This window comes from Solanum lycopersicum, chromosome 11 (genome assembly GCF_036512215.1).
Source record: "Solanum lycopersicum chromosome 11, SLM_r2.1".
Classification (NCBI taxonomy): Eukaryota; Viridiplantae; Streptophyta; class Magnoliopsida; order Solanales; family Solanaceae; genus Solanum; species Solanum lycopersicum.
In genome coordinates, this window is record NC_090810.1 from 39,608,778 (window position 1) to 39,724,987 (window position 116,210).

The 116,210-nt window shown below is 35.7% G+C and overlaps 4 protein-coding genes and 1 long non-coding RNA gene across 7 annotated transcripts; 1 reads left to right on the forward strand and 4 right to left on the reverse strand.

Annotated features, from left to right (window-relative positions):
• Nucleotides 1-38,264: 38,264 nt before the first annotated feature.
• On the reverse strand, nucleotides 38,265-48,670 carry LOC101268345 (D-ribulose kinase). 3 transcript variants are annotated; one of them, XM_004250672.5, is made up of 8 exons: nucleotides 48,294-48,670; nucleotides 47,754-47,893; nucleotides 47,426-47,678; nucleotides 47,217-47,349; nucleotides 46,464-46,552; nucleotides 45,857-46,134; nucleotides 38,682-38,751; nucleotides 38,265-38,590 (listed from the first exon to the last, which is right to left on the reverse strand). In XM_004250672.5, exons 1-8 carry the CDS (start codon nucleotides 48,540-48,542, stop codon nucleotides 38,393-38,395), a joined length of 1,410 nt encoding a protein of 469 aa, XP_004250720.2. In that variant the 5' UTR covers nucleotides 48,543-48,670; the 3' UTR covers nucleotides 38,265-38,392. The 3 variants fall into 3 exon arrangements, with proteins under 3 accessions (XP_004250720.2, XP_010313065.2, XP_025883935.2); XM_010314763.2 differs by having other exon boundaries at nucleotides 47,754-47,897; nucleotides 48,294-48,616; XM_026028150.2 differs by lacking the exon at nucleotides 47,754-47,893 and having other exon boundaries at nucleotides 48,294-48,568.
• Nucleotides 48,671-63,087: 14,417 nt separating this feature from the next.
• Nucleotides 63,088-65,792, forward strand: LOC101243954 (SKP1-like protein 1A). The gene is made up of 2 exons (XM_004250675.5): nucleotides 63,088-63,573; nucleotides 65,436-65,792. The coding sequence occupies exons 1-2, from the start codon at nucleotides 63,280-63,282 to the stop codon at nucleotides 65,607-65,609; spliced, it is 468 nt and encodes a 155-aa protein (XP_004250723.1). The 5' UTR covers nucleotides 63,088-63,279; the 3' UTR covers nucleotides 65,610-65,792.
• Nucleotides 65,793-72,444: 6,652 nt separating this feature from the next.
• LOC101244448 (uncharacterized) lies at nucleotides 72,445-75,529 on the reverse strand. The gene is made up of 2 exons (XR_183259.5): nucleotides 75,287-75,529; nucleotides 72,445-73,003 (listed from the first exon to the last, which is right to left on the reverse strand). It is a non-coding gene; the product is annotated as an uncharacterized lncRNA (long non-coding RNA).
• Nucleotides 75,530-105,096: 29,567 nt separating this feature from the next.
• Nucleotides 105,097-105,579, reverse strand: LOC138339401 (uncharacterized). Its single transcript, XM_069290996.1, has 2 exons — nucleotides 105,285-105,579; nucleotides 105,097-105,236 (listed from the first exon to the last, which is right to left on the reverse strand). Exons 1-2 carry the CDS (start codon nucleotides 105,577-105,579, stop codon nucleotides 105,097-105,099), a joined length of 435 nt encoding a protein of 144 aa, XP_069147097.1.
• A 12-nt stretch (nucleotides 105,580-105,591) lies between these two features.
• On the reverse strand, nucleotides 105,592-107,030 carry LOC138339402 (uncharacterized). The gene is made up of 3 exons (XM_069290997.1): nucleotides 106,787-107,030; nucleotides 105,839-106,730; nucleotides 105,592-105,733 (listed from the first exon to the last, which is right to left on the reverse strand). The coding sequence occupies exons 1-3, from the start codon at nucleotides 107,028-107,030 to the stop codon at nucleotides 105,592-105,594; spliced, it is 1,278 nt and encodes a 425-aa protein (XP_069147098.1).
• Between the last annotated feature and the right edge of the window lie 9,180 nt (nucleotides 107,031-116,210).

Below are 116,210 nucleotides of genomic sequence, written 5' to 3' on the forward strand. Positions count from 1 at the left end.
GTTTGTCCCAACATCCATCTCAGTTGTTTTAAAGGCTTCATAAAAATCACATATTAGTTCTTTAGTCTTTTCATTGTCACTATTCCATGTTGAGACCTTGCTTTGCCTGAATGGCCAGTTAACTGTTCTTTTATAGTAATCCAGTTTACTACATGAACCTATCTTGTTGAGTTTAAGTCTTTCATCAAGTAAGTAAGTCAGTCCAAGGGTTCGCTTGGGGCCAATAATGGTTCTCGAGTGCCGATCCTGCCCAAGGTATAAGCACGGAGCATGACAAACTTACTATCACAACACAAGGTTCAGTAATCCTAGGGAGTCTATGAAGACGTGTCCATGGAATCTTAGTTATTGGTGTGAAGCGCGCAATATCAATAATTAGGAGGCTGCAACATTTAGGAATTTCTTCACCTCTTTCACACTCATTTCGTGCATTAACGTTTTATTTCTAAAAGCTTTCTCTCTAATTCATGCTTGTGCGTGTTTCAAATAATCATGTCTCCACAAAAAGCAGTCAGAGGTCGTCCAGCTAAGAGGAATGTTGAACCTCAAGAACAAGAGGTAACCAATGTACCTGAAGTGCAACCCAGGGAGAAGTTACTAATGCCGAGTTTAGGAAGTCAATAAGGATGCTCAGTCAAGTTGTGACTAATTAGTTTAGGCAATAGAGAGGAGTTAGGCATAAGGTGGTTGATACTTAGAGGATGTGAGAGTTCTTAAAGATAAATTATCCGAGCTTCACTGGTTCAATCACTACTGAGGATTCAGAGAACTTCATTGAGGAGAACTTCAATTGTTTTAGAGGCTTCATAGATAGTCAGATGTTAGTTCTTTAGTCCTTTCATTGTCATTATTCCATGTTGTGACTTGGTTTTACCTGAATAGACATTTGAATGTTCTTTTACAACAATCCAGTTTATTACATGAACTTATCTTGTTGAGTTTAAGTGTTCTGTTGAGTAAGAGTCAGACCAAAGGTTTGCTTGGGGCCAGAAATGGTTCTCGAGTGCACCCACCCAGGGTGTAGGCTTGTGGCATGACAGGAACCCTTTTTTCTTTTGTAATTTTCAAGTTTGTTTCACAATTTTTCTTTTTCATTCTTTTAATTTTCTATTTATTTTTTTTATATATAGAAGGGTTCCATTTTTCTCAACGCAATGGATAAACGATATCTTTCTTGCACTTTCTTGACTTGCTTTCTCTTTTCACCACATCCCCAACTTAGGCTTGTGATATAAGTTGTATATGCTATTAGACACAAATCTAGAGGATTAAGGGTAAAGGATTAAGAGAGGTCATGTCGTTGTAAAGTTTCTTCCAAAGAAAGGTAAGGCTCAAAGGGTGTTCAAGGAGGTTCACAAACTCACAAGGTAGGTCATAAAACAGGTATATATGTCAAATTGTTTCACACTATATAAAGTTCTCTAATATCATATCAAGAGAAAACCTTACTCAAAGTAAATTGGACCAATAGGACAAATTCTAGGGGTTCTCATGCATGGTTCAAGGTAAGCTTATCACACAAGGCATTTAACACTAAAGTCAAACAAGACTCTACACTTTTGCAAGTGTGGAGTGGTCATTACAAGGGAATCAATTTGACAATTGGTTAATCACAATGAGATGTAAAGAGTTCACATATTGTCTTATGTAACTTTATTTGGCCTCGTTGTTGTCGTACATTTACGTTTGTTCGATTTTAAACACTATTCAAGTCATCGATATTGATTGATACCGAGACTTAAATTTTGTTAAGAATAGACCATTTGCAATTATATACAAGAGGTGACGAAAGTTTATGAAAAAATTAAAATTTTCGAAAGGGTCAAAATCATTCTACAATTATATTAAAAAGGCAGTCATAAGCTCGATCATCCACAAAAAGCAACTAAAACACAACTTAAAAATAGAACAACCAAAATATAAACACAAAACATAAAATAAAATAGTAGTCACACAAAAGGTATGGGCCTCACCTCACCACAATTAAAAACATTTGTCCTCAAATGCAAATGAAAGTATTCAAAAGTAAATAATAGAGAAAGATAGAGAGGGATATGAAGAGTGGATCCTGTCTATTCAATCTTTCCTTTTGTTGGAGCCTTCATGCCTGGTGCATAAATTTGGATTTGGGTACTAATGCTCAGATTTACACCCCCCCCCCCGCTTTGGGGTTTCAACAACTTTGGTTGCTAATACTTCAACTTCAACAGCTATATTCACTTCAACTATCTTATCAACATCGCGAGCTGCTTTAAAGGCATAAATTGCATTAACGAACCCTCGAGCCCAAGAAGGGACATTAGGATGAATAGGGGCTCTCCTCCTAACCATTTTTTCCTCTTCTTAGTTTTTCCCTTCCGTACAATCTTCTTGAAATTTGTTGCACTTATGTGCCTGGGTGGCATATTTCTCCCTTCTACCTTTGGTCTAGCCATAATTGCAAAGTTTTTATAAAAAAATTAGGAAGTATTTAATCAGAAGAATGGAAATTCAAATGCATAATCACTTCACTGAATTAGTTGTCGAGGCGCATAAATATTTAGGCAATTCGCCGAGTGTGATGCTCAAAAGATACAAGGGTGTAGACAAAAGACGAATAAGAGTCCTTTCGGCAAAGCGGGAAAGAATTCGATGACTTAAGATTTCTCGCAAAAAGTTACACAATTTATAATTCATTTATCTTGTACTAAGGTTGAGACGAGGATATAAGGCAGACCACCAAGTGGTTCAGCGAGCACGACCTAACTTGCCAAACATCCCAACGTGCCTATTTTCAACCCAACTTTCTGAATTCAACCCTGCAACCCTCGAAAGCTAAATTAAGGCATGCAGAACTCAAATTAAACTTAGATACAATAATAATTATGCTCGACCCATGCTTTTTATCTACTTTAAGGCACAATTCTCAAGAATCAACCATTTTACTCATTACGATCAAAATCAGCGAACCCAAAACAGGTAGACAACAGTTCTAATCATACCAGGCAGATCCAAGAAACATCACAAGATAATGTTGTTATATCAAGAAAAAAATTCAATAAAAAGAACTTAGGGTTTGGAAACCAACCTTCATGCTGATTAGGATGTTTTCGAGATGTTGGGCGGAAATACAATCTAAATCCAAGCACAAATCAATCAACCAAAATAAAATATGGGTGCAAAAATTTTAAAAATATATGTACAGGTGTGAGTTTGAAGAATGAAAAGTCATGTAACCTTGAGGAATTTAAGAAGTTTGAACCCGTGAGTGAAAAGAACATCTGAATTTCTCCTATTTGGTGACGTTAGTCGTGGTCCCTCAAATATTTTGTGATGATTCGAATCATTGCTTACCTAGCTAAGTTTTACATAGTTCCTTCAATGTTAGAAATACAAGCAACAGTACAAGTTAAGGTCGCCAAAATGGTTGGCGACTCGCGCCAATAGTTCTTGGTCTCGCCAATTTTATAGACTCTAGCTTTACATTTCCTTAAGTCTAATAGCGGCCCAAATTAGGTTCGCCGACATATTCAGCGACCCGCTGAATGATATTTTTGCTTGTAAAGCTCCAACCTTCCTAGCATTTGCAACACTTCATAATGCACAACCAATAAACTATTATCAAGACTTAACTAAAAGATAATAAAAGGTTTTCAGTTGCCTTCCAAACAACGCCTTTGGTAACGTCGTGGCACGATGCAAGTCCTCTCGTTTATGCTTCATTTTGGGGGTCAAGCTGAGTATTAGTAGGAGTCCTCGCGTACTGTCACGACCCAAATCCGGGCCGCGACTGGCACCCAAACTTACCCTCCGATATGAGCGAACCAACCAATCTAAACCTTAACATTTCAATGTAATATCAACATAAAGTAACGCGGAAGACTTAACTCATTAACAAAATCAATAACTATTATTATCCCCAAAATCTGGAAGTCATCACCACAAGAACATCTATGATCAAATTACTAAACTAAGAGTATTCTAAGAAGCTAAAACAAATAAAAGCTAGTCCATGCCGGTGTTCAAGGCATCAAGACATGAAGGAGAAGATCCAGTCCAAGCTAGAAGCATTAGCTCACCCTGAAGATCCGGTGTGACGAAGACTGGCTAGAATTACTGTTGAGTTGAAGACGACGGCACGTTTGCTGCACTCCACAAAGAAGAAAGAAGAAAACATAAAAGTAGGGGGTCAGTACAAACACGGGTACTGAGTAGATATCATCGGCCAACTCAAAATAGAAAACAGTATATATTAAGCAATATCATAAAATCAACTAATATCCTTAGCATGCAGCATTTACAGTTACCATAACCCTTGGTTACAACACCAAGCACATCAATGAGGACTCACGCCTCCTCATCATACTCATTTGGGAATTCGGTTCATTAGATTGAATATATTAACATCTTTCAAGATTCATTATCTTTATTCCCCTCGTGTTGGTACGTGACACTCCGCTCCTCAATATACTATCCTGGTGTCGGAACGTGACACTCCGATCCTCATATACTATCCTGGTACCGGAACGTGGCACCCGATCCATATTCTATCCTGGTACCGGAACGTGGCACCCGATCCATATACTATCTTGGTGTCGGAACGTGACACCCGATCCATATTCTATCCTGGTACCGGAATGTGGCACCTGATCCATATACTATCCTGGTGTCGGAACGTGACACTCTGATCCTCATATACTATCCTGGTACCGGAACGTGGCACCCGATCCCCTAATCTCACTACTTTCATTCATCAAGCCTTCTTTTATACCAAGGCATCATCATTAACAAAGTAGATTAGGGTTTCTTTTCAAGATTTGGGATTCAATAGCTTCATCATGCTTATTTATTCATAATTACATAATCACATCATTCATGCAAGCATACAATTAAGCATATAGAAGGTTCACAATACTACTAACACATATCATTCGCTATTAAGAGTTTACTACGAATAGCATAAAAACCATAAACTACCTCCACCGAAGATTCGTGATCAAGCAAGCAAATTTTCCCAAAGCTTTGTGTTTTTCCCCTTCTCGATCGTCTCTCTCTCTATCGATTCCCTTCTCTCTCTTTCTGTTCTTTTCTTTTTCTTATTCCAACCCTCTTTCTTTTACCCTAATTAGTATATAATTAAGAATAAAAGGTGGCAATAATGACCCACTAATTAACTTAAGGTTACCTCTTTTAACCCCCAAGTAATTAGACTTATTAACATTAACCCACTAACTTTATAATTAAAGAGGGAATAGTCAAAAACGTCCCTTAAAACGTATCAAGAAATCCTACCCAGACTGGGATTATGCAGTCTGTGACGGCCCGTCGCGCTTGCGACGGTCCGTCCTGCTGCTCCGTCACAGACTTCAGAGACTCAATTTCTCTGAAGGGTCTGTGACGGTCCGTCACACCTGTGACGGTCCGTCCTGCCATTCCGTTACGAAGTTCAGAGAGTCAATTTTCAGTACCCAATTTCAGATTTTCTAAGTGTTTTGAAACGAGACCCTGCGACGGTCCGTCGTGCCCATGACGGTCCGTCGTGGGGTCCGTCGCTTCTGCCAGTTTTTCCAGAATTGAAATCTGCTGCTCAAAACGACTAAACAGGTCGTTACAATAAATACCAATTTACCCATCGTTCGTCCCCGAACGATCACAAGAAGGAAAACAAGGGAGAAAAGGATTACCTGAATCTGTAAACAGATATGGGTATTTTTCTCGCATATCCGCCTCCTTCTCCCAAGTGGCTTCTTCAACGGGTCGATTCTTCCATTGAACTTTGATGGATGCAATCTCCCTTGATCTCAACTTGCGAATTTCTCTATCTAGAATGGCAACAGGTTCCTCCTCATAAGAAAAGTTCTCATCAAGCAAAACTGAATCCCAACGGATAATGTAGTTTCCATCCCCATGGTATCTTTTCAACATCGACACATGGAATACCGGATGTACTCCGGACAGCCCTGGAGGCAAGGCTAATTCATAAGCCACCTCCCCTACTCGCTTAAGTACTTCAAAGGGACCAATGTACCTTGGACTTAGCTTACCCCTTTTTCCAAACCGCATCACCCCTTTCATGGGCGAAACCTTCAGCAAGACTTGTTCTCCCTCCATGAACTCTAAGTCTCTAACCTTTCGATCTGCATATTCTTTTTGTCTACTTTACGCCGCTAGAAGCTTTTCTTGAATAGATTTCACCTTCTCTATCGAATCCCTCAAAAGATCAGTACCCCAAGGTCTAACCTCGAATGCATCAAACCAACCAATGGGGGACCTACATCTCCTACCATACAATGCTTCAAATGGAGCCATATCAATGCTTGAGTGATAGCTATTATTGTATGAAAATTCCGCTAAGGGTAAGAAGCTATCCCAATGGCCACCAAACTCTATCACACATGCGCGAAGCATATCCTCCAACACTTGAATCGTTCACTCAGACTGACCATCGGTATGAGGATGGAACGCGGTACTAAGGTCCAACCTAGTACCCAATTCCGCATGTAGTGTTTTCCAAAACTTAGAAGTAAACTGCGTACCTCTATCTGATATAATGGAGAGTGGAACCCCATGCAATCGCACCACTTCCGAGATGTAAAGTTTGGCTAACTTCTCTGCATTGTAAGTCACCTTGACCGGAATGAAATGAGCAGATTTAGTTAACCTATCAACAATCACCCAAATAGAGTCATACTTACTTATTGTCTTTTGAAGGCCAACTACAAAATCCATTGCAATTCTCTCCCACTTCCATTCAGGAATGGGCATTCTCTGAAGTGTTCCTCCAGTCCTCTGGTGTTCATACTTTACTTGTTGACAGTTTGGACATTTGGCAATAAAGTCAACAATATCACACTTCATTCTACTCCACCAAAAGTGTTACTTTAGGTCACGGTACATCTTGGTTGCACCCGGATGTATCGAATACCTTGAATTATGAGCCTCTGTCAGAATAATGTTAATCAAATCATCGACGCGGGGTACGCATACCCTTCCCTTGATCCTCAAAACACCTTCCTCATCGATTTGTGCTTCCTTAGCCTCTCCTCGCAATACCTTATCTTGGATTCTGCGCAGTTTCTCATCATCAGACTGTCTTCCCTTAATCTTGTCAAGAAAGGAAGATCTTGCCTCCACAGAAGCCAACAATCCTCCCTTCTCATTTACTTCTAATCTCATCAAGTCATTAGCTAGAGTCTGAACCTCTTTAGCCAATGGGCGTCTAGAAGCTTGAAAGTGAGCTAGACTACCCATGCTTCCCGCCTTTCTACTTAAAGCATCCGCTACAACATTCGCCTTCCCCGGATGATACAAAATAGTGATGTCGTAGTCCTTCAGTAGTTCCATCCATCTCCTCTGTCTCAAGTTCAAATCTTTCTGATTAAAGACATACTGTAGGCTACAATGATCCGTATAGACCTCACACTTAACCCTATATAAATAGTGTCTCCATTGCTTTAATGCAAACACTACCGCAACCAATTCCAAATCATGAGTTGGATAGTTACGTTCATGCACTTTTAATTGTCTTGAAGCATAAGCAATCACATTCTTCTCTTGCATTAGCACTGCACCCAAACCCGAATAGGATGCATCACAATAGACAATGAAGTTCTTACCCTCTACTGGCAATGTAAGGATAGGCGCGGTAGTCAACAAGGTCTTGAGTTTTTGAAGGCTTTCCTCACACTCATCCGACCATACAAATGGAACATTCTGCTTAGTCAAGTTCGTTAATTGGGAAGCAATAGAAGAGAATCCTTTGACAAATCGGCGGTGGTAGCTAGCTAAACCAACAAAGCTCCTTATTTCTGACACGTTAGTAGGTCTTACCCAATTCTTCACTGTCTCAATCTTAGAAGGATCCACCATCACCCCATCCTTAGAAACCACATGCCCCAAGAAGGACACTGCATCTAGCCAAAACTCACACTTGGAGAATTTGGCATAATGCTTTTTCTCCCTCAACATTTCCAATACCATTCTCAAATGCTCTTCGTGTTCCTTCTTGCTCTTTGAGTAAACCAATATATCATCAATGAATACGATCACAAAGAGATCCAGATATGGCTTAAAAATCCCGTTCATCAAGCTCATGAAAGCAGCAGGGGCATTCGTAAGACCAAAAGACATCACTACAAATTCGTAATGCCCATACCTCGTTCGAAAAGCAGTCTTTGGTACATCCGCTGCCCGTATTTTCAATTGATGATAACCGGATCTCAAGTCAATCTTAGAGAAGACACAAGCACCTTGTAACTGATCGAACAAGTCATCAATGCGAGGAAGAGGATACTTGTTCTTAATAGTCACCTTGTTCAATTGTCGGTAGTCTATGCACATCCGAAAACTCCCATCCTTCTTCTTTACAAACAAAACCGGAGCACCCCAAGGAGATGCACTTGGTCTAATGAAGCCCTTGCTCAACAACGCTTGAAGTTAGGCTTTTAACTCTCTTAACTTCGCGGGAGCCATTCTATAAGGGGGTATAGAAATGGGGCGAGTACCCGGTTCAAGATTAATACAGAAGTCAATATCCCTATCTGGTGGCATACCAGGAAGATCTGCAGGGAACACATCCAGAAACTCACGGACCACCGAAACCGACTCAATCGAAGATACTTGGGTAGTGTCATCCTTGAGATGTTCCAAGAAAGCTAAACACCCTTTACTAACCATTTTCTTAGCACAAAGAAAGGAGATGATACACACCGGATTGGAAGTGTAGTCACCCTCCCACACTAACGGATCTGTCCCAGGCTTGGCTAACGTCGTTTTAGCATTACAATCCAAGATCGCAAATTGCGGAGAAAGCCAAGTCATACCCAGAATTACATCAAAATCATCCATTTCTAAGATAACCAAATCTACATAAGTATTGCTCCCCACAAAGTTCACCAAACAGGACCTATATACCTTTTCAACTACCACAGACTCACCCACCGGAGTAGAAACACGAATAGGCATATCAAGTAATTCACAATGTAAATTTAGACCATTAGCAAATGAGGAAGATACATAAGAAAATGTGGATCCAGGATCAAATAATACAGAAGCCATGCAATCACAAACCAGAAGATTACCTGTGATGACAGCATCAGATGCCTCCGCTTCAGACCGCCCAGGGAAAGCGTAACAATGGGCCCTTTCGTTTGTTTGTCCGTTGCCCCTACCATGTTGTGATGTAGTGGCTCCAGTTTGCCCATCACCTCGGCCATTTTGGTGACCACCATTACCTCGACCACCACGTCCTCCAAAATGACGGCCTCTTCCATAACCACCTCTACCTCTAACATTTGGAGGTCTGTAACTCTGTTTTGGACAATAACTTTTAATGTGTCCAATCTCCCCACATCCATAACACTCTCTGGGTTCAAGCATAGGTCTCTCAGAGAAGTGTTGACCGGTCTGAGGTGGACCCCCAACTACAGTCTGTAGTGAAGACTGAATTGGTCGGACTGAGTAACCTCCGGAACCTTGTCCTCTAGAGTAAGAACCATTAAACTCACCTCCCTTTCGAAACCTTTTTGATGTCGATGTCGTGGTGAAGTCATCTGGCTTCACTCCTTCCACCTCTATCACGAAGTCTACCACCTCTTGGAAGGATTTTGCTGTAGCCGCTACCTGTAAGGCTGAAATCTGCAACTCTGACCTCAACCCCTTCACAAAGCGATGAATCCGCTCTTGTGGACTGAAACAAAGTTGAGTGGCATATCTGGATAGTGCACGAAACTTAGACTCATATGCATTGACCGACATCCTACCTTGCTCTAGGCTCAAGAACTCATCCCTTTTCCTATCCCTCAAAGTCCGGGGAATATACTTCTCCATAAACAAGCTAGAGAATGAGGCCAAGTCATAGGTGGTGCCTCTGTTGGTTGACACTCAACATGTGACCGCCACCACATTTTGGCGTTCCCTTGAAACTGATAACTCACGAACTCAACACCAAACCGTTCTACTATACCCATCTTGTGTAGTAGCTCATGACAGTTAACCAGAAAATCGTAAGCATCCTCAGATTCAGCACCCTTGAAGACTGGAGGTTTCAATTTCAAGAACTTACTGAAAAGTTCATGCTGATCATTTGTCATTATAGGCCCAGTGGTCAGACGTGGAAACGTGCCTATGTCCAATGAGGCATCCATACGAGGAGCCATAGTGGCTGCATGTTGTACCTCTGAAACTGGAGGTGTTGGTGCAGAAAACACTGGAGGTGCCTGACCCTGATCAGACAACCCACTAAGATAAGCGAGCACCTGATTTATCATCTCTGAGGTAGGCTGGGGTGGCAATCCCTCATTCTGCACTTGTTCATTTTCCCTATCCTCCCCTTCTCTTATTACTTCCTCAGTCGGTGGAGGAGTCACCGCCCTAGTATCAGATGGGCTAGGTGCTCGTCCTCTTCCCTAGAGGACATCCTCCCACGACCTCTACCACGGCCTCTTGCCGCTGCTCTTCCTTGAGCTACAGCCCCAGTGGCTGGCTCAGACGCACCCTGTCCCGCCGGTGCTGGTGTTGGCGCGGTTGTTGCTCTAGTTCTAACCATCTGCGAAATAGAGTGAAGATGGTCAGATACCAATTTGTATCACTTAGATACCAATTGGACCCAAGTAATAGCACGAAAGAAAGAATGAAAGAATGGAATTTTCCTAAAGTCTTATAGCCTCTCAAAGAAAAGTAAAGGCGTCCCCCTACCGTTCCTTAAGACTCTACTAGACTCGTTCTTGTGTGATGAGACCAACGAACCTAATGCTCTGATACCAAGTTTGTCACGACCCAAATCCGGGCCGCGACTGGCACCCACACTTACCCTCCTATGTGAGAAAACCAACCAATCTAAACCTTAACATTTCAATGTAATATCAACATAAAGTAATGCGGAAGACTTAACTCATTAACAAAATCAATAACTATTATTATCCCCAAAATCTGGAAATCATCACCACAAGAACATCTATGATCAAATTACTAAACTAAGAGTATTCTAAGAAGCTAAAACAAATAAAAGCTAGTCCATGCCGGAAGTTCAAGGCATCAAGACATGAAGGAGAAGATCCAGTCCAAGCTAGAAGCATTAGCTCACCCTGAAGATTTGGTGTGACGAAGACTGGCTAGAAATATTGTTGAGTTGAAGACGACGGCACGTTTGCTGCACTCCACAAAGAAGAAAGAAGAAAACATAAAAGTAGGGGGTCAGTACAAACACGGGTACTGAGTAGATATCATCGGCCAACTCAAAATAGAAAACAGTATATATTAAGCAATATCATAAAATCAACTAATATCCTTAGCATGCAGCATTTACAGTTACCATAACCCTTGGTTACAACACCAAGCACATCAATGAGGACTCACGCCTCCTCATCATACTCATTTGGAAATTCGGTTCATTAGATTGAATATATTAACATCTTTCAAGATTCATTATCTTTATTCCCCTCGTGTTGGTACGTGACACTCCGCTCCTCAATATACTATCCTGGTGTCGGAACGTGACACTCCGATCCTCATATACTATCCTGGTACCGGAACGTGGCACCTGATCCATATTCTATCCTAGTACCGGAACGTGGCACCCGATCCATATACTATCCTGGTGTCGGAACGTGACACCCGATCCATATTCTATCCTGGTACCGGAACGTGGCACCCGATCCATATACTATCCTGGTGTCGGAACGTGACACTCCGATCCTCATATACTATCCTGGTACCGGAACGTGGCACTCGATCCCCTAATCTCACTACTTTCATTCATCAAGCCTTCTTTTATACCAAGGCATCATCATTAACAAAGTAGATTAGGGTTTCTTTTCAAGATTTGGGATTCAATAGCTTCATCATGCTTATTTATTCATAATTACATAATCACATCATTCATGCAAGCATACAATTAAGCATATAGAAGGTTCACAATACTACTAACACATATCATTCGCTATTAAGAGTTTACTACGAATAGCATAAAAACCATAACCTACCTCCACCGAAGATTCGTGATCAAGCAAGCAAATTTTCCCAAAGCTTTGTGTTTTTCCCCTTCTCGATCGTCTCTCTCTCTATCGATTCCCTTCTCTCTCTTTCTGTTCTTTTCTTTTTCTTATTCCAACCCTCTTTCTTTTACCCTAATTAGTATATAATCAAGCATAAAAGGTGGCAATAATGACCCACTAATTAACTTAAGGTTACCTCTTTTAACCCCCAAGTAATTAGACTTATTAACATTAACCCACTAACTTTATAATTAAAGAGGGAATAGTCAAAAAAGTCCCTTAAAACGTATCAAGAAATCCGACCCAGACTGGGATTACGCAGTCTGTGACGGCCCATCGCGCCTGCGACGGTCCGTCCTACTGCTCCGTCACAGACCTCAGAGACTCAATTTCTCTGAAGGGTCTGTGACGGTCCGTCACACCTGTGACGGTCCGTCCTGCCATTCCGTTACGAAGTTCAGAGAGTCGATTTTCAGTACCCAATTTCAGATTTTCTAAGTGTTTTGAAACGAGACCCTTCGACGGTCTATCGTGCCCATGACGGTCCGTCGTGGGGTCTGTCGCTTTTGCCAGTTTTTCCAGAATTGAAATCTGCTGCTCAAAACGACTAAACAGGTCGTTACACGTACTTAGTTAAGTGGAGATGTGGTAGCTTATAGGTTATGAAATTCTCAAATATTCGAATGGATCGGGAGTGAGAGCCAACCAATTTAATACTTCAGTGCTCTCTTTTATTTTCTCAAGCCTTGTATCTTGCTCATAACCTTTTGGAGAATGGATGAGAGCATTCCTTCAATACCTTTTCTATCGATGTCTTTTGGTCGTCTTTGTTGAGGCAAGTATTTTTATTTTCCCTTGAATTGGACCTCCATCTCGATTAGTATTTTGGCCAATTCATCTACCTGAGTTATTAGTGTGTCCAGCATGGAGTCTTTCTCCACATCTATGTTTGCTTCACCCATGTGGTACAACAACTGGACTGCTATCATGTAGGGTTGCTTTGAAATCCCTCCTGAAACTAATTGATCATTTAACATTTTATTTACGGGACTGAGACTCTTGTAGAAACAGACTAGAAGGACTACGTCAGGAATGCCATGAATTGGGCCCTGAACTGTCAGCTCTTTAAACTTTTCCCATGACTTATAAATATCTTCTCCCTCCAATTTCTTGAAGGTTTAGGATGCGATCTTGATATCTCATGACTTCTAGCGAAGGGAAATCAATGAGCTTGAGGATGCTTACTCAATTTATTTACACCCTGCTTCCATAGCACAGTCCAACAAAGTAAAACTAAAAGTTAAGGGAATAAACTACATCTAGAAAGAATGAAAAATTTTTGTAATCTAAAATTTTTCACGTTACACCACTCCCCGACAGCGGTGTAATTTTGATTTTTGACTTCATCAAAGACACAACTTCCAACGCAAATGTCGACGATCGTATCCACAAGGAGTGGCTGGGAGAATTAATAAAAAAGTAAAATTACATTCTAACTAGTCTTAGCTAAAGATATTATCGAATAAAAATGGTATAAGTCAAACATGGGGTAACGCAAGCGTCAAATATCAATTGGGGTGTTTTTATCACTAGTAGTAAAAACAATGAAATTAATAAGAGAGTCTAAGCAATGAGAGGGGGAATTCTCGGGATGTCATAGGGAATATGGGTTAAGATAAATTGTTGTGTACATGATCTCGATAGGATATTTATAGAATAATGGTGACTAGGCTAAGGTTTAAGGGAGATAATCTCTCTCCAGCAACTTACCCCGTTTTAAATGGGTTCTTTTCGGACAATCACTTGTCACATGAAGACCAACCTACGCCTTAACCTACTCACTCTTTTGAGTTGAGTGTGTGGGAATGAGACTAGGGCTCACTCTCTCAAGCTAAGCCTTATATCGGACCCACTTCCACCGACCATCAATTTAGTAGTCTTAGTTTCACGACTTTTCTCTCAAGCAAGCCAAAAACACATAAATAAACTTGTATTTGCAACTAAGAATGTATTAGATTCATCCACAACTACTAAACAAAATCATAATTAAGCTACAATTAGTCTATCAATTAGCAAGACCCAACAACAATCTTAACCCATATTCACTAAATCACACCCCAAGAATTAAGAAATTTATACCTAAATGAGCTTGCATTCAAAGAGGTACGAAAATTTAAGTCTTGTTACAAGCCAAGTATGAAAAAATCCAAGAGATCCAGGTCCAAATCCTTAGAGATGAAACCCTTTTAGTCTTTAACTTCTTCTTCAAAAATCCTCTCAAACTTAGAGCTCAAAAACTGATAAAAATAATCTAAAAATTACTAGAAGATTGAGAATATTTGATAATAAGTTAAAGCACTCCACAAAGTATTTATAGTTTTCAAAGATTAGTGCTGCAGTGGGATGGTCGGTAAGATTAGTCAAAATCATCGGATAGATCTACGATTCACCCTTTGATTGTTGCATCGCTGTCTCATACGAAGTCCAAGCATCTTTGTGTTTTTATCAATGGGCGATAAGTTACTTCTTCGGGTAACTTCTTGGTGATGTATGAACTTCTCTTTTTCTCTGCTAGTTTGATCCGTTCCTTCAAGGCTTAGCACATTGGAACAAAGGGCGATATTTAGACCTATTGGAAAGTCGCCAGGTTGACTTGGTGATCCTCAAGCCATCATTTCTTCGTTCTTTTCATTCTTTTTGCTCATTTTTGCTGAATAGTGTTAATGCTTTGCCTCAAACTCAAAATACCTGAAATTCAAGGTTATTCATGAGTAATTGAGACAAAATAAACATTTAAGTACACTATTTCTATCAAAATATAGCCCTAAATAAGTTCAATTTGTGGACTCATCACCAACCCAAGTTATGTCACTACCACAAAAGAGAATAGTGGCAATAAATTTTAATTTTAGCGCCAATATTTATTGCCACAAATACTTTTACTGGCATTTAAGTTAATGTCATTGCATCCAATATCGCTAAAGTCTTAAGTGACATTTATATAGAGTGCTGGTAAATATCCATTATATTTCTGCTAAAAGTAATTACTCTGTTGCCGCTAAAAGTAATACGCTTTAGTGGAATTTATATAGAGTGCCACTAAAAATCCATTTTATTGCCCCTAAAAGTGGTTACTTTTAGTGACGTTTATTTAGCAGTAATTACCATTACAGTAAAGCTTTTATGTTTTGTAGCATTTGTTATTACCGATAAAAATATAATAATTGCTGGTGAATAGACCTATTGTAGTGACAATTATGGCAACAAAAGATAATGATAGAAGAGTTGCGAAACTCAAACAAATCATTCATATAAAACTAGATCAATCTATACATCAACTTTCTTGTATTCTGGTGGTAAAAAAGGTATGAATTATCTAAACAGTGAGAATGTGTTCAAGTTATCAAAATATAGAGATAATGTGTTCAACAATGAAAAACTAGGAGATGGAGTCCTTGTTTATTTTCCCCAATAAAATTATGGCAGCTTGAATCACGACCAGATATGCAATATTGAAGGATCTTAAGTAGGGCCAACAATATTTAATATCTCCTGAAAAGTTTTGCTGCCAGAAACAAAGAAACAAAAGGCGATCTAACAATCAAACAAAAATCTACTCAAGTAAATAGCATGAACAAAATACTCAGCATTTATGATATATTCTATACAAGTTGCAAGTACCAGAAAAAACTTATGAATTAACAAATGAAAATATTTTATCAAGCAAATGTAAACATAGACTTTGAAATAAGCCGTCAACTAGATTAACTGTGGTAAAACTTATTATGTGCATGATATTCTCAGACATAGAAGAGTTTGAATAACATGTAATTGCATGAAAACAAAAGAATCAGATAGGAGGATTTACCAAAAGAAAAAAAATACTTGATACATACTTATGATGGTAAAAAGATAACCTATGACAAAAAAGAATTCTGTCACTACTTGATGACTTGAGCAATGTTTATATTGGTTGTTCATTGCCACTATTAGCATCAGAAACCTAGTAAAAATCAACACACTAGATGACCAAATTTTATTGTAAACTTAAAATTTAAGAACAAAAGATTAAAACTTTGAAATAAATAACATGTCTAGTAGGGCTTCCATTATTTTAAATCTTGCTTAATTTAGTAGGAGCATATTTCCACATGACTTGTCTTATCGGTGATAATTCTGAAACTAGGTTTTCTTGATTCTTTCTCATCAAAATCATTTTTTCATTCATATTTTTTGTTCAACTCCTTCAACTCATTTATCTCTTGTTCTAACTTATGTGCAACCTCATTACACAAACTTTCAACAACATCATTTTGTAAGAAAGATTTACTGCCCCATAACATAGAAGGGGTTGGACCAAGTCCTAAACCATTGAAATAACCACTTTTTTCATTTCCCAACACTTGAGAATGCACGTCTCCTTTCCAAGCAACTCTGCCATTAGATTGTTCCTCATGTGTCTTGCCATTACTCAACTTCTCTTTCATCATGTCCTGAGAATTAATAAGATTTTGATTTATGACACGATAAATGTAATTTAAGTCTGGTTCCAGTAAAAAGTACAATATCAATGTAATCAAACTTAGAAGTTTAAATAGAATAGTTAAAGCTCACTAATTTCTCATATTTTAACCTTATAAGTAGTTTTTTCCCAATCAACCTTAATTCTTATAACTGAAAGACAAAAGTATACAAGAAATCTTACAACGACATTTGAAGACTCGTCATCCAGTGGTCAACCATCTTTACGCTTTGTGTGAGTTAATATGTAGACTTTTGCACATGTATTCTGTCTCTAGCCTAATGAAGTTAAATTGATGTAAAATAAGTTAGGTATAACCAAAATGAGTTATAAAATCTTATAGTAAGTAATTTATGTGTGACTACCTGTTCATTCGTCAAGGTTGCTATGTTTTTTGTTCCTCCTGTATGAGCCATTTTTTGGTAAGCTCTACTGATTTTATTTGCTTGACTATGCTCTAGAATGAGAAAATAAAACATCAATTCTTCCATTTCAAATAATAGACCGAGTTCACAATCTAAACCATCAAAATACAAGCATCATATTTTTCTTATTTAAAGGAAGCAGATATAGGACTTTCTATGAAAATTTAGGGCACTAAGTGTCTAATGAGAGTTCTGGTATTGTCATGTTAGATACTAATTTTGCTTCAGTTGTCATAGTTCTGAAACCGATCAGTTGGACAACACTACTTATCACGAATGTTATGTGAAAGAATATAATGGCTCAGACTTTATACCGGTTTGTTGTTTTATTGACCTTACAATACAAATGTAAATTGATCTTTGGTGTTAACAAAGGGTAAACGATACATTGTTTGTCAATTCTTGGCCAAGTGTTCAATGAATTCAACTCGATAAATCTGGAGAAGAAGGATTTCTTTAAGGGGATACACAAGGACAAATATTTCATGAAATCATCGGAATAACATTGTTCTCCAAGTGGTGATGGTGAAATTTCTAAGAATTTTTCAAATACAAAGAGGCTAAATAGGGGGCAATGGGGAATTCACGTTGGTTTTGCAGCTGCATTTTGGCCAATTAGTTGGCTTGTAAAGGTAATAAATAATACTAGAGAGACCAATCTTCAGTTGTCTCATGTTAAAATAAAGTAAATTATGTGTATGGGTTTTACTACACAAGGTAGTTATCTATGATGCATTCTTGCAGTAAATTTGTATTACGAAAAAGATCAATTTTAAAGTAGTAAAACTATATAAGAATTTAAACATATTTTAGAAATGAAAATATAAAGTTACAGACATTTATAACGTAGGTTCTTCTAATCAAGAAAAGTAATTACTAACCTTTGCTTTTTCAGGAAGCCAATACGAGACAAGAGAGTTTCATTGATCCCTTGTGTGTTACTTGGTTTATTTTTCGTCAAGACATCTTTGGTCTTATATTTGGTCACATACAAAGCCTTCAAGTCGCATTTATAGTATCTCCATTTTTTTCCTATCGACTTTTTTCACAAACTCTTCTCCACATATCGGAATCGAGAACCTTTTTATGAAAATATACACAAAAGTTAATAAGATAATATCATGTATTAAAAGAAATGATACTTGTTAAGAATAATAACTTTATACCTTCACAAACTCCACCAACTTTGTCTTTTCTTATCATCAAACACTTGCCAATCATTTACATTAAACGGTGTCAAATCTAGGGTTCTAGCAGTGATGCCTAGAAGCTAGCAAGCTTTCATCCCTCTTTTCCAATTGATTGATTACGACTATCAAACGTCACAAGAATGGTCGTCCCCAGCAATAAATTCCGAGAATCTTTTAATAAAGTAGGTCCACGAACTTTACTTATGTTTGAATAACCTGAATTAAACTTAGAACTCACTCTATTATATTCATCAAAGAAATTATTTATAGGGATATTCTAAACAGTGCAGGGCTCCAATTATGAAACCAAGTTTATTAAACTGTCTTCTTACAATTTTTAGTTGGAGAAACTATTTTCTTGTTGTAACTTAACGAACAACCCAAATTTAGAAGAAGAATTAACCCTCTATGCAGTCTAATAGTTAGAGATTAGGAAACATAAAATAACCTAAGCAAGACATTTGATGTTTTGATGGATTTATAGAGGAATAATGCTTGTTCTTAGAGAGTTTTGGTAACCTATATGCGAGATTGTAAAATTTTTTTACTAAAGAAACTAGTTGGCTAAAACTCATCTTCCATAACTACCGTTTATTCCTATGTCACAATAAGAGAAAAGGGGAGTTGAAAAGAACGAAGACTGGAAACAAAAGGTTCCTTGTGTTAATGTGACTTGGTGAATTCCCTTCAGCAATCAAGTAAACTAGAAACAATACATATTCTCATGTATTATATGCAGATAATTTATAAATTCAAGTTTCAAGAAAGAACTTGGCTCATTGTTCAGCTCAACAATAGTGTCAATAGAATTGTTATCCTCAGATATTTGGGCTTGAGAGAAGCTTTGAGCTTTCATTAATTGTTGAACTTAGGGTCGTACTACTTCAACATGACATTGTACTGTTACCAATCTGCTACCAACTCTATTTCGCATTTTTGAACTTCAAAATTAGTTACTTATTTAAATTCTTCAAACATGTAGAAGAAAGTCATGAGTGCAGATTTGAAGATAGAGTAGAGGAGAAAGAGGATCTGGTAGTTAAGGTGAAAATAGATACACAAGACATGATTTAGATAATAAAACTATTGTGGTAGATCCAATAACTTAATATCAGGGAAGTGAATAATCAAGAGAAACAGGTGGGACTCACACCCTCCCAAGACATAAGAAAACTAAAGTTGATCAGCTGGGATCTAGTCATAAAAAGAAGTCTCTGAATCCAAACTTTATAGTTTCATAAAGTACTTGGTCCTGTGGGAAATAGCAAAATCAAACAAACTGCTTATGCATTTTATAATTCTTGTTAAACGACAATGAAATTAGCCAATGATCACTCGATCATTATTAAACTGATTGTTGTCTCATGCACGCAAGCATGAGAGATGTGAAGCCCGAAGCTACGACTTCTTCTAACCCTCTTGATTTCTCTCACACAAAGTCCCTTACATAACTAGCCCCTCTCATGTCAACTAACCTCGAATGGTTGATTTTTATGATCATGGTGTCCGTTCCAACTTTTTCACCTCGACTAATCTCACGAGATACCTTCGGTATAAAAATGGCCAGTTTTCCTCGTCTTCAAGTGTCACACTAAATTTGATGAATTTAGTTCACTATAACAACCACAATTTCTTGTAGTACAGAGCACATTATTGGGTTAATTTAGGTTTAGCATCAAAATCCTACTTAATGAGTTACAATTGAAACTTTTCAAAACAATCGACAAATGGAGGAATCAATCATGAATCAATAATTCAATAATTAATTAGAAGCTGGAAAACTAAGTTAGATTATACCATATTGAAAAGGAGAACTACTCCGATAACATCCACAAGTTTCAAACAACAGTTTATACTTACCTTACCAAAACTACTGATCCTAATATAGAGAATTCCACATCTATTTCTCAAGATACAAGCTAAATATAGAAGATAACAGAATCCAAGTAACTTATAAACGATTTCAAACAAAAATATAACAAAATCAGAAGAAAATTAAAGATAAAAACATAATTTTAAGTTGATAACATATGAACGTAAGCATTTTGTAACGACCCCAAAAATGAAATAGGTCAAACGAGATCTTCACATGTGTTTCATGAGTTAATAATGTATTAAAATAGTGAATTTTAGCATCATAAGTCAGTTGGTGAAATTTGGAAGTCAAACATCAAGGGACGACCATGACGTTTAGGAACTAGCCTTATGTGTGCGCTAGTGTGTCCTTGTTTGTTATGCGTGATTTTAGGTGTTATTTTGAGTCTACAACCAGTGGGGATGACCCTAGTACCTAGAAGGACATACCAAAGGTCAAAACTTTTGAGTACAACTCCCCAAGAAGGACCCAAACGTTGGACAAAGAAGATGCCAAAGGTAGCGTACATGGCCAAGATATGGAGGCCACCTCACGTCGTGTGCCTGCAACTGAAGCTGCCTGTGCATCACTCAAATGGCACGAGGTTCACTGCCTCAATAATGTTTAGAGGCAAAATCAAGAGTTGCCTCCACGATGTGAAGCCACTTCCCAGATTTGGTCGCGTTGTTTTTAAGTCAAATTAGACTTTAGAAAATGGTCCAATTGATGTGGAGGTGTTTTGTATATTTGGGGGGGGTGTTATATACTGACTTTAAGTCATTATACACTCATTCCCCATCATAAACCCCAATCCCTCAATTAGAAAAAAAATTCCCAAAATCCTCAAAAGTTCTTCTCTTCCAAAAACCCCTCAAGCCTCCATTGAAGGTCAAGGTCTTGGAGCTTGGGCTATGGATGCAAAGGGACTTGTTCTTCAATTCTCATGGTTTTCTTAATGTTAAGGTATGATATTTCATCCTTGAACTTTGTTTCATTTAAGGAGTCATTCCAAAGAGATTTCAAGAAGGGTTTCAAACTCCAACTTCCTCTATCTTTGACTCTAAGCATGGGTCTTTGCATGAAAACATTTAATGATTTAAATATTTTATTTTAATGTTAGATGATGACTTTAATGTCAAACCCCTAACGAACTCATGCTTATGCATATTTCCAACTTTTAACTTATGGAATGGGTTTAATGAACATAATTAGATAATATTAGAACTATAGTTTCTTTATGATTATATGGTGATTAGCTACTGCCTTAAATGCTATTATTGATGAATTATTAGATAAATTAAGGAAAGATGGTGAAATCTTTGATGAATGGTAAGTTGATTATATTGTATAGTTCTTATTGCGAAATGATCTTCAGTGGTATGGTCCACCTTTGATGGCGGTGTTTATGTGAAGTATATAGATATATGTATGAATGTGTATATTGTGATTATGGCTTGAATTGCATACAAAGGTAAAGTGAAATTATGATTATGATGTTTATGCCTGGTATGTTTTAGAAGATTGAAATATGTATCTTGATGATGTTATATCTAAATGAAGTTTATAATAAGTGAAGCATGATAATTTGTGAAGCATGATAATGTGTTAATTAGGATGAATGAAGGCATGAACATGTTTAGAAGTCAAGTTATGAATATATTTATTATGTGAAAGGTGTGCTCACATTTACACATACAATATGAATGAAAGAGTGAAGTTATGAACGAAAAGAATGAAGTTGTGAATGAAATGCAGGATTTGTAGGGTAGACACTCTTCATGAGTGCAGATGAAGTGTATAGAACATCTCTACTATTCCTATACTATGAAATGGGGATTTTGGGGTGAATACTCTTCGGGAGTTGAAATGAAGTGTTTACTATCAACCTCACTATTCTCAAGAGCTTTCCAAGATAGGTTGGAGGTTGGATAACCTTCGTGAGTAGAGATATGTTGTCCAAAAGTAACCTCTATAGATAAGTACCCTTTGTGAGTTGAGATGTGGTACTAAATAGTTATCCCTTAACCTATAGGTGAATGAATTTTTAAGACTCCATGTGAGAGTTATGCTTAGCACCGAGATGATTTGAAGAAGAGGTGGGTACACTTCGTGAGTATAGATGTTGTATCCAATGTACCTCTTGAGATGAGTACTACTTGTTAGTAGAGAATGAGTTACTTAGAAGCAATCTCCTTACCCCTTAACTATGCGCCCTCATAGGTGGAAGTATTGGAAACCCCATGTAAAGTCTCAAGAATGATCTTACCTTAGGCAAGTAGGGATCTCTCATCCGGTAGGGGTTAATAGCGGGATTTCATGTCTAGCTCTCATTGTCTATGTCGGTTAAAGCTAAGCCCCACAAAATAATGTAATGAACTAAGTCTTCCAAAGGGTGTACTACTTAGGGTTGTGGTGGTATGTGACACTATCTACCCATTGCACAAGTAGGCATTTAGAGGGAGCCTTGGTGTGTCCTTATATGAAATGTATGAATGGGTCATTATGGTGATGTAAATGAAGTTATGTGACTTAATGTCTAATGTTAATAAAGCATGATAAGGTTATGACTTGTATGATAAAGTTTATGAATAACGAATGTGGTATGCCTAATCTAAGGAAATCTTAAAGTAGCACTTGGAGGGAGTAGTAGTATGGGGTGTTACTTTCACATTACTTTATGTGTGACATGGGAGTTGTCTTAGAGAAGGTTATTATGTGAAGTCCTTAAATGCAAATATGTTTCTCTAGTGTCTTTGATATTTAATTTTGGCTTGTTTCCAATGGGAAGTAAGCTTATCGTCGGTAGTCTTGAGGATCGCTTATGGGCGGTTCCTGTAAAGACCCTCAAAATGAATTAAGGTTCTTAGAGACTGACATGTGTATAAAAGAATTAAAATATGTTAACTAAGTTTTTTTACAATATTCATACTTGATTTGAAGTCATTTGGAGGTCAAAAGTCCAAAAAACGTTTGAAACTTAGCCTTAAGACGTGCATGTGTGTCTTGGTGTGTCTTCACATGTTTTATGTGTTTGTTTTGGTTGAAACTGATATGGAAGACCACTAGCATGTTAATGAGTGTATTTACTTTAGAAATGTTTAGGAACGACTCACCAAGGTCCCTGCAAAAGACCCTCAAGGAGGATCCAAAGTCTACCTAGACACTGCCTTGGCAGTGTCTACCTACGTTTGCAAACGACTGCCAGTAGTCTCACCTACGCCCCTTCGGCGGGAGGCTAGATCAAAAAATAGCTTGGTGAGCCTCATGTCTCAAAGGAGGAGCTAAAATTACCAACGACGGAGCAGTAGGACGCCCCGTCGTCCAATCGACTTATGTCCATCGATAGTGTCTGCAATCTGTTGCACGTACTGTTTCATTAAAGGGTTGAACGGAAAATTAACCCCACGTCCATAAATTACTAAATAGGTGGTTTATTTAAGTGTTTTTGGGTATACTAAGTTAGTTAAAAGGATCAAAACCCCAAACCCAATTTATATTTCAAAAGTAAACATTCCTTTCAAAAAAAAACCTCTCTAGAAACCTCCATTGGAGATGAATCTCAAGAACAACTTGGAGATTGACTTCCCATGGATTATTCAAGAAGATTTCGTGGATTTTTTCTACAATGAGGTATGGTGATCCTTCATCCACAGTCAATCTTTCTTCTAAGAAATCTCTTCCATTTTTTCAATGAAAGTTCATGATCAAGTCGTCTATATTTCAATCTAGACTTTGATGATTAGCTAATTTTTTTCATGTTTAATTCAATCCAATTACATGATGAATCCATGACCTCTCCCAATTTCGATTTAGCCTACATGGTTGTATAATGTGATCTTGATGCTAGAATGATTATTATGAGATTCAATTATGATAAATTTATTTAGCTACTTCCTAAGATGTAAATTTATAATGAATTATGTATAGTTTATTAAGTGTGAATCAAGATATGAATATATTAATGACATCGACCTATGTTCTTCTATCTTCTATGGATTGGTAATGTAGAGTAATTGATGTGATCTCGATTCTAGGATTAATTGAAGCATGATTTTGTTATGTTAAAATGCCTTTAGCTACTACAATATAATTTTATTTTTGATGGAAAATGAGTATTTATCAAGGAAGATCAAAGTTTGAGAAATTGGTAAGATTGCCTACTTTCTTTACTTTTCTTATAGTATTGCTAGTAGAATTAGCCCTGCATGGAATTGTGTGGTATGGTCTACTTATGGTGGCAGTGTTTAATTCTTTTCAATTTATATGTGATGTGATCATGGCCTTGAAGCCAATTGTATTATGAATGTGTGGTGATGATGATCACCCAATGTGTCTCATCCCTAGTTTCCATTCTAGTTTATGGTCTACGTTGTATTGCTAATCTTATGAGAATGTGAATGACTATGTTAGGGTTAGGTTTAGGTGCTGCCAATGATGAGTTATAATGGTTAATTACCCCTTACCTATGTACCCCTATATGAAGGTGTGATTAGTTAATGTTAGGAGTCTTGAATGTAAATGTTGAAGTTGTATTGTCTCTTATACTATTATGTGTTGTGTAGTGTATGCTTGAATGTGAATTTTGGTCTTAAGACGGTGTTTGCCTCAATATGTTGTTGATTTTCATTGTATGATCATGTTGACGAATGTACACACACTTACACCTCATGCATGCTTACAAGTAGTAATGAAATGGTATTCTCATATGCACTAATGTCTACTACTATGCATGTAAAGTATATATCCATGAATTATGTTATGTGTCCCGAAACTAGGATTAATTTATAGGTTTACTAGTATGGACAAGGGTATGGGACCGTGTCTATGGATTGCACATGTGTGCCTTGATGGGATAATTCCTAGGTTTGTGATCTATGTACATGAATATGAATGCATGAGCATATTATGATATGATGTCAAGTATGTGATATGATGAAGTATGAATATGCATAGTGTCTAAATGTGTTTATATGAAAGAATTGTTCCTATAGTTACATATATAAGCTTATGCATGAATAAATTAAGAATTAACATGTGTGGTCTAAGGGTATTTACGTGAATGATTTGCTCACATATATGTATACACACACATGAAAACATGTCTATTATGCATGTATGATGATCTAGTCCATAAAGGGGCTCTTAAAAGGTGTTCTCAAGGGTATCCTAAACTAGATGATGCTTGAATATGCTATGTCCATGTGAAAGTTTTTCTCACATGATATAGGTTGATGGCAAGACTTTCTCAAGGGATCTTAAAAGGTGTTCTCAAGGGTCTCCTAAAGCCTATGTTTTATAAATTAATGTAATAAAGGCTTTTAATTCCCTTCCCAATGTGGGAAGGTAGGTTCACCATAATACTCACGAGGTGGATAACTACAATGTCTCAATAGGCTTAAAGAGGGTTTTCATTTATGCCTCCAAGTTCCATAAACTATATTTGCTCCATAGGATCTAGCAATTGATATCACCTAATATGCTAGCATGATGTAATTTTCTACTTTGGCAAGGTAGAGCACCTTCTCTTGGTGTAAGGCTCTACAACACCAAATTCCATGTTTAGAACTCATGGTCTTAGTGTCGGTTAAGGCTATAGTTTCCCTAAAGTAAAATGGACAATGGAAAAAAGTAAGGACCCTAACTAGGATAACCTAAGGGAAGTTGCTTAGTGTAGGTGAGGTGTGGACTTTACCTATGCATGCACAAATAGCTCTTGAAGGGAGTTCTAGGAAGGTGCTCTAATATATATGTATACGTTTATGTTTCTTATGCATGACATTGTAGCGTCCTCTACTTTTTGTGATGATATGTGTAGTAGGAGTCTTAATGAGTCTATATAATGTATTCTTACCTTATATGCAGAATGTGGGTCTTGTTGATCATATGATGAAGGTCTTGCTTGGCATGTATGAAGTTGTCTATACCTGTATTGTTGATTGATGAAGTGAATGGTACGATTGTAGTCTCTTTGTGTCTATACTTGTATTGTTGATTGATGAAGTGAATGGTATGATTGTAGTCTCTTTGTAGGTTTACTTAGTATATGTGAGGTTATGAGACTTCACATGTACATTGCACTAGTAGACTTAGATTGAGGTTATGAGTGAGGTCTATGATGTCTTTATGAAGTGAAGTCCAGATATGTTAATGTTGTCTAATAGGCTTAATATGGTGATGTTGGGAGTCTTGAATTTCATGTGGTCTTGTAATGAGTTCTTCTATGTGGTCCATAAAGTATGTTGGGTCAAATGTGAGTTATATGTCTTATTATATGAATTGGACTTTTGAGAGTATATGTATAAATGCTTGATGATTAATGAAGATTGTAAGTATGTTTACCTTGTGGCCTTAAGGTGATGCTTAAGTGTAGATAGTGTCATGGGACATTACCTATACATTGCATCAAGTATCATTAGAGGGTTACTTGGGAAAGTTAAGGAGTTAAAGTGAAATGAGTTCACTGTAAAGGGAAAAAGAGGTTACTGTAAGGAAATAGTAGTTACTGTAAAGTGATGAAAATATGTCTTAAATGTAATGTATCATTTCTATGGGATATTATGACTATTTTATATGCCAAAATGAAATATGTGAATTGTATGATGACTATCGTATCAACTTGTATAAAGTTTTCACAAAAATGCATGATGCATGGTTTCAGAGTAATATGTCCCTTTTTAAATGCATGTTATTGCATGGTTGTCATACTTAGTGCATTCTTGTACTAACACCATTTGTCTTTACCTTTTTACACAAAGAGTAGGTTATGGATGCTAAAGGATGTCTCTGAGGTGAAGGGCTTGATATGTATTTCCCAAGCACAAGAAAGGAATCCTTAAGTTCAAGGATGTCCTATGTCAAGTTTCTAAAATGTCTTGTAGTAGTTTAGTTTATGATTTTATGTCATAAGGGTCGTGTCCCTAAGATATTATAATGATGTTGAGTCTAAGATGCCAAAGAGACATAGAGTCTTTAACTATGCATTATAGTATTTTATACATAATGAAAGTGATATTCTAGCATATGATGTGCTATGAAAGTATTAAATTTTCCACTAAATTTACCTATGAAAATGCGATGAATGATAACTATGGGATTGTATAAGACCTCCAAGAGGTCAAGTATGCCATGTTACTTCTAGGGGGTGCTCCCCGATCGTGACAATTCCTTTATATCTTACCTTAGTGAGTCTTAGAATAACTTTGGATAGAAAAACTTCATGGGAAATGAGTTCACTGTAAGATGTAAGAAAAATGGGAGTTCACTGTAATGTTTTATGAGTTCACTGTAAAGTGTGGTCTTGTGTTAAAATTATGGAAGTTTTACCTTATGTTCTGAATGATGAATTATATGTTGTTTTGTTACTATATTTATGAAGGTTTTACTTAATTAGCATGAAAGTCTTATCTGAACTAAAATGTCCCCTTTTTCATGTGTTTTGGCATAATGTCATACTTAGTACAATGTTTGTACTAGCCCCATACTTTTCTGTACTCTATTAGTATAGGTTGAAGGCAAGTGAAGGTTCCTAGAAGGCAAAGCCTGTAAAGTTGACTCTCTCAAGACTCGCTATGCCTCATATATTAGAAGACATAGTTTATATTTCTTTAGTTCTTCTTTAAGACTAGTATAAGACTTATTATGTATTTCTTTAAACGTAAAGGGCCATGACCCTAAGATATTTAAGATAGGTCTTTAAGTTGGCTTGTGACGATGAGACTAACTCCCTAATATTTATAAAAAGCTTCTTATTTCTATTTTTGTGAAAAGTTTTAATTCCACACTACTTTTCATATCTTATGTAATGAATGATAGCTAAGAGGCTCGTATAAGACCTCTGAAGGGTCAAGTACGCCTTTTGATGACTCAAGAGTGCTCCCTTATTTTAGGGTGTACTTGCGGATCATTACACATTTATAAGAGAAAGACAGAGAAAATGAGGATTAACAACTAGAATGAGAGATTCACAGATCGAGAATGAGAGATTGTGAGATCGAGAAAGAGAGATCGAGTGGAAAGAAAGAAAAAGAGAGATTACCTCTTAGTGCACTTCAATTCGAGCAAAAAGAGAAAAATTGATGTGTGCTTCAGCTTAGATCCATCGTAGCCATTGAAGGAAGCTTCAAATCAGAGTTCAAATCCATATTGAAGCCATTGAACTTCCACAATTTTGAGAATGAAGTAAAAATTGACAAAGAGAATTTGGGTATACGAGGATAAAAGAGGATACTTTTTTCTATTGTCTTTTAAAACTAATTGTTATTAAGGTTGCCTTTTAGTGGCTTAAGATTAATTGCTGGTAAATAGTAGCTTAAAACATTATTTAGTAGCTATATTATTCTCTCTAAATAAGTGCCACTAAATTCTACTTTTGTTGTAATATGTCCTCATTTGAGCCATCTCCTTATGAATGTCAGCACTAGATTGATCTGGTGCGGCTTGAACAATGAATGTGCTACTTATAGTGTTAGATTTTCTAGTGCTCCGTGCCTTATTATTTCAAGAAATCTTCTCTAATTAATCAACAATCTCCTCAAAAGTGCACTCACCATAGGAATCCTCCAGCGATAGTATCTAGCACAACGTTTTCTTTATCATCCTGCCCTCTGCAGAAATACTCATCCAATGACTCGTCATCTATCTGATGATTCGGAGCTCTTCTGATAAATGTAGTTAATCTATCCTAAGAACTTCTCACAAACTCTCAACGTAGTGCAACAAAATTATTCAACTCGTCCTTGTGGTTAAGCTTCTTAGACACTAGGAAATACTTTGCCATGAACACTCGATGCAAATGGTCTCATGTATGAATTGAATTACATGAAAGATCAGCAAACCACACCGCATCATCACCGGTCAGTGATAGAGGGAATAATCTCAACTTTATGACACATATCCAACTTTGTTCACCCTACACAACTCTTACAGACAATTTTAAATTTAGCCATGTGATCATGAAGATCATCCAAAGCTAGCCTTGAAAACAACCCTCTCGTTGTAAGCATCTACATAATATTGGTGGTCACCATATATGTATGCCCTGGAGGTAGAAAAGGAAGAACAAGGGGCCCTTCCGATTCTACTCTATTGAAGTCAACCCTGTAGTTATCAAGCAACCTCGGTGTTGGTGGGTTCTTCTCTGCATCTTCGATTAGATTTCCACCATGAACCTGAGCTTGCATATTAACAACCCAAGAATCTATAATTGTACTCTATCATCTAGATTCTCTCTAATTTGATTCATGTGGACCCCTTGATTATACATTTTTAGCAAAATTTTGCTAACTCTGGATCATAGTGGGTCAGTGGTTCACCTCGACTCCGTGTACTTGACATACACTAGAGTAGAAACCCATAGAGAACAAAAACAAAAGAAAACGTAAGATCAGGAAATACTTGACTAAAATTCAATAATGTAGTTGAACTTAACCTAAAAGTTGTATTTCCCGGCAGCGACATCAAAATTTGATACACTTTAATTACACTTTCCTAAAGAAATATAATCGGTTGTCGTCAATTAAAGAACCCATCTTGTAGGTGGGGATTGATTCCATGAGGAATATGGTTCAGGATTAAAGTTAACTCACTATTATATATGTTTAGTCAAAATATTTCCAAAATAAATAATTTAAAAGGGGGGTTGTAAGCAACTAACCAATTGTTGTTTAAGTAACAAGTGAGCAGGATTCAAACTATAAGTTTTCAATAAGCTCTTAACGCGGTAATCTTTATAATAGTAATCCTTTCCTAGTGATTTACATACAAAGCTGGTAAGATAGGTATCCCTATGGGATTGGTTCTCCATATAGGGAATTTCATAAATACGCACATTGGTCCGGTTATGAGTGTATACTTTAGTAACCCTTACCTTTACCCCATATTAAACATCATATCAATATATGACTTAGTTTTCACCCTCGCACCAATTGACATTAGACTATTAGATAAGATACACTAAATATCTACAATTAGTTCTTTTCTAATTAGTTATATCCTTGATTCGGCAAGTAGCAACAAGGCTAACGCTCGCCACCATTAAAAAGACTTCTAAGTGAAAGAATTAACAATACATGCATGAAATCTATTCAAGAATTACTTAATTGTTATTCATACGTTGCTAATTGTTTATGGTTCCCACAACCCTAGTTGAGGATTTAGCTACTCGTGATTGAAATAAAACAATTCATGTTTTGATAAGAAGAATTCATGAACTTACAATTAGAGTAGAAGAGACCCAAAATCTCCAATTAAATTGCAAAGTCAAAATCTTCTAAAACGGAATCCGAAATTCAATTTGCTAAAGTTTCAAATTAATTCCAGTAAATATCAAGAAGAAGTAAAGAATGATTTCAAACCCCTCAAAATGAGGTTTACACACCCTATCTATAGAAAAAATATTCTAAACAAAAAGGAAATAAGCAGTCTGGACGCGGTTTCTATCGACAATATGACCTACGGACCGTGGGTCCTCTTTTATAGTTCTACACTTAGGATTTTTAATCAGGTACTGGAACTTCAACCCTCTGAATCCATTGACGGATGTGCAAGATGGCTCGTATGTCAACCTACAGTCTATGGATCGCTTTGTAGTTCGATACTTGGTTAGAATTCTCTGATGATCCATCCACACATTATCAACGACGGCCCTTCAGAGGTCCTAAGGTTTGTGGGTGGATACTTCAGTATAATTTCATTTATCAACTCCATCGACTGCATTCTCCAATCTTATTTCCTGCAAACATATCACAAAAAATTTAATACAATATGGCTCTATACACACATAACTTTTACATGAAAAGCATTAAAAATATCGTAAACTCACGGTACATTAATGATGTGCTCAGATATTAAGGTTATTTGTGTGTTCCCATTGTTGATGACTTGAGGGAACATATCCTGTAGCTCCATTCAACTTTGGAAGAACTCGAGAAAGCTAATTTCAATTATGAGTCAACCTTTTAAAGTTTTGTTACAAGAAGTAGATGATGCCTTTTGTTCTTGCTCGGTATTTGAAGTTAATTTTTCTTAGGTATTGATATTGCAGTAGAATCATCACTAGCTTGTGTACTTTCATGTTGCAATCCCATTAGATGCACAATAGTATTAACCTACAATTAAAAGGGTTAGAAAATTTGTATATTCATAACTCAAAGATAATATAATCGTGATTATAAAAGAGAGAAAACATTCACTTTGGATTGTTAACGTTCTTGAAATACTACCAAAGATTTGTACTTCTAAGACTTCTTAATCAACAACTTCAACTTGATTCGATCCTTTGCCTCTTTCAACATCAATCATTGTTGTTTTTTGCTTGTCTCTTGGAAGTCTCATTTACTAAATAGAAGAATTTGGGGACATTTCTCTTATAAATGGAAGTATGAACCACTTCCTTCTTAGATTCCTTAGAGGAGTTAAGCTTCTTTCTTTGATGTTGGGGATCAAGTAATGTCTTTACCATTGAAAGTGTTTTCTCAATATCTTGACTTTATACTATTAAAGGGTAACATGGTTTGACCCAGATTTCTCCACCAAAACTTTCAAATTATCCTAAAAAAACTTTTCATGAGATCTCTCCCACCAATATGGATATGGGGTAGTGTAAAGCCTTTTTTGTGGAAGTTATCACAAAGGGAAATGTCACCTTAGATATATTAAAAATATGCCAATATCTTAGGCCCTCAACGAGCGACTCAACACAAATATTATTTTCTAAATAATCACGAATATCTTGATGGAAACCAAATTGGAGACTAAATCGATGCGAACTATATGGCTCAATGACAAAGAAACACCCCCCCCCCTATGAAAGATAATTGAAACGAAGGCTCATAAGATAAGTTGACTATAACTCTTTGTTATCATTAAATAAAATAGGTTAGGTGAGGCCTTATAAGTATGATTGCATTCTATACAATACTTTCCTCGATAAACGCGCTTCCTTGCCTGGTCTTGGTCAAAATATTTCGCAGCACTTTCCCCCGGATATACCACATTCCTGGGAAAGAAGGCCCATTAGTAAGAACATAGTGTAATTAAGATAGTAAGTAAGCCAATCATAAGCATAATGAATGGGAAAACAAACTTTTATATGGTCTAACTTTGAAGAATTTGAAATTTTATTCAATTCATGATAAATGTTCGCTAAGACCGGGATCTCAAGGCCTAACCCTTTGACCGTTCACCATCAAGCTTGTTATCTTGAAAGTTTTAGGCCGAATAAAATTCCCTTCTTTAGATGGAAATACAAAATCACATAACCAACATGAAAAAGGTTGTATAATAAGTCTCATGTTTTTGGTGTTGCGCTCCAAGCTTAAAAGATATCGTCCCTTGAGCACTTGAACATGTATTTATCTCGATTGGTATTTCACCTGTTGGATTATGTGTATATGACAAGAATCAAGACTTATTCTCTTTTCCTAGGGGAGCTATCTCTTATCTTAGTCCTTTCTTACACCAATATTGTATCCATTCATTAAAAGAGACCCCTACATTACTATTATTTTTCTCTTAAGATGATGAAAGGTAAAAATCATATACTCACAAGTTTGAGGAAGAAAATTTTCCCTCTTGTCATCGAAACCCGTAAGTTCTATGGCATTAGGTACCACTTCTTCATAAGGGACTCCGCTAATTGGCAAGCCATCAAGAGTATGCAAATCCCAAAGAGATATGGGTGTTTCTCCAGCAAATACACCATCATGAATATTAGTGTTGTTTAAACTTTGTCCATTTCCTTAGGACCATTTTTCCTCTCTAGTAGACCGAAATACAATGATATTCATCTTCAAACACAATATTGTCTCCCCAATGAAACTAGTCTTGAATCATGCGACGACCTAAATTTGAAAGAGTGCATGTGATAGTTATACCTTGAGGATATTGTATCTCAAGATACCATACTTTATAAACTTTGTTAGATTTGTTATCATATCAAGAGGTCCAACTTTTCATATGAAGTGTGTTCCTCAATTGTGGTCATGGATCAATATAACGACCAACTAAAGGGTTTTGGACCAGAAAATTGGTCTCCATTATGCTACCCTACATTCCAATGATGAGATATTTGAGTTTAGAAGATAGGCAGGTGTAATCCTCAAACAAAACCATTGTTCAAACAGAAAAAAGAAGAAAGAGTGTTAGCGTATGTTTATAATGATGCACTAAAGAAGGTAAAACTTAAATAAAATAAAAAAAGGTAGCTAAGATGGGGGAGGGGGGGAATAATTTGAGTATTCGTGATCTCATAAAGTCTCAATTAAGTGATCTCAAAGGCAAGGTCGTTAAACACATCCTTTCACACATCAAGATCAAAGTCTTGTATAGTATTCATGATTTTATAAAGCCACAAGTTAGTGATCTCAAGGTGGGGATGGTCAACACAACCTTTCACACCTCAAGATCAAATTTTTGTGTAGTATTTCGGAAATTATAAAGTCTCAAGTTAGTGATATCAAGGCGGGGATACTCAACACATCCTTTCATACCTCGAGACCAAAATCTTGTATGTATTCAAGACCTAATAAAGTCTCAAGTTAGTGATCTCGAGAGGATGTTAAAAACATCCTTTCGCACCTCAAGATCAAATTCTTGTGTAGTATTTGAGATCTTATAAAGCCAAGTTAGTGATCTCAAGCTGGGAATGTTAAACACATACTTTCACACCTCAACATCAAATTCTTGTTTAGTATTCAGGATCTTATTGAGCCTCAAGCTAGTGATCTCAAGGCGGGGATGTTTAACACATTCTTTCACACCTCAAGATCAAATTCTTGTGTAGTGTTTGAGATCTTATAAAGCCTCAAGCTAGTGATCTCAAGGCTGGGATGTTCAACACATCCTTTCACACCTTAAGATCAAATTCTTGTATAGTATTCGAGATTTTATAAAGCCTCAAGTTAGTGATCTCAATGTGGGGATGTTCAACACATCCTTTCACACCTCAAGACCAAGTTTTTGTGTAGTATTCGAGACCTTATAAAGCCTCAAGTTAGTTATCTCAAGGCGGGGATATTAAACACATCCTTTCACACATCAAGGTCAAATTCTTGTGTAGTATTCGAGATCTTATAAAGCCTCGAGTTAGTGATCTCGGGGAGGGGGGTGGATGTTCAACACATCATTTCACACCTCAAGATCAAATTTTGTGTGATAAAGCTCTCCTTTGTGTAGAATTTGCAAAATATAAATATTGCTTATGTTGGTCTCTGGAAAGAAAGTCACAAAAGAAGAAAAAAAAAAGGAGAACAGAATAAATAAAATAATAAAATGTATAAAATAAGTAAATAAAATACGTGAGCACAAGAATCTCTTTGCCATGAAGATGGATTCTAATATTCTCTGGATGTGTTCTCACAATATGGAGATAGAAGGTCTATTTATAGATGAGAAATACGGTATTGACTCTTACTGGATAAGAATCATAAAAATCCTAGTTCTAATTGGAAATATTTAAGTTAGGAAATTGGAATTATGCGAAGGCATTATGGTGATGCACAATTTATATACAAATTGGATTCGACATACCTGAAGATGACGGCTACTATAAAGAGAAAGTTGCATTAAAAGGCCCATTATTAAATGACAGATGGTCGGTCGGTTGAATTAAATGTGAAATTGCACTAAAAGGGGTCATATATTCTACTTTAATGATGATTGTTTGTTCCATAAAAAATTTTTAATGTCAATATTTTAGTTTGTTATGTATCTGATTTATATTTTTTTACTTATAATATAAAGAATATAATTATTTAATAAAAAAAATTTAGGAGAGAGAATACTTTTAAACACAAACATCACTTGAATTAAAATCTCAATAGTTACAAATTCAAAAATAAACGACAGAGCACTCATCCCCGTGTTTATCAAATTCTCAATATCGATTTTTTTTTTTAATTTCCATTGTTAATACTCAATATCTATTGAAGTGAATTCGATTAGATTTTATTTTTCTCTAGGCTTGAAACAGATCTGTACAACTTTCTTTTGCAAAAAATTTATCACCATCAAGAGTCATTCCAAGAGCAGGTAGACATTTTGGTATAACATGCATGGTCAAATATCTTCATATTGACAAATTTCTTTTGTAATAACCAACAAACTAGCCATAGTATAGTTAAATTATGAAAGATAGTATGCTGTAATTCTTTGATCGGGTTTAGAATACAAAATGTAGTTTGTTGAACAAAAAAAGAATCGAAAGAAGGAACATGGTAGACGAAGAAAAATAAAGCGAGAGTCAAAGAAGATTGTTCCGAAAAATTGTATTCATACTAGAATTATATTCATATTAATTTCGTTTGTCAATTGTTTTTCTTTTATTCAAAATTTGTATTTTTATTAAGAATATTATATTTTTTAAAAAATTTTGTAGTCATTCCAATTTATATGCCTAATGAACTTGTATTTCTTAAGCATAAATGTATCACACTTCTTTCAAAGTCAATTTGTCTTTTTTAAAGAATATTGTATCAATTCTCAACAATTTGCATTATCTTCACTATGTATGCTAATTTTTTCAAAACCTTGTATCATTTCTTAACTTGATTTCATATGTAATGATTAAATTATATTGGGATACAATCAGTAACATTTTTGTAAAAAATAAAAGAAACATGTATTTGGTAGTCATGTAATGTTGTAGTGTGTGATCGTCTCATCTAAAAACTTAAGATTTTAGATAGAGAAAACTTTTATAATTTAATTATATTATCAATAAACCCCCTCACGCTCTGCCCTGATCTTTTTTCATGGGCCAAGCACGTGGAATGAGAATCAATCTCAGGACCTCTGCCCTTTGGTCCATGTTGAAGTATGTAATCATCTCATCTAAAAGTTTAAGCTGTTAAAGAGAGCACATTTTATTAGTATTTAATTATATTCTCAGCATGTAGGTTTTCACTATGAAATTAAAGTGTCAATTCCAATTTGAATGCTAAAGTGAGCACATGAAATACAAAAGTTATTGGTATACAATTATGATAACATAATAAAAAAGAAATTTCCAATTTTGGAGAACATCGATTATATCGTAGTTCCAGTTGAGAATTCTTCCTCCAAAATTGTTTGTCAATAGAATTTGAATAACTTGTATTTCATTTGACATACCTATTAGAATTAATAAAAACTAATAAAAAAATATAAATATCATTATACAAACTCAAACATGAAAATCATAATAAATACAAATATACATATGTATTGAAATGAATACAATTTAAGAAAGAATACAAGATTCTAGGAGAAAAAATACAATTACTTTGTGAAATAAATAGATGAATAAAAATATGGTTCTTACAGAACTATAAATCTTTTTTGCATACATATTGAAATGATTCTCATATTGTACATAGCCCTTACCACAACTGCAATAGCCGATGCAATCTAATGCCACAAAGTTCTATTGAAAGCAACTGTAGTAAGTATATCTTGGGGGAAATTGTAGCACCTTTGGGGCCATTGAAAATGATCTCAGGTCCATTAGTGCCAATACCATGAAGAGATTCTTACCACCATTCATATGCTAATAAAACCACATCTTGGAGGAATTTCGAAGAGATGAATTTCTTATACAAGGATAGGAGAGAAAATGATGAATTAACACACAAAAGAGAAATGAGAAATTTGGAGAAAATCTAGAGAGAGGAAAAGTGGATAATGGGGTTTTCTCTTTTTCACCGGATAGTGGAGTCAAAATAAGTCTAATATGGGTCTGATTTGAGAAATAAAAAGAAAATAAGTTAATTATGATAGAATACATTTTATTTGTTAAAATTGACATTTTTAATAATTATTTTAAAATATAGATGTTTTTAATAATTACGTTAGAAATTTTAACTAGTTTGCTAATATTATGTTAATATTTGTTAAAACAAATCTTTTTGGGCTATTCTGTTTCTTCAAACATGACAATATATTTTGCCATTCTTTAGCCATTTTGGAATGAGAAATCTATGCTCAACTTATTACTATAGAAGAAGAAGAATAACATCAAGTTAATGTTTCAAGCCTAGTCTTTTAAAAGATAAAATATTTCTACAAGTCTTGAATCATAAAACATTTGTAATTATTTAAAATTTGCTACAAGTCTTGAATCATAAAACATTTGTAATTATTTAAAATTTGTTAATATAAATTTATAAAATAATTCGAAGTATATTAAAATTCATTAATAAATTAGTCTAAATAAATATTATAGATTAATTTAATATAATTGAGTTAATTATTCAAGTTCAATAAATATGGACTTAATTAAAGTCTAAATTAATTAATTTGGACTACAATAGATGAGTCCAGTTTGCTAAGCCCAATTTCATCTCATCACAAGAGCCCATTTTTGGGACCATATGGCACGTCAAGTCAAATAAGAAGTCAATAGGATCATGACATGTATCAAAAATAACAAACCCGTTCCATGAAACTCATGTCACTTAAATCTGATTGGTCGAAGGGTATCATTTTCCAATCACAACTTCTCTATTTTTAAAATTATAAATAAGGGTCCTCATAATTAAAAAAAATGATCAAAATTTTTAAATAAGAAGCTAAAGAAAAGCATGTGGTACAAACATCATAAATTTCTCTATAAGCTACAAAAGAATTCAAGCATTCAAGTTCAAGAACAATCAAGAGCAAGACCATCAGATTCAAGAATTAGCTCGACCTTGAATTCAAAGTTCAGGTCCATCAAAGATTTAAGAATAAGCTCTAAAGCCTTTGAATCTAAGATCATGTTCAAGACAAATTCAAGATCAAACTTAAGAACCCTAAATTCTATATTTGAAAAAACGAATTCATAGGAGCCATAGAAATTGTAACACTCACACTTTAAATCAATAAATACAATTGTTGTGATACTTTTTCGTCTTGATTATTATTTTCTCGATGCGGATTTTATTGTGTACACGTGCTATTCTATTTTGATTGATAAAATGAGATTAAAAATAAAATTAATTATTTTCTTACTTATTCACAAGTTAAAGTCATTTTAAATGAATAAAAAATCAAAATAAGATTCTTTAAAAACAATTGTCTATTAAGAAAGAGTCATTTTTGGATCAAACTATAAACAAGTAGGAGTATTTTTTTTTTTTATCAAACTAGTAAATTGGTAATGCCTGGAACACATTTTTATTTAATATCACATAGTTTAAGTGCATTTATTTATTTCTTTTAGCATATTTCCTTTCTACCTTTTTTGGTTAGGGAGAGTTTGCAAGCATTTCACATTCACTATTCCTCCCTTACCCCCCCCCCCCCTCTCCCTCTCACAAACACAACACAAAAAATTGATACTACTTGTTTTGGAAATTTCCTTCAAATAGACAGTTTGGGTTAAGAAGCTCCTTGATCACTAAATAGGAATATTGCATAAATGTATAGCATAATAATTACTAGATAAGCTCTAACACCAGTAACATTATACTTTTCTAATCAGATATTGCACCCTTCATTGCCAATAATGCAGCTCCATAGGCAGCTTCAGTCTGGTCTGCCTTGCACACGGGCAAACCGAGTACCCTCTCGCGTATCTTTATCCATTTTTGGTTTTTAGAACCTCCTCCAGAAGTGATCACTTCTTCAACAGGGGTGGCCCCTAGATCCTTCAGCAACTTGTATCCCTTTGCCTAAATATCATAATGTCAGTATTAGCAAGTCCTAAATAGAAGCAAGATGTTATCTAGATTAGGAGGAACATGCCACCAAAGTCCAAACTACCTCAATGCGAGCAATTGATTCAAGAATACCATGCAAATATTCAACATCACTTTCTGGACGTGGATGTAACCTGCATGTAAATGGTAAGTGAGTAATGATTTATGTCGAAGATGAAAATTAGAAAGCACATAGATTGGATGTTATCAGAAAAGTGAAGGCGTGCGCATTATGATCTACAAAGATTGGGAATTTGTATTTTCCAAACATTGCAGGTGATAAGTCTATTTTCACCAGAAGGATACGACTCTAAAGGCCCCCTGCACAAACAACTCCAAACTTCTCTCGATTGCTGCATATTTCAGTACTGTACACAATAACATACATATGAAGAGTTTCAAAAATCCGTGGAATCTATCACAACAAGACACCGCGAAAAGTGGAGAATCTATTGAAAACAGAATAAGCAGAACTCTAAGACAATAATAGATCATTTTTGGGTTCTAGTGTAAGAAAAAAGGTCTCATATGATGAAATGAACCATCTCTAGCTTATACACAATTTGTATGCTTTGGCCTTTGCATAAAGAAGAAACCATTCGATATAACAAAATCAATAGGGTTGGTTGGTATTTATAAATCCAACCATGGATGTTGATGAAAGAGCGAAAAAGATGAAGTGACTGACAAAGAACCTGGTTCCCTGGATATTTAGTCCACCAAAATATTTGTGAAAAGATGACGTAAGAGAGTGATGATAAGAAGAAACAACTGGAGTCTCATTGGAAAAAAAAAATCACGATCAAGGAGCAACAAGTTGATTAGCCAGATGACAGTGACTGAAGAATGAAAGGAAGAGGAGATTGAAGAATAATGTTGCTTTCCTTGATGATTTTCATAGGGCACATTTAAAACCTTCCTTCATATAAGAGAACCTGGTTCCTAACCACCTTTCAAAAGCAAAAACCATTACTATCCTTGCTTCATGGCAGTGCTGTAGGCTTATGGAATTGTTTATTTGGTCTGGACCTTCATAGATCAAAAGGATGCATATACATGTGTATAATATGATGATTGGATCAAGATGGATGGTATCATCGATTCCTATGATGTCAAAATGGAAAAAATGAATTATGTTCTATTTTGAGAAATGTAATAATACATAACTATACATATCATTTAGAAACAAATAACCTGGTTCCTGAACTACATACTAGGAACAACAGCTTAATGAACCTGCTCTTTGTGCAGAGTTATGATTGATCCTGATCCTTGTGAAAGAAACATATGGATCTGATCTGATTCACATAACCTAGTCACTAACTGGATTGTGATGAGTGAAAGGTTAATCCCATGAAAGACTTATGTAAGAGCTCACATCTTACTAAGTCATGATGATTAACATGAGGCTGGTTCTTAGGGGGAAGATATCACCATGTACTTGCGACAACATTGATTGAATTATTTTTTTGTTAGGGGTTTGTCATATCGGAAAGAGGATATTGTTGAGCTACAAACCATGAACTAATATCGGCATGAGCTAGGGAGAGGTATGTGAGCTAGGGAGGTATGTGCTATGCTAACAATATAAAGTTAAGATGATTAACAAATGATTAGCAAACATAACAAAGCAACAAGAATCAGATCTCATACATGTGTCAAATAAGAACTGCTATTTGTTATGACAATGAACTACTAAATAACCAATTTTGTATCATGTCTAGTGCAGGAGCTGCATATCAAGAGTACGCAGCAAGGAAGTGAAGGAGCCAGGTCCTTCACTCTAGACAGGGAGAAGAAGATTGATCGAGACAGAGAAAATGCCAAGGAATGGAGAAGGATTCATTGAGAAATTCGGATTACAACTAGTTCAATGATATAAGGAACAAGAAGAATATAGTTGTGTCATCATATATGGAGACATGGAAAATGCTTCGGAAATAGGAGAGAAAAATAGTGGCCAAATGTGTGAAGCAAGAACCAAGTAAAACTAGGATTAAAATCTTGGACTGTTGATCTAATCCATGTGAATTGGGCATACACAGTGTGTCCATCTACTCCTATCTAAAGTGTCAAATTGATGTTGGTGAAGACATCCACAAATAGAGAGAAGAGAGCACACAAGAAATAGAATCAACTATGTGCCATTGTTTGTGAGAGAGAGTCAATAGGGGTGTACATAGGTCTGTTTGGTTTTTCATTTAAAAAAACCTAAACCAACTATGTCGGTTCATTAAATCTAAGAACCAAATCAAACCACATAAAGTTGGATTTCTTGGTTTTGACTTTAATTGGTTCTTTCGATTTCTCAATTTTTTTGTTTTTTTACAATTATGCGGTGATCGAAAAAGAGATCAAATATATTTTCACTTACATGTGTGATAAGCTTAACTATAAAAATGTTAAATGAATAGAAACCTTTGAAAGGATGGTAAAATTCACATGAGTACAAATACATTCATTGAAATACCAACGCTCATTAAGTTCATATGATTAAGGACTGCAGTCAAACTGAATACAAAACAAAATATCCACAAAGAAGATTGTTAACTTCGAAATAGTATAATTGTAACTTCCGATCAGAATACAAATAAAAATATTTACAAAAGTTTACAAGCCGATATTTGAAATAATATATCTAAACATTAAAAACTATAAACTAACTAAAAATATATTAACAAAGTAGAATTTAATGAATACTTTTTAACTACAAAATAAAATAAAATTATGTGTATATATATTATGTCGGTTTGGATTCGGTTTGACTTGTTTTTTTAATATCATACCAAACGAAGAGTGTTCGGGTTTTTTTCAACGCCAAACCAAATCATAAATTGATTTAACTTGGTTCGTCGGTTCGATTTGACTTTTCGGTTTGGCTTGTACACCCCTAAGAGTCAACTATACAACGACAAAATAATTTGTTTCCATCAAGTGTAATCTATAGTTCTATACTATTCTTGTTGTTGAAGTTTGATTTTTTGAGTTTAAATTGTAAACCTTTAGATTCCTAGTGATTTGTATTAGTCTTTTTTGTGTCGTAAAGGCTTTCTCGACGGGATAGAGTTGTTGAAGAAGTTAGATACAACCAAGTGAATTAGAGAGAGGGGAAAAAGTGTTATAGTAGTTAGTTTCTTGCTTGGTTGCAACCTAAAACTTGTAACTCAAATTTAAACGTAATTTGAGGGGAAAGAGGGGTGGTAGTTTCATGACTCTCGGAAGAAGAGTTTTTTGCAAATAAAATTCTTCTGTTGATTAACTTTAGTTGCTCAACTTCCTGAAGTTAGTGGCCTTATTTATGCTGTTAGTGGCCCCTTCTATGGTAGTTAGTGGCAAATGTTCTTATTTAGTTTTAATGTTTATGTTTTTTCCTTGTATAAATTTAGACTTTCCGCAGATTAATATATAGCTGGAATTTCATAAGTTCACTCTATTTTTATTTTCCAAATCAGTTTCTTGAGTATCTTGTTCTAACAGTGGCATCAAAGCCTCTAGTTGATCTTACAGGACCAAAAAGTTTTAACCTACAACACAAATGGCATCCAACAACGTACCTTTTAATCCACCATTCACTTTCACTGGTGAAAATTACCAAATCTGGTCTGTGAAGATGCAAGCTTTTTTGGAAACCTATGAACTTTGGGAAGCTGTGACGGAAGATAAACCACTTGCTGCTCTACCATCAAATACTACCTTGGCTCATGTCAAATCCAACAACAAAGACAAAAAAATCTAAAGCCAAGTCGCTTATGCAGAATGCTGTGGTATATTTTGTGTTTTACAGAAACATGGCTTGCAAAACTACAAAAGAGGCTTGGGATAGGTTGAAAGAAGAATATCAAGGCAGTGATAGCACACATCAAATGCAAGTGTTGAGCGTGAAAAGAGAGTTTTGAGTCCTTGAATATGCAGGAGGATGAAACTATCAGTAAGTATGTTGATTGAATCTCCTTAATTGTTAATAACATTAGACTTCTTGGTGAAGAATTTACAAACAAACGAATTGTGGAGAAGTTCTTGTGACTCTTCGTGAGAGGTTTGAATCTAAAATTTCCTCTCTTGAAGAATCCAAGGACCTGAGCAAACTTTCATTAGGTGAACTAATGAGAGCTCTTCAAGCACAAGAGCAAAGGAGAACTATGAGACAGGAAAAGTTCAGTCAAAGAGCTTTCTCTATACAAAAGCAAAAAGGAAAGCAACAATTCACCAAAAGAATAAGGCAAAGCATGATGGAGGAAACAATAGTGGAGATGTGAAGCCGAAGTTCCCTGCTTGCAAACATTGTAAAAGAAATACACATCTGGAGAAGTATTGTTGGTGGAGAGTCGATGCTATATGCGGCAACTGTAAGCAAACGGGACACATATCCAAGGTCTGCAAATCAAGAGCAAAGGCCTTTGGTGCTTTGCAAGCACAAGTAGCAGAAGCTGCAGATGCACATGAGGAGCAACTCTTTGCAGTTTCATACTTTTCAATCAATGAATCCTCTTATGCAGGGCTTCTTGATAGTGGTTGCACACATCACTTGTGCACTGATGTTGAACTGTTCAAATTCCTCGATGATATTTATAAATCTAAAGTAAAAATGGGAAACCATGAGGCAGTAGAAGTCAAAGGCAGAGGTACAGTGTCTATCTCAACAATATTAGGTATCAAAACTAATCCTAATGTTTTGTACACACCTGATATGAGTCAAAATTTGTTGAGTGTTGGACAAATGCTTGAAAATAATTATTCTCTGCATTTTAAGAATCGTGAATAAGTTGTTTCTGACCCTTCTGGAGTAGAGTTATTTTATGTCAAGATGAGCAACAAAGTTGATTGGGAGAAAATAATTGAGCAGGCTTACACTATTACTTCACAAACATGTACATACTTATGGCACAAAAGGTTTGGTCACTTCAATCTGAGAAGCATCGGAGATGATAAAAAGGGAGCTAGTGGAAAATATGCCTAAATTTCTTTCTAATGCACAAGTTTGTGAAACTCGCCAACAGGGAAAGCAAACAAAATTGTCATTTCAAGCAAATCAAGTACGGAGAGCTAACCAGAAACTTCAGCTCATTCATACGGATGTTAGCGGCCCAATGAAAACAGAATCACTGAGTGGTAACAAATACTTTCTCCTCTTTATTGATGACTACACCAGAATGTGTTGGGTTTATTTCATAAGACTAAAGAGTGAAGTTTTTGATGTTTTTAAACAATTTAAAGCTTTAGGAGAGGATCAATGTAATCTTAGTATTAAGGCTTTAAAGTCTGACAATGGTGGAGAATATACTTCTTCTCAATTTGTGGAGTTCTGTAATTACACAGGTATTAAACGCCAATTGAAATTACCATACACTCCACAACAAAATGGTGTGTCTGAAAGGAAGAACAGGACAGTAATGGAGATGGCCAATTATATTTTGCTCGAAACAAAGATCCCAAATCAGATTTGGGCTGAGGCAGTCAATACCTCTGTATATTTGCTTAACAGATTGTCTACTAAGGCTTTACAGGACATGACTCCATATGAATCTTGGTGTGGGAACAAACCATCCGTACACCATCTCAGAATCTTTGGATGTATATGTTATTATCGATAACTAGAAACAAAGAGGAGTAAGTTGGAATTTCATAAGTTCACTCTATTTTTATTTTTCAAATCAGTTTCTTGAGTATTTTGTTCTAACAGAGTTAATGATATGTTGGAGGTTTGGAGACAGAATTTGGAGTCTAAAATAAGACATAGAACTTAGAGTGAAAGTTCAACAACGTTACCCATAAGGTAGTTGTGAAAGTGAGGATTGTTACTCAAGTCAACTCCAAGAGAGGAAGTTTAAAGTATCTTGTGTCTATAATCTAAGAAAACTGGGAGATTGATGATGAGGTTACACACCGTATTGGAACAAAGTCGATGAAATAAAGGCTCACTAAGTGCCTTGTGTGATAAGAATGTGCAAGACTTAAAAGGTAAGTATTATAAAGTGATTGTCATAGCAGCTATGTTGTATGAGGCGAACTGTTGACCTGTAGAGATCGCATCCTTTATGATCTAAATTTAAAATTCGGATACAGATCCATACATATGGATACGGGTGTGGAAATTCGGCTAAAAATAATTCAAATATCTAACAGTAGAGGTATAAAACCGACATTATGAGATATTATGAAAAACTTGAGGAGAAATATTGATCAATAGGAAAATTCTGGAAGGAGATAAAAGAAAAAGAAGTATCAATAGAAATTTATATATACAAGGTATTCCATTTTCTTCAATTTCACCTTAGTTTTTGTTTTGAATACAGAAAACATTGGATCTGTCTAGAATTCCTCCCTCGAACTTGGTCAAAGTACCCAAAATTGGTTGACCAGTTCGAGTACAGATCCCACACCCACACCTACGTCGTATCGACATGGGTGCGGCACCGAAAGTGAAGAGTTTGAACAACATAGGTGGAAATTAGCATATTAAGATTGATGTGCTAAGAACGAAGATATTTCGCGACAAGGTGGGAGTGGCCTCAATGGTGGACAAGATGAGGGAAGTAAGGCTGAGATGGTTCAGACATATGAAGATGAGATGCACACATGCCCTAGTGAGGAGGTATTAGGTTGACTATGGTGGGTAGGAGAAGAGAGATGTAGGCCCAAGGAGTATTGGGGAAATGTGATTAGATATGACATGATATGCTTACAACTTAATATGAGGATATGGAGGTCAAAAATTAGGGTAGAAGGTTAGTAAGTAGTTGAGCATTGTCTTGTTTCTTTAACTTGATTGTTATTGTTACTCTCCATCTTCTTATTATATGATTTTATTATTACCTATTGTTTCTTTGCTTTGGTTATCATATTATTTGTTGCTACTGTTCTCTTCTCCATATATAGTAGTTCCATACTTGATGTTAATATGCTTAGCAGAAACAACCTTTCTTGACCTTCACAATATAAGGGTAAGACAGCATACACATCACCCTCCACAAATCCACTTGTGGGATTTCACTCTGTATTTTATTGTTGTTGGATTACAAGAATCAATAGTTTGGAACACCTAGACACCATGGGCTTGTGGAAAAGCAGGATTCTATCTGAAAACTTCCAAGTCTATTGGACCATGAACTAGACAACTCCATAATGGAGTAAATGTGTCTAAATGTGCCACTTGTAGAATCAAGAAATTCAAAGCAATAAGTTTGTTCCAACAAGCTGGTTATTCACTTTTGAGCAAGAAGCATAAGCATAGTTAAATACCTTGGCTCCATCTTTGGATCTGCCACAGGGAATCTTTCACCAACTGCTTGAAGGGGATAATAATCAAGAGGGGAAGTTTCAAAGGGATTTATCTGTTCACTTAGTTTCTCCAACTGCTCATCGGTGAAGAGTTGCCTAAGAACTGCTCCCCCTGTGTTTGAAGCACCTCCAACAAGCCATTTATCGTCAAGACGGTGGCTATATACTCCAAATCGAGCATCTTCTACCCTTCTGGAGCTTAGTAGTTTGATAGCAAGTGTTGAACCCAAAGATGTTACCTTAGTACGAGAACAAGCATGTGATTAACTTGAACCAAAAAACTTACTAGACCAGAGAGCAGAGCTAGTAATTTCTTTTTATGTGAAAATCTGTTTGCATAAAAATATCATAGACAATGAACTGATAGAGATTCCCTGTGCTATATGATCTGAGAGTTATAAAATACCTACACCAAAGGAGTACTTGGTAGACTAGATGATAAAACCATTAAATACATCAAGTTACAAGTTGTCTGATTATATCTGGAAAAGTATCTGCCAGAACTAACAACAGCACCTTTCTCATTATATATATTCTAAATCATAACAAATAAGTATACAAAACATACGGCTTTTCCAGGTTGAGTAGCTCGTGCTGCTAGAAACGCTGCTATACTGTCTGTGGTTCCTGTACAAATTAGGCAATCCTTTGGATAACCTGATAAAGTGAAGGAACACATTAGTAGCGAGTCTCTAATGTCCCAAAGCATCATCATGTTCTTGGAGCTTCAAAATCCAAGTTATCCAACCCGAATAATAAACAGGAATGGAAGTACTAGCAAGAAGTTTCTCTCTTTCTTGATTTTTGAACTAGAAAGGTAATGCAGAATCCCCACAGCAACTGCAAAGAACTAAATATTATAGGACAAATTTGGAATATTTCCAAATTAATAGAAGTAACTCAAGAGGCTATGAATTAGCAAAATGTGGTACAACATCAGAAAAAAGGCACTAAAAATCAACAATTCTTCGTGTTAATAATATATGCATAATCCCTCAATATGCTATGAAAAGTATGGAAAATTCCTCTCCCACGTAAAGAAGATCAATTGATGTTCACATCTCCTCCACCCTCACTGGCCTACGTATGTGTCTAGCAACCCAAATAAAAAATAATGGACCTAATATCGGTCCATGTAACACCAAGTAGTAACATTAATATTCATAAATTTCAATTGAGAAGATCTATTTGAGGACTAGCAAAATAGAAACACAATTTCCCACACCTAAAAACTGGAAGTAGAAAACAGGAAGCAGTTTCAGTCAATGATAATTCAACTAGCTTTAATCGATTTCCGAAGGAAAAAAAGTTAGGAACATACCAAACTGAGTTCTTATGTCCTCTTTCATACACCCAATTTTAGTACCAGGATCTTGTACAGAAGGTAAAAGATGAGAATATGGCTGAGATAGAAGCCAAGGCGGATAGGAATCCATTTCCGGATCATAGCCAACCTGCAACAAAAGGAAGCTTTAGTACATTAGTAGACACATGAGGTAAAAAGACAAACCGTGTGTTTATAACAGTTACCTTCAGAGCATTATTATAGTCAGACACGCCCAGCTTGCCATGGAGTAGCCACAATAACCAATCTGCTTGATGTAGCAATACAGCAGATTCCTTGCTAGAAGGATAAGAGTTCCACCATGAGACAAGCTTGCAAAGTGTAGAAGATCCAGAGCAGACTGTATGTTTTGCAGGAGCAATAGACTTCACCAAAGGCAAGGAATCAGGACAGCTCTCATTATACAGGAATGCTCTTGATAATGGCTCTTCGCTCCTACTGTAGAGAGAAACAATATATTCTTCAGGTAACTAGATGAAGAAAAGGGAAGTACAAAAATTAGCAACTACCAACCTATCGATGATGATAGTTGTTGCAGAGGTCCCATCGATGGCAATGGACGCAACAACTTTTCGGAGACTGAGCGGGACATCATCAAGGAGTAAAAAGAGTGTGTCTTTCCATGATTGTATCCAGTCCATTTTTTCCTCTTTCTTTCTAGTAAATAAAAACAATTTCATTTCTTTTGAAGACATGTTTTACTAAATTAATTGGCTAGCATGATATAGATAGAACCGTATACACACCATATACTTTTATATACCACATTACCAGCAGGGGGGAGGCAGCATTTACTTAGAGGCTACATCCGAAATTAATTTTTTAGGTATATATAATAGATGTTAAACCCGTTCCACTAGTTCATGTGTTTAATATCAAATTTTGAACCTACTTATAAAAAATTCTGGCTCCGCCACTGATAGTTCCTCCAAAGAATCATTCATTTACTTTCATATATAGAAGTTAATGTACAAAGTTCTAACTCAAACCTCAAGAATTTGCACTCATTAATTACAACTATATTGCTTAAGTATTGTGAATATATAAGCTTACCATATAAAGTGGGTACTCTCTTTTTCCTTCAGCATGAATATTACCATCACCATCAATAAGAGAATATCGAGCTCCAGATGTTCCAAAATCCATACCAAGATAAAGCTTCTTGCCAATTTCAAAATCATTTGTAAAAATGGGATTTCTTCCTTTGCCAGATACACCACACTCTAACATTCTTGAGCTTAATTTTCTCCAACTCCTAAAATCCACACATGAACATGCACTACTCAAAATGCTGCTAGCCATTCTTTCACCTTATCTCTTTCTCCCTTGTCTCTCAATTTACAAATGATTGTAATTTATCCTCCACTCTTTTTCTTAGTTGCTTTACTTTTGGGGTAAATATTTATCAAAAAAAAAAATAATCATGTTTCTTTTCAAACCTATGGACACGCACGTTACTTCATAACGATGAATAAAATGATAAATAATTTAATTTTTAAAAAAATGTTTGTAATGTATAATTAACTTGAAGAATTTTTTTTACATTTAGTCCTCCCTTTATTATAATTTTGATATATAAATTATATATTTATTTTAAAAGATAAAATAAAGTAGCAAAAACAAAAATGGAGGCACACTATCTTATGATTAACTTTCTTAAAATGTCTTTTTTGTCTCATAAAAATGTTGAAATTAAATTAATATTTATACATTTCAAGAAGATAAAATGTTTGACATTAATTCGTAAAAGATGAAATTCTCCTTCTCATTAAGTAGAATGCAATTAAGTAATTAAAATTTATAAATAAAAAACTTTTTAGAAGAAAATAACTAAGATTTAAAGTGCAATGATTCATATTTAAATTATGTAATTATACAAATAAAATATTAATATTTAATTAAATAAATCAGATTTAATTTAATGGAGAGTCAAAATGACAATATTAGTATTCTTACAGTTAAAAGTTTGCTAAAATATATTTTACATTTTTTTGTTAAAAAAATAATAGGAGCAATATTTGGTCAAAGGATAAAAAGATCTTCTAACTTCTTAAGCATTTTGGTGTATCATTTTTTCGACTTTGGAATTTGAATCTCATGATAATTTTAATGAAAATTGTCGAAAAACTATAGATTTTATCCACAAGCACATGTAAGAGTGATTCTTTACAAATATTTAAAATTTAAAATGCAAAAATATAATTATTAATATTTGAAATCAGAATATCTTGTAAGCATTAATTGTTCTGCATGTCTTATATACTATTTTTATGATTGTATTTGTCTCATTTTCTAAAGCAAAAAATACACCCTCAATCAAATATATTCTTAAAACAAAATTACAAATACAAAGAAAAAGTATTATATATAGGAGCAAGTTTAGCATAACGCAACCAACGAAAAATAGAAAAATGCTAAGACAATCTTTTTTCTGTTTTTTCTTGATAATGCAAATTGAAACAAAGTTATAGTAATAAACATTCAACTTTTGACCATAAAAAATTAAAATATTTGGAAGACACGTTAATGGAAGTGATATTGTACTACATAAATGGAGGGGTCTTACCATAGTTCTGATCTCGACAAATAAGTAAAAATAAATAAATTCATCAAGCTTCGATATTTTAGTAATTAACATTCATTCCTATAATCACATTATGCCTTGTAATCTTGACATAAATCCTCTTGCCTTGAAATTTTCTTCACTTGATTAAAACTTCTCTAGTCTTCCACACACAAAAATTGTATCACATGAAAATCTTTCTATAAAAATAATATTAAAAGATTGTATTTATAGGAAAAAATATAGCTTTGGAATATGAAGATTAACTTACAAAGTTGAAAGGTCAAGTGTTACAAAACTTAAAAACAAATATTAATTAAGAACATAAATTAATCTAGAAGATAAACCATATACATGTATCTATTTAAAGGGTAAATATTTAAAGAAGATAAATTAAATTAGATATTTTAATTAAGAATTAATCTAAAGAAGTGCAAAAGTCATTAACATTTCTATTAAAATACTATAATTAAATATTTAAATTAAATAATTAAATATTTTTATATCGTTTTAATTTATAATAAAGGTAAAATCGTAATTCAACTTTTAACTTTTTTGGTTCCCTCTTATAATAATATATGATTCTACTCTCTCGTGGTTTAGTGGTTTATGATATTATCTTTATCTTTTTTAAAAAAAATTGACTTTTTAAGAAAATTCTTTAGATTTATATTTAAAATAAAATATAAATTAATTTTGATTTAACAAATATATCTTTCTTTATATTAAATCTTCAAACTAATGATAGATGAAAAAAATCGACTTATTTAATATATACTCTAAAAATAATCCAATAAAAATAAATATTCTTTGTTAAAAAGAATGATTTAATTTAACTTAGAAATGAAGTTTATAAAGAAAAAAAATTTAATTATGATTTAAAATTAAAATTATATTAATATATCATTTAATCTTGTGATTTGATATATGTTAGCTGAAAAATTAATATTAAAGTGTCATCTAAAAAGAAAAAAATCACTTTTTTTTGAAATAGAGAAACACAAAATGTGCCTAAGTTGATGGAATCGAAAAAACTAAAACTAAAAATGCAGCAATTAGTATGAGGAAATTACCTTTCATCTTTGTTTAGTAAAAAATGAACACATGTATCGATACATATGCATAATATATGATGATAGTATTAATTAATTTCTATTTTGGTCTATTTTTAAAAAGTATTTAGTAAATGTATATTATTAAACAAATCAATTTTATAACAATATGCATTAGTATTAGTACGAAGAAATTAATATAAAGAAGGAAAAAAATGTCAAAATGTAATTAATTTATATTTATTTTAAAATTTAAAAAATGGCTATAAAAAAATTAAAATAAAAGAGATAGGTATAATATCATAAACCACAAGGGTTGAATGGTATAGAGCAAAACCTCTCAGATTATCCCTTAAAAAAGTTATTTTTATCACATCATACTTTCTTTTATACTAGTTCCTCAACATGTTCATTTCATGCTAATTAATATTAATATGAATAATATTGAGTATGTATGTGATGAAAATTGTAGAAGAAAAATATAAGTACGGTGTGATGAAGGATTAGCCCCTCAGAGTGATATTTATTGCAAAACTTTAACATTTAAAATTATTTTCAGAAATAAACGTGAAAATATTTTTAGAGGTGAAATATGAATCTAGGAAGAAAAATGACTTCGTTTAGTACCCTCTTTTAATATCATTGGATCGGAATAGTGAGTGTATGAATAAGTAGAAACCACAATTAAGTTGACTATGAATAATTCAAAAAAGAGAATCAAAATATTACAAAGATAGCAAGTTAATAAAGAAGAAAAAACAAATAAAATGAACTTTTGCACAATTCAAAAATGGACGTGATAACACTTGTCTATTTCCACCAAGACAAATCAGCTTCAACTGACGAAACGAAAGAAATGACCAAAGTAACGCAAAGACAAGATAAAAATGGAAGGGCTATTCATTCTATTATAACTCTAAAACCTGATTGTCACGTGAACAAGCCATTAATATATAAAATACGGAAATAAAAAAAAATAATTACAAGCCTCAATGTATTTGTTTCTCAAATAGAACAAAACATAAAATAAGGAACGACTTCGATTGAAAGTTTCAACATCTTATTTCAGTCTGGAATACCAAATTTCATGGTGTAGCATAATTCATTTATAACACATGGTTCCAAACAACCCTCAATCATTCAAGCGGAGTTCGTTGCGACTTAGCAAATTTTTCTAGTGCACTGTGTTGGTGTAACTGATCAAGTAGCCCTATCACCTTGCAAGGAAGCCACTTTAGCGTCCACTATCGTCTGACCCCATTTGCAGCCCTAGCTTCATTTACCCCTCAGGTGTAACTGGCGTCGTTGTCCTCTAAAGGACTAAGATAAGCCCTTAGAATACATCATAGCACATCATATTTCAAAAGTTTCGAATGAATTTAAGACTTTACATATGGAGTTTACATAGACTCCTCACACACGAAGTGTACATAGACTTCTCTTTAGCATAACAAATCATATAGAAGTCTAAAGTCTCATCTCACATATAAACCATCTACAAGAGTATGAATCAAAATAGTTTGGGCATAGCCCTTAGTCTATTTCAATATATCATATAGGCTACAATGAAGTCTCAATATAAGAATGGAATAATTGTCAAAACATAGACAAAATACATAAGGCTTGATGAGTGGCTCTATCCTCGGAACTCATGAGGACTTACCAATTGACTTAGGAAAGAGCCAAGTTTTCTTCTTCAATGACTACGAATCTCTTCAATGGCCTGAACCTAAAATATTTGGGAAATAAGGAGAAAATATGGGTTAGTACAAACCACATGTACTATGTATGGTAACTATGCACAAAAATCATCAATGCAGTAGAAAAGGACAATTTAGTCAAAATCATGTTTTCTATCAATTTACTGAACATGCATATATAAGAAGCATAAGAAGTCAATTCTATATAATAGCAACCCAACATGTAGATCACCTAAGCAATACTGTGCAATGTCAAATAGAACCGTATAATCCTATCTAAGGTTAAGTACCACATTAAGCAACCCGCTTCATACTTACAACATATTCTCTTAAAGTCATCATAACATGATTAATACATGAATACTACTCATAGCTTATCAACATAATCATAATCATAAAAGAACACTACTAGAACCATCCTTTAGGATCCCACATGTGCAATGAGTGAGAGAAGTATTATACCCCCCCTCATCCTAAGTAATATCCTTCGAGACAACCCTAATAAATTACTTAACTTGTTCTTTACTTTTACATTAGGGAAATAAGTGCAATAACTGACATGAGACCATGTGAGCTACATAGAATCCGGTGTTCTACTCCCACACCAAAAAGAGAACATTTGCCTAAGGTGTAACCATTCATACATAGTTATCTAGGTAGATCCACTAAGCTAGAGTCTTATGTGGGCACATAGTTAAGGGTCAAGAAGATTGTTGCTAAAAACCTTCACTTACTAGACGTAGAGATTTCCATCTCATGATACAACACATAACTAGGGAATCGAACTTACTAACATGATAAAACCCATATGGGAGGCCGGACTTACTAAACGTGAGACCTCCATCACATTTACATGACCTTTCGGTGCTAAGCATTCTTCCTTTTAGTAATAATCATACTCATCATTCAAGATCACATTAGTCTCTTCTAGACTCCTATGTGAACATCTATCATAACAGCTCATAGGAATTCATGAGTGAGAACTAACGTGTTACTTAAGAAACCACATAACCTTTCACATAATACTTTATCTTAATTATAATGAACTATTTTCAATCATACAATATCGTATCATAACATGCATACATAGCTCATATCTAATTCAATGTCTTAGGGTTAAGGATGAGGAATACCTATCATCACATCACAACCACACATTAGACATAGAATCATTACGATATAAGTAAATCATAATTCACAATCGAATTCAAGAAGAACCAATCAACATACCTTCTCCAAGAACCTTCATACTTACATTACCAAGAATACATAACCAATTACATAAACGAGGTAAATTCAAGAATCAATTACATAATTAACAACAATGTAGTCACTCTACATGATCATGATCTCCACAATTCATCATACCAATTCAATGTTTTCATGAAATTGGGGAAAAGACATGTGTCTAAGGAAATCTCATAGGAAATCATCAATTAACCATCAATATATACTTAAACAACATTAATTCATCATGATCCATCACAATTGATTGATAATTTTGTTTTTCAAAGAATGTGAGAGAAAAAAACCTAGTTTTTGGGAGATTTAGAATTCATCTTTTGAAGGGACCTCTTGGGAAAAAAGAATCTCAACAGTGAAAGAAATCATACCTTAAAGATGGATTGCCCCAAAATTGAGTAGAAACTGAAAGAATTTGATCTTCTTCTTCAACCTTGAAAGCTTCTTCAATGGAGGATGAGTGCAGAGAGAAGGAAGAGCTGCTTTGGGGTTTTGATTTGAGTGAGTGATTGTGAGAAAAAACTGAAGGAAAATCAACATATAACCCTCCCCTAAAATACTCAAAGTACCCTCACTTAAGTTGACCAGTTAATGAAGTCAAACTCGAATTCAAATTTTAGATTCTCGATGGGGAACAAGTTCGCATCGTGAAGCTGATCCCGCAAGATTTTCAAAAACAATTTTTGAAATAGAAGAGTCTGCAATGTGTCCATGTCGCAGAACAAACTTTTGGATCTAGGTGTGCTAAGTCCGAGACGCGGACTTGGTCCCTCTAAGCACAAAAGTTGCTACCTCTTGGCAACTTGCTTAGTCCAAAGTGGGGTTGTGGACTCCTCGGGCGATCCTTGGGGGGTCGGACCTGGATGTTTTAACCCTATATACATTATTTTATCTATTTAAAGCCTTTTTACAAGTTTTAGACTTCATACAACACTCCCAAATCTTACCAAAACTTAAGGACGTTCACTAGTTCAATTTCGCTAGTTTTCGGACGTCATGGTCGTTTCTTAGCATTTTGGTTCTAACACTTCTTAGACAAGTTTTATTACATCTATTTAAGTCTAAAATCATCATTAGTCATTTTGTGAAGCTCTAGTCTAGGTCATAAAATTTCCGGGGTGTATCAAATTGGTCAGGGTCTACTTTAGAGATAGTTTGCCTGTGTGGCTAGGCCGCTTAGCGATTAGGCCATTCATTTTGCGATGCACCTTAAGTGGCCAAAGTGACGACTTTTGTGATGTCTACAAGTAGTTAAATCTGGGGATTATTTTCGCATAAGTTGTAATTGATTTTTGAGACTTGCTCGTTTTTGGGTGGGAATTGCTTGTTCTTGAGGAAATTGATTAGTGGATTGGTCATTTGTCACCCGCATTAACTCGTTAGTCCTCTCCGTTTTATTTGTTGTGAGCTTTAATGGTGAATTATCTTATTTTTGTTGCGTGATCTAAATTGGTTATTTTTCAAATGGAATTTTTTTTTTAGCCAGAAAGGTTTGACCATAATTTAGCCATAATAGTCAAAGGACATGTTCACACTATGAACTGTTTGTTGTTAAACATTTTTGTCCTTTAACTCAAATATTGAATATATTTTTCAATTATGTTTTCAATGCATTTGAAAATGATTGATGAGATTATTTATTTAAGATTTCATAGTTAAACATTAAAAAGGAACCACAAAATGTACTAAAAAAAACATAAGTTTCGCTCGCTCTTCTCTCTTGAAATTTTCAAGATCTAAAAAAAAATTGTTTTACCAAAGAAAAATTGTAAGCGTAGTAGTAAAAAACTATATAAAAAATAGTAAAAAAATTTAGTATCTCTTTTTCAATTTCAAAAATTCTTCTATTTTACTTTTTCTTTTTTTGTTTATTATTTTCCATTTCTTATTTCTTAATGATAAAAAGAGAAAATTTAAAAAGTATAAAAAGAGGAGTAAAGTGTAGATGATCTATTTTAGTTTATAATTTCTAATTTAGAAAAGATAAATTATATCTAAATTTTAATATTAAAAATTTATATTTGTAATACTCAAAATTAAAAATTTGAAATTGATCGACATGGAAAAATAATTACTCCTATTTATTTAAAGGATTTGATATTACACATCAAATTTCTAAAAAGAAGTTAAATAATAAAAGTAGAGTATATTTTATCTGATTATACTTATAATGTATGTGATTGAAATATGAAGAAAATCGAAACTACAATAATATTTCTCCTACTATATAATTGTTTTTATATCCTCGGTCGTAGATGGATAGTATCATTCACAAATAAAGCTTATTAAATTGATATTTTTTTATTTGAGCACTACAGACACATACAAATATTTTTTGGATAAAAATATTGACGGATCTTCATTGAAAAATTATAATAAAATCAAACTGATATACAAAGTTCTTTATGATTTCAAAATAATTTTTATAAAAAAAAATTGAAAGAAAAACATCTTCATAGTTCTCCAATGATAATGACATTATTGATACTTATTATTAAATGAGCTCTAAATAAATAAGTTTATGAATTATTGTGTATAAACAAATTGTTATAAATCCATTGAATTGTGTGGATTGTCCATTTGCTTTCTTCATGAACTTATCCTATCATGTATCTACATTTCCAAGGTGACATGAACCTTTATAGATAACTATGTACTTATTAATTGAGCATTTATCATGGTGGCCTTTGGGGTGATATTTCTACTCTATAAATAGAGATATCATTCACCTTTTGTAAAATACACTTGAATAAGAAGAAAGTCTTATCTTCCATCTTACTCCTCTTGTTTTCATCTCTTTATATTTATATTGCCATAAGCTTGATTTTATAACACGTTATCAGCACGAATCTCTAGCCAATTAAGATTGAGTTTTAGTTTTTCTTTAACTCATATTTTGGTTGATCTCGTTATGAGAATCAAGGTATTATTATATGCATAAAATCAGGTATGTATTTTCTAGAATATTTTATGATTTAGAATAAAAATAATATTCAGTCACTAACAATTATCAAGAACTACTACTATTGGTTGAATATAACATGCTATACAAAACTTCTTAAATAGAAGAAGGTATAAAATTTTAATAGCATGAGTTTGAATGTTATTTTGATTGTTTTGAAAGACTGTAAGGGTGAGTCATGTTGTACTTCGGTCTATTATACCGTTGGTTAAGGGTAAGACGATGTATTCAAGTTTCATCGCACCAAAAGAGTAAGACATCAGGTTAAAGTCCGGATGCACCATAATGAAAAATCTTTGAGGATAAGACGATAGATTCAAGTTATATCGCACCAAAAGGATAAGACATCAATTTGAGTTTTGATGCACCGTGATTGAGTTCAAGTCCCATAGAATTATGGCGTAACACGCCTTATATGGATAAGACATTGAGTTTGAGTCAATGCACCATAGTGCTGATATAATGATGACTAAGGCTTTGATGAAAAGTCTTTAAATTCGTCCTATTGAATTTGCTCCATTCCTTGAAAAGAATGTGGTAGCAACATATGATAATTTTGAAATCGCATGTTCACTTGCTCTATTCTATCGTATGAATGTGGTAAAGTAAATAGTTAGTCTGAAAGATGACAAATGATTAACGATATGAAAAAAGGCATAAAGGGACGGAATTATAATAGTCATCATTGTGGTAATTATAAAAGGAAGAACACTATGGGTTCTCCAATAGTCCTTCGAAATGTGAAGGCAGTTTTCATTATCAAAATGGTATGAAAGGTCATTAGACTTGTGAATGTTGTCAACCCAATAATTTGACAAATTTATAAATCTTCTATCATGATACAAGAAGATAAAGTGATGGTACACTTAATCTTTCAAAGTGATGTTGAGGTGTGTCATAGAAATATGATGAATTTTAAAGCCATGACAATGTGCTTATAATGCAAATTTATAAAGTACATATAAATAATTAGTCCAATCCTTGAAGAGAATGTGACTTGTAATGAGTATCGTGAATGCTCGACCATTCTATAAGAGAATGGGTCCAGATGTGATAAAATCATTATGGGTTGGATATATGTCACTACTCACCTCTATAGAAGGTTTGAGAAAAAAAAATGATACATGTCACTTCTCATCTCTACGGGAGATTTGAGAGGAAATAAATTTTATTTGGTAGAAATGGCTAATTGTATTGTATGTTTTATACGTCACTATGATATAAACTACCGAAAGGGCAAAAGAATGAAATAGTTCTTGCCTATAAGGGTTGTGGTCATTATTGTGTGGCAATACAAATTTGTCATTGGTTGTGTACCTATGGTACAACAAAAGTAAAGCAAGAAAGACGTCTTGCTCGTAATGATTTTGACCATGACAATAATAATATAATTTCCTCCTTGAAGGAGATGCTCACCATAGGGATGGTGTCATGCAATATGTCATAGTACACAAAATTAATTGCAAGCTCTAACGACTTGTGCTATTATCAGAGGAATAATATTGGGGTTGTAGTGAGTCTCAAAAGAAACTTTTTAAGTTTCGGATGAATGAAAATAAATATTGAGACTATAAATCACTACGATCGAAGAGAGTTATAATGTTTATGTAAAAGATTACCCCACTTTTCCTCCTGTTTGTTCCATACAAACATGTACATGCTGATGAAATCACATGTAAAAGTAAATTATAAGTGTACTAAAATAAAGATCAGTTGGCATGATTGGTTGACCATTCCGATTAAATGTAATGCAAACGTGATTGAGAATTCAGGTGATTTATATGATGAAGAAATAAAGTTTCTTCAAGAATTCTCTTGTGTTGCTTGTTCTCTTGATAAAATGATCATTGTACCAGCTAAGGTCGGGACTGTAATCCCTTAAAATTTTTTGGAACATATAAAAGGGTGAATATGGGCCCGTTCACCTGTCATGTGGATCATTTGCAACTATATGATTGATGCATCTATGCGATCGTCACATGTATTTTGTTGTCAATTTACAAATTGGTTTTTGTAAGGTTGTTTGCTCAAATTGTTAAAATTAAGAGCATAGTTCCAAACTATGAAATTATATTGATAATGCTGGTTGATTTTAGCAGAAATTGTATGCCTTCAATTATAGCTAAATCATGGTTATGAGAACAAAACTCACAAATAAGATTTGGTATGAGATAATTTTATTTAACATGTAGCAACACATGTATGCATCAAACCAACAAGGTTTCCCCATTAAAATTGGTTCAGGGTCAGGAACCATATAATTTCATCTAAAATGTTGAATGTGCGGTTATGATTTTAATTGTTCCACCACGCACAAAGATGAACTTCCAAATAAGATTGGAATGAATTTTAGATTTTCTAAAATTAGGGGGAGAGATGATTGACAGCTGAAAATTATGTGTGAGGTTAATTACGAATTATCTAGATCCTCGTTAAATAAATATATGAACTTAAAGTTCAAGGGATAATTTAGTTGCATAATGTTGCAAATCAGTTGCCAGATGAATGCACTGACCCTATGATATAATTCAGCTGCAAATGCTCCAATGTGAAGTCCTTGAAGACAGAGTCTATGATACGCCGAAAGCGTAATAAACAAATCGATTCCAAATATAAAATTCCTTGAAGAAGGAAAGAGCAAATGATCAATATGTTCATGATAATGAGGCAGGTGCTATAAAGGAGCACATTGACATAACACTTCATAAAATCTTGAAAAAGGTTCAGGTACCTGAAATAATGAAAAATGAAGAGATCTCAATAAGTTATGTCTTGTTGGAATCGATATCAAATAACCGTCGACGGTATCTTTGATATGAGGTAGCGCTCAATGTTATAAATTATGATGAGGATCTTGAATTCAAATTTGTCATATAGTGTGAACAGATAAATGGTTGGCCAAGTAAAATGCACAATTCAAGTATATTTTGTTTCACTTAGAAAAGTGACATTTTGGACTGGTAGTCCATAAATCAAGGTATAATGTCAGTGGGGTACAAATAAATTATTATGCGATAGTATAATCGTAAGATATCAAATACGGTTTGTGCCTTGGGGCATAAAGGTTTATCGCAAAAGTCCTGATATTAGTAGAGATGTTTTCTCCTTTGGTGGATGAAATGAGGTTTGTTTTGATCTGGCAACATATGAAAAACTTGAATGCATGTAATGAATAATTGTAATGTCTAGCTACACAATGAAGGTTATATGAAAATCCTTGAAACAATCGAGGTGTCTGAAGCATATAAGAGTTTGAAAGAAACTTTTTCAATAAAGCTTCAAGAATCCTTATATGGATTGAAATGGTCAAGGAAGAAAAAGGGTACAAAAGAATGACCCTAATTGTCCTTGTATTTTTATGAAAAGGTTTTGGTAAGACAAAATTTTGTCTTGACCTACAGATTGATAATTTGACAAATGAAATATTTGTCTAACAGTGCACATACACTGAAAAGTTTTAATGCAATTTAATATGGATAAATCACATTTATTGAGTACCCCAATGATTATGAGATCACTTGACATAAATGATGATTCAGTTTGATCTCAAAAGAAGGATGAAGAGTTTCTTGGTGATGAAACTCTATCTTGGTGCAATCAGAGCACTAGTGCATCTTACTAACAATATTATTCTAGATATTTGTTTTGCAGTAAATTTACTGGCAAGATTCATTTTCTCCCCGATAAAAGGACATTGAAATGGTGTTGAGCACATGATTGAATATCCTCGAAGGACCATAGTTATGGGTTTATTCTATTCCGAGGAATCCAAAACAAAATTGATTGGTTACGCAAATGCAGAATATTTATCTGATCCGTATAAAGCTCTATCTCAACCACGCTATGTGTTTGCATGTGGAGGCACAATAATATCCTGGCGATCAATAAAGCAAACAAATGTTGCTATGCAGAAATAAAAGTCCTCCATGAAGCAAGTTGAAAGTGCGTTTGGTTAAGATAAATGACACACCATATTCAAGAAATGTGTGGTTTTTCTTTAAAAAAGAATATACCAACCACAATGTACGAAGATTGGAGACATCATCACAAGAAATTAAGTGATGTTTAAATTAGGGAGAGTATAATACGCGTTGCACTCTTTTTCCCTTGACCGATGTTTTTTTTTCCACTGGGTTTTCCTGGCAAGGTTTTTAATGAGGCAACAAATAGTGCGTATCAAAAGATATGTGTACTCTTTTTCCTTCACTAGAATTTTTTCTCACAGAGTTTTTCCTAGTAAGGTTTTAACGAGGCACATTATCTATGGACATCCAAGGGGGAGTGTTATAAATCCATTGAATTGTGTGGATTGTCCATTTGCTTTCTTCATGAACTTATCCTATCATGTATCTACATTTCCAAGGTGACATGAACCTTTATAGATAACTATGTACTTATTAATTGAGCATTTATCATGGTGCCTTTGGGTGATATTTCTACTCTATAAATAGAGATATCATTCACCTTTTGTAAAATACACTTGAATAAGAAGAAAGTCTTATCTTCCATCTTACTCCTCTTGTTTTCATCTCTTTATATTTATATTGCCATGAGCTTGATTTTATAACACAAATTTAAATTTTATATTGTTTTATTATAATATAAAAACAATTAAAGCTCAAAATTCTTTCAATATATTATAGAAACATAAAAATTCATATAACTTATAAGCATCAATCCTAATTAATTACACTAAACATTTGTATACTATATATGTTCAATTAATTAATTACACTAAACATTTGTATACTATATATGTTCAATCAAAGATAGACCATTTATAATTTGAAATCAAACTTCACGTCTTCTACATTATATTATATAAAAGTCATATAAATTTTATCCACTAATAATGTTATTTCTAATTTCCTAAAAAAATATAAACATCGTATAGAATGAATGTTATACGTAAATGAAATTCTATCTAACTAATCATCTATACATAATTTGAAAGCGAGAAAATAAATAAACAAAAATTATATATAAGAAATATTACATTTAAATAAAATTATAAATAATATACATATTTAAATTAAAGTAAGTTATTACTAACCGTTGATATATCTTATTAACTAATTTGTATCACTTGATATTTTTAAAAAATATAGGAAAAATGAACAAGTACCCCCTCACTCTATGCCCGAAATCTCAAAGATACACTTATACTATACTAATGTCCTATTACCCCATGAACTTATTTTATAAGTAATTTTCTATTCCTTTTTGGCCTATGTGGCACTAGCTTAAAAAAAAAGTCAATCAGCGTTGGACCCACAAGATATTGCCACGTAGGCCGAAAAGGCGTAGAAAGTTATTAATAAAATAAGTTCAGTAGAGTAATAGGACATAAATATAATATAAGTGTGTCTCTAAGATTTCGGGCATAGATTGAGGAGTACTTGTGCATTATTCCAAAAATATATTATTTTTTAAAAAATCAAATGCCTGAATTAAAATTTCATTTTCAGTTTGAAAATTTGTGAGCAATAACTTCACAAAAACCATTTTTTATTTATAATTTTAGTTGATCCTTTAATAATTTATTTTAACATATTTAGTTATAGATGAATTCATTGAAGGTGTAAGTTTAGAATCTTCACAGTATATAAAGCGTAAGAGTTTTATTTTTAAAATATGAATAGTGTATTTAAAATTGAATTATATACAAAAGTTTTCAATATATTAATTATTTATATACTAAAAAACGTGAAATTAAATCTCAAAATAGTGTTTCTTCTGTTATCTTGTAGAATTACTTTTTTATTATTGGAGACATAAAGTAGATATTTATTTTTGTTAGTTTCTTTTTTTAACTTACTCCACAATTTAGATATTTTTTGAAAAAGAGCCAGGAGAATTAAAAAAAAGGTAAGGTAAAGAAGTAAAATAACAAAAAAGAGAAGAAAGATGAATTTGACGAAGAAACAAAACTATTAAATATTTTACTTTTCTATTTTATTAGGTGAATCTAAAAAATTAATCTTATTAAAATAATAAATATTTTATGCAATTTACTAGACAAGAGCCCGACCTCAATTTTATTTCTTTATTTTGAAGATAAAAGGTCACAAGTGACTTTTCAAATTAGATACATCAATACACCTATCAAAATTTTTAACTTGAAATTGGTCTTTGTATATGGTCTAAAAATTACCAATTACACAAAATCACACACCAAAACAAATTATTTATTTTATGGGGTAATCAATTAAACATAATTATACCAAAAGTGAAACTCCCTACTTTTTATATTTTTATAATAACCTAAATATCAGTTAAAATTTAATTTATTACTTTTTTAAACCTAAAAACACCTTTTTTATTTTTTGAGTTTATCCAAACTGGCTCTATGAATACGGAACGGTGAAGGTAAGAATTTATTACCTCACGGTAACTTTAATAGTTACCATAATCCCCAACCTTATATATATTCTGGTCCACACATAATTCCTCTATTTTTCTGTCTCTCTTTTATCGAAATATAGGTTTAGGGTTTCGTGAATCGATTGAGTGATCTACCATGGCTTCCTCAAAGATGATCGTGTTGAAGAGCTCCGACGGCGAGACTTTCGAGGTGGACGAAGCGGTTGCTTTGGAATCTCAGACGATCAAGCATATGATTGAAGATGATTGCGCCGACACCAGCATCCCTCTGCCTAATGTTACCAGCAAGATCTTGGCTAAGGTTATTGAGTACTGCAAACGCCATGTTGATGCTTCTAAAACTGAGGATAAGGCATCTGAAGATGAGCTCAAAACCTTTGATGCTGATTTTGTCAAAGTTGATCAGGGCACCCTCTTCGATCTGATCCTGGTCTCAATCTGAACCTTTTTACATATAATTATCACTCGGTTTGCTTTATTTTATATCAGGATTTGTTGATTCATCATTCTATTTTATCAGTTTTTTTGCTTTGTTTTTTATCTGGGTTTGTTGATCGATTGTGCTTTTTTATATGTCGGCACCTTTTTCAGGGTCTCTAGCTTTATTTATATCAGGCTTTGTTGATTGATCATTCAGTTTTATCACTTTGTTTGCTTAATTTTATATCTGTTCCATGACTAAAATAAGGTTTTTGTTGATTGATCATTCTATCTAATCACTTTGGTTGCTTTTTTTTGTATCTGTTTCATGACTAAATAAGGTTTTTGTTGATTTATCATTCTGTTTTATGACTTTGTTTGCTTTATTTTATATGTGTTTCATGACTAAATTAGGTTTTTGTTGATTGCTCGTTCTGTTTCATCACTTTGGTTGCTTTATTTTATCTCTGTTTCATGATTAAAATAAGGTTTTTGTTGATTGCTCATTCTGTTTTATCTATTTGTTTGCTTTATTTTATATCTGTTTCATGACTAAAATAAGGTTTTGTTGATTGATCGTGCTTTTCGATATGTGGGCATCTTTATTAGAGCTTCGGTGTTCTATATCCTACAGCCGAAGTCTGATTATTGAGTTTAGCTTCTCCACCCTCATGGACTTAGTGAAACCTGAATCTTTCAACCCAAAACTATAGGTCAATTGTCTTAGTGTTGTATGACTCTCAAGAATCTTGTTACATTGTGAGTGGGAATGACTTGATATTAGCTAGAGTATTGGGTTACTGTCTGTTTAGGGTTGATCTCTTTTATTATTAGTCAGTCATATGTGTGGAATTGGTGGTATCTTTTTGCAATAGATTAGTGTATCATCCTTAGGAGTCATGTGAGGAGGAGATTTGGTATCTTCTTGCAATCCCAAGTATTGTAATGAGGATATTTTAATTTAGGGATTGTGCGGATATGATTGAAGTGAAGCTTTAGAAATATTTTGACTTGAATATATTTGTTATTTTCCTTATAAAAAGAATATTTTGATTTGGAGCTACATGGGCAACTGCTAAAACCAGAAACCCTTGCATTATATAGAAATTGAATCTAACCATTAAGATTTCTTGCATACAGTTGAATTCCCTGTTAAATTGGCAGAATCTATCCTGGATATATGATTCTTAGAGGAAATTGTGGTTTGGTAGTTCCTTTATTCTGGATTCTGTCACATTTGGAGAACATAATAGAGAAGGGTTAAGTGTATTTGTCGGACTTGAATCTGTTTGGAGCTCTGTTCGCTAGTTCAGTTTACATGGTTGCTCGGGTTTTATTTTGCTTTGAGACCTTTGGACTTTTATATGTAGTGTATCTACGGAGGTAGCAACTTGTTAAAAATGATAGAGAATGGCTTTTTGTACCCATGTTATGCCATGTCAGTTCTATTCCCCTTTAATAGCTACCAGTTCTTCCTACTGTGTATTTTAATTGTGAATTTGCTAATATATTCTGTTTATAGTCGATCTTTAGCATTTATATTTTTCCCTTCTATCAGCGTCTTGTGCTACAGGTTGTTAAAAATGATGGAGAATGGATATTTGTACCCAAGTTCTGCCATGTCAGTTATATTCCCCTGTAGTAGCTACCAGTTCTTCCAATTGAATGTTTTAACTGTGAATTTGCTAATTTATTCTGTTATATCTTTAGATTTCCCTTTTATCAGCATCTTGTGTACAGGACAGAATCTATAAATATCTGTTTCTTTTCTCAAATTCTGTCGATGAACTTTGGTATTTCTTTCTTCTGATTAGAGCTTTAGGATGTTGATGTTCTACTTGCTGTGAACTGAGTCATTTTGTTATTTTCCAGGCTGCCAACTACTTGAACATCAAGAGCTTGCTTGATCTCACTTGCCAGACCGTGGCAGACATGATTAAAGGGAAAACACCAGAGGAGATCCGGAAGACCTTTAACATCAAGAATGACTTCACTCCTGAGGAAGAAGAGGAGGTTAGGAGGGAGAATGCTTGGGCATTTGAGTGAATCTGCATTGGAGGATAAATTTGGATTATATTTTCTATAAGATCGTCTGAACAATCTTGTGTGAGTAAATATTTAGTATGCTATTTCTGCTTTTCACTGTTGGCTTTGTCCTAACTAAGTGACTTGAACCTCCTTTTGCTATTGTTATGTCTGGGTTTAATGTTATGAAGTCTTAAGTGCTTATCCTTTTTGTTGATCTATTAATAGCGATTACTTGTACTTGTTATGTGTCCTAGGTTTTATTACTTGTGATGGGGATCTTAGGAGCTTGATATGAGTAGTGGAAAATTGGAGTATATGACCTGTAAATAAAGGGGTATGACGTTCTCGACTTTTCTGAACTCTGTTTATAAGAAGTGATGAACATTGTTATAACCTATAATCTGATGATCGAGTCGATTCCATGATTATAAGTTCATTCCATGCTGGACCAGGCCGGAATAGGGTTATATACATTCTCATAATGAGAAGGGGCCCATTCGGGATACTACGGTTACATACTACATCGTCACATTCCATTTAGGAGGATTGTTAGTGTGGACGATTTAGAAGATATAATCGGAGGACATGTATGGTTAGGTTCCATTTGTATACTTGGTGAAATCTGGCATATTTTAACCAAACCCTTCCTTGTAGTAGTCCGGGAAGTGAGCACCAGGTTGGAAGATGCTGGTTCGAGAGGACCTGGAAAAATGCTAGTAAGGAGGCTAGTTTGCTAGGTTGTAGATCTTCTCCCTTATTCTTTATAGAGGAATCCCCTAAATTCAGTGGCAGATGTGAACGGACTGGGATGTTTTTGGGTTTTGAGGATCGTAATAGAGCTGCCAATAAGATTCTACTGAGCACCTAGATTTTTCAGGGAAAGCAATTTCTATTTCCTCATATTTGCCGTGTCCACCGATTCCTGTAAACAGTAGAGCAACAGGGAGTTCTAATACGATTCTGTTAAAATCAGGATTTTTATTAGAGGGAAGTGCTACATTCATCTTTGATTTCTGTTTGAGGCATGAGTTGATTGTTTACACTACGGCTAGTGCTGCTAGTACTTAGTTCCGGTGACTTCATGTTCTGTTCTAAATTTAGGCATCTCGTGCACCGAGTTGATTGTTCTTGTGGGTGATGTTCAACTCTGCCACCATCTCTAGTGAAAGTGTTAAAGTACTATTTAAAGCTAATAGACTATTAGTTGTTTTTGAAAGTTTCCCAAAAAAATTACTCAAAAGGCAAAACATAGGCACAAGTTGAAGACTCAAATTTATCAAATTAGAGTTGAGAGGTACAAGACTTCGCTAGATAACTCAAAAACTGTTAATTATATAATACTAAAAAAACAAATTAATGTTGGACTAAAAAAGCCATTTCATTTTCACAACTAGAAATTAAGTAAATAAATATCATATACAAATCTTAAACAGCTTAGATTTCCTACTTTTGATTTATATCCTGGAGTCTTTTTTAAATTAAGATTTTCAAACGTGATGATGTCCATTATCTTTTATCAACTTTAAAATCAATTCCAGCTTTTATTCCTTTGTAAAAACATTAGTAATTTGTTCTTCAATTTAGCAATAAATAATAAGTATTTCTTTATCTTGAATTAGATCATGAATGAACTGGAATTGAGTCTAAATATTCTAGGATAACATAACTAATAAAAATGTACTTTTGTGTTAAATCTCTTCCAATTTGTTTCTCAAAGCATAGATTGCCATGACCGTGCTGAGCACGAGCCCAATGCTAGAGTAATTGAAGTGTTGTTCAGGACGAGGCCAAGTAATTATTGTACAATTGTTTATGAAAAACTTAGAATTTCAAAATTAGACCAAAATGATTGAAGTAAAGGGTTTGGGATCGTTACGGGTAATAGTTATGACCAAAATAAGAGTTATGATCACCTCTTCTGTTTGCATCAAGGGACCAATGGTGCAAACAAAATAGGTGATGATCACAACTCTTTTGGGTAAGGATGTGTATCATTTATGCACATGTTATCCAAAACAACACATCTAGGTAAAGCTAAAATAGTTAATTGAATTTGAAATTTCATTGCAAAGATAAACTTCAATGTCTTTTCAGATCGTTCGTTCCTTTTGGCGCTTCTTTATGAATTATACTCTTTGCAAAAGCTTTTGGTTCAGGCTCGCCTTTTCTAGAATTTCATGTAGTTAAGATTTAAAGTATTATTTCTATCCTTGCTCGGTTGAATTTAAAGTTTGAAGTTTAATTTAAAGTTAAAAAGTTTTTATTGAATTTAAAGTTTGAAATTGAATTTAAAGTTTAAAGTTTGTATTGAATTTAAAGTTTGAAATTGAATTCAAAGTTTAAAGTTTATATTGAATTTAAAGCTTGAAACTGAATTTAAAGTTTAAACTTTATATTGAATTTAAAGTTTGAAATTGAATTTATAGTTTAAACTTTAAATATCGAATTTAAAGTTTGAAACTGAATTTAAAGTTTAAATTTTAAAGTTTATATAGAATAGACTATTTTAAAAGAAAATCAAGGCGAATAGCCGTATATTTATTTAAATAAATAAATTGTATAATATAAATATTAGAAAGAGATAAAGATTACATAATCTTGGTATTGAATATTAATTATTGTACTAACAATTGCATTTTAAAAAAAAATTCTTTTTGTAAATTTAGTATCATTTGAAGAGAAGATTTTTTGGAACTTGCATTTGTCGATCTTATTCCGTTGCTTCCATATCATCATATCACTATTCTCACCAAATATTTCATCTATTTGGCTACTTAATAGTGGTAGTCCGGTGTTTCTTCTTTCGGCATTGACCCGATCTCGAAACAACACCGATATTTTTAAACTGTCCTTTGGTAATGAATATCGATGATCTCCAATCATAAATTTCGCCACACTAAAGGCTTGCTCTGAAGCGACCGATGATGCTTGAATCGCTAGCACATCTCGAACAATCTTAGCAAGGATTGAAAATTGATTTTCACGATTCTTCCGCCATACAAATATTGGAGGTTGAAGTTGTCCTTCTTCATGCCTGATCTTTTTCCGTGCCTGATTGAAATATAAATCAAAATCATTATTAGTAGAAGATTCAAGTTCAAGATATTCTTCCATCCAATTAACCGTATCATCACTCTTAGGCTTAGAAGATGGAGGTTCAACTATTGGAATATTTATTTCCATAACTTTATATGCATTATATAAATCTCTAGCTTTTGTATAAATGCTACTTTTACATTCTTCAACACTAGGAGTTTCATCATCTTTAATTTCTAAATTTACATAATTCTTTTCAGTCATTCTTTCAACACCTCTTAATCATAATTTGGGTTGAAAGTAGTAGCAGTCATATAGATTTGAGGAACAGGGAAAAATATTTTTGAATTTTTCAATCATAAAAACAAGTGAATCTTTTAATTGATCATTTCCTTTATATTTTGCAAATTCAGACGAAATAACCCAAATATTTACTAAAACAGAAGAAATAGTACGATAATATTGATCATAGCATGCTATTGTTGCTTAATAAAAAGCACTTAAAAATTCAACAAATTCTTTTGTATTTTTTCAATCTTTCAAGTCAATTCTTAAATTCAAATCCGCATTATAAGCATTAAATACTAATTGTATCGGCTTTTGATAAATATAAGCAACTTGAAGCATTTCAAATAAAGAATTGCATCCAGCGCATACTTCTTTTGGAACTTTTCTATATGCAAGTCCACATTCATTATAACGATTTTTAATGTAATTCTAGCTTTTTCTTTAGCTTTAAAAATCCAACTACAAGCAAATTTAATTTTTTCACTAGAACTTCAAATTGAGAAATACCATCTTTTTTACTATTAAATTTACATACGTGCGGTACACTTAATATGAAAATAATAATTATCAATTGGACAAAGTCTACTTTTTAAATAATCAACTGCTCTCAAATTAGTAGAAGCATTATCTAAAGCGACTCTCATTATTTTATCACATATTCCATAATATTGTAAAACAGAGCCTACTTTTGATGCTATATGAGAACCGATTTTAGTTTCTTCAACATATTTATACGCTAATATTTGTTTTTGTATGTTCCATTCATGGTCAAACGAATGGACAATAAGTGTAAAATAATTGTTACCATTAGGACTACGTCCCATATCAAACGTAATAGATAATCTACCATCATAATAAGCAAATGAACAACAAAGAAAATGACAATATTTTTTTGATATTTAAAAAGATCACTTTTAATTGTATTTCTTGGAATACCTTCATAATTTGGGTTATATAATTCTTGAATGTAATGAACAAAATCAAGATGTGAAGGGAATGAAAAAGGCAAATCACAAACAGCAACCATTTTAGCTAATTCTCTACGATCTTTTTCTTTACTATACATGTGGTGTGTGCTTCGACTAGTCAGGTTAGACATATTCAATACACCTTGAACCATATTAGAACCTCCAACTTCCATAGAACTTTCGGGTATGAGTGTTCCATTTCCATTAGCTCTTTCTATATCATCTAGGCGAGCAAATTTTTCATTACACTTTCGTAAATGTGTTCTTAGTCGTCCCGTTCCTCCTTGTGTACCCGTAGTTACATGTTTCATGACCAATTTACATTAAGTGCAAGTAACAATAGTTTTTGCCTCATTTTGTATAAAAAATGTCTATACTAAAGATCTTTTACACGTACGGCGATGACATTTGAAAAAGTAGGTAAAGGGGGGACTTCATCTTGTTCTGGTAATTCGGTAACCGGACTAGTGGGGGTAAGGGTCTCTTTATCTTCCTCATTTTTTTCTACTTCTTTATCTAATTCTTCCTCAAAATTAGTACAATGTCTTTTTAGAGTCTCATGATCTACTTCATTTTCGGAATTAAATTCAATAGGTCCTGGTGGTGACATAAAAAAAGTTTCATTAACATGACTATAATCATTAGTATTAACTACAAATCTAGGTGGCAAATTTTTAGAACTAGAACTATTTACTCCTCCCCTATTATTTTTTTTTCCGATATTGGTCTTTTACCACTATTTTTTTTCACATTCATGTTCAAATTTAAAATAATTAAATATTATGAAAAACAAGCAAGATAATATAATAGAAGAAATAAATTACTTAATTAACAAACAAATAAAAAATTAAAGTTGAAAATTGGAATGAATGTACCAAACGTCCACGTAAAATTAGACATATAACCAAAGCTGAATTGAGAGATGCCTATTGTAGCTTCCAAATTGCAAGTTACTTTAAATATATTTCTGACATCTAAACTCCAAATCATTATCACAATATAATAATTAACAATTTATGAGAGATTTAAAATTGAGAGATTGTATAAGATGTATAAGTAAGTAGTTTGTGAATTTGTGATTTAAAATGAAAAAAAAAGGTGATATTTATAGTAAAGGGATTAGAAAGGTGTGGGAGGTATTTTTTGGCCTCTTTGGGCCCCAACCCACCGGCTAGAAGGGCCCAATGATCGACTTTTACGGCTATTTTTTTAAAAAAATTAAACAGGTAAATCGGTCCTTATCAGATCGGATCAGACCGAAACCAGTTCAACTGGATTAAAAATCGGGACTCGATTCGGTAAAGGTCCGATATAAAGGGAGACAGGTTCATTTAGTACCGGACGGACCGGTACGGGAATCGGACCGGACCGGATAAAAACCGGTTCGATTTCCACTCTTAAGCATAACCAATAAAATAGTATCAGAAGTCTTAAAACTAACATTTATGCATTTAAATCAGGTAGACCAAATTTATCCAAACACCCCCCACACTTTCCAAAATTTTAAGTAATGAGCAAACCCTTTTTCACAACTCATATGAGGCTTTGTCTAATTTCTTATGAGGGACTATTAAAAAATATAGCATGCAGACAAAACTGATTCTCCCCACATATTATCGATAGTTCATTATTTCTTAAAGGGTTCTATTTCCCGTTCGGCTAGACCATTTTGTTGGGGATTATAGGGAGCACTAACCTCATGTATGATATCATTTTTCTCTAAAAAATCTTCTAGAGTTTTAGTACTATATTTACCGCCCCTATTAGATCTAAATCTCTTTATTTTTTTGTCTAATTGATTTTTCGCTTCAACTTTGAATTTCAAAAACATGCTTTCAGCTTTATCTTTGGACTTAAGAAGATATACCTTAGTGTATCTAGAAAAGTCATCAACAAAAGTAATATAATATTTTTTTCCACCTTTGCTAACATTGTTCTTGAAATCTGCTAAATCTGAATGTATTAGTTCAAGTAATTTGGTCTTTCTACCAATACAATATTTGAAAGTTTTCTTGGCATGCTTTGCTTCTACACACAGGACATTTAGAAATATCATTAGTTTTTTCTCGTAGATTTAAGGCTTTTGATAGAAGCAATATTAACATGACCTAGTCTACCATGCCATAAGTTAATAAACTCAACAATATAAGCAGATTTTGAAATACTTGCTTTATTGACAATCTCTTGAACAATGTTCAATACAAATAATCCTCCACTAAGATATTTTTTCCTAGCAGGGGTGTCTGCCATGAAATTTGCCACGGTTTTACCTCCGTGGTAACATTCTTCTAGCCACGGTCTAGATTGGGGTTTAGCCACGGTCTACCCATGGGTAAATTTCCCAACAACAAATCATGACTTACCCATAAATTAACCGTGGCTAATTTATGCGTTGGTAATTTGCTCATAACTTTCGTACAGAACATGGACTAGCTACGGTTCAACTGTGGCAAAAGTGTATTTTTTTTTAAAAAAAAATTCCCTGCTATATATCACAATATCAATACACTAATTTATAGGCATTCACAGTGATCACATAATTATCACTTGATAAAATAAAATGATTTCCAAATGATTCACTGATAAATTGACTAGCATACAAAAAATTCCAACATTGTTCTACATATAGTCACAAAACATAAGATCTTCAAACCTTGAATATTCATACAAAATACTATAAATGCTAGAGTAATGAAAATACTAAAAGTTAAATGAAACACCATATCTATATAGTTTGTTTTCAAATATACTAAAGGCTAAGAAGATTAGTCTCATTTTGCACAAGCCGATTCTTAGTTTCCTCGAGCGTTTATTTGGTCGCCTCAAGCTGTTCTTTGGTCTCTTTATATCCCTTTCTTTCAAGGTTTCCACATGTTTCTCTAGGTCTCCAACATGTTGATGAGACATACTACTAGAGCTACCCAAGATTCGCATGACTAATTGAATACGAGACACTCCAAAAGCATTTGAAGGGTAAATATTACCACCTAAACCACGCACGCGGCCAGAATGTTCAACTCCATACAGTTTTCCAATGGCATTATTAGGATGAGCTAGTATCTTCATAGGAACACACGAACTGGCAGCAAGTTCCTGATCTTTAGGTAGATGCTCAGATATCTTATCCAACAAGAAAGGATATATTCACATTACTAAAAGCAAATAGAACACATCACAAAGCACTACTACTAACAGAAGTTAACAGAATTTGTACAAAAAAATATTAACAAAAGTATTACTACAAGACATCAACCATTCTGACAAAAACTTAAAATAAAAATCACTTTCTAATGTGTAATGAGACAACACAAAACAAACGATCACAACTTCAGAGTTATTTGACGATTAAAGAGGAAGAGCATCCTAGGCAGACACATTTACAGCACAAAGGCAACTGCTAGAAAAATAAGCTCAATTTTTCACCTACATTATTTATTTTTTGTTTTTATTCTTTGATAGCTAATTGAGTCTTATGCTATGCTATGGACCAAAGAAAAAAGACAAGAATAAATCAACACCATAAGTGAAATTTGAAAATGGACTGGTATATAAATCTTATAGCTAAAATAATTCCTTCTTCATTCACATAATTACCATCCTTCTTCAGTAACGTTGACAAAATAACCTCACTCCAACAGTCAAGTCTTTCCAATTTTTGCTCTTGTCATTAATCAAGTACATATAAATAAAATATAAACGTGAAATACATTTCACTTGATACAATAAAATGATTTCCAAATAGAATTCAAGGTTAAGAAACATATCATTTGACGACCTCTCCTTGCATTGCTTTAGCTAACACGGGCATGCGAGAGTTAAAGTTTCTTTCTATTTTTTAATTTTTGTGCACTTTGTTTCTGTAATTCTCAAACATAAATTTACATGTAATAGAAGGGCACAATTTCACAAGATGTGGGACAGAAGTTCTTAAAGCTACATAAATCGCTTTAACACGGTCAACACCAACAATATTACTTAATGAAAGTAAACAAAAATCTGTCTTAAATTTTCAGACTCACAATGGTCTTTATTACACGTTCATTTAGATTGCTCAACAATGATACAAGTGTATCCTATTTCATAATTGTTGGCATCTTAAAAGGAGTATCTACTTCCACATAAAGGATGCAATATAAAATTTAAAAGGAAGATATCGGAGCGAGAAAAGAATTTAAGCTATAATGATGTTGAAGGGAGAGAGAAAAATCAGACATTGCAAAGACGAAACAAGAACTTACCAACATATCTGAAGCATTCATTGACATCACATAGGTTTCTTATAAGTAACTAGTAATTTTCAGCCATTTTTGTCTCTACTACAGATTTAGCTTATAAGTTATAACTTCTGATTCTTACTGTATTTATAGTTGAAGGCATATTTAAATGTACAAAATGAGTTATATTGTGTATGTACAGGACTTAGGAGTTAGAAAGTTTCGTATTTTTTCCTTTCCTTACTTTCCTAAAGTAAAGTTGCTACATAGCAGGAGTCCAATGGAGTAGCAGGCTGAAAACTAATGCAAATGATGTTTTATGGGATGCTATCTACAGAATGACACTTACAACGATAATTTAACACTTGTGGCAGATATTTAACAGAGGATATTCCAAAATAATAGTAAAGAACAAAAAGAAACAATCAACTTTAATATGAAATTACTTCTAACCTCTAATGTGGACAAGTAACGACTCATTTTCACTTGTGAGCTAATTCCAACAAAACTTGAAGATATTAAATTGCCATTACCGAGAGTAAGATCTGTAATAATCTCATTCACAACTTGGTCTTCTCGTTGATCCAAATTTAGGGAAGTTGTGCTATTGTTGTCAGCTTATTGTTTTCGTAGGCATTCCAAAAATGATTGTGCTGATTGCTTTACAACTAGTAAACCCAATAAAACGTAAAACAAGTAGTATCGTATTTGATCCCAGATAGGCAATGCTCTTTAATTTTACAAATGTTGGTCTTAAATTCACGTTCCTTATGCAGAAACAAACGATAACTAGAACACGGTTTGAAATGCACATAACAAAAAAAAGGAGATCTAATCCTGCGAAATTTTACACCTCTCAAGATTTATATATAAGCACAGAGGTTATCGTTTTATGGTAGTAATTCCTCCAATGAATAATCTTATATACAAAATTCGTGGTGAAAATCTATCCATCAATCTTTCCAGAGGTGTGAGCATGATTTTTTCAACATAAATAAACTAGGATTTATAACCTACCACTAAAAGTTATATTCTTTACAACTAGAAAACTCAATTAAAACACATCAAATTGCAGATTTCAAAGCTCATAACTTCAATTAACAAAAATTTTATCCAAAACCCTACATTCAATTTGCAGTTTAAACACACTATATTGCAAAGATTTATTACTTGAACGAAGCAAGCTTACCACATTCCACAACTATTTGAAGCTGGTTTTGACAGATTTCGATTTTGAAGAAGAGAGTTGAATTTTGGGCAGAAATCGATTTTGAAGAATAGAATTGAATTTTGGGCAGAAATCGGTTTAGATTTTAAGGGTTGGTTTTGGGTGAAGTGATGAATAGAGGGAAAAAATAGAAAAGGAGGCAAATGAAAAAATAAAGGGAGGGAATGAAATTTTACCAACCTATTGTTATAAATGGGCCTAGACAAGTATTGGCAAAGATGTATGCCGCTTTGCCAATACTTGTCTAGGCTCATTCATAACACCTATTTTAGCCATAGTTCGTACTACTTGGATAATTTTTTATTTTTCAGCTAATTTTGTCACAATTTTTGCGAACGTGGCTATAAGGTAAGTTTTTTGATAATGAAGATAAAGTTTTCTCAGAAGTTAATTGAAGTTAACTTTTACAATACCTATAACTCCAAAAGTACTGGAATTATCCATTTAAACACACTCTCTATCAGTGAACTCCTCAAAGTTATGGAATAAACTTTTATTGGCACAAAAATGGTTTGAGCATCTTTGCCTAGCACACGGTCATCTTTTTTAGACACCAATTTTGCCTCAACGACTACAACAACAATCGCTTCATTATCCTCAACAAGATGAACTTGTACATCATTTTGTCCTTCCTGTTTTGAGTCTTGCCTTTTTCTTTGATAGCACTTGGCAGTCCTATGATCATTTTTTCCATAGACAAAATAAGGGCACTTTGATTTTTGCTTTCCGGCTTGTTAATTTGATTGTTTTCTTTATATGTTCCTTTTTCAAGAATTTCTTATGTTTGCCTTTGAATCTGTCTTTCACAAAGTACTAGAAGATTCAACAAGATTAGCTTTAGAAGAATTAAGAGAAAGTTCTTCCATCTTATGTTTGAAACGGTTCGCCTCTTCAGTCCTTATATAACTAATACGTTTCAGGAGAGTTAATTTTTTTTAATGTTTTAATTGATTTCTATAATCGCTCTAAGATGATGAGGTATTATTAAGCAGAACATTAGCCTGAAATATCTCACACATCTTCATGTCCTCGTTGAGAACATCAACAATTAAGTTCTCATATTCGTGAATTTGTTTCATTATTGACTTATTAACAACCATATGGAATTTAATTAACTGACCGACACCATATTATTTCTTTCCTGTATCATCAACACCATATTTCTATTCCAAACTATCCTACATTTCTTTGACAAATTTATAATAAATAAATCAAATAAATGATTAGTCATATGATTTAGCAAGTGTCCTCTCACAATTTTGTTATCCTTTGCAAACTTCTGTTTAACAACATCATCAACAACCATAATATTGCTAGAATTAATAGTATTTGAACCATACATAGAAGGTTCGTTACATAAAACATAATCAACTTCTAATCATTCAAAGAAAATTAAAAGTTTTTATGATGTACGTTTAAAATTTTTTCCATCCAAACGCTCATGTTTTGACAAATCGGAAAAAGTTTTGTGCAAAGAAAGAATCATTTATCAATATTGTTTGTTAGTAAAATTTCTTTCAAATTAAAATATACAATATTGATATTGAATTGAAATTACAAAGTAGTAAATAACTTATCACAAATACTGTGTCGTAGCAAGCCACTGCTTTAAAAGTGATTTTGGCCGGACTATGGTGCAAATCATAATAGTCGGTCACTCCCCAAGGTTCCACAGTTATCCTCAAACACGTGCCCTCGTGGTTGAAAGTTTGGAATTGCACAAAAATACTTTTCCTAAAATCCACAATGGGAAGAATGATTATTTAACCCAATAAAAAAATTGAAGGAGATGGCAAATGAGAAAATGATTTTTCTTCTTCTCTATGTATATAGCTCCCAAGTGACACTCCTTATATAGGAAATTCATTTATGTTTTCAACCATCAAAAGAATGTAAGAAACTAACGTATAATAATTGTACTCTTACTTTAATAACAAATTTGTCATAATACAAAAGTAACTTTAAGTCTTCTAAATACTTCATATATTTACTTACAAAATTAAGAAGCAGACACTTGAGATAAATGTGAATTATTAATGTGGAAGTAACTCTCTTATTTCACGAATACTAACAAATTAACAATATTCACATAGATTAATTACGGAGGATTAAAAGATGTGGCTTATCATTTGCATTAAAAGAAAAGGAATATCATCCACAAGTATTACATGTGTTCGTTCAGGAGGTCACTTTACTTGCATAGAGTTCCTAAGTCGATTGACATGTCCTTTTTTTAATTCAGAGTTGTTTAAAGTCTAGTAAGAAAGATCTTATCAATTCACTATCAATAAAGTATAAAGATCTAGTATCTCAAAAATGCCTTTCTCATTGCATATTGTTGTTTGACAGAGACGAGATTGTTCGCTACTCAAAAGATAGACAAACTTATGTGAAATTTAAAGTTATATAGCTTAAATATTTCAAAGACTTCAATGAAAAGTAAATATGAACTTATGAGTTTAGAAGCAACTATTTCCTGCAATGCGAGGACTAGCACTCAATGTTTTACTGCGAATTACAACATAAATTTAGTGCTTTTAACTTACAGAAACTTCAGAGCAAAATATGAGAAAAATTTGGCAAAACATTCACATATAGTAACTTTGAATAGCCATTTCACAATCCGAGTCTCCCGACAATATAAAATTCAAGAAACTTCAAATGGTAAGAGGCCATGAAAAATGATATGCAAACATTTGATATAAACTTGACATAATGTATATGTATGGTTCATTGTAATATATATTTTTTGTTAAATGATTAATTGTAAAGAAATTTAATCATTCATAGTAAAATATTACATGATGTTCATTGTTTCTTAATAATCAATTATTATTCATTGTATTTTTATTCAAAATATTAGATGTATGATGGCGAGAAAAAAACTATACTGTATAAACTAAGCAAAATAGGAAATTTCTTTAAACCATATCCAAAAATGACTTCTCATTTAAAAGTGAGAAAAGGATCAAAAATACCCATTAACTTTATTTTATTGAAAGACTATACCCCTGTCATTAAAAACAAGTTATTTTTACCTTCGCCGTCAATAAACTTAACAAATATATCCCTCCTTGAATGAAAAGCCACAAATCAATTAAAATTATCCAATTTTACTTGAATTATCCAATTTTAACCTGAACCACTTAATAAAATAACCTATTTCTTTTACTCAAATCAACTTTATTTTCCCTATCATCACCATCACCACCACCAAAATCACCACTCTCTCCGAGATCTCCTTCACCACTATCACTGTACTTGGAAAAATTCTCTATGATTAGGTTGTTGGCATCAATTCTAAATGATTTTGGTTTCTAATAGGATCCATTAATTTTTGGATATAGGTAACTGGAAATGTTAACATTTGTGTAGTACTAATTACTAGCTTTAGTTTTCTCTACTTCAAATGGTTCTTGGCTACCAAAAATAACTGAGAGCCTAAGACTGACACAGAAGTCAATATCGCGAAGATCATCAAGCTCAGGTAAGATAAATTCCCCCTCCCCCCCTTCTTTTTAGAGGGTAATATGTAAAGGAGGTAGAGTAGTAGGAGAAGAAGTGATTTCAGCGATGGTGGTGAAGGAGATCCTCGGAGAGGGTTATTGCTTTAGTGGTTGTGACTTTAGTGATGGTAGGGAAAACAAAATTGATTTGGGTAAAAGAAATGAGTTATATTTAAAGTGGGTTAGGTCGGATAAAAATCGGGCAATTTAATTAAAATCGAGTAAGTTTAATTGATTTGAGGCTTTCCATCCGAGGAGGAGTATATTTGTTAAGTTTGATGACAGGGGTAAAAATAACTTGATTTTAACGGAATGGGTAAAGTCAACCAATAAAATAAAATCGAGGGATATTTTTGACCCTTTTTCCTTTAAATTTTTTTGTAAAATCAACAATGATAGATCAAATACGTAAAGCATTATGTGACTATTAAAGATATCATTCCACAAGCACTCAAAAAGGTTTACAGTTGTGGCTTGATGAAAACCTTAATTTAAAAGTTAGCCAAGGTACAATATCAAACATAATCAAACGATCAACTAAATATATTTTGACTGACTTAGAAAAATGAAAGGATATAAAGCGACACAAGTCATCAAAATTTCTTGTAACACCTCAGAAATTTTTTTGAACTAAGACTCAAACTGTTCATCGTAGTGAGTTAGGTTTTACAAAGGAATTAAAAATTTCTTAAGGATTAAGGTCAATTAACTAGATTTAGCACCAAGAGTTCCAAAAAGAACAAAATTGGAAATAGTAAAATATGAAATTTGGACAGTTAATTTAAGTATGAGTTTTGAGTAAACTTCAAACGACTATATCTCCTATTACATGATTATTTAGGTGTGATACATGATACCATATGAAATATCTTTGAATTATCTTTCCAACACCATCGAGTTTGCTAAGTTTCGAGTTCAAATGAGTGAGATCTGACCTTTTGAAGTTAGGATGTCCAGTTAAGGAAAGTTAGTAAAAAATAGTGAGGGTATTTTGGTATTTTCCTTACCCAATCAAATTTAATTCATTTTTGGTGAGGTTTAAGAGTCTAATCCTATTAGTTTCAGTATAATCCTATTATACGCTTAGGGCTTTAATTGAGAGTTCAAGAAGAGACAAGAAGAGAAAAAAAGAGAAAAAAAGAGAAAAGAGGAAAAGATGAAGCCGTTCGTCGACTTTCTTGAGTGTAGTTGCGAATTTTCGCCATGGGTTTAATCCCTAAGAGGTATGTCAGCTTCCATAGAATTGGGTTTGTTCACCCACACGCCTAACATGTTATTTTCAGCATCATTTCATTCTAAAAAAGTTGAAGGATTCAAGTTCTTTATAGGTGTTCTTGAGGTTTATTTCTTGTTGGGGTTTTGATGATTTCTAGAAATGAAAGTGATTGTTTGGAAAGTTATTTAGAGTGTATTAGTGTTTACTTAGGTTGGGTAATTGAATCTAAGAAAAATTTGAGAAAAGAATTTGATTAAAAGCAATTTAGGGTTAGAAAATGAGAGACAAAATTCGTCGAGAGCTTGCCTTGAGAAATGCTGGCGCGGCACGCCCCAGATACACCCAAGGGGATAGGGCGGCGCACCGCATCCTCTGATGTTAGGGGCTGGCGTTGATATACCGTGGTTTCACGGTATTATTAATACTTTTTCCTTAAGTTTAGTGTATCCAAAAGCCTTTTTGTGCTAATTTTTATATAAGTTTCTCTTTATTTGCAGGAAATCTGTCCAAAGATGAACGTGGAGATTTTGAGCGAAGAAATGCAGAAGAGACCACCTACGGAGCTTGTGACGGTCCATCATGCTTGTGACGGTCCGTAGGTGGCAGCGTAGTGAAGTTGCTGAAGGAAGATGGGAAGTCTGACCAAGTGTGGGGTTACGGAGTCCATGACGGTCCGTCGTGTCTATGAACGGTCCGTCCTGCAGGTTCGTCATGAAGTTCAGAAAAGTAGTCCCAGTACCCATATTTCAAGAGTTTAAGTGTTTTGAAACGAAGACCCTTGACGGACCGTCGTGTCTGTGACGATCCGTCATACATGCCGTTGAGGGTAATGAAGAGAGCAACAGAAGAAATTGAACAAGTATGGGACGACGGAGTCCATGACGGTCCATCGTGACCACGACGATCCGTCGCGAGGTCCGTCGACCCAGCCGCGTTTTGACAGATTTCCAGCAAATAGAATCCTTGTTTTCTTAGGTTTTTATTTTCTATAGATAGTTCAAAAAACCTCGTTTTTGAGGTTAGACACTGTATTATTAGGTTAGACACGGTATTATTAGTTAGACTCTAGATTATTTGGTTAGGCTTTTGATTATCATTAGACTTTTTGTGAGATTCTTGATTACTTTGAGATTATTGCAAGTAATTGTTGGTGATTTTTGTTGATTAATGAAGCAAACTTTCGGATTTTACTCTATCTCATTGAAGTAAGTACATGAATTCTTATATAATATATTTGAATATTGTGATTATGACTATGGGTAACTAAACTCCATAACTAGGGTTGTAGGAACCATAGGCAAATAATGAGGTAAAACCCAACTAAAATAACAATTCTAGAATAGTGTCTTGCATGTATTAATAATTCTTTCGCTTAGAAGTCTTTTTAACAGATGACCAACGTTAGAACTCGCCTTAATGCTACTTGCCGGACCAAGAAGGTAGATAATAGGTAAAGAATTATCAACATAGATTTAGTGTATACTATCTAATAGGCTAGTATTGATTGGTACGAGGTAATAACTTGGTCAAATATCGAATACGATGCTTAATATAAGGTAAAGGTAAGGGTTAGTCAAGCAACACACGTAGCCAGACCAAGGTGCGGAGTAAAATTTTCTAGATGCAGGACCAAGGATTTAGAAATACATAACTTATCACTTTGCATGCAAGATACTAGGAAGGAATTATTATAGTGAGAATTATCAAGTTATGAACGTGCGGGGAACACGTAAACCCTAGTTACTTTGATTAATTGATTAATCTCCAACATTCAAAGCTGTTAAGTGTCTCTTTCAATTTCGCTAGTTAGTTTCATTTATTTAGAAATAGAAAACCCCCCTTTTATTGTTTTTGCTTTCCAAGGAAGTAATTGACCGAACAATAGTAATAATAGGTTAAATTTAAGTCTAAACTATTTTCCTCATAGGAACGATCCCAACCTCACTAGTTGGGTTATTTACTTGACATGACCGCTTTACTTCTTATTTGAGAAGTAAGTTTGAGCATATCAAATTTTGGTGCTGCTGCCGGGGAAAGTAGCTTTTAGATTAACTTGAACTTATTACTATAGTTTAGTTGAGGAAGAAAACCCTTGTTTCCCTACGATCACGAATTAGAGCGTACACTACGCAACATGAATCGAAACTTGGGAATCAATGTGATGATCTAAACCAGAACATCCCAGCTCCGGTTGATGTTCATGGTCAGTTGTTACCGATGCTCCGGGTGAACACCAACAGAGGGGACAAAATCCCGCCCCACGGCCCCAAGAATACTACAGAGGCTATGACAACATTACAGACTCTGATGGGCTACTTGTCTTGCCTCCTTTACCATCAGGCCATACTTTTGTGGTAACTAGTAGCCTGATGCAAATGCTCACTTCCAAAGGTTTGTTTTCAGGACTACCTTCTGAGGATCCACATGCCCATATAGCTAAGGTAAGGGCAGTGTGTAAAAGTTGTGTAGGGAGGCCTGACTTGGACTTGGATGTAATAGGGCTTAGAGTGTTTCCTCTCTCACTGACGGCAGAGGCTGCTATATGGTTCACTGAGCTCCTTTATAACTCAATTTTCACTAGGAACCAACTAAGGGAGCTATTCGGTATCCAAGAAACTAAACCACAAAGACAGAGTGAACAACTTTGTGGCACTACCAGGAGAGTCAGTTAGTAGTTCTTGGGATAAGTTCACCTCGTTCTTGAGAAGTGTCCCAAATCACCGTATAGATGATGAGTCACTGAAGGAATACTTCTATCGAGGACAGAATGATAATAATAAAGCGGTGTTGGACACTATAGCAGGTGAATCTTATGGGGAGTGTCCTTATGTTGAGATTGCTGAAAAATTAGAGAAAATCTTCCGGAATAATAAAGCTTGGAGTACTAGGAAGTCAGGTACCGGGAGAAACACCTTCGCAGTGCAGTCCACTCACAACCCAGCCACAGATGAGATTCGTGAAGAAATGGCTCAGATGAGAACTGACCTTGGGTTGGTACTAAAACATGTCATTGGGGGTGCAGAAAAGATAAATGCAGTCAACTACTTGTCGAAACCACCGCCACCTAATGATGAATGTTATTATGCGGAGGACACCTATGCAGTAAATGAGCAGACGGGGGGTTTCTGAGCGAGCGCCCAAGGATCAAATCAGGATAATTGGCGCCAAGGTCAAGGGAACCAAGGTCGGATCTATGGTAACTATAACCGTGAGGGTCATTATGTCCGAGATGGAAACTACAACCGTGACAACAACTTCAACAGGGGTAACTACGGTAGTAGAAATGATAGGAATGTGCCCTATGTCCCTCCTCAAAATCGTGAAGTTACTCCTAGGTCTGGTGGAGATAGTATGGAGCGAGTTGAGGATACGTTGCACAAAATGATGAGGAGGTTCGATGCTAGTGATGAGCACATTAAAGAGTTAACGGGTGATTTAGCAAATATTGGGCAAAAAGTTGATATACATGCAATATCGATTAAGCAGATCGAGTTGCAAATGGCCCAATTATCTGCGACAGTGAACACACTGCAATCGGGCACTCTTCCTAGCAAGACTGTCCAAAATCCAAAAAATGATGCGCACTGTATGGCAATCACTACTCGGGGTGGTAAGCAAACCATTGACCCATCTATGAAGGTAATTCCAATGCCTAGGCCACCACCACCCTTACCTCAGAGATTAGTGAAAAAGATCGAGGATGGTAAATATCAGCGTTTTATAACAATGCTAAAGCATCTTTCTATCAATGTCCTTTTGGTAGAAGCTCTTGAACAAATGCCCGGTTATGCCAAGTTTATGAAAGATCTGGTTACAAAGAAAAGATCAGTCACTTTCGAGGATGATGATAGACTGCAGCATTGTAGTGCTATTGCTACAAGATCTCTCGTGCAAAAGAAAGAAGATCTGGGTGCGTTCACTATTCCTTGTACAGTCGGGTCATTACATTTTGTGAAAGCATTATGTGATCTGGGGGCAAGCATAAATCTCATGCCCCTCTCGATTTACAAGAAGTTGGGTTTGGGTGACCCAAAACCCACTGCGATGCGGCTACTGATGGCTGATCGAACAGTGAAAAGGCCTATAGGGATACTCCATGATGTGCTAGTAAAAGTGGAGTCATTCATATTTCCGGCAGATTTTGTTATTCTTGATTGTGAAGTCGATTTTGAAGTACCTATTATTCTTGGGAGGTCATTCCTTGCTACAGGTAGAGCCTTAGTTGATATGGAAAAGGGGCAGATGAAATTTCGATTGAACAATGAATAAGCGACCTTCAACGTCTGTAGGACCATGAGGCAGAATAGTGAAATCCAATCAGTATCCGCCATATCCCACAAAGAAAAGATGAAGAAGGAGAATGAACAAAAAAGTGCAAAACAAGAGTTTATGGTTGGGGATTTTGTGCTGGCAGACAGTCCTGGGGTGCCATGTCTTCCAGGCAAGCTCAAGTCCAAACGGACTGGCCCTTACTTAATTACCCAAGTATTCCCTCATGGAGCAGTAGAGTTAAAAGCCAAGGAGGGAGTGCGGTTTAAGGTGAATAGAGAATGAATAAAACTCTATTTCGGGCATGCTGAATCAGTGAATGAAGTGATAGAGGCATACCATCTTGATGAAGGCTGAGTAATCAAGTGTCCTCAGTCGTGCCGCGACGTTAAATCAGGCGCTTGTTGGGAGGCAACCCAATACTTATAGTTTTTATTTCTAGTAATGGTAGCATTTTCTACTAATGGGTTTTAAATTTGCAGGCACATCACCAAGAAATTCTGCAGAAATTACTCTGCAGCAGTCACTGACGAATACAATGACGGACCTTTGCGCCTGAAACAGACCGTCGCATGAATCCGTCGTGCCAGGTACGTCTTTCTTTTATTTTCAAACCAGGGAACACACGACGGAACCAACGACGGATCATCACAACTGAGATAGACCGTTGTCGGGGAATCGTCGTGTCATTAATGAGGCGTACCCGACCCGACCCGGCTGGAGTTTTTTTTACAAAATCTTACCGTTTAAACTCCCCAACCCCTCATTTCACCCCCATTCCTTCACTATTTCTCCTATTTCCCTCCCTTTTCAACTTCCAAAATCTCTCCCTCTTCAACCGATCATTGTTCCCCCAAAATTCTCCAAAGCCCTAAAAGTTATCATCTACTAGTCGGAGTTGCTGCTGTGGGTGTCTTCTTGATCACCAAGTACCTTTCCATCTTATTTTTCTCCAATTCTCAGGTATGTGTCTCTAATTTCTACTCATTTATCTTGCATTTTTGTTTATCAATTAGTATTAGCCTAGTTCTTATTTATATGATCATTTCTTTTATATAAAATTCTGTCTAACCTAGGTTAAAAATCATCGAAATTACCGTGTTTACAACCCTAGACATAGGTGCTTTTGCATTGCTAGTTTACTAGGTATTTGGGTTAGACAAATGTATGTCCAAAACACTACAAATTTGATTTGGGTCATCGGGGATGAATGGGGTACCCCCAGTTCTGTCACTGATTTATAGAACGAGACCCCGATAACGGACCGTCGTACCCATGACTGTCATATGGTCCGTTCCAAAAGCCCTAACACTCCACTGTCCAATTTTATGCAAGTGTCCTAAAACGGACATATGTGACGGACCGTCATACCCAAGACGGTCCGTCCTGCACAACCGTTTTGGTTGTCAGAGACCCTATTCTTGAGGGTCTCTCACTTTTTCTAAGTGTCCTCTAACGGACATATGTGACGGACCGTCGTCGTTCCTGCACAACCGTTCTGGTTGTCAGAGACCCTGTTTCTAAGGGTCTCTCTCAATTTTTTTAAGTGTCCTCAAACGGACAAGTACGAAGGACCATCATACCCATGACGGTCCATCCTGTATGACCGTTATGATGGTCAGAGACCCCTCTCCTAAGGGTCTCCATATTTTTTTCAAGTGTCCTTTGACGGACACCTACGATGGACCGTCGTACCTATGACGGTCCGTTCTGCACATACCGTCACACTTGTCAGAGAATCTCCTTCAGGGTTCTCCATATACAAAAAGTCTAAGTAAGACACGACGGACCCCATGACGGTCCATCATAGTCACGACGGGCCGTCACCTGGCCCGTCGTTTGTCATTGTTACTATAGAAATGTCATTTTTATTTTTTTATTTTTTTTGTGTGGTTTTGCTTGTCTTGTTTGCTACTTCTCGTACTAATATTGATCCTTTACAGGTACTATCTACTATGGAACCAAAACAAGATTGAGTCTATGCACGCGGGCGATCGAAGTCTGTCGCCCCGTCTGCCCGCCTGGTCATTAGTTCTGATGATGAGCGTGACCCCAAGTACGTGCCCCGAGGCACTTCCACCCCTTCTCGTGCTGCACGTGCTGCCAGAGCCACACCTAAAAAGGTGGCGTCCGGCGTAGTCACTGCCTCCCAGTCTGATGAGGAGCGCACACTGACTGACACACCTTCTGGATCAGCCACCAATGAAGAAGGAGGAGCGTCTGGCTCCTTAGGAGTTTCATTGTCGGAGAAAGCCTCCGGCTCTGCTGAGGTTCCCGCACCCGCCATCGCTGCAGCGTCGGCCTCGTCTGATGAGGCTGACAGTTCGGAATCCACACCAGGTTCACCAGCTCATGCCCTCACCCTGGCTACTTACCAGCCCAACCGGTGGTGTGTCGACGGGCAATTTCAAGTCTACTCCGACGGAAAGTTCCTGAGTGACAAAGGAGTTATGACTCGAACACTCACATTGGAGCGGCGGGTCCTTATAGGGAGTCTCCCGACGATGCCTGAGATCCACAATCTCTTCACCAGACATCGCCTGGATTGGACAGCACGTCCGTTGGGACGTTATAGTGAAAAATTGGTCCGAGAGTTCTATGCATCCTACGTAGCGACTCTCCGATCGCAGACTGATAGGCGGGCTGCCCCCGCCAAACAGGCCCCACTGGAGCAGGTCCGAGTATAGGGCATTCAGGTCGATATCTCCCTGCCTGCCATCCGCCGGTTTCTATACGGCGAGGGGGTTGATGCTAATCAGACCCCTCTCACTGCCAAGTTTGACTACCGATGGAAGATTGTTAAAGATGGCCAATTCCTGCGTGAGCCATCACTGAGAGAGACCTTCAAGAGGTGGATGGCCCTGCACTTGTCCGTTGATGGAGAGGGTGCCGACTGGGTGATCGAGCCAAAGGGGGCCATCAAGAAGGCCAACTTGGCTTTCACGGCAAAGTTTTTGTGGTTGATTGTCTGCCATTGCCTTTCCCCCATAGCCGCCGATAATATCGTTACATGGGATCGAGCAGTATTGATGGCGACGATGATAGCCGGGTTCGAGGTGGATTTTGCGTGGCTTCTACAGGCAGTCATGCACGAGAGGGCTTTTAAGGTCACAACTACTTACCCTTTCCCGTGCATGATCTTTTCTCTCTGTAGGTCCGCAGGTGTGCCTATATGGCACGTTGATCAGCTAAAGACCCCTCTGAGCACTGTTGATGTCGGCCTCATCAGAGATGAGGCTAATGAGTTGGCTCCACACAGAGGGCCCCATCTAGAGCTGCCCCCACTATCTGACGATCTGGCTGATACGGTAGCCCAAGACCACACGGCTACACAGGCAGCGTCCCTGACACTACCCCGGTCGAGTCTATCCCGGGTAGTAGCACTGCCCCGAGCTCCTCTCGCACAACCCCTTTACCCGCTCTGGTCCCGCTTGCCAGGGTCCAAAAATTAGAGGCGCAAATGGCTACACTTCTGCATCATATCCAGCCGTGGATGCAGAGATCTATTTCTGAGGCAGAAGAGCGCTTGGAGCGGAAAATGGTCCAGCATACAGAGCGAAAGATCGCTGAGGTTCACCAGCGCTTGGAAGCTTTTGAGTTGCGGGTGCTAGCCCGGCCAGCTCCTCCGGTGGATGTGTCGACTCTTCAGGCTGCGGTCGACAGTCTTCGCACAGATATTGACATGATCGTAGAGGCTAGGCTGCCTGAGTCTGAGTCCCCTTCTGTCGAGCCTGCTGAAGACACGGTGTTGGCGGCCCTATTCGCCACCTCAGAGATTCCACCACCTCCCCTTCGAGAGCATGCCAAGAGGCGTAGGGGTTGAGCGGAGGATGAGGCGCGAGCAAGGAAGAAGGAGCGCCATGAGATGGAGGCTGCGAGGAGAGCCTCGCTTGCTGAGGAGGATGCGCGCCAGATGAGACCAGGAGAGTTAGCGACTGGGGCGTCTAGCTCCTGAACTGTGGAGATAGCGGGAGGCACTGCTGATAGTGTTGTTGTTGCTGAGGACACCACTGAGGGTGTCCAGATTACAGAGGAAGTGGGTTCCGGGGAACCTGACCCACCAGCTTGCTGATCGTCGGCGCTTTGCGCCCCAGGTTTGCTTCACCTACCACTCTAGTATTTCAATTTTTTTATGCATTGGGGACAATTGCATGTCTTTTTGTTGGGGGTGGGGTAAATGGAAAGTGAGTGCTAGAGTGAAGTCTGAGTAGCCCAATTCACTACCCTCTTTTGGGGTTTTCTTGCCTATGTTCTTTTTCCCCAAGAGGCTGATTACTTTTTCTGTTGAACCGGCATGTCTTATCTTGTGTACATAGTTTAATTCTGGAGAATGATGGCTAAAATGATATCCTGATAAAATGGAAAATGATGCATGACTAGGCATAGAAATTGATAAGTGTGTGTCTCTAAGCATGGCATAGAGGTACACCACTGTATTACCCTAAGTCTAAAATTCGAACTAGGTGTCTGATAATCTGGTAGAGTGATGAGATGTCAAGTGAGTGTGAGATGAATTTGAATAATCCACTATTTGTACTGAGCTAGAACTTGCCTGGTTAGTCCTGCTAAAAGTAAGCTGTAATAGACAATTAGGAAAGGATCATAGGCCCTTATTCAATATAGCCCATTTTTAGCCTAAATAAAAGAGAACCAAATGAAATTTATCCTTCTTTGATCCAAATGATCTGAGCTTAAATTAGACCTTTCTTTTTCACCCCAACTAATCTTTTCTGGGAATAATGTGTTGGCCCTGGTCCCTCCTTGGACATGTGCACCTCAGCTTATGCCAAAAGCATAAGTTGAGGTGGCTAATGCAGTAAACAACCTTTGTTATGGCCCTGACCCAACTTTGGGTACTGTGTACTTTGACTCATGGCAAAGCCATGAGTTGAGGGTGACTATTATGAGGAAAGCTCTAGAAAGTGGGGTTGAAAGAACAAAGAGAGAGAAAGAACAAAAGTAAAGTGACTCAAGAATTAGTTGAAAGAAAAGTAAAGAAAAAGAAAAATATACAAGAAATACAAGCAAGAAAAGAAGAGAGTCACTTACACAAATGAAGAAAGAAGAGAAAATAGCAAGGTGAAAGAATATGAGAAACTGGGCGAGATAAAATTATAGAAAATGGTATGTTTAGCTGATATATCAAGGAGGGCAAAAAGTCACTAAAGTATACCTAAATATCCCCTACCTGACCCTGAGCCTATGTTACAAGCTAAGAAAGTCCTATCGTGATCTAAGGGTTGTATAGCGAACTTAAGGCAGTGAAAATAAGAGAAAGCTTATGGCAATAGGTATGAATGAGTGTGAATTTGTTCTGACAGCGAGTGTTAAAAAGTAATCCTTATACTCAAATTGAAATCATTGTGTGAAAAATGAGGATTTTTTTAAAGTGAGGACACTAGTTGCAATACCGGAATTGTTAGCACCTCGGTGATAAATTGAAGAGGATAGGTGTTAGTGCATGGTGAGTTTGTGTCATGCTCTGATCCCACATAATTCAAGCCTAATAGTGATAGCATGCATAAATATGATGAGATTAATCGGGATTGATAGCCAAATGATTGCAAAGGATAAAACATGGATACTATTATACAAAGATTTTGTATTGAGTCATAGTGCGTCGCTTGAGGACAAACAACGAATTTAAGTTGAGGATGTTGATATACCGTAATTCAAGTCGTGTTTATGACGGTCCGTCCTGCAGGTTCGTCCTGAAGTTCAGAGAAGTAGTCTCAGTACCCATATTCCAAGAGTTTAAGTGTTTTGAAACGAAGACACTCGACGGACCGTCGTGTCTGTGATGATCCGTCATACTTGCCGTTGAGGGTAATGAAGAGAGCAGTAGAAGAAATTGCACAAGTATGGGACGACGAAGTCCATGATGGTCCGTCGTGACCACGTCGATCCGTCGCGAGGTCCGTCGACCCAGCCGCATTTTAACAGATTTCCAGCAAATAGAATCCTTGTGTACTTAGGTTTTTATTTTCTATAAATAGTTCGAAAAACCTCGTTTTTGAGGTTAGACACTGTATTATTAGGTTAGACACGGTATTATTAGTTAGACTCTGGATTATTTGGTTAGGATTTTGATTATCATTAGACTTTTTGTGAGATTCTTGATTACTTTGAGATTCTTGCAAGTGATTGTTGGTGATTTTTGTTGATTAATCAAGCAAACTTTCGGATTTTACTCTTTCTCATTAAAGTAAGTACATGAATTCTTATATAATACATTTGAATATTGTGATTATGACTATGGGTAACTAAAATCCATAACTAGGGTTGTCGGAACCATAGGCAAATAATGAGGTAAAACCTAACTAAAATAACAATTCTAGAATAGTGTCTTGCATGTATTAATAATTCTTTCGCTTAGAAGTCTTTTTAACGGATGGCCAACGTTAGAACTCGCCTTAATGCTACTTGCCGGACCAAGGAGGTAGATAATAGGAAAAGAATTATCAACATAGATTTAGTGCATACTATCTAATAGGCTAGTATTGATTGGTACGAGGTAATAACTTGGTCAAATATCGAATACGATGCTTAATATGAGGTAAAGGTAAGGGTTAGTCAAGCAACACACGTAGCCAGACCAAGGTGCTGAGTGAAATTTTCTAGATGCCGGACCAAGGATTTAGAAATACATAACTTATCACTTTGCATGCAAGATACTAGGAAAGAATTGTTATAGTTAGAATTATCAAGTTATGAACGTGTGGGGAACACGTAAATCCTAGTTACTTTGATTAATTGATTAAACTCCAACATTCAAAGCTGTTAAGTGTCTTTTTCAATTTCGCTAGTTAGTTTCATTTATTTAGAAATAGAAAACCCCCCTTTTATTGTTTTTGCTTTCCAAGGAAGTAATTGACTGAACAATAGTAATAATAGGTTAAAGTTAAGTCTAAACTATTTTCCTTGTGGGAACGATCCCAACCTCACTAGTTGGGTTATTTACTTGACACGACCTCTTTACTTCTTATTTGAGAAGTAAGTTTGAGCATATCAGACGCTCGCGCCCAGAATGCGCCAGGGTGGCCTGCCCCCATTCCTTGTCCGTCAATTGTCTTGTTTGAGCTCATTTAAAGTGTATCTTCACCCCTTTTGATTATAAACACTTAGAAATAATTCATATAATGAATCATAACCTTTAATGAATAATTCAAATTCAAGGTAAAGTTAAGATTAAGTTTGATAGTTCTTCCGAGCCTTTTGAGAGAGTCCCTTCGAGTCCTTTTGAGAAGTCTTCTACAACTTATAGTAAATTGTTTCAAGATTCAAGTAAGTGAGCATGAGAGTGAGGAGAATGTATTAATTAGTCTACAATATCACCTAGATCCTCCATGTCATGAACCAAAACTCTTGAATTCATAATTCACATTCAAGAGAGAGTTAAGAGTAAAGTTCAAGAAAGCCTTTAAGTTCAATTATGAATTTATTGAGATCCGCATTGATTAAACTAAGTTTTGATGAAGTAAACAAGAGAATGAGAAGAGTCATTGAGTTCCATGTAGTTATGTATACCTTTGAGTCGAGTTGTTTCATGCCCATAATTCATCATGAACTTTATAAGTTAAGCATCTTTAAGAGAAGTGGTATATTCAAGTTCTAAGCTTTCAAGTGTTGAGTTCCTAGTACGTCTTTGAGATTCATTCCTAATCATGTGATTATTACATGTTACCCATGAAGTCCTTGAGTTGAATTTTCATGCCTATAATTCTGCATAAACCCTATAAGTCGAACAACCTTGAGATATGAAGTGTCTTTGAGTCCTTGAGTTGAGTAGTTCATGTTCTTATATCCGCACAAACCCTTCAAGTTGAACATCATGAAATCATCTATAAACATGAGATCTGAACCTTGAATTCATACTTCAATTGAAGGAAAGTTAAGAGTCAAGTCTAGATGTTCAGAGCAAGTCAAAGTAAAGTTAATGAAGTTTTTAAAAGTCTTACATAAATGTTTTAGGTTGGTTTAAAGACTTAAAGTTCATGTTGACTAAAGAGTAAAGATTGAAGCTAGTTCTTCAAAGAAGTATATGAAGACTAAGTATTTCCAAAGAGATTTAAAATGTTTACACATTTAAATAAGAACGAAAATTGAGATTTCCAAAGAGCTTTCAGACTAATTTTCAGAAAAGAATAATCGCTTTCTAAATAAAGCAAGAGAGGAAACCAAGATTTTCAAGATATCCTTTGAGCTATGTATTTTGAGCACTAATCTCAAACTACAAAATAGGTATGTTTTTAAAACATAAGACCGAATAAATTTTTGGGAGTGGTATTAAGCACCGATATATGGGAGAGTCCAGACAACTCACAGCCCCCATAAACCATGTAGCCACCACGGGTAGAAAATGATCGTACTTTTAGATGAACCATTTTCACAGTAGACTAGTGGATCCATTAGTAGTTCAGGTCCTATACCTTTGTCCAGGCATACGATGTGCTGACAACGTGAGGTAGATCGTTGTATCATCATTGTACCTCTTAAGTGATGGTTTTTTATTAGAGAAACTCCCACAGAAGTTATTGTATTTTTATATACATCAGTAAATTGTATTTTCATATACATTTCAGAGTTATGTTGTATCTTTATTATCTAGACAGAGTTGACATCATGTTTTGAGACATACTTTCTTTATATTGCACTTGTTTTAAACTACTTTATATCGAAATAAGTTCAGTTAAGTATCAGGACTTGAGTATTTCGAGTTGAGAACCTTAAGTTGAGTATCTTGATTTAATCTGTTATTCATTGACTCAAGTATCATATTTTTGAAGTTGAGTATCTAATCTTTCAGTTGAATATCTTATCTTTGAGTTGAGTATATCTTATTCTTGATTTGAGTTGAGTTATAAAAAAGGTAAGTATGTTTTCTTTTTATCAAGTTCAAGCATATGTTTTATGTTTTAGAATTTTTATTACATGCTCGTACATTCCACGTACTGAGTCAATTGGCATGCATCTTCTCATGATGCAGACATATGTATTAAAGATCATCAACAGGAGCTTTGTTGATACATCCAGAGTTCGAGTTAGCCATGGTGAGCCTCCTTATTTCCGGAGTATTTCATTACTTTTCTGTTTAGTCAGAATGTTGTGGGTCTTGTCCAACTTACATCTTTATCAGTTAATGTCATCATAGATGGTCTGTAAGTTAAGAAATATGTATTATTCATTTATTTAATTTAAATTTTTAACGACTTAAGTTGCCTATTTTATGGCTAGTTGAATATATTATTTCTATTCAAAGTTGTTCTTTTGAGTTAACGCTTTGTAAAGTTGAGGTTATTGAATTTTATTTCAGTTTTAAGCTTTTGTATACTTCAGTTAGTCTTCCGCTTATAATCATCCAGGATGAGGGTTCGTTATGGACTAGCAACGGTCTTTGATTGTCGGCCACGTCCAGGGTGTAGATTCAAATCGTGACATATCTGGACACCGAGAAGGTTGTTTTTGAGTAGTGGTTTCTCTAATATCAACACCGTGTGAATATAATGGTAGAGTTAATTTGGAGAAGACAATATATGCAATGAAATCTTTATATCCTCAACAAGATTTTGAGCACAAATTATCTCTAGGTTGGCTTGAAAAATTTAAGTTAAGACAGGTATCAAGTCATTGTTGTTTCAGAGAGAGTGGTTCAGTTGATATATAAGACATGGAGATGAATTTGGAATCCATAAGAACAAAAATAGATCAATCTACTATGAAAGATATTTATAATATGGATGAAGCTGACAACTGAATTATATTACAAGTTACAAACGGATGTTTTCTTGCTGCGAAACAACTTGAAGGAAGAAAGCAGGACAAAGAAAGGCTCACAATTTTTCTTGACATAATACATATATATGCCCTTTAACTTGACCTCATTTCACATTTATACCCTCAAACTTTGGGTAAGCACAAAGAAACACTTAAACTTGTATAAAGTTGAACAAGTAGACACATTAATCCTATGTGGCACAATACACATAGGTTACCACGTAGGATGCAAATTGTCATGTAGGATGTCACATAAGACATGTGTCTATTTATTTAATTTTATACAAGTTTAAGTGTCTACTTGTGTACACTCAAAGTTGAAGGACATAAATATAAAATGAGGCAAAGTTAAAGGGTATATTTATGTATTATGTCATTGTTATTTGTTGCAATGAGGATGGATCTGAAAAAAATTCCTTTATGGATTATTGAAAATATGTAAAGCCACGTTGCTTCAAAAGTGTCAACATGAACATCTTAAATTGTCACTATCGTGCAAACAAAAGAGCACGAATGACAAGTGTGCTTTTGATGAATATATTTTGTTGGTTTAACCACAAAATGCATCGTAGACACATTTTTCTTATGGTAGATAATTGTTGACCCCATAATAAAAATATTGAAAGATTACAAAATGTTTAATTATTTTCCTTGCCACCCAACTTGACACCCAAAATTCAACCTTGTGATGCTGAAATAATAAGAGTTTTCAAGATATATTATCTTAACAGATTTTATCATAGGATATTAGAAGGTTATGAAGTGGAACAAATTGATCCAACAAATATTAATGTTTTGGATGCTATTAATTTTGCAACCCTTGCTTGGACAATAAATGTTCGAGACAATAGTAAATATTTTTTTAACAATGTATAATTCATTCGAGGGATGCAATATTGAAAAACTTTAATGAACCCACTTGTGAAAACATCATTCATGAACTTGAGGTCATGATTAATGATCTAAGTTACCCCAATAAAATGGATGTCAATAACCTGTTGAATTATCTGGGTGAAAGTGATATATATTTAGAGGTTCTGAATTCAGAAGAAATTGTGGATATAACTAGGAAAAACAACGTTGATGATGAAGTTGAAGATGATACTATACCTTTGAAACCAGTTACGCGTAACCAACACTTATCGCCTCTAGAACTCTTCACAATTTTATGTGTGGTTCGAAAAGACAATACCGAAGCTCTTGGATGCAATAAAAAAATTAGAGATAAGCTTCAATTAGATTTAAATTTTAAAATTAAAAACAGAAAATAATTGAATCATCTTTCACTAAATTGTCTTAGATATGTTTGTAACATTAAGGAATTATTAATTTATGATATTAATGAGACCATATATTTGTATAGAGTTTTTCTGAAAATATATTATCTTATTATTATATCGAAATTGATGATTTTCTATTGCCCCAAGTCAGAACTGGAGGAAAATATTATTTTAGTTATTCAATTTTTTTTATCATTAACTAAAAATCGTATTCATTTTACATGGAATGATTTATTTACTATCAGTCAAGTGATATTGCAACAAGGAATCAAGTTCTCATATACAAACTATTGTGAAACCACTACAAAAAGCAGGATATATTGACCCTGGATAGTGCTACTATAATAAGAAAGGATTCATCTTGAATATGTGAATTAAACAAAAGCATCATGGATGGTAAACTCAGAGGAACTTCAAAAAGGTGGGAGTTACTGAATAATAGCTTATACAAACAGAATCTATCAGGAAACTATATTCCCAATTTAGAAGTGATTTCCTAAAGGTTTCCCGGAGGACGAAAACGTGCAATAATTGAGGAGCCCCAAAACAATTATTTGTATTGAATATTGAGGCACGCGGAAGACTAAGCATCTAAGATAGATTAGCAGCGCTGGGATCGATATCAGAAGTAACATGCCATCTATGCACACTAACAAATGAGTCCACTAATCATATTTTATTCAAATGTGATTACTAAGCTACAGCATGGAGAAAGCTATTACAATGTCAAGGATACAATATATCATCCCCAAGATGGAAGCATGAACTGGATTGAGCACATGAATACAAAATCATAAGAAAAGCACTAGATGAAGTATACATTACCACTCTCGCAGGAAGTGTGTATCTCATATAGAAAGAAAGGAACCAAATGATCTTTCAGAAAAAAAAAGACCAGTCCACAGACCATTGTAAGACAAGTAATATAGGAGGTGGTGTACAAATTGTTGGATATTTTGTAATATAAAGTTCTTAAATTGAATAATTACATTTGTTCGTGAAAGAACATGATTATTATGAAAAGTAATTTCTTCATGAAAGAACATGACTTTTATAAAAAGTCATGTGTTCATGAAAGCACGTGACTCTTATGAAGAGTCATTTATTAGTATCTAAAAATATAAAGACTCTGCAAAAGTAGTTTGTAACACCCTACAAAATTTTTAGCTAACTCAAAACATCCTTTGTTGTGAGTAGGATTTTACTTAGGAATTTAAAATTTCATAAGTGTTAAGGTCACTAGATGTATCACCTTGAGTTTCAAGATGAACTAAAGGGAGTTCATTGAAGTCATTCCTAAGTTCCGTTAAGGTTCGGATTAACTTCAAACAACCATAACCTTTAGTACATGATGCGTTAGTTGACCCATAAGATGTCAAATAAAATTTCTTTGAATTATATTTCCAACTCCACTACATTTGCTAAATTTCAAGCTCGTATGAGGGAGATATGCCCGTTTGAAGTTGGGCTGTCCAAATAAGAACAGTTACCCAAAAATAGTGAGGGGTATTTTGATCTTTTCCTTACCCAATAAGATTTAATTCATTTTCAGTGAGGTTTTAGAGGTCTAATAAGATTAGGTTCATTTTTATAATCTTAATATACACCTGGGTTTTAGTTGAGAGGTCAAGAAGAGGACAAAATAGAAGAAAAGTCAAGGTTTCGTCAATGTCTTAAGGTATTGTTACAGATTTTTGCAATGATTTTGATCCCTAAGAGGTTTATGAGCTTCCACAGTATTGAGTTTTTTTACCCACATGTCAATAATGTTATTTTCAGTGTTAAATTCGTTATAGAAAGTTGAAGGTTTGATGTTCTTGAATTGTGTTCTTGAAATTTGCTCTCATTCTTTATTTTAGTTGTGTTTGATTAGATTCTTGTGTACATGTATTGAGTTTCAAAATCTAAAGAGAAATTGAGAAAAATAGTCGAATTTAGGTGTAGGGGTTAGAAAATGAGGAAGAAAAAAGCGGACAAAAACAAGTTTCAGGTTCGTGACGCGTCGCAGACTTGTTCCTCAATAGTGTAATTTTTCTCTCTGCGTCGCGGAGATATCGCAGACTCCATTGTCTCAAATATTATTTTTACCAAACATTTTAACTCATCTCCACATCACGGACTTGCTCTCCAGACGGTGTTTTCAACCATTTCCCATGATTAACTATCTAAAACACTTTTAATCATCACAAGATCTTTTCTACCATAAATAATAATCTTTAATTCATAATTCAAATTCAAGGTAGAGCTAAGAGTTAAGTCTTGAGATTTCTTTCAAACATTTTAAGGAAAGTCTCTTTGAGTCTTTTGAGGAGTCTTCTACAATTTCTGATAACTTGTTTCAAGACTCGAGCAAGTGAGTATTAGAACAAGGCGAATGTATTTATGAGTCTACATTATATACGAGATCCTTCATATCACAAATCATAACTCTTGAATCCATAATTCAAATTAAGCAAGAGTTAAGAGTAGAGTTCAAAAAAGTCTTGAGTTCAATTGTGAATCCTTTGAGATCAGCTGTTTATTTGAGCTAAGTTTTGACAAAATTTAAGTATGAGAACGGGAAGAGTAATATACATGAGTTTCAATATTGTATGTAGACCCTTGAGTCGAGTCGTTCACGCCCATGAATTCACATCTTTAAGAGGAGTAGTATCTTCAAGTTCTAAGTCTTGAGTTCCTAATACATTTGGAGATTTTATTCCTAATCATGGGGCTGTACATATTGTTTTATAGAAAAATAATTTCGAAAAGAGTTTGTTTTATTTTAAAGGTATTTTTGACTTTTAGGAGTCGCCACTTAATTTTTTAAGGAAAATTAAGAAAACTCATTTCCAAAACAACTTAAACAGAAAAAATCGTTTTGAAAATATTTTAGGGGGTTCGGGATTCATATTAGTGTCTTAGGAAGGTGTTGAAGGCACCTAAGACGCTCCGTTTAACACGGTTTTCTGGTGATTAACTTATTTGACTATTTTATTATTTTACGATTTTGAAGTTGAACCTTTATTAGAATTTTAGTTGGACAAATTTACAAGTTTTGCAACCTTTGTATTTTAAGATTTAGTTAAAGCTAAACTTTTTAAACTTTAATTCTAAGCGACTTTCAACTTCGAACATCCTTAAAGTTTCAAATTTTTTAGTTTCGAGTTTGATAAAGCAAAAGGCATTTGATGGGGGGTTTGGAGTTTTTCTAACTCTAAAAACTAATAATAAACCACGGGAAAGCGTATGAAGCAAATAAAGGGGGAAGGGAGAGAGAGAGAGATTTTTTGGGTCCAAAATCGGGTTCTGTTCGCCTTGACCGAGTTTTGGACCCACCTGTTTTTGGGTTTCGACCCATTTTTGACCTGTCCTAATCTAAACATACAAAATAAGATACGAGAAAGTAAAGCAACAAGGGCTTATGCCCATTACAAATAAATACAAAATGCAAAATAAGGAAATGTCTAAATGATTTCTTCAAATTCTTCAATCTTCGCGACATTTCAAATGTTTGCACGCCCAACTTATGGTCGGTTGGTCCAGTGAAAGAATTTTGAGTCTTCATGGCTCCCTCGGAATGATGGAGGACAAGAGTTTCTAACAAACTCAGACAGTTTGCATGCATAAAGATAAGAACGATGATTAGCAACACTCATATAACGAAACCAAAGTAAATACAAGGAATGCCAAGATCACATCCCGAATAGTTATAACGCCTCACTTTAGACTAAGACAATGGTGACTATATAGAGAGACAGATCATAATGGGCTTAATAAATCAAACCACACCATTTATCACATGACAGCTGCTTAACAATTATTCTTTAACAATGACAACTATAAGATATGCAGCATAAAAGAGCTAACAGCTTGGTTATTCATTTCATACTTTGGTTAGCATATGAAATAAATAAATTGCAAGATAAACCCAAATGACCTCAAATATTCTCCTACAAGGTTTAGAATAGGGTAATCATGCACGTAAGGTATGTAAATCACCTTTCTACGAAAAGGATTTTAACAAAACTAAAGAACACACACGACTTCATACTTCAGCAAGAAACAGAACAAATCACGGAGTTGCTTAAGTTGCTAAATAGCTAAAACGCGAATGCAGCCTTGAAACCTTTGAATATCTAGCAGCAAACCACAGAGATGTTCAACAGAAGAAATGAACTGATCAGGTTACAACTTTTGATACCGCACTAAAAAGACCTACCAATATTAGCAATTATGCTAAAAATGCAGTGGATACGAAGGCCTAGGAGTCGAATAGACAACCATATACCACATTCTGTGACATCTTAATAAACAAGACTTGAATGAAAACAAAGAATCCAAAACAAAAACACATTCTGGGAGGTTGAAACCAAAAAGAGGAACCAAACTGACGTCCTCGTTGTTCTAGAACTCAAGCTCGCGTTTCATGAATACAAGATACTACTGTTGAATCATGCTAACTTGAAATCGCATTTTTAGACGAACTTATAACAGAATCAATCCACGACCAAACATGACGAACTATGATGACTAAGAAAGAAAGAAACTATGGACTGCAGACGAACCCAACCTAGCCGTGATGAACTCATGATAGAAAGGTAAACAACACAAACGGGCAAGCATAACGAAACAAAACTAAAACTAAAAAAAAACAGAACCATCATTGAGACGTCTTGCAGAATCAAATCAACAAACAAGATGTAACGTCTCAAATCACAGCAATACGAACCACGATTCAGACTCCATAAAGAAGACAAAACGGAAGATGTACCTTCTTTGGAGCGGCAAACTGGGACGACGACGAGCAGAAGGCTTCAACACCTCACGCGAAGACTCGAACTCAAACGATATTCAGAGCTCGATGACAACACGAACTCGAACGACACTGGGACCTCTTATGTATATAGTTTGTCGATTCTTTCTTAAGTCGCTAGAAAATTTTTGCTCCCTCAACTTGAAACTTCTTAACAGCTAAAATTTCAACCCTCAAGAATCCAACCAAAATTTTCCAACCGTTCTTCTATATAGACAGAACAAACAGAACCAAATATTCCCTGGAAAAAAAATCCAATCCAAACTTTTAGACGCCGAATTTCTAAACCAAAAATCTCCAACTCTCTGAAAATTTCTAAACCAAAAAACGTCCAACCCCTTTCTTGAAGAAGGAAGGGGTTTATATAGGAGTGAAAAACTAGGGTTTTTGGATTAGGAGAGCGGGAAATTTCAGGCCCATTTCGAATTTCAAACTTGAAATCCTTTTCCCTAAACAGAGCAGCATCCTTTTTCTGAAAAATTCGCCCTATTCTTGAAACGGAAAGGAGGGAGAGACAGTCGAGATTAGCGGTGTGTCCTAGGCGGGCGACGTGGAGTCATCTGGAGCTAACAAGGACGAAGGAGGACACTTTTCGCGTCGTCTTGCACACTGCAGAGTCGCGCGACAGCTGCAGTGCAGGTTTCCGTTGCAGCCTTGATACCTCCACGCACTGGAGAGGGAAGGGGGCTAGAGGAGGGAGAGGTCATGTGAGGATTTCGCGTGGAGGGCTTTCCGCTTTTGGGGTCTGTTTTTGCTGTGTTTTTTCTGGGTTTCTGTTCTTTCTGCGTTTTTTGTTCTTTTTCTGGAAATGGCGCCTGGGGGGAAGTTATCGCGTGGGGGATTTGGGGAAGGGGAAGAAGGAGGGGAAAGGGCCGGGTTGGAGCGGGTATGGGCTGGGTTAATATTAAGTTAGTTGGGCTGGGAATAATGGAGTGGGCTGCAGGAGCAATTGGGATGGGCTGAGGAGGACGCAATTGGGTCGGCTGAAGGGGGGGGGGATTGGGTATTTTAAGTTGGTGGGTTGAGGGGGGAATTTGGGCCTGGGGATTTAATTCAGTGGGTGGGGTTATATGTTTGGGCTGAAAATTGGTTTTAAAGGATGGCCAAAATAATTGAACAAAATAACAAAAATAAAAGTAAAATAAAGACTAAACCTTAAAAAGAAAAGGATTTGTATTATTTAATTAACGAGCTCCGCTATTTAGTGACATAATCGTAAAAAGCGATTCAAAAAGTACAATTATAATTTAAATTAGACTAATTTAATAAAACGTTTAAATGTATATTTTGACGGTTTTTGAATAATTAAGATATACTAATTATATACATAATAATGTAAATATGTATATTACCTAAAATTATGACAAAAGTGCTCGAAATAACATAAAATTCATGTATTATATTATTTATTTTTCACAAAATTTATAAAACTAATTAATTAAAATTATTTGGAAAATTTAGGAAGCTCGATAATTAATTTATGCCGCGCGGGTCAAAATTGGGTGTCAACAACTGTCCGTCATTTTACTTGGGTTGATGCAAGCAACTCGAGGAAAATGAAATTGACCGAACCAATTTTGACCAACTCCATTAATTTTTTAAAGGAAGGAATCGACAAAGGGTTTGGGAATTATGGCCGAACCTTGCAAACGAGTCTCCTACATATCTCAGGCTATATGAAAATTCAGGCTACTTGTAGTTCGATAAGCTGGATTTACCGCACGATTTTGAAAGAATCAAAAGCCATCTCGATACCGAATTATGAAGGTACCGAAGCGCTCGAGAATAGAATTTGAGAGCGAATGTTGGAATACAACCAAGTTTTTGATATAGAATCCGCCTACATATCGTTAGACCTTCGGAATCAGGCTGTGTGTAGTTAGACTCGATCAGTGGACAAGGAAATCTATTATGCTAGATAACCTTTGGTTCAGGACAAGTGACAAATTAATGAGTATGAAAAGAAGGCTTGTAACCTCTTAGCCATGAATGTGGCGCGCTTCACACTCATAATTAAGAGCTTACACGGACATAATCTCCAAAACTCTTGGCGCCTTGTCACTCAGATTAGAAACTTGCTTCCGATAAAAACAAAACTTCCGGATGCGAGACAGAAGCTGACAGAACTAAATAAAAACTCGCATGCTTCGAGAGGGGTGGTTCAATCGTGGTGGAAGTCGCTCCTCTGCTCGCATACTAAGAGTTTGGCACTCCTCTTTGGACTGTGTCCCAGTTCGCTTCTAAGAAAAAGTTCCACGTTGTGTCGCATCCCTTCTGATGTCGTCCACACCTGTGGTTTTTTGGAGAATTCATCCTTTCGGATGCTCTCGACAAAGACTGAGATAAAACTCGTCAGCTTAAAATGCAATTAGGATGGGAGATAGTGTCTTTTTACCATGTCGACACTTCATTGCTCTCCTCAATATTCGACGTCGACTCGATCGGTCTGACGTCCAGCAAATAAAGCTTATGCCTTGTGTTTTGCAATTAAATCTTCAATGTACTCTTCCTTGATGCTAAAATAAATAAATAAATGTTGATGCGATATTGATGTCTCTTTTGTCATTATCTTCGATGCTCTTCTTGATGTTTTCTTTTATCAAAATAAGGAATCCGGTTGAGGCCGATGGATAAATATTGCTTTTTCTTTATTCGTGTATGTCCTCTTGCGGAGCATGAATATCTTCCCGCGATACGTAAATTCCCGCGAGATATGAATTTTCTCGCGATGCATAACTTTCAGCGAGGAATAAAATCTTCTTGCGATGTGCAAATTTTAACGAGGCATGAATTCTTCTCGTCGTGCATAATCGTTGACTCGCAATGCATGATTTTCGCAATGCATGACTTTCCGCGATGCATGATTTTCAACGAGGCATGGATCCTTCTCGCGATGCACAAATTCCAGCAAGGTGTAAATTCTTCTCGCGATGTATAAATTTTGATGAGGCATGAAATCTTCTCATCGTGTGTAAATTTCAGTGAGGCATAAAATCTTCTCGTGATGTATAATTTTTGACGAGGCATGAAATCTTCTCGTCGTGCATGATTGTTGCCTCGCAATGCATGATTTTCTGCGATGCATGATTTTCGCGATGCATGATTCCGCGATGCATGATTCTTCAGCGTATGAATTCCGCGATGCATGACTTTTCCGCGATGCATGATTTTTCGCGATGCATGATTTTCAACGAGGCATGGATCTTTCTCGCGATGCACAAATTCCAGCGAGGTGTAAATTCTTCTCGTGATGTATAAATTTTGACGAGGCATGAAATCTTCTCGTCATGTCTAAATTTCAGCGAGGCATAAAATCTTCTCGCGATGTATAATTTTTGATGAGGCATGAAATCTTCTCGTCGTGTCTAAATTTCAGCGAGGCATAAAATCTTCTCGCGATGTATAATTTTAGATGAGGCATGAAATCTTCTCGTCGTGCATGATTGTTGCCTCGCAATGCATGATTTTCCGCGATGCATGATTCTTCAGTGTATAAATTCCGCAATGCATGATTCTTCAGCAGTATATGACTTCCGCGATGCATGACTTTTCCGCGATGCATGATTCTTCAGTGTATGAACTCCGCGATGCATGAATATTTGTATCGCCTCCGTGGATAATAACGGCAAGGCGATCTCCAAACAATATATCGACTTGATCGATAATGATAAAATAATAATAGCATAAGCATCTCTTCTGAGGTAATGCATTGTCTTGATCGACAATAATCATCTTGCTTTGATAACGCAATGCAGATAGCGTCCTCTACAGAAATCGTGAAATTCCTTGCTGAGATTCCCATTTGATTCACCTTTGAATCTGGCCAGGCACTTTGTAAATTTCATATATTGGGGAATGACTTGAAATAAACAAACACATTCACAAGCATCTTGACATAAACGATATGAAATGCTTCCTGCTTTTAATAAAATCACTAGTTTTGGAGATAGTTTTCTCCTCTTTGGGAGCTCTCCGTACTCATCCGTTGGAAGAATTCGGCCGATTTCGAAGCAAAGCTGTAAACTTGCATCCACAGAAAAATTGTCAGTTTTAAACATACTGATCTGTGTCGATCCCTTCGGTTGTTTGCTCCTTGTCTTGATATCTCCGGTTGATTTCCCAATTTCCTGACTCTTGATAGATAAGAAAATATCTTATGCCAAAACAGATGAAATATAAAAGGGAAATTTTAAGAGAAACAAGAAATTTTTAAGAAGTAGTATCTTGAAAAAGTCACTGCCAGGTCATGTCATATCAGGCTTTTCGAGCTCCTTTGAATCTGACACTTGCTGATGAGTTTTAGAGGCATTCCGGACTTGTAGGGAAGACCCATTATGAAATTTTGAGGCCATCCTCAAAATTTCTATCCCAGTTTACTATCTTGCTCATATTTCCATTGTAACCGAACAGATCGCGGAATTTTTTAGATATTCTCAAAAATTCTGTCCCAGTCGCAAATCTTGAAATGTCTTTTTGTTTGACTTGCTGAAGAGGAGACTTCTTCTGGAGAATCTTTGAGTCCCCCTCAAAAATTCTGTCCCTGTTCTACTGTAAAGGGGAATAGAAATCTTACGAGAGATATGACTGAGCCCTTGTGGCGCCTACGTATCCCGTTGAGGCAGGAATCAGGTCAAACGTAGTTCCCCTTAAAGGTTAACAAGCATAAAATTTACAAAGAAAACCGACCGAGGCCGACAATGGCCGCCTACGTATCTCATTCTTAAGAATTCAGGTCGAACGTAGTTCAGATACAAAGAAATAATAAAGGGGGTAAATGGGGTGATCGAAGCCGACATAGGCCACCTACGCATCTCGTTCTCGAGAATTCAGGTCAGACGTAGTTCGTTACAAAAGAGATAAGAAATCAAATTTAACAAATAAAAGGAAACAGAAGGATTACAAGTAAATGATAGAAAATACAAAATGAAACTTCACGCGTAGTATCTCTTGACAGCATCTGAGTTGATAGGCTTGGGCCATACAGTGCCATCCATCTCGGACAGGACCAAAGCACCTCCAGATAGTACTTTACGAACCATGTAGGGACCTTGCCAATTTGGTGCGAACTTTCCTTTGTATTCGTCTTAATGAGGAAAAATACGCTTAAGGACCAACTGACCAACTTCAAAATTTCTGGCTCTTACTCTTTTGTGGAAAGCGCGAGTCATTCTCTGTCTATACAACTGGCCATGGCAAACGGCGACCATTCTCTTCTCATCAATCAAAGCTAGTTGATCAATCCGTTTGCTAACCCACTCAATGTTACTCAATTCGGCTTCTTGGATGATCCTCAATGATGGTATGTCGACTTCAACAGGCACGACTGCCTCTGTTCCATAGACTAGCAAGTATGGAGTAGCACCAGTCGAGGTTCTGACCGTGGTCCGGTAACCTAGTAGAGCATATGGAAACATTTCGTGCCAACCTCACTGTTTGTCAATCATTTTCCTCAAAATCTTTTTGATGTTCTTGTTGGCGGCCTCTACAGCTCCGTTCATTTGAGGGTGATAAGCAGTTGACCTTCGGTGAATAATCTTAAATTGTTCACATATCTCTTTCATCAGATGACTGTTGAGATTTGCACCGTTATCAGTAATGATGGATTCTGGAACTCCAAATCTGCATATCAGATTGTTGCGGACAAAATCGGCCACCACTTTCTTGGTTACCGACTTGTAAGAGGCTTCTTCCACCCACTCGGTCAAATAACTAATGGCAACCAAAATGAACATGTGTCCATTAGAAGCGGCTGGCTCTATAGGACCGATGACATCCATTCCCCAAGCTACAAATGGCCAAGGCAAACTCATAGCATTAAGTTCGTGAGGTGGCACCCGTATCAGATCGCCGTGCACTTGACATTTGTGGCATTTTTGCACGAATTTGCAACAGTCATTCTCCATAGTCATCAAGAAATAACCAGCTCGAAGAACCTTTCTTGCCAAAGTAAGCCCATTCATGTGTGTACCGCAAACTCCAGCATGTATCTGTTCAATAAGCCTCACAGCTTCAGCAGCATCTACACATCTTAAAAGACCCAAATCTGGAGTCCTTCTATACAGGACCTCTTCACTTACGAAGAAATTAAGAGCCATGCGGCGTATCGACTTCTTCTGACCAGATGTAGCATCTTCTGGATATGTCCCAGACTCCAAATATCTCTTTATGTCAAAATACCAAGGCAAACCGTCTGGTTCTGATTCAATGTGTGAACAATGGACTGGATGTTCCTTCAAATCTATATTCAGTGAATCGATGTAATCAGTATTCGGATGTTTAATCATTGAAGCGATGGTGGCAAGAGCATCAACTAATTCATTATGTATTTTGGGAGTATGTCTGAACTCGATCTTGCGAAACCTTTTGCACAGATTTTGCACACATTGTACGTCCGATATAATTTTTGGGTTCTTCACAGCCCATTCTCCTTGAACCTGATGAATCAAGAGGTCTGAATCTCCAATAACCAGTAACTCGTAAACATTCATGTCAATGGCCATTTTCAAACCAAGGATACAAGCTTCGTATTTAGCCATGTTGTTTGTGCAGTTGAATCGCAGTTTGGCTGCCATAGGATAGTGCTGACCAGATTATGATACCAAGACTACTCCAACACCTTACCTTGGTGATTCGCCGCTCCGTCAAACAATAATCTCCAACTTGGATACGCTTCAAAGATATCTTCACCCACAAATGACACTTCCTCATCGTGAAAGTAAGTCTTGAGTGGCTCATATTCTTCGTCAACGGGATTTTCTGCAAGATGATCAGCCAGAGCTTGTGCCTTTATTGCCTTCTGAGTCACATACACGATATCAAACTCGCTCAACAGCATTTGCCATTTAGCTAACTTTCCGGTCGACATTGCTTTCTGGAAGATGTACTTCAATGGATCCATTCTGGAAATGAGATATGTAGTAACGATGACAAATAGTGTCTCAGCTTCTGGGCAAGCCACGTCAGAGCACAACATGTCCTCTCCAGCAAAGTGTTGCAAGATTCGTACGGAGTAAATTTCTTGCTTATGTAGTAGATAGCCTTTTCCTTCTTCCCTGTCTCGTTGTGTTGACCAAGTACACATCCAAAGGCACTATCTGAAACAGACAAATACAGCAACAAAGGACTCCCTTCTCGTGGCGGAACCAATACTGGTGGGTTAGACAAATAGCTCTTGATAGCGTCGAAAGCAGTTTGGCACTCTTCAGTCCACTTAGTCGGGGCGTCTTTCTTCAGCAACTTGAAAATAGGCTCACACACCACTGTTGATTGTGCTATAAACCGGCTGATATAGTTTAACCTCCCTAAGAAACTCATCACTTGTTTTCTCGTCTTCGGCGGAGGTAATTCTTGAATCGCTTTAATATTGGAAGGGTCGAGCTCAATACCTCTTCTGCTGACTATAAACCCCAACAACTTCCCAGCTGGGACTCCAAAAGCACATTTGGCGGGATTTAGCTTCAAGTTGTACCGACGCAAACGTTCAAAGAATTTTCTCAAGAGTGTCAAATGATCCGAACTCTCACGGGATTCGATTATGACATCGTCCACGTACACTTCAATCTCTTTATGGATCATGTCATGGAAGATAGTCGTTATGGCTCTCACGTAAGTAGCACCGGCGTTCTTGAGGCCGAACGACATTACCCTGTAGTGATATACGCCCCAAGGCGTAATGAATGCTGTTTTTTCCGCGTCTTCTTCATCCATCAAAATTTGGTGATACCCTGCGTAACAATCCACAAATGACTGCATCTCATGTTTGGCACAGTTGTCAATCAAAATATGGATATTCGGCAACAGAAAATTATCCTTTGGACTAGCCTTGTTGAGATCTCTGTAATCAACACAAATCCTAATTTTTCCATCTTTTTTGGCGACCGAAACGACATTGGCCAACCAGGTTTGATATTGCGTTACTTCCACCAATCGAGACTCTATCTGCTTGGTGATTTCTTCCTTAATCTTCAAACTCAATTCAGGCTTGAATTTCCGAGTCTTTTGCTTCACCGATTTGAACCCTGGGTTGATGGGTAGCTTATGAGATACGACATCAGTACTCAACCCCTGCATATCACCGACTTCCCAAACGAACATATCACTGTATTTGGCAAGCAGATGAACCAGGCTCTCCTTTTGAGTTTTATTCAGATAGGTGTTGATCTTAACCTCTTTGACACATTCCGAATCTCCCAAATTCACTGTCTCCGTCTCCTCCAGATTCGGTTTATGTTGATTCTCGAACTGTCAAAATTCTTCTGCAACATAGTCTGGTTCCCCACTTTCTTCATAGTCATCAACCTCATCATTATTTGTCTCATTTTGCTCATTTAGCTCATGACATGACAGGACATTAGCAGGTTTGTAACTTACGTTACTGAAATCATAAATAGACAAAATTAGGAAGGTAAAATATAACGATCAATTAAATTAACAAAGTCAAAATAAGGAGGCTTTCATTCAAATCAAAATGCAAACTTGGGTCATGGCACAGGGCCGTGTCTCCCTTTTTAAACATCACGACGAAAATTCAAAATTCAAGCAATTAAGAAAATGCAGAAATGGTGGGTCTCGGGCCTCTTCCGGACGACCACCGATTTTAATATGCATAAAATAATTCCTTTCTACCAAAGAGTCCGGGACATCAGGATTGGCGTAGAAGTCAAATTCTGCAGCATCTCCCCTTGTTCTGCATCACGAATGCCAGCTGTCTCAGACTCCTCCTCGATGATGGCATTGATCTCCTTGAAAAGGCCACAGATTCCTTCCCTATAGTTTTCAGGCTCGGCATACTCTCGGACTGGAAAGGACTGATACAGATGCGGGATCGGTTTAGCCAACCCTTGATCCTTTTTCCTCTTCATCTTCACATCATCATCTGTGGGGATGTACCCCAAACCATACTTTGATCCTTGAGCAAGGACTGGAACTGGCTCGATGATCCCTTGGGTCTTCCTTCCTAGTCCGAAACCTGGTTCGAATCCTCTCTATAGCATTACCGTGGCGATCATTCTGTACACGGCCGGCATGGGAGTCTGCGGGGCCAAGCCTTCATCGGTGGCATTTACCAACTCCACCATGTAGAAATCCGAACTTTGCGACGTCTCGTCCAAGACCGGCGCCTACTTGCCTGAGTGGCTCCTTTCACCGTGAATAATTAGTTCTTCATTTTTCCATACTAGTTTCATCACTTGGTGGAGAGTGGAGGGGACGGCTCCAGCCATGTGAATGAATGGCCTTCCCAAAAGAAGGTTATAGCTGGTGTCGATATCCAACACCTGGAACTTTTCCTCGAACTCCCCAGGGCCCATTTGGATGGTCAAGTTCACCGCTCCTAACGTGTCTCTCTGCACACCGTCAAATGCTCTCACATTGACTTGGTTTTGCTCAACTTTCCGAGGTCGAACCTCAGCTGCTTCAATGTGGACAAGGGGCATATGTTCAGGCCAGATCCATTGTCTACCACAACACGGTTGACGATCTTTCTACGGAATATCACGGTGATGTGTAGAGCTTTGTTATTGGATCTCCCTTTGGCCGGCAATTCATCATCGCAGAAGCTGATGCGATGTCCCCGAATGACTTGATGAATCATGGCAGCTACGTTGTCGCTGTCCTAATCATGCATGGGGACCCTTTTGTGCCAGGGTAGGCCTAGCGCATTCGAATAGTATAAGTGTGAATTTAAACCAAATAAATGATTCCCTCCAAAATAATATTTAATAATGAGTAAAATATTCGAAAAGAGAAATAGACAAACCCACGTAGGGGCTATTCAGAAAGTGCAATAGTATCAGGCCCACGCAGGGGCTAAAATAATGTAAATACAAAGAAAAACCCGTGCAGGGGCGATGTCCGCTATGCTGCTCCGGATGGTCCGGCTCAGTCGTCGTCTTTCTGGATCTTGTGCTGCTGAAACATGTACCTCAACATCAACAGAAAACCCTCACCTAGACGCCCTTTGTCTTCCAGACTCTCGTATCGCTTCCTCTTGATTTTCTGCTGGATCCAGCTGTCAAACTCATCATACCCTTGCTTCAGTCTCCCGATCTCTCGAGTTTCCCTCTCGAGTGCATCTTGATTCTCTACGAATTTGGAATAGACCTCATTAGCCTCTTCCTTTAGCTCTCGCAATTCGGCCACTACTTTGGCTTCTTTGTCTGTCACACTACGAAAGCTATGCGGAATCTGAAAGGAGATATTTTGTATATCTCTCTTCAACCATGCTTTGTAACCTTCGTCCTATCCAGCGTTGACTCGGTCAGGGGTGATAGTGTCTTTACCCAGGCGCTTGGCGTTCTTCCATTCTCTGAGCATTTCTGTAGTGTCGTCCACTCTATCGTCCCCAATGTTGTATACATAAGCACCATAATATGCTTCTCTGGGCAAGGTCTGTTTTCTTCCGAACTGTCGCAAGACTCGGAATGACGCGTAAGGGCGGATTTCTCGAATGCCGGGAAGAGGGAGCACGACACAACTACGACTCTCCACAACAACCTCATTGGATATGAAATGGTCGAGAATCCATTGAAGATCCTCCTCTTTCAATAACGAGAAAATCTGGGCCCATCTTCCTCTCGTTCTCCAATTATTCATGTTCGCCCAGAACAGTAAGTCGTTCAGGTCCTTGAGGGTGTTCTTGTTGTCGAGAGTGTGCAATTCTCGAGTTCCATCACCTTTCGCCAAGTGGCTGAGAATCCACCATTGGAGGAGCAGATTACACCCCTGGAAATACCGGTGTCCTTCTTTACACTTACCCAAAGCGCGATATATGTCCGACAGTATGACCAGAGCTACGGAGTAGTACTTTGTTGTTCCTTGGTTTTCGTATCCCTTGAAAAACGTATGGACGAGCGTTATGACCCTGGTATTGATGCTCAGACTCGAGCCGTGCGGGAAGACCATTGTTCCCAACAAGGCTATGGCAAATACCAACGGGCGGAGCTCGTTCCACTCTCTGTAGGAAATCTTAAACTCTCGATAATACGCGGCGTAGAAACTCGCGTGTCCGAATCTGATGTAGAGATCTCTAAACATCACGTGGGAGTCTTGACACCAATAGGTGAAATCTTTTCTTAGTCCCAACCAATCTACCATGTTCCCTACGGAAGGTTTGTTGGGGATAAACACATCCTCTTGTTTTCGGGCTCTTCTTTCTAGACCCGTGCCCACGGTGTCTATGCAATCCCTTATCTCTTCAAATGTACGGTAATTTCAGCCGTTCCGAAACGGAAGACCATCCTCTGGCTGTCCCAGTGCCCCGTAAGCACCTCGATCAACTCTGGCCAACCGTCCATGTTGATTAGCTCGGTTAAGGCCCCTACGTACTTGTTGAGGGTCCGCATATGATCTCCGTCTAAGTCGTTGTGCCACATTGTAAGTTGGGGTGGCGCTGAGACAACCATGTTGAATTTTGGGAAATGATCCATCTAAAAAACAGAAACCCATTAGACTTTCCCTTACCCCCAAGTTGGTTTTCACACATACACTTTCGAATGTCAAATAACATGATGCGTCGTGAGGTCGAAGACCTGAGACGCGATTTGGCGGTTTTCTACTAAAATGGACTTAATACGCCTTGGGTATTAAGTCGTCCTAGGTTGATGCCTAATTCCGGTTTTGGTTTCGCTCTAACTTAGGCTTTTCTAGAGTTGTTTTCAAATAGACGGTTACCCGAGTCGGACAAACATCGGGATGGAGCTATCGAATAACGCCGGATGACCGCATTCCGACTATTTATCCGATACTCCCAAATGACTTCTTGGGTATATCTGAGAGAAGTCGCGGTAAGCCGTGTAACTTCCGTTTTCTAATGCAACTAGTTGCCGTTTGGCGGAAGTTATGCCATGAAAATGCAGTTTCTAGAAAGTTAGGACTTAAACAAATAAATAGTTAATACAAATAGTCAAATAGAGTTAGTCTTTAAGGTTAGAATCCTCCAAATTCCCCGGCGGAGTCGCCATTTCTGTTTTATCAAAAAATGATTTCGAAAAGAGTTTGTTTTATTTTAAAGGTATTTTCAACTTTTAGGAATTGCCACTTAATTTTTTAAGGAAAATTAAGAAAACTCATTTCCAAAACAACTTAAACAGAAAAAATCATTTTGAAAATATTAAGGGGGTTCGGGAAACATATTAGCGTCTTAGGAAGGTGTTGAAGGCACCTAAGACGCTCCGTTAACACGGTTTTCCGGTGATTAACTTATTTGACTATTTCATTATTGTAAGATTTTGAAGTTGAACCTTTATTAGAATTTTACTTGGACAAATTTACAAGTTTTGCAACCTTTGTGTTTTAAGATTTCGTTAAAGCTAAACTTTTTAAACTTTAATTCTAAGCGACTTTCAAGTTCGAACATCCTTAAAGTTTCAAATTTTTTAGTTTCGAGTTTGATAAAGCAAAAGGCGTTTGATGGGGGTTTGGAGTTTTTCTAACTCTAAAAACTAACGATAAACCACGGGAAAGCGTATGAAACAAATAACGGGGGAAGGGAGAGAGAGAGAGAGATTTTTTGGGTCCAAACTCGGGTTCTGTTCGCCTTGACCGAGTTTTGAAGCCACCTGTTTTTGGGTTTCAACCCATTTTTGACCTGTCCTAATCTAAACATACAAAATAAGATACGAGAAAGTAAAGCAACAAGGGCTTATGCCCATTACAAATAAATACAAAATGCAAAATAAGGAAATTTCTAAATGATTTCTTCAAATTCTTCAATCTTCACGACATTTCGAATGTTTGCACGCCCAACTCATGGCCGGTTGGTCCAGTGAAAGAATTTTGAGCCTTCATGGCTCCCTCGGAATGATGGAGGACAAGAGTTTCTAACAAACTCAGACAGTTTGCATGCGTAAAGATAAGAACGATGATTAGCAACACTCATATGACGAAACCAAAGTAAATACAAGGCAAGCCAAGGCCACATCCCGAATAGTTATAACGACTCAATTTAGACTAAGACAATGGTGACTATATAGAGAGACAGATCATAATGGGCTTAATAAATCAAACCACGCCATTTATCACATGACAGCTGCTTAACAATTATTCTTCAACAATGAAAACTATCAGATATGCAGCATAAAGTTGAGAGCAAACAACTTGGATATTCATTTCATACTTTGGTTAGCATATGACATAAATAAATTGCAAGATAAACCCAAATGACCTTAAATATTCTCCTACAAGGTTTAGAATAGGGTAATCATGCACATAAGGTATGTAAATCACCTTTCTACGAAAAGGATTTTAACAAAACTAAAGAACACACACGACTTCACACTTCAGCAAGAAATAGAACAAATCACGGACTTGCTTAAGTTGCTAAATAGCTAAAACGCGAATGCAGCCTTGAAACCTTTGAATATCTAGCAGCAAACCACAGAGATGTTCAACAGAAGAAATGAACTGATCAGGTTACAACTTTTGATACCGCACTAAAAAGACCTACCAATATTAGCCATTATGCTCGAAAATGCGGTGGATACGAAGGCCTAGGAGTCGAATAGACAACCATATACCTCATTTGGTGACATCTTAATAAACAAGACTTGAATGAAAACAAAGAATCCAAAACAAAAACACATTCTGGGAGGTTAAAACCAAAGAGAGGAACCAAACTGACGTCCTCATTGTTCCAGAACTCAAGCTCGTGTTTCATGAATACAAGATACTACTGTTGAATCATTCTAGCTTGAAATCGCATTTTTAGACGAACTTATAACAGAATCAATCCACGATCAAACATGACGAACTATGATGACTAAGAAAGAAAGAATCTATGGACTGCAAACGAACCCAACCTAGCCGTGACGAACTCATGATAGACAGGTAAACAACACAAACGGGCAAGCATAACGAAACAAAACTAAAACTAAAAAAAACAGAACCATCATTAAGACGTCTTGCAGAATCAAATCAACAAACAAGATGTAACGTCTCAAATCACAGCAATACGAACCATGATTCAGACTCCATAAAGAAGACAAAACGGAAGATGTACCTTCTTTGGAGCGGCAAACTGGGACGACGACGAGCAGAAGGCTTCAACACCTCACGCGAAGACTCAAACTCGAACGATATTCAGAGCTCGACGACAACACGAACTCGAACGACACTAGGACCTCTTATGTATATAGTTTGTCGATTCTTTCTTAAGTCACTAGAAAATTTTTGCTCCCTCAACTTGAAACTTCTTAACAGCTAAAATTTCAACCCTCAAGAATCCAATTAAAATTTTCCAACCGTTCTTCTATATAGACAGAAGAAACAGAACCAAATATTCCCTGAAAAAAAATCCAATCCAAACTTTTAGACGCCGAATTTCTAAACCAAAAATCTCCAACTCTCTTAAAATTTCTCAACCAAAAAACGTCCAACCCCTTTCTTGAAGAAGGAAGGGGTTTATATAGGAGTGAAAAACTAGGGTTTTCGGATTAGGAGGGCGGGAAATTTAAGGCCCATTTCGAATTTCAAACTTGAAATCCTTTTCCCTAAACAGAGCAGCATCCTTTTTCTGAAAAATTCGCCCCATTCCAGAAATGGAAAGGAGGGAGAGACGGTCGAGATCAGCCGTGTGTCCTAGGCGGGTGACGTGGAGTCATCTGGAGCTAACAAGGACGAAGGAGGACACTTTTTGCGTCGTCTTGCGCAGTGCAGAGTCGCGCGACAGCTGCAGTGTAGGTTTCCGTTGCAGCCTTGATACCTCCACGCGCTGGAGAGGGAAGGGGGGCGAGAGGAGGGAGAGCTCGCGTGAGGATTTCGCGTGGGAGGGGTTTCCGCTTTGGGGGTCTGTTTTTGCTGTGTTTTTTTTGGGTTTCTGTTCTTTCTGCGTTTTTTGTTCTTTTTCTGGAAATGGCGCCTGGGGGGAAGTTATCGCGTGGGGAGATTTGGGGAAGGGGAAGAAGGAGGGGAAAGGGCCGGGTCGGAGCGGGTGTGGGCTGGGTTAATATTAAGTTAGTTGGGCTGGGAATTGGGTTGGAGAGGGAATAATGGAGTGGGCCGTCGGAGCAATTGGGATGGGCTGAGGAGGAGGCAATTGGGTCGGCTGAAAAGGGGGGGGGATTGGGTATTTTAAGTTGGTGGGTTGAGGGGGGAATTTGGGCCTGGGGATTTAATTTAGTGGGTGGGGTTATATGTTTGGGCTGAAAATTGGTTTTAAAGGATGGCCAAAATAATTGAACAAAATAACAGAAATAAAAGTAAAGTAAAGACTAAACCTTAAAAAAAAGGATTTGTATTATTTAATTAACGAGCTCCGCTATTTAGTGACATAATTGCAAAAAACGATTCAAAAAGTACAATTATAATTTAAATTATACTAATTTAATAAAACTTTTAAATGTATATTTTGACGGTTTTTGAATAATTAAGATATACTAATTATATACATAATAATGTAAATATGTATATTACCTAAAATTATGACAAAAGTGCTCGAAATAACATAAAATTCATGTATTATATTACTTATTTTCGCAAAATAATTTATAAAACTAATTAATTAAAATTATTTGGAAAATTTAGGAAGCTCGATAATTAATTTATACCGCGCGGGTCAAAATTGGATGTCAACACATATTACCCATGAAATCCTTGAGTTGATATATTTGTGGTCATAATTTTGTATGAACCCTATGGATTGAACATTCTTGAGATGAGTAGTACCACGATGTCCTTGAGTTGAGTTGTTCATGCCCTTAATTTTGCATGAACCCTCTGAGTTGAGAATTCTTGAATTAATTAGTATCACTGAAGTTGTTGAGTTATGAGTATTGATTTCTATGTATAGTTATTGAAATTCTTGAATTGAGTCGTTCACGTCCATAATTCAGCATGAACCTTATTTTGAGAAGTCTTTTACAAATTTTTCTAAACTTATTTTAGGACTTGAGCACTTAAGTTGAGAACAGTAGAGTTGAGTTCATTTTTAAAAAAATGATATATGGGAACTAAGTATTCCCAAGAGTGAATGTTATCACATCTAAAAAAGGAGGAAACTGAGATTTCAAAAAGAGTTTTGAGCAGTTTGAGTAACATCTCTTTTTACTGA

Bases quoted from the DNA above. Each gene is read 5' to 3' on its own strand.
- LOC138339402 (XM_069290997.1), bottom strand. From the start codon at position 107,030: ATGTCGACCGGAAAGTTAGCTAAATGGCAAATGCTGTTGAGCGAGTTT. The intron at 106,731-106,786 runs GTAAGGTGTTGG...ATCCTATGGCAG, and splicing joins CGGAGCGGCGAATCACCAAG to CCAAACTGCGATTCAACTGC. The intron at 105,734-105,838 runs GTCGGTAACCAA...AAATCTCAACAG, and splicing joins GTGGAAGAAGCCTCTTACAA to TCATCTGATGAAAGAGATAT.
- LOC101243954 (XM_004250675.5), top strand. From the start codon at position 63,280: ATGGCTTCCTCAAAGATGATCGTGTTGAAGAGCTCCGACGGCGAGACT. The intron at 63,574-65,435 runs GTCTCAATCTGA...GTTATTTTCCAG, and splicing joins CCCTCTTCGATCTGATCCTG to GCTGCCAACTACTTGAACAT.
- LOC138339401 (XM_069290996.1), bottom strand. From the start codon at position 105,579: ATGTTTCCATATGCTCTACTAGGTTACCGGACCACGGTCAGAACCTCG. The intron at 105,237-105,284 runs GTCAGTTGGTCC...ACGAATACAAAG, and splicing joins AGCCAGAAATTTTGAAGTTG to GAAAGTTCGCACCAAATTGG.
- LOC101268345 (XM_004250672.5), bottom strand. From the start codon at position 48,542: ATGGCTAGCAGCATTTTGAGTAGTGCATGTTCATGTGTGGATTTTAGG. The intron at 47,350-47,425 runs GTAACTGTTATA...CTTTTGTTGCAG, and splicing joins ACTATAATAATGCTCTGAAG to GTTGGCTATGATCCGGAAAT. The intron at 38,591-38,681 runs GTAGTTTGGACT...TATGATATTTAG, and splicing joins AATCAATTGCTCGCATTGAG to GCAAAGGGATACAAGTTGCT.